General features: G+C 44.0%; 4 protein-coding genes and 1 long non-coding RNA gene across 8 annotated transcripts in view; 3 read left to right on the top strand and 2 right to left on the bottom strand.

Annotated features, from left to right (window-relative positions):
- Positions 1-29,611: 29,611 nt before the first annotated feature.
- On the bottom strand, positions 29,612-42,669 carry CHCHD4 (coiled-coil-helix-coiled-coil-helix domain containing 4). Of its 2 annotated transcripts, none has more exons than XM_010384477.2 (3): positions 42,460-42,669; positions 33,973-34,071; positions 29,612-30,740 (listed from the first exon to the last, which is right to left on the bottom strand). In XM_010384477.2, the coding sequence occupies exons 1-3, from the start codon at positions 42,479-42,481 to the stop codon at positions 30,433-30,435; spliced, it is 429 nt and encodes a 142-aa protein (XP_010382779.1). In that variant the 5' UTR covers positions 42,482-42,669; the 3' UTR covers positions 29,612-30,432. The 2 variants fall into 2 exon arrangements, with proteins under 2 accessions (XP_010382779.1, XP_030777330.1); XM_030921470.1 differs by lacking the exon at positions 42,460-42,669 and adding an exon at positions 39,436-40,451.
- A 73-nt stretch (positions 42,670-42,742) lies between these two features.
- Positions 42,743-61,456, top strand: TMEM43 (transmembrane protein 43). The gene is made up of 12 exons (XM_010384476.2): positions 42,743-43,001; positions 47,179-47,328; positions 48,639-48,773; positions 49,391-49,485; positions 50,357-50,406; positions 50,677-50,746; positions 51,550-51,620; positions 52,575-52,696; positions 52,964-53,038; positions 53,608-53,709; positions 56,955-57,072; positions 59,352-61,456. Exons 1-12 carry the CDS (start codon positions 42,990-42,992, stop codon positions 59,552-59,554), a joined length of 1,203 nt encoding a protein of 400 aa, XP_010382778.1. The 5' UTR covers positions 42,743-42,989; the 3' UTR covers positions 59,555-61,456.
- Positions 61,457-62,915: 1,459 nt separating this feature from the next.
- Positions 62,916-95,748, bottom strand: XPC (XPC complex subunit, DNA damage recognition and repair factor). Of its 3 annotated transcripts, none has more exons than XM_010384478.2 (16): positions 95,593-95,748; positions 89,980-90,175; positions 87,908-88,020; positions 85,733-85,856; positions 84,627-84,711; positions 82,884-83,041; positions 82,269-82,389; positions 77,218-77,307; positions 75,524-76,405; positions 73,897-74,057; positions 70,323-70,404; positions 66,595-66,729; positions 66,343-66,512; positions 65,702-65,795; positions 65,067-65,156; positions 62,916-63,941 (listed from the first exon to the last, which is right to left on the bottom strand). In XM_010384478.2, the coding sequence occupies exons 1-16, from the start codon at positions 95,690-95,692 to the stop codon at positions 63,723-63,725; spliced, it is 2,820 nt and encodes a 939-aa protein (XP_010382780.1). In that variant the 5' UTR covers positions 95,693-95,748; the 3' UTR covers positions 62,916-63,722. The 3 variants fall into 3 exon arrangements, with proteins under 3 accessions (XP_010382780.1, XP_030774899.1, XP_030775253.1); XM_030919039.1 differs by lacking the exon at positions 95,593-95,748 and adding an exon at positions 92,639-92,771; XM_030919393.1 differs by lacking the exons at positions 85,733-85,856; positions 87,908-88,020; positions 89,980-90,175; positions 95,593-95,748 and adding an exon at positions 84,968-85,327.
- A 10-nt stretch (positions 95,749-95,758) lies between these two features.
- Positions 95,759-114,996, top strand: LSM3 (LSM3 homolog, U6 small nuclear RNA and mRNA degradation associated). Its single transcript, XM_010384479.2, has 4 exons — positions 95,759-96,002; positions 98,570-98,680; positions 100,972-101,067; positions 114,684-114,996. Exons 1-4 carry the CDS (start codon positions 95,982-95,984, stop codon positions 114,762-114,764), a joined length of 309 nt encoding a protein of 102 aa, XP_010382781.1. The 5' UTR covers positions 95,759-95,981; the 3' UTR covers positions 114,765-114,996.
- A 27,890-nt stretch (positions 114,997-142,886) lies between these two features.
- LOC115900037 overlaps positions 142,887-142,888 on the top strand; it is an 11,212-nt gene continuing 11,210 nt past the window's right edge. Inside the window, exon 1 of the long non-coding RNA XR_004059724.1 lies at positions 142,887-142,888. This exon is cut by the window's right edge and continues 131 nt beyond it. This is a non-coding gene — a long non-coding RNA (uncharacterized LOC115900037).

Genomic DNA, 142,888 nt, shown 5'->3' with positions numbered 1-142,888 from the left:
CCGAGAGGGAGCCTACCCACAGTCCCCAGGCACTCTGAGAGATCAATGGACACAAGCGGGTCCTGCAGCTACCTTGCGTGTTCATTCAGTGCTCCTGGGAGTTGCTGGAACCTCTGCTTCAGACCCCGCTTCTGACACCAGCTGATAAAAGAAAATCTTCAGCCGAATTAAAGGAGTTTAATTGAGCAATGAACAATTCATGAATCGGGCAGCCCCCAGAATCACAGCAGATTCAGAGAGACTCCAGGGATGCCTCATGGCCAGAAGAAATTTATAGATAAAAAAAGGACAGGAATCAGAAGTGATATACAGAAACAGCGAGATTGGTTACAGCTTCGAGTTTGCCTTATTTGAATGTAGTTTGAACATTCAGCAGTCTATGAGTGGTTGAAGTATGGCTGCTGGGATTGGCCAGCACTCTGCTATTGTTACAAGTGCATATTATTAAGTTAGGTTTTCAATTTTGTCTGACTGTTAAGCTAGGTTACTGTTCATCCATAAGGACTCAAATATAGAAGTACAGAGTCCTACTCAGGCCATATTTAGTTTGCTTTAACAATCTGTAAAAATCAGTATAATAAAAAACCTTCTAACTATTTCAGGTTCGAGAGCAGCCTAGGTAACACAGACCTCAACTCTACAAAAAATAAAAGTATTAACCAGGCAAGGTGGTGCATACCTGAAGTCCCAGCTACTTGGGAGGCTGAAGTGGGAGGACTGCTTGAACCCAGGTGATCCAGGTTGCAGTGAGCTGTGATCACACCATGGCACTCCAGCCTGGGCAATAGAGCAAGACCGTATCAATCAATCAGTCGATTCTTATGTGGCAATTTATAAGTAAATTGGCATAAATATGCGTATATTTATATGGCATGTACATCTTCTTATCAATGCTATTTTTTATTACTTTTACATTCTAAGGTTCTGGAAGGTATGAACTCCACTTACCTACCTTTCCAAGGCAGATATGTAATAGTATTTCAGTATGTAAAAGTAATCCATAGTTGGTTGTGATGAGTGTTGTGGTAAATAAAATACTTAAAGACCTATGAATTAAAAACTTAAATTCATTCAAATCTGAAATAAATTGAACTCTGCAATCTGAAATGTAAGGACATGAGAATAATAATAAAGTATAACTGTATTTTAATTATAATCCAAAACTTTTATTTTTTTCATCATGATCACTGTATTTTTATACAAGTTTTTAATGAATTTGTAATCAGAACCTAACTAGCAATGGAGTAATATGTCCTTTTCTTTTGCAGCTGTAGAAAGAACTCAACAAAGAAAACTTGAAGAATGACTTTTAGCAGCAGCAATAGAAGACAAAACAACGGAACTCACAGCCCTGGTAAAACCAACAAACAACAAAAAAATACCCAAAGACAAAAAGCATTATTTCTTTATATTTCAGGGAAAGTTTTACTTACTATTAAATTTATAATTTAGTTGAATTGTGGGACCAAAAATCTCCAGAAATCATATAATAGAACGAAAGTTCTTAAATAACTAAACACACATACACACGCACACACACACTTAGTATGGTAATAGTTGAAGCAGGACGTGTTTTAAATGGTAATTTTTTTTTTTCTGAATTTCTGATTTATACTTGCCCAAGTCCCCTGAAAACCTGATGGATAAGAATCTGAATTTTCATGGTAAATAGTTAACACAAGGATAACTTAATTTTTTTTGAGATTAAGCCAATTGAAAATTGAGACATAATATATAGAACCCTATAAAGGAATTAAGTTTTTCTAGCTTTGATCAGCAGAACTTTCTGAGAGGAATGCTATACTTTTAGAAGATAACATGTAAAGAGGGGACAGAATTTTGGAACATTTATACCACATTAGACTCAAAGCATTACCCACTGTTTTTCCCTTTAGAAGACCTACCTTCCAGTTTCCATTCCTCTATGGTCTCATTAAACATGAAACTCTAAATTTGTTCTGAATTCATGACCGAAGCACTACCATTTGCTTTGAATTTATTTCAGCTCATTTGAAAAGGCCTCTTTGGGTAAACTGTTGTGAAATCTTAATGTCTGGGATGAGTAGGATGGCAGTGGCACAGTGCATAGTGCATGCTGTCAGGAAAGTATGGGACCTGGACACAGGCCTGTGATGTATCTCAGAGCATCTGAGAACAAGCATTGAAAGTGGCAAGATTGACTGATTTAGTGAGCAAGAAAGCACTAACAGCCACAATGCCTAGGAGCCTGGCTGTTCTTCAGGCTCTACCTTCCCGTGGATTATGAGAGAAAGTCTATCTTTGATATATAACTCTGTGTTGCATTTCTTTCTTTCTTTTTTTTTTCTTGTTTGAGTCTGTTCCCTGCCACCTAGGCTGGAGTACAGTGGTGTGATCTCTGCTCACTGCAACGTTTGCCTCCCAGGTTCAAGTGATTCTCATGCCTCAGCCTCCCAAGTAACTGGGACTACAGGCACACACCACCACACTCAGCTAATTTTTGTATTTTTAGTATAGATGGGGTTTTTCCATGTAGGCCAGGCTGGTCTCGAACTCCTCAAGCAATCCTCACCTCCGCCTTCCAAAGTGCTGGGATTACAAGCGTGGGCCACCACACCTGGCCACATTTCTTTAATTGTTAGCTCAACAGGTTCAATCCTCCTGATGTTAACTGTTTGGATCAGCTGGGAAATACACCCTTGCTTTGTGCAGCTTTACAGCCCATAAACAATGTGCCTTAGAATTTCTAAAAAGTGGAGCAGACCCTAATCTGAAGAACATGCTGGTGAAAGCCATTGTTGGTCATTTTGAAGCTGTAAAGTGAAGTTAATGCTGTGTAAAATTATTTTGTTTTAAGATCCTGCCTTTGTTAAACTGTAAGGTTATTTAATTTTGTAGCAAAGGCATTCACACAAAAGATAAACTTTGAGGGTAAAAGATCCTACCCTCAAAGGAACAGTAAGTGCAGTTAATTCTTATTTGCTGTAGCTATGTTCTATAAAGTTGCCACTAACCCTGATTTAGGGAACACTGAGCCACTGCTCCTAGGGGAAAGACAGGGTTAGGTTCCTGCAAGCCTCAGGTCACAACATTTTCATGAATTGATCATTACACAACCTTGTTTTGTTGATGTTTCTGTACAGAAATACCTTATTTAATATATATTGTTGATTCATTAACATTGAACTCATAGCCAACAGTATCATAGCTCATGTCTGAGTGAAGTTTCTCTCACATGTATTTTCTCCATAAGATACATCACAGCCTTCTTGCACTTAGGTACACTAGACAGCACTTCTGCACTATGATTGGGGCCATTTTAAATAGCAGAATCATCAACAAAAAGCACAAAATATGGAAAATGTGACACTAGCCAGACTGTGACACTTGTTGACAGTATGATTGCTTGTAGAGTGGAACAAGAAAGCCGGGCATCACCTCATTCTACCTCAGCTGGGAAAGTGAGCACTGGGCAACTCACATTTTTCACCACTTGGCATGTTCATGAATGACTGAGAAATGGCAATGAACATTGATTTTGGGGTAACAAATAAATTTTAGCAATAGGCATATTTGCAAACATGGAATATGTAAATAATGAAGATCATTATTTATATGCATTTCATGACAATATGAAAGACAATCAGAAACCAGAAAAGCTGTAAATGGTGTCTTGGGTATTATAAAAGAAGCATTAGGGCCTTCTACATCACTTTTTAGGATGCTTCCTGCTGCCTACCGCCAGCCTGGATTAGGACTTGTCAGGGGTCCCACCTCCGTCAAAGCCTGAATCACGCTTCGTGGTATTTGTTGGTTTATGCTGCTGTCTCTAGTGAGACTGAATTCCTAAGAGCAGGGCTCAGACTTAACTGTGTACTTTGCCCAGCACCTACAGTAATGTGTAGCACATAGCACCAGGGAGTTTGTTGAAGGTTTGGAGTCATTAGTAATAGTTTCATGAAGGCATAGGTATGTGATATAGAGCCTAAAGTCCTAGTATGATTTTTAAAATGTTTTTATCTCTAAATTTTTCACTTTATATATCTAAATTTTTACTTTATACCTCTATATGCTTTTTTCTTTTTTATGTAAACACAATACCATTATTATGTAGTAAGATTTTGGTGAGTAGGAGTTTGGGAAAGGGCGTTCTAAGCAGAGGGAAGATGATCAAAGAAGGGATTCAGGTGAGAGATGTGGGTCCTGTGGAGGTGAAACCCTCAGTTTGCTGCATCCAAGGGTACATAAAGGGGAGCAGTCCTAAGTCGTCCTCAAATGCAGGTTAGACTCATGCAGTGGAAAGCCACGGAATGCCAGGCAGCTTTACTCCTCAATTTAAAAGGTTGCAGGAACCCTGAAGGAAACCTAAGTGAGCAGCAGAGGGATGAGGTGCTTTAGAAAGGTTAATATGGTTAACAGGGTAGGTTATGAAAAGCCCACCATGTAGGCAGGGACCAGTAGAACCATTGAAATGGTCTGCGCTGAGGCCAGGCTCAGTGGCTCTGGGATTATGCCTGTAATCCCGGCACTTTGGGAGGCCGAGGCAGGTAGATCACTTGAGCCCAGGAGTTTGAGGCCAGCCTGGGTAATGTGGCAAAAGCCCATTTCTGTAGAAAATACAAAAATCAGCCAGGCATGGTGGTGCACATCTGTGGTCCTAGCTTCTTGGGAGGCTGGGGCAAGAGGATTGCTTGAGCCCAGCAGGTGGAGGTTGTAGTGAGCTGAGACAGCACCACTGCACTGCAGCCTGGGAGACAGAGTGAGACCTTGTCTCCCCCAAAAAAAAGAAAGAAAGAAAGAAAAAAGGAAATGACCTTAGGTGAGAAGCAATTAGGACCTGAACTTTTTTTTTCAAGGAGCAAGATGCAGTTATTTCTTAATAATATAGTAAAACAAAAATTCTTCTTGCAGAGATCATGTTCAATACCAAAAAGTCTCAAAATAAAAGGATTCCTCTTTGTCAGCAAGCTTGGCAAAGCGAGGTGACATTGAAGCACTATTATAGACCTGCGTAACCGATCAGCTTTGAGGAAAATGGTTTTGCCATCACTAGAGTTTAAGGTAAAAACCACATCCAATTTAAAATGTATAATGTGTTGTTATAGGAACTGTCAAATCAGGTGTCCTATGTGTAGTAACAGTTTAGGAAAATGAGCTAACTGCAGTAAGATTTAGAAGATGCTTTCCTTGGTGAGTTTGAGTTTTGAAGTATAAACACATTGTTTATACAAAGATATTTTGGGAACAGAGGTGAATATCAAGTATATGCTATAGTCATAAATCATTAGCTTTCATCACAAGGCAGGTCAATATACATATGTTTAATTTATATATTTAATTAATACATATTTCGTCTAAAATTAAAGTTAACTGGAAAGTTTTATCCATGGACAACTTAGTGACTTGATTTGTATTACATAAGGCTAGCAGGACATAGTGGTTTGTTTTTTTTGTTTGTTTGTTTGTTTATTTGTTTGTTTTGAGACAATGTCTCACTTCATCACCCAGGCTGGAGTGCAGTGGTGTGATCTTGGCTCACTGCAACCTCCACCTCCTAGGTTCAAGCGATTCTCCTGCCTCAACCTCCTGAGTAGCTGGGATTACAGGCGCCTGCCATCATGCCTGGCTAATTTTTATATTTTTAGTAGAGATGGGGTTTCATCATGTTGGCCATGCTGGTCTTGAACTCCTGACCGTCAGGTGATCCGTCCGCCTTGGCCTCCCAAAGTGCTGGGATTGCAGGCGTGAACCGCTGTGCCTGGCTCTTTTTTTCTTTTAATTTTTCCAGACAGGGTCTCTCCCTACTGCCCAGGCTGGAGTGCAGTGGCACAATCATAGCTCACTGCAGCCTTGAACTCCTGAGCTCAAGCCTTCTCCCCACTTCAGCCTCCTGAGCAGCTAGGACCGTAGGTGCCCACCACCGTGGCCAGCTAGGACCTGAGCTTTACTGTCATCAATAGGAGTAGAAAGAAGAAAGTCAATTGATTAAGAATCCCCTGCTTCTCCTTTTTGACTGGCTTTTATACTCTAGATTCTCACCATCTAACAGAAATATAATGGGAGTCACATACATAATTTTAAGTTTCTAATAGCCACATTAAAAAAGCAAAAGGCAACAAGTGAAATTAATTTTTCAAATGTGTTTTATTTAAAGCCATATATCCAAAATACCATTTGAACATATAATCAGGAAAAATAGTGATGGACAGAAGGGGGATAGCCACAGGGGACAAACCATAAGGCATTATAAGTGACCTTATTTCTGCTTTTCTGAGCTAAGAATGGTGCTGATGGTAAAGTTTGAGACTTTTGCCACACACAAATGTGTGAAAATTAAAAGAGATGTGGAAGGAGGAAAAAAAAGAAAAGAAAAGAAAGAAAGAAAGAAAATGTACCTGCCTCTTAATTTTACTGGATTCTCTCCAGGATAACAACAATCTGGGTGGCCAGATGCAGTGGCTTAAGCCTGTAATCCCAGCACTTTGGGAGGCCGAGGCGGGTGGATCACCTGAGGTCAGGAATTTGAGACCAGCCTGGCCAGCATGGTGAAACCCCGTCTCTTCTAAAAATACAAAAATTAGCTGGGCATGGTGGTGTGTGCCTATAATCCCAGCTACTTGGGAGGCTGAGGCAGGAGAATGGCGTGAACCTGGGAGGCGGAGCTTGCAGTGAGCCGAGATCATGACACTGCACTCCAGCCTGGGCCACAGAGGGAGACCCCATCTCAAACAAACAAACAAACAAACAAACAAACAAACCAATCTGGGAAGAGCTGTGCTCAAAACTTGCTCTAAGCTCCCTTGTTACATGGCATGGAGGGATTGGAAGGGTTGAAGTCATGTAGACAATACAAATTCTCTAATCTCAATCCCAAAATCAAATTAGTCTAACGCCACTTCACACTTCGTAATGTCTCCACTCTGGAGTGAGAGGTTCCTGCCACCTCCCGCGAGTTCAAAGGGACTCTGCGTGTCCTCTCCCCGCAGTGTGTGAGGCACCCTCATCCCTGGGGCTGCTCTCACGGGGAGCACGTGGCTTCCAGGTGGTACTGGTTGTGTATCCCATGACTTCCATTCTCTCAGTTCGGTTTCCAGATTTCTCTCAGATTAAATAAAATGTAAAATACCTCTTATGGCCATGGGAAAAGGGAGGAAATCCCTTTGGAGCCTATTTTTCTCCACTTTCCAGGAATCCCTAAAGTGGCCCTAACGTTATATAAATGTGCAGCCCTGCTTATTGGCGGTCCAGACCCTTCAGGAGATGGGGAACACACACGGAGGGGCGGGAAGCTTTACATTCAGAGGCTGAGGTACTGAGAACCCCAATCCCTGAGACTTCCAGGGCAGCAAAGAAGTACATCATGATGGACCGGTGTGGTGTGAACAAAAGGTTCTCTGGCAGTGCAGGAACCCCCAGGCTTCAACTGTGATCATACTGTAAAAGCAAAAGTGTTATACAACTTGATCTTGAACAACTCTCAATTAAAAAAAAAAAAAAATCATTAGGGAGAAAGCAAGAAGGGGGCCAAAAATTCTCCCCATTCAAGGAGGTTGAAAGAGGAAAAAGTAAAATGCTGAGGCAAATACATTAATATGTACCTTTCTAGGCAAAATACAGACCACCGAGGTTATTGGCTTAATAAAAAGTGCCATAAGCCATCAGTTGTCTGTAAGTAATATGAGCTGACCCAGTCCATGGCATGTGGGGTCTACTGCCCAGGTCAGCCCTCGCCGCCCCTCATCAGAAATTTGGAGCACTTGATCTTCGGCTGCCAGTCAGACAGGCTGAGCAGCAGGTGGAGGGGCATAAAGGGTGGTAACCACACATGCCAAGCAACAAAGTTTGTCTCCTGCAGAGGGCAGCAGAGAGGCCCCATCTAACAGACACAGCAGCCCGCTAAGTTCAGCTCTTCTTCAAGCAGTGATCTATTAGCAAGTAAGAAAGTCATCAAGTCTCCTAGTTATGCCTATGTCCCCAGGTTTGAAAAGAAATTTTCTTTATCACTTTCTACAATTAACCAAGACCATTCTAAAGGTGTGCATTGGACGTGAAAAAAATCATTATTGGTTTTTACTTTTTTTATTCTTCTTGCATTGTAGCATTTTTTTAAAAACATACAAAATATACAGAATAAAGGCCGGGCGCGGTGGCTCAAGCCTGTAATCCCAGCACTTTGGGAGGCCGAGACGGGCGGATCACGAGGTCAGGAGATCGAGACCATCCTGGCGAACACGGTGAAACCCCGTCTCTACTAAAAAAATACAAAAAACTAGCTGGGCGAGGTGGCGGGCGCCTGTAGTCCCAGCTACTCGGGAGGCTGAGGCAGGAGAATGGCGTAAACCCGGGAGGCGGAGCTCGCAGTGAGCTGAGATCCGGCCACTGCGCTCCAGCCTGGGCGACAGAGCAAGACTCCGTCTCAAAAAAAAAAAAAAAAAAAAAAAAAAAATATATATATATATATATATATATACACACAGAATAACTTAGTGAATCTCTATGTGTTCATTACCAAGCCTCAGCAATTATAAACTTTCTGCCATTTTTTTAGCTTTATTGACGTATAATTGACAAAAATTGTATATATTTAAGGTATACAACATGATTTGATATACATTTACTTTGTGAAACGATGACCACAATTGAGCCAATTAAAACATCCCTCACCTCAGGTAGTTATCTTTTCCTTGATGTAGAAAGAACCCTTAAGATCTACTCTTCTAGCAAATTTCCAGCACACAATACATTATTTACTATTGTCACCATGCTGTACACAAGGGCCCCAGAACCTGCTCATCTTATAGCTGAACATTTGTACCCTTTGACTAACATCTCCCCAATTCCTCCATCCCTCAGTTCCTGGGAACCACCATTCTACTCTCTGCTTCTATGAGTCTGACTTTTGTAGATTCCACATATAAGTGAGATCATGCAGTATTTGTCTTTGTGTTTCTGGCTTATTTCACTTAGCATAATGCCCTCCAGGTTCATCCATGTTGCTGCAAATGGCAGAATTTCCTTTATTTTTTATGGCTGAATGGCATTCTGCTGTGTATATACAGGATACCACAGTTTCTTTATCCATTCATCTGCTGATGGACATCTAGGATGATTCCATATCTTGGCTATTGTGAATAATGCTACAGTAAATATGGGGGTGCAGATATATACTGAAGATACGGATTTTCTTTAGATATATATCCAAAACTGGGATCGCTGGATCATATGGTAGTTCTAGGATTAACTTTGTAAGGAACTTCCATACTGTTTCCAGAATGGCTGTACTAATTTACATTCTCACCAACAGGGTACAAGGGTTTCCTTTTCTCCACGTCTTCACCAGCACTTGTTAGCTTTTGTCTTTTTGATGTCTCATGTGATTTTGATTTGCCTTTCCCCAATATTAGTGATGTTGAGCACCTTTCCATATTCCTGTCGGCAATTTGTGTGCCTTCTCTGGAAAAATGTCTGTTCAGGTCCTTTGCCCATTTTTAAGTCAGGTTATTTGTTTTGTTTTTTTTTTCAATTGGGCTATATGAGTTCCTTATGTATTAATTATCCATTCTTTTATCATCTATCTCTCCACCCACTCGCTATAATCCATTTGTTAATCATCCTCATTCTCCTCCTCATCATTGTTTTATAATTCAGTGTAGAATCAAAATCTACTTATATTTAAATATACAAACCTTAGCCATACAATTTTGATAATTGAAGCACTTGTGCAATTCACATGCCTATCAAAATATAAAACATTTCCATTGACTCAGGAAGTTCACTCATATCCCTTACCAGTCAAGTCCTCCCCTTCTAGAAGTACCACCATTATGATTATTTTCTCCTTAGATTATTTTTTAGTTTTCTAGGACATAGAACTAAAATATGGCACTATTTACTCTTTTGTGTCTAATAATGTCTGAGAAATTCATGTGTTTGAGTGTTATTTTTGCTTTTATTTTTTAATAGTGTTCGATTGAATTAAAATACCACAATTTGCTCATTCACTTACTTCTTAACATGAAGAACATTTGAGTTCTTTCCAATTTTTGGCTATCATGAATGCTGCTTTGAAAATTCATGCACAAGTCTTTTTTTATGGTGATGTTTTCAGTTCACTTGGATAAATATATTAGTGTGCAATTGAATAAAAAGGTAAGTGTAAGGCTGGGTGTGGTGGCTCACACGTGTAATCCTAGCACTTTGGGAGGCCGAGGAGGGCGGATCACTTGAGGCCAGGAATTCAAGACCAGCCTGGTCAACATGGCGAAACCCTGTCTCCAGTGAAAATAAAAAAATTAGCTGGGCATGGTGGTGTGCGACCATAATCCCAGCTACTCACGAGGTGGAGGTTGCAGTGAGCCAAGATCGTGCCATTGCACTCTAGCCTGGACAAGAGCAAAACTCTGTTTCAAAAATAAATAAATAAAATAAAAATAAAAATAGAAAATGTTTTTTAAAAATACAAAAATCAGCTGGGTGTGGTGGCGCACACCTGTAGTCTCAGCTACTTGGGAGGCTGAGGCATGAGAATTGCTTGAACCCAAGAGGCAGAGGTTGCAATGAGCTGAGATTGGGCCGCTGCACTCCAGCCCGAGTGACAGAGCGAGACCCTGTCTAAATTTAAAAAAAAAAAGGGGGGGAAGTGTATATTTGACTCAATTAAACTGCTAAAACTTTTCCCAGAGTCATTGTATCATTTTACATTCCCACCAGCAATGTGTGAGATGATGGTTGACTCACATTCTTGCCAATATTTTTGTTGTTTCAGCCTTTTTCATCTTAGGTATTCTAGTGATTGTGTAATGGAATCTCGCTGGCATATTTCTTGCATTTCTCTAAGGACTTTTGGTAGTGAGCAATTTTTCATTTATTGGCTACCTATTTGCCTTGTTTTGTAAAGTCTCTATTTAGGTCTTTTTATACTTGAGTTTAAGGGGTTCTTTGTATAGTGTGGATACAAGTCTAAAGCGAATAAGTGCTTTCTGAATATTTTCTCAGCATATGGCTCTTATTAAATATTTTAAATTGTGACTTTTGATGAATGTGATTTTTATGAAACTTAATTTATCATTTTTTGTTATGGCTATTGCTTTTTGTGTCTTTAGAAATCTCTGCCTATTTAAATTGTAAAGATAGTATCCTATTTTTTCTGCTAAAATCTTTATATTCTTAGCTTCTGTAGGTAAATTTATTATCTGTCTTGAGTTAAACTTTGTGTATACTGTGAGGTGCTAATCAAGATTCATTTTTCTCATGTGGATATCCAGTTATTTCAACATCATTTGTTGAAAAACTTTCCTTCTCATGGGATTGGTTTGTACCTTTGTCAGAAATCGGTTGGCCATATACATAGAAGGTATATTTCTTTGGTAACTATTTGATTCTGTTGATATATGTATCTGTCCTTCTGACGATACCACACTGTTCCAATTAGAGTCTCTGTGCAATAAGACTGGAAGTGAAATGGTATAAGTCCTCCAGTTTCATTCTTTTTCAGGATTGTTTTAGATAATGAAATCTTTGCCTTCCCAATACATTTTACATTAAGTTTATCAAGTTCTATAGAAAATGCTGCTAAGATTATGATTGGGTTTGCAATGAATGTTTAAACTGATATGTTTCTGAGAGTTGAAATCTCAGAAACTTTGTGACTCCCTATACTTAACAGAGGATATCTATTTACTTAGGGCTTTTAAAGTACCTCCCAGAAGAACTGGTACAGATCCTACTGAAATTATTCCAAAAAATCAAGGAGAAGGGACTCCTTCACTCATTCTACAAAGTCGGCATCATCCTGATATCAAAATCTAGCAGAGACAAAAAGAAAAAAGAAAACTTCAGGCCAATTTCCCTGATGAACATAGAAGCAGAAATCTTCAACAAAATATGAGCAAACCACATCTAACAACACATTAAGAAGTTGATTCGCTGAGATGAAGTAGGCTTTATTCCTGGGATGCAAGGTTGGTTCAACATATACAAATCAGTACATGTGATTCACCACGGAAATTAAATTAAAACAAAAAACCATATGATCATCTCAATAGGCACAGAAAAAGGTTTGGATAAAATCCAACATCCCTTCATGGTAAAAAACCATCCACAAACCAGGCATTAAAGGAACATACCTCAAAATAAGAACTGTCTATGACAAACCCACAGCCAACATGATACCAAATGGCATTCCTCTTAAGACCTGGAACAAGACAATGATGCCCACTCTCACCACTCTTATTCAACATGGTACTAGAAGTCCTAGCCATAGCAATCAGGCAAGAGAAAGAAATAAAATGTATCCAAATAGGAAAGGAAAATAATTAAATTCTCCCTCTTCACCAACGATATGATTTTATACCTTGAAAACCCTAAAGACTCCACAAAAAGTTTCCTAGACCTGATAAATGACTTTAGTAAAGTTCCAGGATACAAAATCATTGTGCAAAAATCGGTAGCATTTCTATACATTAGTAACATTCAAGCTGAGAGCCAAATTGGGAAGGCAATCCCATTCACAACACAAATAAAATACCTAAGAATTCATCTAACCAAGGATGTGAAAGATCTCTATAAGAACTACAAAACCCTGCTGAAAGAATTCACAGATGACTCAAACAAATTTAAAAACATTCCATGCTCCTGGATTGGAAGAATCAATATCATTTAAATTGCCCAAAGCAATCTACAAATTTAACATTATTCCTATCAAACTACTAACTTCATTTTGCACAGAAGTAGAAAAAACTATTCTAAAATTCATATGAAACCAAAAAAAGAGTCCAAATAGCCAAAGCAATCCTAAGCAAGAAGAACAAAGCCAGAGGCATCACATTATCCAACTTCAAACCATACTATAAGGCTACAGTAACCAAAACAGGGTGGTACTGGTACAAAAACAGACACATAGATCAGTGGAACAGAATAGAGAACCCAGAAATAAAACTGCACACCTACAACCATCTGATCTTCAACAAAAATAAGCAATGGGGGAAAGGACTTCATATTCGATAAATGGTACCAGGATAACTGGGTAGCCAGATGCAGAAGAATGAAACTGGACCCTTAACTATCACTATATACAAAAATCAAGATGAATAAGATTTAAATGTTAGACCTTTACCTTAAAAATTCCTAGAAGAAAACCTAGGAAATGCCATTCTGGATATCGGCCTTGGCAAATAATTTATGGCTAAGTTCCCAAAAGCAACTACAACGAAAACAAAAATTGACAAGTAGGACCTAATTAAACTAAAGAGCTCTTGCACAGCAAAAGAAACTATCAACAGAGTAAATGGACACCCAGAGAATGGAAGACAAATTTGCAAATTATGCAGCTGACAAAGTCTAATGTCCAGCGTCTCTAAGGAATTTGAACAATTTTACAAGAAAAAAAGGCAACCCCATTAAAAAGTGGGCAAAGGACATAAACAGACAGTTCTCAAAGGAAGGGATACAAGTGGCCAAATATGAAAAAAATGGTCAATATCACTAATCATTAGAGAAATGCAAATCAAAACCACAATTAGATATCATCTCCCACCAGTCAGAATGACTGTTATTAAAATGACAAAAAATAACAGATGCTGCTGAGGCTGCAGAGAAAAGGGAAAACTTATATACTATTGGTGGTAATGTAAATTAGCTCAGCCACTGCGAAAAGTTGTTTGGAGATTTCTCAAAGAACTAAAAACAAAACTACCATTTGACTCAGCAATCCCATTACTGGGTGTATGCCCAAAGGAAAAGAAATTATTCTACAAAAAGGACACATCCACTTGTATGTTCATCGCAGCACTATTCACAATAGCAAAGACATGGAATCAACCTAGGTGCCAATCAGTGGTGGAGCGGATAAAGAAAATTTGGTACACATTGCCTGTGGAATATTATTCAGTCATAAAAGAGAATGAAATCATGTCATTTGCAGCAACATGGTTGCAGCTGGAGGACATTCTCCCAAGTGAATTAACACAGTAACAGAAAACCAAATACTGCATGTTCTCATTATAAGTGGAAACTGAAACATTAGGTACTTAGGGACATAAAGATGGGAACAATAGACACTGGGGACTACTAGAGGAGGGAGGGAGATGGCAGCAAGGACTTACTGGAAAACCACCTATTGGGTACTCTGCTCACTACTTGGGTGACAGAATCATTCATATCTTGAACCTCAGCATCACACAATATAATCATGTAACAAACCTGCATATCTATCCTCTGAATCTTTAAATTAAAATTACTTAAAAAAAAAAAAAAAAAAAAAGCCTAAGGGGAACCTGGTTTCCCAGTTCCAGATTCTTCTTCATTTTAATCCCCCGAGAATTTCCCATGCTATTTTATAAACTCAGTTACACAGTTAAAAGAAGGTTACTTTATACATGGCTTATAACATATTCTTTTTTTTAGGAGCAACCCTATTAACTGAATGGCTTATAACATATTTGTAACAGAAGGTCTTTCTGTGTCTCTAGTCTGTTGTATCAGCAGAAAAACCACTACTATACATTTAAGAGAAAAGCATCTAAGATGTTTATGTTAGGCCACAGGGTCTCATGAGAAATACTGACTTTGTGAGGTCCTGCGCTCCTTCTGTTATTTTAATAAGCATTGTTTTATGCTGTGTTTCTAATTCAAAAATTGAATACTTTCGTTTCTGTGCTTCATAATATTAGGACTTCCTATCCCCATTTTAACAAAAACGATATTTGTATAAATTGAATTATTTATATCCAGTGTTTACAAAGCTAGTAGTTCCTAGAGTTCAGGAACTGAACTCAGGATATTTATCCTTAATACTTTCTTCACAGAAAATTTGTTCCTGTCCCAAACTTCAGTTTGGATATCTTTCACAATCCCAAAGTCGTTTAGGTTGGAGTTTAACATGCTCAAAGTAGATAGGCAATTTTTCTAGACTACCCTTTTGTTGTTAACATCTTATATATCTCATATTTTATATTATAATTTTCTTAATCATAATGAGGATAGAGATCATGGCCTATATAATCGAGATTATATCTCGATTTGACACAATTTACTAATTGGTTAGTCTAATTTATGGTCATTATTGAAATATTCTTTGGGTGCCAGAAAAAATGTGCAATCTCTTTTTATGAAATACAATGTTATATATGTTCATTAGTTCAAACTTTTAAATTATATCATTCATTTCTGAAGTAACTAAAGAAAAAAAGTCTGAATAAACCAAATCATTAAAGCAACTGACTGAACCCGTAGTAAAAATCCCTCTGAACAATAAAATAGGATTGTAGGAAATTTTAAAAAATGTTGTAAATGAATAATCCCTACTTAAAGTATAAAAATATTCATAAAATTAAAATAAGTTTAAAATATGAAAAGATACTCAACTCATTTTTTAAAAAATTTTTTTATTATACTTTAAGTTCTAGGGTACATGTGCATAACGTGCAGGTTTGTTACATATGTATACTTGTGCCATGTTGGTGTGCTGCACCCATCAACTCATCAGCACCCATCAATTCGTCATTTATATCAGGTATAACTCCCAATGCAATCCCTCCCCCCTCCCCCCTCCCCATGATAGGCCCCGATGTGTGATGTTCCCCTTCCCGAGTCCAAGTGATGTCATTGTTCAGTTCCCACCTATGAGTGAGAACATGCAGTGTTTGGTTTTCTGTTCTTGTGATAGTTTGCTAAGAATGATGGTTTCCAGCTGCATCCATGTCCTTACAAAGGACGCAAACTCATCCTTTTTTATGGCTGCATAATATTCCATGGTGTATATGTGCCACATTTTCTTAATCCAGTCTGTCACAGATGGACATTTGGGTTGATTCCAAGTCTTTGCTATCGTGAATAGTGCCACAATAAACATACGTGTGCATGTGTCTTTATAGCAGCATGATTTATAATCCTTTGGGTATATACCCAGTAGTGGGATGGCTGGGTCATATGGTACATCTAGTTCTAGATCCTTGAGGAATCGCCATACTGTTTTCCATAATGGTTGAACTAGTTTACAATCCCACCAACAGTGTAAAAGTGTTCCTATTTCTCCACATCCTCTCCAGCACCTGTTGTTTCCTGACTTTTTAATGATTGCCATTCTAACTGGTGTGAGATGGTATCTCATTGTGGTTTTGATTTGCACTTCTATGATGGCCAGTGGTGATGAGCATTTTTTCATGTGTCTGTTGACTGCATAAATGTCTTCTTTGGGAATTGTCTATTTATATCCTTTGCCCATTTTTTGATGGGGTTGTTTTTCTTGTAAATATCTTTAAGTTCTTTGTAGATTCTGAATATTAGCCCTTTGTCAGATGGGTAGATTGCAAAAATTTTCTCCCATTCTGTAGGTTGCCTGTTCACTCTAATGGTAGTTTCTTTTGCTGTGCAGAAGCTCTTTAGTTTAATTAGATCCCATTTGTCAATTTTGGCTTTTGCTGCCATTGCTTTTGGTGTTTTAGACATGAAGTCCTTGCCCATGCCTATGTCCTGAATGGTACTACCTAGGTTTTCTTCTAGGGTTTTTATGGTATTAGGTCTAACATTTAAGTCTCTAATCCATCTTGAATTAATTTTCGTATAAGGAGTAAGGAAAGGATCCAGTTTCAGCTTTCTACTTATGGCTAGCCAATTTTCCCAGCACCATTTATTAAACAGGGAATCCTTTCCCCATTTCTTGTTTCTCTCAGGTTTGTCAAAGATCAGATGGCTGTAGATGTGTGGTATTATTTCTGAGGACTCTGTTCTGTTCCATTGTTCTATATCTCTGTTTTGGTACCAGTACCATGCTGTTTTGGTTACTGTAGCCTTGTAGTATAGTTTGAAGTCAGGTAGCATGATGCCTCCAGCTTTGTTCTTATGACTTAGCATTGTCTTGGCAATGCAGGCACTTTTTTGGTTCCATATGAACTTTAAACAGTTTTTTCCAATTCTGTGAAGAAACTCATTGGTAGCTTGATGGGGATGGCATTGAATCTATAAATTACCTTGGGCAGTATGGCCATTTTCACGATATTGATTCTTCCTATCCATGAGCATGGTATGTTCTTCCATTTGTTCGTGTCCTCTTTTATTTCACTGAGCAGTGGTTTGTAGTTCTCCTTGAAGAGGTCCTTTACATCCCTTGTAAGTTGGATTCCTAGGTATTTTATTCTCTTTGAAGCAATTGTGAATGGAAGTTCATTCATGATTTGGCTCTCTGTTTGTCTGTTAATGGTGTATAAGAATGCTTGTGATTTTTGCACATTAATTTTGTATCCTGAGACTTTGCTGAAGTTGCTTATCAGCTTAAGGAGATTTTGGGCTGAGACAATGGGGTTTTCTAAATATACAATCATGTCATCTACAAACAGGGACAATTTGACTTCTTCTTTTCCTAACTGGATACCCTTTATTTCTTTCTCTTGCCTGATTGCCCTAGCCAGAACTTCCAACACTATGTTAAATAGGAGTGGTGAGAGAGGGCATCCCTGTCTTGTGCCAGTTTTCAAAGGGAATGCTTCCAGTTTTTGCCCATTCAGTATGATATTGGCTGTGGGTTTGTCATAAATAGCTCTTATTATTTTGAGGTACGTTCCATCAATACCAAATTTATTGAGCGTTTTTAGCATGAAGGGCTGTTGAATCTTGTCAAAAGCCTTTTCTGCATCTATTGAGATAATCATGTGGTTCTTGTCTTTGGTTCTGTTTATATGCTGGATTACGTTTATTGATTTGCGAATGTTGAACCAGCCTTGCATCCCAGGGATGAAGCCCACTTGATCATGATGGATAAGCTTTTTGATGTGCTGCTAAATCCGGTTTGCCAGTATTTTATTGAGGATTTTTGCATCGATGTTCATCAGGGATATTGGTCTAAAATTCTCTTTTTTTGTTGTGTCTCTGCCAGGCTTTGGTATCAGGATGATGTTGGCCTCATAAAATGATTTAGGGAGGATTCCCTCTTTTTCAGTTGATTGGAATAGTTTCAGAAGGAATGGTACCAGCTCCTCCTTGTACCTCTGGTGAATTCAGCTGTGAATCCATCTGGTCCTGGACTTTTTTTGCTTGATAGGCTATTAATTATTGCCTCAATTTCAGAGCCTGCTATTGGTCTATTCAGGGATTCAACTTCTTCCTGGTTTAGTCTTGGAAGAGTGTAAGTGTCCAGGAAATTATCCATTTCTTCTAGATTTTCTAGTTGATTTGCGTAGAGGTGTTTATAGTATTCTCTGATGGTAGTTTGTATTTCTGTGGGGTCCGTGGTGATATCCCCTTTATCATTTTTTATTGCGTCTATTTGATTCTTCTCTCTTTTCTTCTTTATTAGTCTTGCTAGCGGTCTGTCAATTTTGTTGATCTTTTCAAAAAACCAACTCCTGGATTCATTGATTTTTTGGAGGGTTTTTTGTGTCTCTATCTCCTTCAGTTCTGCTCTGATCTTAGTTATTTCTTGCCTTCTGCTAGCTTTTGAATGTATTTGCTCTTGCTTCTCTAGTTCTTTTAATTGTGATGTTAGAGTGTCAATTTTAGATCTTTCCAGCTTTCTCTTGTGGGCATTTAGTGCTATAAATTTCCCTCTACACGCTGCTTTAAATGTGTCCCAGAGATTCTGGTATGTTGTATCTTTGTTCTCATTGGTTTCAAAGAACATCTTTATTTCTGCCTTCATTTCATTATGTACCCAGTAGTCATTCAGGAGCAGGTTGTTCAGTTTCCATGTAGTTGAGCGGTTTTGATTGAGTTTCTTAGTCCCGAGTTCTAGTTTGATTGCACTGTGGTCTGAGAGACAGTTTGTTATAATTTCTGTTCTTTTACATTTGCTAAGGAGTGCTTTACTTCCAATTATGTGGTCAATTTTGGAATAAGTGCGATGTGGTGCTGAGAAGAATGTATATTCTGTTGATTTGGGGTGGAGAGTTCTATAGATGTCTGTGAGGTCCGCTTGGTGCAGAGATGAGTTCAATTCCTGGATATCCTTGTTAACTTTCTGTCTCGTTGATCTGTCTAATGTTGACAGTGGAGTGTTGAAGTCTCCCATTATTATTGTAAGGGAATCTAAGTCTCTTTGTAAGTCTCTAAGGACTTGCTTTATGAATTTGGGTGCTCCTGTATTGGATGCATATATATTTAGGATAGTTAGCTCTTCCTGTTGAATTGATCCCTTTACCATTATGTAATGGCCTTCTTTGTCTCTTTTGATCTTTGATGGTTTAAAGTCTATTTTATCAGAGACTAGGATTGCAACCCCTGCTTTTTTTTGTTCTCCATTTGCTTGGTAGATCTTCCTCCATCCCTTTATTTGGAGCCTATGTATGTCTCTGCATGTTAGATGGGTCTCCTGAATACAGCAGACTGATGGGATCTTGACTCTTTATCCAGTTTGCCAGTCTGTGTCTTTTAATTGGAGCATTTAGTCCATTAACATTTAAGGTTAATATTGTTATGTGTGAACTTGATCCTGCCATTATGATATTAACTGGTTATTTTGCTCGTTAGTTGATGCAGTTTCTTCCTAGCCTCGATGGTCTTTACATTTTGGCATGTTTTTGCAATGGCTGGTACCAGTTGTTCCTTTCCATGTTTAGGGCTTCCTTCGGGGTCTCTTGTAAGGCAGGCCTGGTGGTGACAAAATCTCTAAGCATTTGCTTATCTGTAAAGGATTTTATTTCTCCTTCACTTATGAAACTTAGTTTGGCTGGATATGAAATTCTGGGTTTAAAATTCTTTTCTTTAAGAATGTTGAATATTGGCCCCCACTCTCTTCTGGCTTGTAGAGTTTCTGCCGAGACGTCTGCTGTTAGTCTGATGGGCTTCCCTTTGTGGGTAACCCGACCTTTCTCTCTGGCTGCCCTTAAGATTTTTTCCTTCATTTCTACTTTGGTAAATCTGGCAATTATGTGTCTTGGAGTTGCTCTTCTTGAGGAGTATCTTTGTGGCATTCTCTGTATTTCCTGAATTTGAATGTTGGCCTGCCCTACTAGGTTGGGGAAGTTCTCCTGGATGATATCCTGAAGAGTGTCTTCCAACTTGGTTCCATTTTCCCCCTCACTTTCAGGCACCCCAATCAGACGTAGATTTGGTCTTTTTACATAATCCCATACTTCTTGCAGGCTTTGTTCATTTCTTTTTCTTCTTTTTTCTTTTGGTTTCTCTTCTCGCTTCATTTCATTCATTTGATCCTCAATCGCTGATACTCTTTCTTCCAGTTGATCGAGTCGGTTACTGAAGCTTGTGGATTTGTCACGTATTTCTCGTGTCATGGTTTTCATCTCTGTCATTTCATTTATGACCTTCTCTGCATTAATTATTCTAGCTATCAATTCTTCCACTCTTTTTTCAAGATTTTTAGTTTCTTTGCGCTGGGTACGTAATTCCTCCTTTAGCTCTGAGAAGTTTGATGGACTGAAGCCTTCTTCTCTCATTTCGTCAAAGTCATTCTCTGACCAGCTTTAATCCGTTGCTGGCGATGAGCTGCACTCCTTTGCAGGGGGAGATGCGCTCTTATTTTTTGAATTTCCAGCTTTTCTGCCCTGCTTCTTCCCCATCTTTGTGGTTTTATCTGCCTCTGGTCTTTGATGATGGTGGCATACTGATGGGGTTTTGGTATAAGTGTTCTTCCTGTTTGATAGTTTTCCTTCTAATAGTCAGGACCCTCAGCTGTACGTCTGTTGGAGATTGCTTGAGGTCCACTCCAGACCCTGTTTGCCTGGGTATCAGCAGCAGAGGTTGCAGAAGATAGAATATTGCTGAACAGCGAGTGTACCTGTCTGATTCTTACTTTGGAAGCTTCCTTGCAGGGGTGTACTCCACCCTATGAGGTGTGGGGTGTCAGACTGCCCCTAGTGGGGGATGTCTCCCAGTTAGGCTACTCAGGGGTCAGGGACCCACTTGAGCAGGCAGTCTGTCTGTTCTCAGATCTCAACCTCCGTGTTGGGAGATCCACTTCTCTCTTCAAAGCTGTCAGACAGAGTCGTTCACGTCTGCACAGGCCTCTGCTGCTTCCCCTTTTGTTGTTTAGCTGTGCCCAGTCCCCAGAGGTGGAGTCTACAGAGACAGGCAGGTTTCCTTGAGCTGCTGTGAGCTCTACCCAGTTCAAGCTTCCCAGCGGCTTTGTTTACTTACTTAAGCCTCAGCAATGGCGGGCGCCCCTCCCCCAGCCTCACTGCTGCCTTGCGGTTAGATCACAGACTGCTGTGCTAGCAATGAGGGAGGCTCCGTGGCCGTGGGACCCTCCCGGCCAGGTGTGGGTATAATCTCCTGGTGTGCCCGTTTGCTTAAAGTGCAGTATTGGGGTGGGAATTACCCGATTTTCCAGGTGTTGTGTGTCTCAGTTCCCCTGGCTAGGAAAAGGGATTCCCTTCCCCCTTGCGCTTCCCAGGTGAGGCAATGCCTCGCCCTGCTTCAGCTCTCGCTGGTCGGGCTGCAGCAGCTGACCAGCACCAATTGTCCGGCACTCCCCAGTGAGATGACTGCAGTACCTCAGTTGAAAATGCAGAAATCACCGGTCTTCTGTGTCGCTCGCGCTGGGAGTTGGAGATTGGAGCTGTTCTTATTCGGCCATCTTGCTCCGCCCAACTCATTTTATCAGACTGGAATAACCTTAAGACCAAAACAGAGTAAATAGAGCTAAATAAGAGAAAATTATATACCAATTGTATTGTGCACACTGACGCACTTTTCCTAAATAAATGTCAGAAAATAAAATTCAACAATGATTTAATCATAAGACTACATAATAAAAGATTATCCCAATAATGTAAGGTGAGTTCAGTATCACAAAATCTGTCAAAGTAAATGACCATATTATTATATTAAAGGGAAAATATGATCATATCAATATATGCAGAAGAATATAATCTAGAAAGTTTGGTATTCATTCACAATAAAGTATTTTAGCAATCGAGATGAGAAGACAACTTCTTTAAATGGTCTACAAACATATCTTTGGAAACATTTTTAAAGATAAGGAAGTAGAAACATTCCTTTTAGAGTTATTAGTATGTCCATGTGCTGATATGAAATTCTGCTATTCAGAATTGTAAGGGATGCTCTAAAGGAAAAAATTAAGTCTATTGGTAAGGAAGATCACCTTTTTCACATCATATGATTTTCAAAATATAATGTTCAACAGTATGCATGAGAAACCTGTAGAAATAAGGAGTTACTTCAGCAAGATGGCTATATATAGAGTCCATACTCAACCAACAGTATTCTTATTCTCTAGCAAATACATAATAGTAAATGCAATTTTTTAAAAGAATACCATTCGTAGTAACATGAAAATATACATGGTACCTAGGACAAATGTATACAAACTTAAATGGAAAACTTAATAAAAACACAAATGAAGGCCCAAATAAAAGAAGAGTTATACTATAGTCATGGATAGAAAGAGACAGAATCCCCTGAATAACAGCCCCCAAATTAATAAACAATCAAAATGCAAAAGGATTACTATTAGAAATTTACAGTCTGATCTTAAAATTAATATTAGAGAACAAGCAGCCAAAATAACAATAAAAATTGGAGAGAGAAGAAGAAAAGAGAAGAGAAAGGAAGTAGGGAAGGAAGAGGATACAAAGAAGAGCAGAAATAAAGGACAGAGAGCTTGGCTTGTTAGATATCAAGTATAATTTCAAGTTATAGTAAATAAAACCATGTGGTGTTCATGTAGGTTTATACAATTAGACCAATGAATCAGACTGTTGAGAAACTAATCCACCCATATATGTAAACTTAGTGTTGACAGAGGTGGCACTTTAAGTCAATTATCAAATATGGTGGGACAATTGACTATCCACATGGAAAAACAAAAAAGACTCCTACTTTGCAAATGCCCCCAAAATATTCCAAGGGATCTCTGAAGTATATTTCTCTTTATTGTCTTTTAATTTGAGAAATTGATGCTAAAGAATAATAATTATTATATTAAATAGAATTAACCCTACCAAAGCTACCACTTAGCTTATACAATATGGGAGTTTATTGATGTATTTGAAGCCTCTGTGTATCTTTTCCTGAATGCATTGAAACATAAATCTCCTAAGTAAATCACGTTATAATTTTCCTTTTCATTTTAAAGTTTTTGCTCTATATTCTATGAATATATCATAAAGATTTTTGTTAATGTCATCATTTATATATATATACGGAATCATTCTGGATTCATTCCTGGAAAGTTGTTTTCTATACTAAGCCTTCTGTTTTGAGAATAATCTTTGTTGACATGTGAAGCTGTAGTTCATCAGCACTTCTTAGAAAATGACATTGCATGAATCAAGCAAAATATCTTCACCCAATCTTTTAGGAACATATAAACAAGGCTCCTTTGAATATTATTTTAGATGTTTCCTGGTCATCAATAGATGCCAAACAGCTTATGGTCATGCTAAAGGTGGGGTCACTTAGTCTCTGGGAGTAACATGAGTGACTCAGAAACAAGAACTCTTGGAAAGCACATGCCTAAGAGGGATACGGTGTAAATTTTAATGCAAAATTTTACTTTTTGTTTATTTTGTATCATTTGAACTGTTAAGCACTTTTTGTATCAATATAAAATATACTAAAATTAATGAAATACTAAGACATATGTCTTGTGAAGGAAGGTTTCTTGGAGACCACTTTTATTTACACATGACAAGTGGATGCTCCTAGTATCAGAAGACACTGATACATAGCGTCATGTGCTTAGTGGTTGCCAAAGTCTACCAACTTTGGGGAGCTGCAGGAGTCTTTTTGGGAGGTGGGAGGAAGGGAGATGAGTTTTATTATTTTGGGGTTTTCAAGCATTGAAACCAAAGGCCAAATAATAAACAACATTTACATTTTAAGGTAAAATTCATTTCATTTGCAGCGTACACTTGTGTGGTAGACTGTTAAAGACAATTTTATGATTGTTTATACACAATATAATGGTTACATCTGCTGTTTGTTTTTAAAATGAAAAAAAAAAATCAAAGAAAAGCCCAACTTTGAATATGTGGCCGCGATAAAGACCATGAATTGGTCTTTCCTAAAAATACAACAGATATGCTGCTAGATTATATTTTTTGCACTTTTTAATGGGTATTTTAAAATCAGTGTTTAAACTGAAGACATTGTCATGTTTTATTAATTTAATGAAGTTAAAAGTGACTGCTCTGTACATCATGACCTTAACAATGTTGATGCTGTAAGTGAAAGTTCACTGTCGTCTATATACTAAATTTATGGGTGCTTCTAACTTAAAGTTATGACTGCAGATTCTCCCCCACAGCCTTAGTCCAGGGATGTGGCTGTATGCAGGTGCAGTATGCAGTTATGTGGAATCTTGCTTTCTAGTTCTGGGGAAAAAACTAATTACTGGTTAGTCCCTAATTACTGGTTGCAATAAACCAGTCCCTAAATAATTAGTCCCTAATTACTGGTTGCAATAAACACAAATCCAGACTGCTTACAATTTTTGGTGGCTTTCTTTACGGTAAATCATCCCACTGGAGATACATTGAATTGTCAGCAAATTATATGGGGTATCTGATCATGTAACTAAAAATGTTTACCTCTCTCACTTGAAATTATCAGAAATTCTGGAAAGAATAACATTGTAAAGCCATATTTATTTTTTTATTTTACTTTTTGGAGACAGGAGTTGCCGAGGCTGGTCTGAAGCTCCTGGTCTCAAATAGTTCTCCCACCTTGGCCTGCCGAAGTGCTGGAGTTAAAGGTGTGAGGACCACACACAGTCTGGCTTTTTGTTTTTTTCAGTGTCTTCAAATTACAGCCATCGTTGTGAGTATGAAGGTGGTAGGTATCTCAGTGACTAATGATGTTAAGGAGCATCTTATGATGTGCTTATTGCCCATTTATTTATCTTAGGAGAAATGTCTATTCAAATTCTTTGCTCGTTTTTAAATTAGGTTATTTGCCTTTTGTGTTTTTTGTGTTCGTTTTTGAAACATGGTCTCACTTTGTTGTCCTGGCTGGAATGCAGTGGCATGGTCACGGCTTATTGTAGCCTTGACCTCCCAGGCTCAAGTGTCTTCCTGCCTCAGCCTCCCAAAGCGTTGGGATTACAGACATAAGCCACCACACCCAGCCTATTTGACTTTTTATCGTTAGGTTGTAAGGTTCTTTATGTATTCTGGGTACTATACTATGAACAGATATAGCTGCATCCTTTTGACATGCCCCCATTCATCTTTGAGCATTTTCTTACTTTATGGCACAAAAAGGATGTTCCAGGCTCATCTTGCATTTCCCCTGCCTTGGAATCAGCCATTTTTCCAAGGAGCTCTTTTAATGAGAGATTGGTTTTTGGAAACCAAGATCTGGACTGTAGGCATACTTAATTTTACTGAGTGCTATAACTTGTAGGCCTTTTAAGTGGACATACCATATCTACTTTTTCACTTAACATTGCCTGTAAGTTGGTTTATATTAGTTCATGGAGATGTTTATTCTTGTTTATGGCTACATAGTACTCAATTGTGTAATGTACCATGTTTATTCAACCAGTCTCCTGTAGATGGGCATTTAGGGTGTTTGCAGTCTTGTATTATTACATCTAATGCTGCAGTGAATAATCTTGTGCATATCTTGCTTTTTACTTGTGGAGATGTGGATTCAGGGTAAATTCCTAGCAGTGGGCTCACCTACTCAAAAGGTAAATGCACATCTGTAGTTGTTGTTAGATACTCTCAAAATCCCTTCCATGGAGGTCACACCAGTCTGCATGCCTGTCAGCACTTGCACAGATTATTAATTCATTGTTATATTTTGCTTAAAATTGAGTTAGGAAGTTTGGTGAATAAATGTTTTGGGGATTTTTTTTTGTTTTAAAGATATTTCCTGGTCATATGTGCCATATTTTCTCTATGGTCCATACCACAGAATTTGCTTGTTCCTAAATTATGCCTGTGTTTATTCACATTCATTTATGCTAAATTGTTTTCCAAATAGTTTTATAAATTTACCTCCCACACCAGCAATGTGTAAGAGTTTTCATCTTAGCCAACACTGTAATCAACGTTTTTCATTTTCCCCAATTTGGTAAGTTTGAAATTGTAACTTGTTTTATTTTCTATTTTGTATTGCCTTGATTAATAATGAGGATAAATATATTTCCAAATGCATGTTAAACATTCTTGTTTCATTTTCTGTGAATAGTCTGTTCATGTCTTTTGCCCATTTCCTATTGGGTTATCTGTAGTTTTGTTAGGAGTCCATTTAGATATTCTATATATTAATCTCTTGCCAATCATATGTGCTACAAATACCTTCTCTGAGTTTGCCACTATTTCTTACCCTGTTAATGGTATCTTTTTCCAAGGTTTAAACTTTTTATTATAGACAAACTTGAAATACACACAAAACAGGAAGGACAGTATAATATTAGCTTTGCATTCATTACCCTGCTTCGAAAGTCATGAACTTATGGCCAATCTTCTTTTTTCTATACCTACAACTTCTCCACCTTATGTTGAAACAAATCCCATTAGTAATATAACTTCATCAGCAAAATTCAATATATTTCTATCAAATGTAGGGATTTTCCTTTTTAAACATAATCACAGTGGCATTACCATACCTGAAACTTTAACAGTATTAGATACATTGCATTCAATGTTCACATTTTCCTGAGAGAGAGATATATATATTCATAAGTTTGTTTGAATCAGGTCCAAATATGGCACATACATCGTGATAGGTTGTCCATGCATCCCAAGTATTTGGGGCAGTCTTGGTTGTCACCATTTCACTGTTTCCCAGCACTATCCAACATGACCTGAGTTATCCCTGCAGCATTAGGAGCTCATGGATTTAAACATACTTAATGTATTTCAGTATATTGCAATTATTATCCTTTCTGATGATCATACTGTCCTGTGTTTGGCAAATGGGAGTCTGTTCAATCTGTCCTGAGTTTTTTGACACGACCTTCATAGGTTTGATAGCATAGCATCCACACTTCCCGGTATAAGAAGTTCCAAGCTCGTCGTGTACGTCTCTCAGACTTGAAGACGCCTTGGGACCATTTAATAAAAATGGTGGAGACCACAATATGGGTAGTAGTGAAATGCATTACTACTGGGTTTGGACTTATTTCTAGGCATTTTCCATGGAAAAATTAAAAAGTCTTATTTTAAAAAATACGTTGAGTTTACACTGATAATCCAAACTCAAACTGTGAACTAAGGGATTTTACTACACTTTATCAATTTTACATCTTTATTCATTTCTCCCACACCAAAATCCCCGACTCTCAAAACAGCAGCATCATTTCTCATTTGAGTTATCCCTCACAATAATCTTATCCATTAACAATATAACCTTGGGCTACTTATTTCATGAAAAAGGCAAGGAATGAAATTTCTGCTTTTCTGGCTCCACTATGAAAATCTAAGAGCTGCTTTTAGCTGTAGCCAGCCTGTTCATGTGCAATTACTATGCCATTTTATATCAAAGACTTCAGATTTTAACTTCATAATATTTTAGTAACGCATAATGTCTCAAAACTACAAGAAAGCAGCCCTTATGTGAAAATGAGTCTCTGCTGGGCATGATGGCTTACACCTATAATCACAGTGTTTTGGGAGGTTGAGGCAGGAGAAATGCTTGAGGCCAGGAGTTTGAGACTAGCCTGGGCAACATAGTGAGACCCCATCTCTACAAAAATAAAAATAAAAACTTAGCCAGTCATGGTGGAGCACACCTATAGTCCCAGCTTCTTGGGAGGCTGAGGTGGGAGGATCGTTTGAGCCCAGGAGTCCAGGGCTGCAGTGAGCTATGATTGTGCCACTGTACTCCAGCCTGGGCAACAGAGTAAGACCCTGTTTCTAAAATAAATACATAAATAATTTAAAATCTGTACGGTCCTAGAACTAAGGACTAGAATGTAGTGCTCTATTAAGAAGCTTGGTTGATATGCTGCACTTGCCCATATCACAAAAAAACAAAACAGGCCAAGTATTCCAGCGCTTTGGTAGGCTAAGGCAGGAGGATCGCTTGAGCCCAGGAGGTTGAGCCTGCAGTGAGCCATGATTACGCCACTGCACTCCAGCCTGGACGATAGAGCGAACTCTTAAAACGAAAGAGACATAAAACAGTGTGTTAGTAATTGCATTCCCAAGTCAGTGTTTTTTTGAGCAGCCCTTTGTTTCAATTATTGCTGTTCTTTAAAAATCATCAACCTGCATTTATCTGAATCATTAACTCTTTGATCTGTTGGTGTTCTTACATTTAAAGATACACAGCAACTTAAATATGAATTAGCCAAACCCCTTGTAGTAAAGCATAATCTCCACCCACTTCCAACTGCTTATACAGTGCCAATTCCTTATCACCAATTTGTTTTTCCACTGAAAAGTGGAAAAGGATGGAACCTTTTGCCTAACCCAAGTCGCGTTGGACAGTTTGAGAATCTCTGCTGTAAGTTACCATGGCTGGAAGGACCCAGCCCTGAAAATCCAGCACCATTATGTAACACTCATCCATTCCTTTCTGCTTTCTAGTAAATGTTGACTTCCTGGCTAGATTGTAGCTTCATGGGCAGTACCATGAATGAATCACTCTTATTACCCTAAGGCTTGGAACTGTAGGTTCTGTGAATGCATCAAATAAATGGGGTACATGACATGGTCACAAACAGTAACACCTTATGACCGAAATTTTAACGAAAGAAATGTGGTTTTTAAATGTGCAAAACTCTGTTAAAAGAAGTCATTAGGGTCTGTCACGTCTTCCATAGTTGGCCAGCTCCAGGTTCTTAGCTCCTAATCAAGCAAGGTTTTAAAAAGCTCTGGATATAGAAAGCAGTTCTCTACCTCCATACACCTCTGAACCACAAATCCTTGCATTTTAACCATGCCTTTAAGTTTTCAAGCTTTAACGTAGTGGTGCCTCATTCTCCAGTGTGGCAAGCAGCTTCCTGTTACTCATGTCCTTGTGTCCCTCTCCTTGAGTGTGGGCCGTGTCTCACTTCTAACAGACAGACTATGGTAAAGTTACGGAATGCGTTTTGAGATGAGGTGATGAAAAGGCTCTGGCTTCCATCTTGCTCTCTCGCTTGCTCTGATGGAAGCCACCTCCCATGTTGTGAGCTGACCCTTTAAGGCAAGGGCCATGTGGCAAAGAACTGAAGGAGGTGTCTGGCCAACAGCCAGTAAGGCATTGAGACCTCAATCCACAACCCACAAGATTCAACCCACCGAACCCTCCCAGAAACCACTTTGAGCTGATCTTGAAAGGCCTGGCAGACCTTGAGATGACTGCAAGTATCACAGCCTCATGAGACACTGAGCCAGAGAACCCAGGTAAGTCATGCCCAGATTCCTTGTTTCAAGCTACTAAAAGTTTTAAGGTAATTTTTTACATAAATAACAACACATTTGAGACAAATGAGCCATTACTATGCCACAGCCTGAAAACTGTTGCAGTTACCTTAGGCAAGTTAATCTATTTTCAAACAGCAAGAGCCTTCCCCACCTCACAGACTAACTGCAATGTCTGTGTGAAGGAATCTGCTCACATACAAAACAGTGAGCTTCCTTTGAACTCAACACAGAAAATTTTAACAGACTCAAATTGGTTTACCAATATCTTTCAAGAGGAATTTCAATTGAATTGTTCATAATTTATACTTTTTTATATTGAAAACATTTTTAACTAGTGAAAACAAAGGACACATTCAAAATCAGGTAGAAATCATGTTTCCTTTTAATTGAATACTTAATTCACAATGTTTCCTCTCTTCCTGCTACTCTGGTTATAATTAGGTCCCCACCTTGCAAGAACACTGCACCTGGCCAGATTGAGAGCCAATGTGAACATGAGCCCCAAACCAGGGCTTTCGGAATAACAAGGAACAGCCAAGCCAGCCTCTCCCTTCACTTAGAAAGAGATTATGAAGGGGAGGGTCCAAATATTCATCGTCCAAACACAGAAAACCAGGAGCTCCACACCATCATGGAAACCAAAATGTATCAGGAATGAAGTACAGTACCCCTTCAGATACTCAAGGTCAAGATGGGTTTGCAGAAATCGTATCTGACCATCTGGCCTCTGCTAGTAGATATGGCCCCACCCCAGCATTTTTAAGAGAAGATGTTTTTGTTTCTATACTTGTATTATTTTCCCCAAGGGGTATACAATCTACCAAAAGGAATATAATGAATCAGAATAAATCAGCTCACTCACAAAAAACGTTCTTGGGTAATGGTTTTTAGTTGCTGAGCTTATTCAGCACGTTATTTAAAAGTGGCAAAATTCAGGGCAATCTGAGAAGAGAATTCAAAAGTGGCAGCTACAGGTTTAGGTAGGACACACATACATACAACCCCCATTTTTTTCAGTGTATATGTCAAGAGGTCAAGACCTCTGATCATCAAAATAAGTTATTTTGTATATTACAGTGCACAGGACAACAGAGGGAAAGACACTTTCTTGGAAGGTGACAAGGCCTTTTGCAAAAGGTCCACTCCAAAAGGACTGGAGCCCAGTGCCTTGTGGCCTTCATTAACTTGACCCCTCCTCTTCTTTGGTTGCAGTGGCCTCAGTGGGAGCTGTTTCTTCTACTTGTTCTGCTGGCTCCTTCTCCCTTTCCTCTTCCTCATCCTCATCCTCTTGGGGGTAGAGGTCTGGGTATTTCTGCATGCATTCCTGCATGGCCCGGAACTGGTCTACACAGTCTGACCCCTTGATCTCCTCTGTGCTATAGTGGAAGCAGGAAAAGGCTGACTTGAATTGTTCTCCACAGGGACCGCTGGCCATTCCCCCAAGGCATGGGCAGTTCCAGTTAATGTTTCCATTTGGCAGTATCAATCCTAGAACAGGAAGATAAGCAAGGACAACGTGAGAGATGTTCTCGAAAGTTTCAGAAAATACAAAACTAGTCCAGTCCTCACAGGCTACTCAGGTGGTGCAAAACAGGAACTATTGTTGCCTATGGACCCACACCTCGATTTGGATTACATTTAAAGCCTAGCACATATCCAGCATTCCTTGGCCCAGCTGGGAGAGAAGCTACCAATGACATCTTTCTCCATGTGTGACACTAGTCTATTCTAAGCCACCTCCCAGTGCTCTGAGCTGTGCTCCAAGAATTAAATACCGGGACCCATTTAACCCAAAGAGGAGGAGATCACTTGAATGGTTAGTGAAGAGCTTTTTGAAAGCCCAAATACTTTAAGGAACCGAAGTATTGATCTCCTCTTTCTAATCCCCCTCCTCATATGGATGATCAGGACCACCCCACCCCCATGTTCCCTGCCCCTTGAACCCAGCTTGCCCTGCAGCTGCTCTCAGAAGCTCAGCATAGCCTGGGGAGTGGTGAAAAGGAGGAGGTTGCTCCTAATGTACTGATGAGGAAAGATGTCTAAGACATGCTGCACAATGAGAAGCTGGTGGCATACCATTAGTGTGAGTGCACTGTTGTAAAAATCAACCAAACTGTTAAACTGCACATATGTGTTGGGGAGGAAGCAAGGTTATAAATGGGTTTTCATTTTCACTATTATTAATAGGCCTCTTATTTTTGACTTTTATACCTTTTTTTATCACTGAACTTTATTCACATCTAAATAGTATTTCTTGGTTTTCCAAAATGCTCTCAAAATGATGGCTTCATTTTCAGCTTTGTGACAGACATATGATTCATATAGAAGTTTCTTACATGAGTCTTATTAAGAGACTGAAAGTACTTTCTAAGAGAGCCTCTAAAATGTCCTGTGAAATTACACATGATTCTTCACTACAGGGCAATACCAAGTCCTGGCACTCTGCACTAATGTCCAAAGTCCTAGACCAAACCCCGCCTGCCTCTCAGTTCCAGCTTGGGAAGCTCCACTGATCAATGGATCTGCTGTAGCTATTCCTGTCCCTTACTTATAAAATGGGTATAGCACGGACGATGCCAACTAGTGCTGCCCCCTTAGCAGGCAGCAGACCCCCAGGACCATCAGCAGTTGCAGATCAAGTTCTCCTGCATTGTTATGCTTGGTAACTCACATAATAAGCCTTCTGACAACCTTCTGCAGTGGGTGCTACTAACCCCAGTTTACATATGCAGTCTCTGGGGCTCATGGTCCAAGTGAGGACCGCAGACTGGGCTGGCAGGATTCCCAGAGCCCATGCCCCTTCCCCTACATCTCACCGCTTCTTGACAGGGACCTCAGTGTTGGAAAAACATTTGCAAATGCTACCCCCTGGAGCTTCAAATCTGCTCACAAACCTGCACAACCAGTTTTAAGAGATAATACTGACATTTAAAAATTACAACCCAGTGCAAATTGACCAGGTGGTTGATCAAAAATAACAAAGAAAATTATAACCTAGGTTTCCAGGAGTCCTTATTTCATTATTTCTTAGGGGCAGGTGAGCTGGAATGAGATACCTCCTCACAAAGCACAAGGTGCCAATTTGCATTTCAGGGACACAATATAAACCCTACAGAGGGTACCTTTGGCATGTTACATAAAGCTCAGATGCAGTGTGTTGTCAAACATGCAGTCTAAGGCCTGAAGTTCCAGTCTCTGGCTGAGTCAGTCTCCGCCCCCTCCTGGGTCTCCAGTTTTCTCATTGGATCAGATGATCTTTAAGGCCCTCTTGATGTTTTGATTCTAGGAAAATTACTTCTGCCACCTTTTTTTCTTGATACTCTTAGCTATTACAAGCACCAGCTCAGCTGCACAGCTGGATGCTGGAAGGCAGGTAGATGGCATAAAATGGTGACTTACTTGGCCCACTTAGTAATTTTGCAGTTAAGAGGTTGAAACCTGGGTCCCAGAGTTCTTTGTGTTTTATATGCTTCTTTGTACAAAGTATCACTATAAGGGGCTGTAAAGCCAAATGCATCATATGGGATACCTACAATTCCAAGCAGACACATTGCAAGTGACAGAAGCAGGTAAACAAACAACAGGGACAGTAAAGAATGGTGGGATCTGGAGGGGGCAGCCCAGTCTAAAGGCAGATACATTCAGTTTTTAATAACACTGTGAGGCAAACAAAACAAGGCCCAACTTGTCCTGCAGGCCTCCATAGTCTTGATCAATTAATGAAATGTGCTTAATATGGATCTAAAGATAAGCAAGGTACTAGAATTGACATGTAAGACCTGATCAAGATTACCCTTGCAGCTGTCTTTCTCAGAATGCTAACACTTTGTGTAATGTCTGCATTTCCCGCTGCTCCCACTGGGTGCTGGATATATACTTTATGCTTTGACCCCTAGGATCAGTCAGGGCAACAAGTAAAGGGTCCTACAGAAGGAATAGACACATCAGTTAGCATTTGAGAAATTCCAATCAGGAACCCATATTCCCGATGCGGCTGCTTCATGCTCTTCAATTACCAATTAGCACTAGAAGGTTAGTTGTCATCATGGACACTAGAAGTGGTTTTTCATTGGTGAACTGAGTACTGTACAATACGTAGATTGTTCATGGATACCGCACACACACATCCACCGCACACGGGCTGCAGTAGTAAGTATCTAGCGAGTTTAGCAGCCCAAAACTTTTGGAACAATGTCCTAGGCCTAAGCGACCACTGTTATATTCAGCCATTAACCAAGGAGTGTGCAACCGCTCTGACTAAGTTAGTTGAATCCTGCTGCTGGAAAGCTGTCTGTGTCAAGTGACCTTTTCATATGTTTGCTGGAGCAGCTAGAGAGAGCAGGGACTTCACCAACCTTACAGAACAAGGTGCATGACTGTCTACTTGCTAATCAAGTTGCTAGATGTGGCAGAATTCAGTCTGGCAACTTGTCTGAGCAAGAGCCCTGTCACCTTAACCTACCTATAACTGCTGGAATCTACTAACACCCTCTCCCAAAACTTAACTGTTGTGCCAGGGAAGTACATCAGAACAAGGTTGGCAAGCACAGTCCCTCAAACCTCCGAGGAAGATAACCACTGCCCTCAGAGATGGTCTATGGCTGAGAATAGATACCTGAAAACTCGGCCTTGGCTAGGAAAACATGGGAAAGGAATTAAGAACACGGAGCTTTCCCCCAGTGCCCTGATGTGGGTCCCTGGGAGGCCCCATGTCACTCACCGTGCTCCTCGTATGGATCATTGGGGTCATCGGCCACCAGTTCTGCATTGCTTGGAGTTTCATGATCTTCTTTGGTTACAAATATGATTCGATCCTTCCCTAGCATTTGGAGAACAGAGGAAGAAATGTTTCATTCAAGAGCAGTGAGTCAGCTTTAAACCCAAAGCAGTCGCCATACAAACCAAGTTTGAAGACTGTCCCATATGCCATCCCTACGTGAGGTGACCATCAAACTGCTCTCATCTGCTACAGGTAGGAAACAAAAGGGGATGGATAAGGGGCAGGGCAGGAAAAAAAGCACTCACGAAAAAGTGTCCTAGGGGCTTACCCACAGGGTTCAGAATGCAAAAGAAGTTGGAGGAAGATTGAGCACACTGGCAAAGTGAGTGTGCAGTGATATGGGTCCTCAGCCCAGAGATCACTGCAGACCACACAGCTGATGTGCCCACAGGCCCCTGCTTCTGAAAGGCTCAGGACACAGGCAGTCTGAGAGTGCCCACAGCCAGCACCTCCACTAGGCCTCTGGGCTCCTAATCGTGGCTGGAAGAAAGGGTCATGAAGGTGAGGAACACTGCAGCCCTTCCATTCCCCACAGTCCGAGAGGCCTGGGGACCACTTCCCAACAAGGATAACAACTGGAGGGGGACAGCGGGAAAAGCACTTCTCAGATCTTTTTAACTGTGACCATCTGCAGTTTATTTTTTTAGGACAAACCCCACAGTGGTTAGGGTCAGGACTGTGGTCCTGTGAGGACCAGCATGGGAAAGTCAGCAGGCCTAAAGTGCAGAGCACCTTGTTCAAAACCAGAGCCCTCACCCTGGGGCCTGGCTGCTGGAAGGTCTGAGGACTACAGGAAAACAGACCAGTGAGAGTCAAATGCATTTTATATTAGGAGCTTCTCCTCATTGGAGGCTGGGTGAGCACAGAAAAGCACATCAGTCCTGGCCAAACCAGGGTGGGTGCATTAACTGCCTTACAGTGACTCCCTATGAAGTATTATCACCCTCAGCCCCCATCGAGTACAGGAGAAAACCAAGGCTGAGGGGCTATGTAAGCAGAAGGTAGGTCCTTACAGCCCTCTCCACTACACCTTGTAGCTGTCAACACTTTACCTCACCTTCCTAAAAACTCTGGCCATCAGCTAACCACACCACAGGTATGCATCAGATATTCTCATTGTGGGCAAGAAGCACCTTGTCCTCAGTACCCCACGCTGCATGGTGGATCATCAGTTTCTCCAGCAGTACCCGGAGAACAGACAGAGCCAGTCCATCTCTTGGTCCTCCGTGTGAGCTCATTCCTCCATCCTGTCGCCACCCTGAGAGGGAGGTAGCAGCACCCCCTTTTAATGGTGGTGAGCCTGAGGCTCTGAGTAGTGACTTGCTAGGCCACACAGGACAGGATTCTTTGAAGTCTACACTGTTGGAGATCCTTTCTACACACCCATACTGCCCCGCACCAACATCTGCACAAGAATAATGATAGCTGACGCTGAGCACTTAGCATGACTAGGCACTGCCTGAGAGCTTGTGCATGTTGGGCAATGAATAAACACAATAAAATCTGACCCAACCCCTGCCTCAAAAAGCTTAGAATCAAGTGAAATGTTTGCCAAGTAAACAAGCAAGATCTTTCTTGTACCTTCCTGGTGAAGGTGAATGACAAATTCTACAGACCAACTGACCATGTGTTCTGATCCCAGGAGATCTGGGGTTCAGGGACCCTCATCTGGAAGGGGATAGGAGGCGCCAAGCATTTAAGAAGACTTCTTCAGCTACGGCCAAAAGTGCGTGGCTCTGAGTGAGAGGCTACTGTGGGCACAGAGGCCTGACCTGCAGAAACGTGGCTCTGTGAAAGCTGCAGGCATCTCTGATTACTTTATACTTTTTGTTTTCTCTTTATATTTAGAAAAGTTCAGTCACAGGTATGTTGAGGGGAAAGTAAGGAAAAAGGCTTGGGCCCATGCTTGGACTGATGTAATTAAGGAAGAGGCTTCTGGAAGGCAGGGGGCGGTGACAACAAAAACCAAGAGACATCTCCAGTGAGAAGGACAGTTCAGGGGACAGAGGGAGGGCACTTTGGTGCCTTACGCCATGCCTACACTGCACAGGGTCTCTTATGCTAGGACAGAGTAACAACAAAAAACCCTCAGCACACACAGGGCCAGGACCCCCAACACACTGGAGGCTTCTGCTCCCAGAGATGGTCTCTGCCACAACACCTTGCATGTCATCCAACAGAAGACTGCTTTTCCCCTGTGGCTGACTTGGAAAAGCTTTTGGATCAGGCAGCCAGGACTTGTTAAACTACCTAGTAATCTTGGTAATTCTGGCCAGTTTCCAAAATACTCAAAAGCAATCTGTAAAAATGTTGAACGCTAAGCAGAATGAGCTGATGCAAATTTCGCAACTCAGCTCTGGCAGTTTTGTTGACCAAGATGGCAGCTCAGCGCAGCCCAATGGTGAGGCCCAGTCATAGGCAGATAAAGCAGAGTCCAAATGTGGTAAAGTATGAGGCCCTCCTGGGGTTTGCCATACATAGAGAGACCAGGCCTCACCCAAGAAAAGCTGAATCGAGCTCTCTGCCACATCCATGTAGCTCACGGGCTTCACAGGTGACTGATACACAGCCAGGTTAGGAAACATCAGCCTAGCACAATCCCACTACGAATTCCAGGTCCCTCCCACTGGGCCAAGTCCTCACATGTGCCTTCCTGCACATTTTCCCTTGCAGCACAGTTCAGACTGGATCGAAGGTAGAACAGTAATAGCTGCATCTTTTATATATTTTTGTCCCATGCAATGTGTTTTATTATATCTGTGAGTTCACTAGTGGGTATTACTTTATCTCCATTTTACAGAGACCATAGGAGCTGAGAAACGGACCAAAAGATATGCAGTAAATGAAGGCAGAACAGGAACTCTGGTCTGAAAGATCCAGAGTGTGTCTCCTGCAAACTGTCCATTGCATGCCTGTCCTGGAGGGCCTCTGCTTTCTGGAACGTTTAAAACTCAATTCAAGGACCGATGCAAGGACAAGGTTTACCTATTCCTAACAAACCTAAGTGTGAAAGAAAGAACTGGTCAGACTAGTCATAAGATGCCAACCAGTGGGACTATCAGCTAGACTAGTAGTTCTTATGACATTTCTCAGCAATTTCTCCAGAGAAATAAAATTAAAAGTGCGTGTGTTTTTATTTCTAAGATAAGCTTTAAAAGCAGTTGAATATGCATGTTCTGAAGGAGGTGGATAACTATGTTAAACCCTCTGGCTCACAGTGGCTTCAATATCACAGAGAGTCTGAGAACTGGAGTTCAAAGCTAGACTTAAGCACTTCCCACTGTGTGAGCTCAGGTACCCTCTGGGCCTCAGAAACCAGGCCTTACCACCAGCTTCACCTACCTACCTCACATGGTTGGGGAGGTGAAATGAGTTTCTGCTGTTAGCTGGAATCCCACTCAACAGTAAGTTTTAAAGGGTATCAAGGATAGTGTGGCCAGGAAAAGAGACAATCACAGGCTCAGAGATGTCAATAATATTTTGGAACTGGGAGAGCTGATGGTCGAGTGCTCTCTGACTTAACCAGTGAAGAAAGCTGAACCCAAAGTGCACAAGGAGGAGGTCCCCCAGAATCAACTCAGTCCCCACCCCAGAACCTTGGTCAGAGTGGGCAACTAGAGGCCCGAGGGGTTACTCTGTGAACAGGACTTCAGGGTGGGGCTGAGAACAGAACTGACTGAGCAGTCAGATACCAGGACATCTGCCACCCTCAGCTGTTTAGTTTTACTTTTGGTAGAGCCACCCCAACCCGTCTTTCTCTCACATCTCCATCAGCAAATTAGAATGGCTCGATCTTCAAATACATCCAGAAAGAGCTACATCTCTCACCTCTTGGACCCCATCTCCCACCATCACTCCCTCCACTCCAGCCATGCTGACCTCTGCTTTTACTTGAACATGCTGAGCACATGCCTACCTCTGGCTTTTGCACAGGGTATTCTGTCCTCCAGGAGCACTTTCCCTTCCCTCAGGTACCCTCACAGCGATTTCTCCCTGCTTTCACTTCCTGCTCACATGCCACCGTCCCTGACCACTGCCCATCTCCCTTATCCTGCTTTTTTATCTTTCTCCAAAGTGCTTTTCCTCACCCAACATACTATGTATGTTTACCACTTGATGCCCCCACTGGAATGTCAGCTCCTCAGAGGCAGCGATTTTTGTCTATTCTGTTCATTGCAGTATCCCGAGAGCCCAGAATAGTGCCAATGACAAAGTGGGTGTTCAATATTTGTTGAAAAAAATGAATGGAGAAACAACTCTGGATTACAGCATGAAGACCCCAGTGTAAGAATTAAAGAAAGAGGAGAGAAACACGAAGGGTGGCTTCTCAGTCAACAGGGACAGGTTTATTTTAAACAAACCTGAGGGGGGCTGCTGGCTGAGTTAGGTCAGAGCCACATTCTCTTACAGACTAAGAGTTTTTAAGGATTCAGGGTGAGAGAGTTTATCAGAGGCTTGGACTGCTTCTGTGTCTCTTTGTTGTGCTTATCTGGGAGGCAGAGTTGTATGTGTTTCCACACATCTTTGTGCAGCTGCAGGCATATCCCCCCAGGACTGCTTTTAGCTTCCCTATCTTAGTGCACCTGAAGGGAAAGGAATGTGCTTATTAAGGCCCACAGTTTTACTGGGGTCCACTGTATGAGGGTGAAGTTTGGCAGTTACCCAAGAGACTTTCCCCCCACCTCCCTCTATGACCGAGGTGTCTTATCTGTGTTTTACTGTCTGCTCTTCCTGGCTGCTTGTAGTTAGAAGTGATTTCCTTGAAATGCATGAGGCTAGAAAGGGAGCTGGAACTTAAAGTGCCAGTGTTTGTCCGAGATGACGCTACTCCTGCTCTGTCACCCAGTCCCAGCAGAAAGCAGGAAGACAGAATGGTTATCACCATTAAGTGAGTAAGACCAAAAAATCCCATGGATGAGTAGTTTGATTTCCCCCATGAAAGGGGAAGATCTTTACACACAAGAATCTCTCAGCACATCCACCCCAGAAGGAATGCCCGTGTGTCCTGCAGAGGAAGCAGTTTCTTGTCTCCCATGGATGCTGACTCACCAGGATCATGTTCGAGAATGGCAACCTGCACTACGGACTTGTCTTCTTTCGTTTTTGGTTAAGTTGATTCAATACACCTGTGATACAATTCCAACCACTACTTTCTGACACTCAACCAAAGAAAGAGATCTAAAGCCAGAGGGAGTGGTGCCTGTGGTGTATTTTGAGTGAGTGAAGTAAGGGGTTTCTAAGAGTTTGATAAATCTGACTGCTGAGGACTTTCATGTTTAGAATCTAACCCCTTTGAAAGATGTAACTCCCGCGTACAGAATCAAGTATCTGTGAAGAACACACAAATAGCTTTCAGACAGAGTGTAAGAAGAATGCAAGTGTTAGAAGTTTAGCTCAACAAACCTTCCTTAGCTCCAGCTCTGTGGTAGTACCTGGTGGTCACAGATGAATACGACACAGGCATCCAGTGGAGAAGACGGAAGGGGAGGGATCCTACCTTTGTCCCTGACAAAGAGCTTCAGGGAGGGAAGGAGGGGAATAGACATTCCAGAAGGAACCATCCTGGGCAAAGCCTGGAGGGCAAAAGGAGGGTTTTAAGTAGTGTTCGCTCACACACGTTGAGGGCTGCAAAAGGTTTTCTTAAGAAAAGTGGCATTTAAAAGGATCTCTGAAGCCTCAGGAAGCCTTCTCAGACCCCACAGAGCCTTTCACTAAATGATCATAGCATGCTGGGCTTCCCCTTCATGTCACTTATGACAGTCTGTAATCATGCATTGGTCTGGTGATGTTTTAACGGCAATCTCTTCCACCATGCCAGGAAGGCAGAGAATGTGTCACATTGCTCACCACTATATGCCCAATGGCTGGCACATCACATGTGCTCTATAAATGTTGACTAAACACGAGTGGGCAGGCTCTGCATTAGAAAGAGGAAACTAAGAAAAAAACACTGTGGTGCTGACACAGAGAAGTGTGGCTAGCCCAAGGCCAGGGAGCCAGGCTGAGAGCCCTTGAATGCCAAACCAAGGAGTTTAACCTGAAGGCTGGGTAGCAGGTGGACCCCTGAAATAAAGTTGCACAGGCAAGTGATTCACTCAGGACAGAGGGCAGGTACACACATGATTCAATAAAGATTTGGGCACCCATTGTACACCAGGCCCTGTGCTAGATGCTGGGGATTCCACAGCCCATCTGATGCTCTCAGCCAGACAGGCAGGAAGATGGCAAAAAATAAAAAAGGTAATTTCAGAGAGCTCAGGATGTGAAAGACACAAAGGGTCAGGAGGCTACATTTGAAAGGATGAGGAGTCAGCCATGGAAGAGGTGAAGGCAGGATATACCAAACCAAGGGAATAGCCAAGAGGTTAGAGGCTGGGCAGCAAAAGGGTGGGAAGAGACCAGGCTGGAAAGGCAGACAGGGCCAGATCACATAAGCTCTGATATGGTAAGGAGTTTGGGATCTTTTTTTTTTTTTTTAGACGGAGTCTTGCTCTGTCGCCCAGGCTGGAGTGCAGTGGCCGGATCTCAGCTCACTGCAAGCTCCGCCTCCCGGGTTTACGCCATTCTCCTGCCTCAGCCTCCCAAGTAGCTGGGACTACAGGCGCCCGCCACCTCACCCGGCTAGTTTTTTGTATTTTTTAGTAGAGACGGGGTTTCACCGTATTAGCCAGGATGGTCTTGATCTCCTGACCTCGTGATCCGCCCGTCTCGGCCTCCCAAAGTGCTGGGATTACAGGCTTGAGCCACCGCGCCCGGCGGGATCATTTTTTTAAAAATCCTATGGGAAGCATAAAGGATCAGTGGGCAAAAAAAAAAAAAAAAAAAAAAAGGGGACTTCTTAGGGGGACAGTGGTATGGATAAGATAAATACTAAGGAAGGCCTATAAGTGAGTGCTTTCAATTCTCACACATCTCCTAACTAAGAGAGATCTTTGAACCAGGAAAAGATAAGGGCTCCATGTTTTGAAGGCAGATGGACCTAGCCTCCCTTTCCAGAGAAAACTGCCTCCTGTAAATCCTCAAAGACAAGGAGGGTTTTGTTTATCAGCACAGCCTCATATACCCAAAGGCTCAAAAATTATTTGCTAAATGAAGTAAATTAGAGAGAGACTCGAAATTAAAAATAACAGTGGTGAGGGCAGAGGACTTTTGCTTATGGCACACATTAAGTAGTAATCAGCGGAAATATAATAGTACTCATTAAAGAGTGAGTCTTATGGCTTTACGACCCAGAGGAGGAGAGGTTCTAGAAGCAGACAGGGCTACTAGGGAAAAGGCTCAGCATTTTAGGCTGAGCTATGCTCCTAACTGGATGTGTAACTAAGGTAGGCCACCTCCTTCTCTGGGCTTCAGATTGCTTGAATTAACTGACGGAGCTGGAGTATTCACCAAAGAATTTCTGGGTGACTTCCAGCTCTCTCTGTAGCTTTATAACCATCCATCCCCCTTCTCTGGAGCAGAGAAGGTGCTTCATGAATATTTGCTGTATCAATGAAGCCTAACATCTCATTTTACAACACTGGAAACCAGGGCCTGGAGGGGTTAGGTAGGAGCTCAGGGCCAAGGAGCCAGTTTGTGGCAGTGTGTGGGGAGGCCCTCCGACCTGTGGCTTGGGTACTTCTGAGCTCTTGGGTAGAGTAACATCAAGGAAGCATAAGGTGGTCAGAGCTCAACTTTGGAGTGGGAGGTAGGCAGGGTTCTCCCTGCAATCCACTGGGCACTAGATTGGAAAAGGCTGTTCTGGGGTCACAATGCCCAGGCTCAAACCCCAGTTCCACGATTTGCTGGCTGAGTGACTTTAGCCAAGTCTCCTGTGTCTGACTTGACTCTTCAGTAAAATGTGACCAGTAACAGAGTCTGACTTACAAAGGGCGCAGCGAGATCAATGAGACAAGCCAGGTAAATTTCCTTGAACAGTGCCTGATAGGTAGCAGGGGGCTCAAAAACATTCCCGTTAGTAGAACTCCTAGCACCCCAGCACAGCACACGCTACCCCGAGTAGCAACTTTTTGGGACCCGCCTTTTAAAGGCGCGTGCAAAATGGGAACACGTGGGGTATGGCAGGAGCGGTAGTAATAATTAACAAACATACATTCCCAGTTACGAGCCACACGCAACGTGCTCGGCATTTCCCGTGCCCCAACCCGGCCTAGTTTACGACTTCCCACGCACAGGCCCCTCTGAGGTCAGGGTTCGGGCTTCACTGTGACCTTGGACCAGTCCCCTTCCCCCGAGAGCTTCGGTTTTCTCATTCGCAAAACACGAGTGGCGACCCCCCCAGCCTGCCCGCCTCCGAGTGTCCCAGGGTGGGCAACCGGACCGCGCCTCGGGTGGCCCGCGCCTGCGGCGTGGTAGCGGGGCGCCGGGGCCCGCCTGTCTCCCGCAGGCCCTCGTAGGCCGGTCTCCATGGCAGCCCGCCCTCCCTACCTTCCTGCCGGCAATAGGACATGGCTGCAGCCCGTCCCTGAGACCTTGCAGAAGCGGCGGTGGCGGCAGCTGCAGCTTTACGCCGTGACCTCCTCTCCTCAGGCAGGGCTGGCGCCTCCGAAGCCCGCGCGGACCCGCCCCCTCCAGGCCTGCCCGCCGCGCGCCTGCCTCGGCGCCCTCTTAACCGCGGCCAGGCCCACCTCAGCCGGAAACTACATTTCCCAGCAGATCGCGAGCCCCTCGGCCGCTCTCCAGGCAGTAGAAACTACATTTCCCAGAAAGCTTTGCAGTGCGCAGGCGCATCAATGAGGTACTGAAATGTCCCTGACCCGTTTCCAGGTCTCGCCGCGCGCATGCGCAGAAACACTGGGCACACGGGGCGTTAACTGCAGTAAGTCCGTCCTGGTCTTGGAGTCCACGCGGATTTTCGAAGCTGCGGCTGGCAAGAGGCCGCTGGACTCCGCGCTCCAGTCGTCAGCCCACTTCCTAGCTGAACAGCGCGAGGCGGCGGCAGCGAGCCGGGTCCCACCATGGCCGCGAATGTGAGTGTCCCCTGGCCAGCTGGGCCACACCCAGGCTTCTCCATCGCCCTGGGGCTCTTCCCCGGGGGCCTCTGGGTCCGTTTCGCCGTCTGGAGCTCCTCTCTGCGGCTGGGCCCGCATCTCCCTCTGCGCGCCGTGTTGGTGCCTTCGCGAGCTCATCCCTCTGTTAATCTCTCGACCCGTCCAGGCTTCTTTTGTCCGTGTTCTTTGGTCCGCCTAGTCCTCGGCGTTCGTGCGGAGGCGGACTCGGAGGTGTTGCTCCCGCACTACGATCTGCTTGTACGCCTCTCCGCGGCTCCTCCTTGCATTCCCAGTTCCCTCCTGTATGTTGGGGCCCTGAAACCGTCCCAAGGTTGCGCATTATGAGAGCTGGACGGGAGCTCAGAGAGGGGGCCATTCCCTTGGGAGGGAGGAAGACGACCCAGCCCAAGTGGAGCTGTCCAGCAATGGACGGACAGGGCTGTCCTGGCGGGCAGAGAGCTCCCCGCTCTAGGGAGGCTGTGTAAACCGAGGCTGTGATGCTGCAAAAAGCTTAGGCTGGGCTGGGAGCGAAGGAGTTAGGGGGAGAGGGAGCATTTCTCTACTGTCAGGGCCCCTCCTCCTCCTAGCAAGGATTTGGTTGGAGAAGGCCTGGCTGAGGGCTGTTCCTTCAAGGCCTCTTCTCCCTGCAACTAGCCTTTCTCGGGAAACTATTTAAGCCCAACATTCATTCAGCACACCAAGCAGCGCCTCCTACCAGGGCGCTGGGCGTGGGAGAAGCTGGTGACTCACTTCTCCCCTCCTCTGTGAAAGTGCTTCTAGGGCCCGCTTAGGAACCCAGCCAGCCCCAGACACACCCTCCCTCCTGCTTTGGTAGAGTGTCCTAGCAGCTCTCCCCTTGCCTGTCACACCCTATTTCCAGACGCTGCCTCTGTCCCCAAACGTCCTCTCTGCCTCCCACACCCCTTGAGAGGCCAGGGTGTGCATCACCCACAGCCCTAGTACACTCTGTCTCGGATTAGTATCATCTACACTCCCAGGACACTTTGGGCCCACAGGAGGGTTAGAAGCTTTGAATGGTGTACCTAGAAAGGCCTCAGAGGTATTGCGAGAGACTCAGGCTCGGCCAGGAGAGAGGGCAGTCAGGAGACCAGCCTGTTTGTAGTATGTGGACTCTGTCTGCTCCCATCACCACCACCACCATATTTTACAGATGGTGAACTTCCCCAGCAGGGGAAGGCACCTGCCCAAACTCTTGTGGCCGGCTTGGCATGCTGTGACACGGGAACATGCTGCAAAGGGCAGGCTTTGGAGTTAGGGAGACCTGGGGGCAATCCAGATTCTTCCACCCAGTAGCTGTGTGGCTTTCATCTCTCCAGGTTTATGTAGCCTCATGGATCAGTTACTGTGACATTTAAGGGAGACTGCTTAGCACAGTGCCTGGTGTGTCGTAGGTACTTAATACTTGAAAACTAGCCTGTCATTGCAGAGGGGAGCACAGATGGTCCCAGTGAATAGAGATCATCTTGGGTACATTGAGACCTGGCCCCTCACCAAGGAACATACATGCATTTGAGTATCCTCTGCTGCCAAGCATTTGTTGATTCATCCAGTAGCTGGGTACACATTTACAGCAGCCAGTAGGCTGGGTGAGGAAGAAGATAGTGGGATGGAGTAGGGAGGCAACAGAATTCTCAATCAGTATAGCAGCAGCAGTACCTATGGTGAAGGTACTATTCCCTTCTCCACTTTATAAGTGAGTAAACAGAATCAGAGAGGTAGAGCAATTTACCTAGGCTTCACAGCAAGTGATTGGTGAACCTGGGCATCGAACCCAGTTCTGTCCATTTCCAGGGCTTATGTGTCAGCCTCTGTTCCCACCACTCATTGCTCATTTCTTCTGAGTCCTGAGTGCTGGGACTGGGAGGGGATGTGTCACTGGGGATGTCTGTGTGTGTGTGTGTGTGTGTTTATATAATGTGTGTATACATGTAATATATATGTATATATAAATATGTGTGTATATATAGATCCTTTATGATCCTCCATGTTTACTGGGAATTTTGGTTCAGAATATGGGCTGGGTATGTCATGTCACTGCCTACCTCACCCCTCCCCTAGCCTGAGGGGCACCCTCCTGTACCTCTCTTCCTTCCCTCCAAGGCCGTCTTTGAGCCCCTTATCTTGATGCTGGCTGAGGGGAGGCCCAAGAGGAAGTCACGCCTCCTTTTCCTGTTGCTGCCTGCAACTGGCACCCAACATTCAACTCACATTGTAGCCCAAGAGATGGGGAGCACAGACTGGAATAATAGGAGAGTAGTCTCCAGTCTGCCCAGATTTGAATCCTAACTCTTCCTCCTCTTAGAAGCTGTGTGATCTGGGAAGATGACTTATCCCCAAGCCCGATTTTCTTATCAGTGAAATGGGGTCGTTATGGCATCCAGCTCTTTGGGCTTCCTGTGGGCTGGCCTGTGATAGACCGGTGTGTTTGCTATTGTCATCATTATGATGGTCACCTGCCTGCCTGTGGTGATTTCCTCCCCTAATGTTTCCAAATGGTATGGAAAGTCAAGACGACTTCTGGATTCATGGACATCTGGTCACTGGAGGCCTTGGCTGGTGATATTCAAAGACAATCAGAACGTGACATCAGCTTTGTCCAAGCAGAGACTCTGACTCAAATCACTCCTCTGGCCCCCAGTGCCAGGATAGGGCACTGTCTTAGCTGGGCCCCACTTTATATCTTTGTGATTTTTGTCAGCTCACCCCCAGCCTGGTGCCAGCCCAGTATCAGTTGTAGAGAAATCGGGTAACATTCCCACTAGCTAACATGTGTATAGTGCTTACCAAGCCCTCGGCCCTGAGCCCCCCAATAACTATGTTCTTTGCTTCTCACCACAACCCTATGTACAGAGGAAATGGAAAGCACAAAGTGGTGAAATTGCTTTTGCCCAAGACCCTGTAGCTGGTATGTGGCAGAGCATAGATTCAAACCCAGTTCTTCTGGCTCCAGAATCCTGCCCTAGACGATGATGCTTTTGATCAGCAGTGGATGCACCCCAAATCATGCCTGTGTTATTGACCAAAGCCTGATCCACTCACCCTTGAGTTTGAGGCCCACTGTGAACCTGCCCAGAAATGCCTAGCTCCAAGCCCTTTCTTCCTCCATCCCTCCCACAACCCAGCCAAACCAGATAGGCAGCTGCTCCCCCAGGACCACTTCCTACTTCCTTATCACTGCTGACATGGTTCTCCCTTTAGGGATGCTCTTCCCCTAAGGTCTGTCTCTAAGATTCCACTCAAATGCCCCCTCCTCCAGGGAGCCTGCCTTGATACCCCAGCTGGAAGGGGTCACTCCTTGAGCACTGAGTCCACCCCTCTCACAGGACACTCTGTATTGACCTTCTAGTATTGTTTATGGTTGTGACCTCACTGCCCTAAGACTGTCTACTTCTGACCCCACAAGGGCTAGCACTGCCCTCAGAAAGCTCAGCCACTGTTTGCTGAATTTAATTAAAAATACCTCTCTAATAACCTCTTAGTAAAATAGCTTAGCAGTTTCATAAACACACATCTTCTCTGTGAGCCAGCAGTTGTACTCCTAGGTATATTCCTACGGGAGATGAAAGCACACGTCTGCATAAAGGTTCATGTATGAATGTTCACAGCAGCGTTATTCATAATAGCCAAAACCTGGAAGCTGCCAAGATACCCATCCACTGATGAATGATTCAGCACATGGTGGTATAGTCATAAATGGAATACTACTCAGCCCTGAAAAGGAACAAACTCCTGATAAACACCACAACGTGGATGAATTGCAAAAGCAGTGCTCTGAGTCCAAGAAGCTGGGCAGAAAGGAGTTGGTGCCCTGATTCCATTTTTCTCAAGTTCTAGAAGAAACAAAACTAATCTACAGTGGGAGAAATTCAAATTCAGATTCTCCCCATCCCTACCAGTTACCTCTGGTTGGTGGAGAAGGGGAGAGTTGGCAGGAAAGGGGCACAAAGAAACTTTTTGGGGTGATGGAAATATTTTGTACCTAGCCAAACTGCACATTGAGTATCTGTGTGTTTTTACCACATACGGTTAAAACTAAAAACAAAACAAAAAAAAAACTGAGTATAAATAAATAGCAAATTTCATTTATTTTTAAAAAACTAATTTTCCTTCTGTGACTATGTTTCTTTTTCTTCAGTATTCCAGTACCAGTACCCGGAGAGAACATGTCAAAGTTACAACCGGCTCCCAGCCAGGCTTCCTGGAGCGGCTGAGCGAGACCTCGGGTGGGATGGTCGTGGGGCTCATGACCTTCCTGCTCTCCTTCTACCTAATTTTCACCAATGAGGTAAAATGTCTGGGGTCTTCCTGTGTAGAGTGAGAGTCCCCACCATGTCAGAGAGCAAAGGTTATGAACCCAGAGGCTGGATTTGGTAATAAAGGGCCTAGATTTTACAAAAGAGAAAGAAGGATACTGAGTTAATCACAGTTCTTTGCATTGTGATGCATCCCACAGCTGATGTGAGCAGGAAGGGGAGTAGATCAGTTCACACACCTGAAAATCCAGGGCTTAGCACCTGCCTCAGGCATAGTTGGATCCAGGTGTTCATGCTGGGTCACCAGGAGTCTCCATTTCTTCATCTTTAGCCTATTTTTCTCTATTATGGTGTATTTCTTGGGCAGGCACTTCCTCTGTGATGGCAAATGTGGCCCCAGCAACTGGCTTACATCCAACCACTTAGCCCAGGGAAGAGAAAAACCATTTGTTTATCTTCCTTCCTTTCCTTCCCTTCCCTCCCTCCCTCCCTTCTTTCCCTTCCCTCCCTTCCCTCCCTTCCTCCGTTCCTTCCTTCCTTCCTCTTTTTTCTTTTCTTTTCTTTTCTTTCTTTCTTTCTTTCTCTTTCTTTTTCTTTCTTTCTTTTTTCTTTCTTTCTCGCTCTCTCTCTGTCTCTCTTTCTTTTTTTCCTTTTTTTTTAATAAGACCTCATGATGCAACAGCATATTTCTAAATCAATTTAACAACAGTTACAGGGCAATCTCTCAGTGTCCTGGCTTGGCTGTCAGTCCTCTGAATCAGTCTCCGTGGCCAGGGGTCACTCACATGTTCTGATTGGCAAGGTCTGGGTCACATGATTTGAACAGGGGTTCAGATCTACCTAGGTAAACCACATGGACTGAGTAGGGAAGAGGAGAGCCAGGCATGGTGGCTCAGGCCTGTAACCCCAGCACTTTGGGAGGCCAAGGAGGGAGGATCGCTTGAGGCCAGAAGTTCAAAAGCAACCTGGGCAACATAGCAAGACCCCATCTCTACAAAAAATTTAAACATAAAAATAAAATTAAGAAAAAGAAGGCAGAGAAAAATGGGGAGAAAGAGACAGGCAGGCAGAAACATCAGCTGTTCCCACCACTGGGGCAGTGCTAAGACTGGTGGGGGCTAGTGGGAACCAGTGGGGCAGTGGGAAGAAGTCTGCCTGAGAAAGCAGGAATCTGAATTCCAGTCCTTACTCTCCACTTGCTAGACCTCACTTTTCCAACTGTACAGTGGGGAGATGGGTCTCAGTGCTCCCCAAGGCCCCATCCTACCCTGATACTTTGCAACAAGCACAGTCATGTTGAGCCGCCCGAGTTGTTGAAATCCCCACTCCCCTTTGCTCCCAGGGCCGTGCGTTGAAGACAGCAACCTCGTTGGCTGAAGGGCTCTCGCTTGTGGTGTCCCCTGACAGCATCCACAGTGTGGCGCCAGAGAATGAAGGAAGGCTGGTGCACATCATTGGCGCCCTGCGGACATCCAAGGTAGGCTTGGCAGGGGATGCTGACCTGCCAGTGGCTCGGGGCTTATCCTGGATGTTGTCTGGCTGAGGCTTTGAAAGCATGGGCCTTGGAGATGGTCACACATGGGTGTGATTCCCGACTCCACCGCTCAGCAGCTGTGTGGACTTGTCTATCCTGAGTCTCAGTGTCTTCATGTATAAAATGGGGATGGTAATAGTAACAAGCTTGTGGCCAGCCTTCAGGATTTGGTGAGATGAGATAACTAACATCTTGATACAGTGGCTGGCACTCAAGGAGTTGCTCTCATGATTGTGATGACTGTGTGTGACCAGTGCAAGGCCACAAAACTACCCTGGGCACCAGAGCTTTCGTGTTACTTGAACACCCTGTACGCTGTTGGCACCATGCCATTGGGCCATGCAGCCCAGGCCTGTGCTGTGAGAGTCACGGGCGCTATGTGTGAAGAACTTGGGACAGGCAGTGTCCTTGATCCTCCCCTGCAAAGCAGCCTAGGGCTCTCCACCCTTGTCCCCTTCTCTATTTCTTCCTCTTCCAGTCCAGCTTCCCCTCAGCCAGGCTTTCTGGGCTGACATGAATCTTATCTTTTATTTTTTTGGTTTCCTTGATTCTGTTTGAAGCTTTTGTCTGATCCAAACTATGGGGTTCATCTTCCGGCTGTGAAACTACGGAGGCACGTGGAGATGTACCAGTGGGTAGAAACTGAGGAGTCCAGGTGAGGCACCAGGGGCTGAAAACTCTGTTGGGGTAAAGGATGAGTGAGGTGTAGGTGTCAGGATAACATGCAGATACCTTTCATTTTGATGCCTTTGAAATGTAAGGATAACATCTTCCTATCAGAAAAGTGTGAAATTATCCCCAAATTAATAGCCAGTGATTTGAAAGTGGCAAAAATCCAGTGAAGAGTGGCCCCAAGAGGAAAGGGGGATCGAGTCACTCCCACATCTGGGAAGTTCCAGAGATGCACAGGCTTGAAGCATGACTTGGAGCAGGCGTGAAACACTGTCATTGGGATCAGCATGTCACCCCCGAGACCCCACTGCATCTCTGTGTGTTCTGCCTTCCCATCAGCTGTGTTGGTCCCATCTTCTCTCCACTTACAACTTATCATTTCTGACAGGAGTCCCAGGGCAGGTTCTCATTGACCAGGGCTGGGGTCACCTGGAGCTGGGGGTGGGTTCAGCCCCACCTGAATCACATGGACTGTGACCAATGGGTGGGGAGGTGACGGGAGGAGCAGAAGGGCAGCTTCAGGAGGCCCCTGCAGGGCTGTCCCAGAGCACAGGGTGCAACCAGATCTCTGAGCCCAAAGGGCAGGGCTGGGCCCCTTGGTGTAAGGCCAGTGGGGGTAGATTTCAGCTCAGGATGGGAACGCGCTTTTCTCCAGGCAGCGCCTTCGAGGGCGGGAGCTGGCTGGCTGTCAGGAGTGAGTGCCCTATCTTGGGGCTGATGTAGAGAAGGCATCTGCTCCAATCTGGGGAGTCTGCATCTGGTAACCCTGAGGTTGCTTCTGACTCAGATGCTTAGAGGTTAGACTGTCCAGGGCGACGAGGCTAACCCCCATGGCTGCCTTGCTTTCCCTGCAGGGAGTACACTGAGGATGGGCAGGTGAAGAAGGAGACGAGGTACTCCTACAGTGAGTACTGGGCCCCTCACGTGGTCTCTACCCATGGTGGGGGCCCACAGCAGTGGCTGGACAGCAGGGCTGTGGGTTGGGCCATGAGAAGGATTCAGCACCAGGCATCAGAATCCCTGGGTGCCAGTCTTCAGAGTCCTGCTCTCCCAGCCATCCAGTGAGGCTCCCTGACCCACCCCTTTGGCTGGGAGATAGGAGGAACTGGGCTGGTGGGTATCAGCCACGTGCCACTCCTACCCAGGCTCTGAGTTGATTCCTCTCCCCGAGCAGACACTGAATGGAGGTCAGAAATCATCAACAGCAAAAACTTCGACCGAGAGATTGGCCACAAAAACCCCAGGTGAGAGCCAGGCCCCAAGCCTGACTGCAGCCTTGTCTACACTGACAGGTCTCTAGCCTCAGTTTCTTTATCTGAATAACGGGATTGAGTTAATCCTGCTCCATGGGTTGAAAATGTGGGACATGGTTTTGAGACCAAGCCCTGTATTGGGCACCAGGAACACAGAGACCCGTCTCCCCTGACCCCCAACGAGCTCCCCACAAACAAGTCACAAATGAAAGGCCTACGCTAAGCATCTAAGGGGATGTGCACACGGGGACAGGCAAGCATTTTGTTCATGGTTTGCCATGGGTGGGAGGACAATTAGGACAGGCTTTCCAGAGGCAGCAGCATTTGTTGAGGCTTCTCAGGATTTCAGCAGAGGGAGGTTAGCTCCATGGCATGCCAGTGGTGAGGGGGGCATAACACTTGTGTGTGGCTAGAGAGCAGGCCTTGTTCAGCAATGGTCTGGGCTGTGCCAGTAAGATGGTCAGGGGATGGAATGCTCTGGGAGGGGCTAGTGAGGGGTGTAAAGTCCATGCAAGATATATCTGACAGCGGTGGGTGGGGCAGGACAGGCTGGCAGGGGTCTAGGCAGGAGGGTAGGAAGCTCCAGGGAACAGGAGACAGAGTGAGGGCACTCAGCCCGGGGGAGGGGGCACAGGGGCCCTGGGGTGGACAAGAAAAGATGTCTGCTGTGCCTGGGCTAATCTGGACTTGCAGGAACCCCCAGGTGGGGACCCTGCCCAGCACAAACAACCCAAAGGGACCCAGGCAGCTCCCACACTGGTGCCCATCTCTTGACAGCTTCCTCTCTCCCACAGTGCCATGGCAGTGGAGTCATTCACGGCAACAGCCCCCTTTGTCCAAATTGGCAGGTTTTTCCTCTCGCCAGGTAAGTCTCAGACCTCTCCAGAGGAGCTTGTGCCAGAAGCACAAGGCCCCTCCCACGGCCGGAGCTCACGGCACTCAGCCTTCAGATGGCTAAAGGCACAGGATCAGTCTAAACCTTTCCCACCACTATGCTTTGGGCGGCCAGGGGAAGGCGAATCCCCAGGGAGCAAGGGCTGATGTAGAAACCCCCACCCCACTCTATCCTACCAGGTTCCTCTGAAACCTGGGTTGTTCCAGAGAATGACTCAGGCGTGCATCCTCACCCTGCTGCGTACCGGTGTCTGCCTGCCTTCCTCACGCAGTCTCCTTCCTCAAGCAGACTCTGGCTAGTAGTAGACATGGGGCAGCTCAGTGCTCTCAGCCTAGGCCTCCCCCTCTGAGTCCCACCTGTGCCAGGAAGGCACTAGCTCATCACAGGCACCCCCCATTGACTCCAAAGAGAAGCTTGCAAGGGACAAGGTGGCACCATGGGCCGGAGTAACCCTGGGGCTCTGTTCCTGGGCCTGACCCGTGAAGGTGGGAGAAGATACCAAGGGCCCAGATAGCCGTGGGGAGGCTGGGGGATCCTGAGCCTGGCCTGGCCGCCTTCTGTCTGCTTTGTTGCTGGATGGTGCCTGCTGTGCCAGCTGGGCCTGCCCTCAAGTAGCTCTCAACCCAGGAGGCAAGTCAGGCTTGGACATGGATGGCTGTAACCTTGATGGAAGGGAAAAGGGCTAAGGCCACTCCCAGTGCTGTGGTCACTCTGACTTGGTGGGAGAGGGCACAGGGAAAGCTTCCTGGAGGAGATGGTCTAACCCAGGGGAAGCCGTGGACGAGACAGATTCGAAAGAGGCACCGGAGGCGGGAGCCACGTGTGCAGGCTTCAAGGGCGCGGGGGAAGGGGGTCAGGCCAGGGACTTTGCAGATTGAGGTTTTCACCTAGTCCACTGGGTTTCTAACCACTCTGGTCCCCCAGGCCTCATCGACAAAGTCGACAACTTCAAGCCCCTGAGCCTGTCTAAGCTGGAGGACCCTCACGTGGACATCATTCGCCGTGGAGACTTTTTCTACCACAGCGAAAATCCCAAGTATCCGGAGGTACGCGGGGAGGCTTGGGCTTTCCAAATAGGAGGGTCGGGGCCCTAGGATCAGGTTCCTGCACCAGGCAGATTCAGTTCAGTTGCATGCACAGCTGCACTTGGCCAAGTGCAGCTGGAGTGGGAGAGGCCTTCTGGGTGACAGCACAGCCTGGGCACGGGTGTGGAGGTGGGAGAAGAGCCTGAGGGACGTGGCCGAGGCATCCTGGACCTGGGCCCGGGTCAGCTACTCCCTGCCTTACTCTCCCTGCTTCTCTTCCACCCCCAGGTGGGAGACTTGCGCATCTCCTTTTCCTATGCCGGACTGAGCGGCGATGACCCTGACCTGGGCCCGGCTCACATGGTAACCTGGCTTCCCAGGGGCAGACACTAAGTCAGAGCCTCACGACTGCCCCGGACAAAGGCAGCTTCGTCAATGTCAGGAGCACTTGGACTCCCTTTCCCCTGGGGAAAGCACACGCTCGCACGCACTCTCAGCCAGGCATGCTTCTGAGCAGTTTCAGAGCTCCATGTCCCCACAGCCATCCATGGACCCCATGTTAAGAAGGGCAGCTCCAAAGGGGTCTCACAGTCGCGCCTTATGACAGGTGTTCCAGTCACATGCAGACCCTCTCCTCAAGCCCATTTTGATCTGTCAGTAATTAGTTTTGCGTTCCTGGCCTGTGTGCAGTCCCGCCCCAGCCCCTGCTCTGCCCGCAGCCCAAGGTACTGCCTGGAGCTTTGAATGCAGCAGCTCAGCCAGAGCTGCAGGGGCTGATGCACCCCAGGTGGACATATAGAGAGAGAAGCCCCAGGGTCTCTGTGCTCTCATTTCCCTGGCTGGCACCCAGTCCCGGGAGGGTTGGCCATGGCTCTTGGGGGCGTGTCTCCTGCTGGTCACCCCTCGGCTCTAACGCCAAGTCCTCTGTCCAGGTCACTGTGATTGCCCGACAGCGGGGTGACCAGCTAGTCCCATTCTCCACCAAGTCTGGGGATACCTTACTGCTCCTGCACCATGGGGACTTCTCCGCAGAGGTGAGTGCTGTGCCCCACTCGTACGGTGGGGGAACAAGCATGTCCTTCCTTCCTTCTAGTGGTTATTTAATAAGATCACACTACCAGGGGTCATAGCCAGTGAATGAGGCAAGAAGAAGAAATAGTGGAATTTTGAGTATCCCTCATCAAAGTGTTTGACCAGGAGTGTTTCAGATTCCAGATTTTTTTGGATTTGCAGATATTTGTATATACATAATGAGATCTTTTGGGGATGAGATCCAAGTCTAAACACAGAATCTATTTATGTTTCATGTATACTTTGTACACATCGCCTGAAGGTGATTTTATACAATGCAACCCGTCACATATGGTCAAGTGTGGGATTTCCACTTGTGGTGTCATTTTGGTATTCAGAAAGTTTTGGATTTTGGAGCATTTCAGCGTTTGGGTTTTTGGACTGGGGATGCTGAGTCTGTCATGAACCCTCAGTGTGCAGGACTGTGCTAGGCACTAAACTCACTCTGCCTCACAGACTGTCCAGTAGAGGAGTGAGAGTGACAGAAGCTCGTAAGTACTGATGCATTGTGCCGAGTGTTGGAAAGAGAACAGGTGCTCTGATACCAGTGGACATCAGAATAGGACATCCATTTCTACAGTGATCAAGCAGGGCCTCTGACAAGTGAGTTTTGCTGACGAGAAGGGGTTAACCCTGGAAGAATTAGTGGTCAGTCAGTAGTTCCAGCAAGAACAGCCCAGTCCGGGCACAAAAGGGTTCACCTTTTCAGGGGGCACCCAGAGTGCCGTGGCCACAGCCCAGAGCAGGGAGAGGGAGTGGGTGGGGGGGCTCCACCATGGTCTGTGTCCTTCCAGAACATCAGGAGGGCAGGGAAGGGTTTTGGGCCTCAGCTACCTGAGTATCCCTCTCCCATTGTATTTACACTGGGAGGGCTATATCTCCCCCGGGTCCCAAGGAGAAGGGGTGCCAAGATGTGCTGATTAGTTCAGTTCTATGCCTTAAAAGTTAGCCTGTCTTCTCTAGGCAGGCAATCCTTCTTTGCAGCAGAAAAATCGAGTCTTTAGTTTTTCTGTTGTTGATGAACACAGATATCCCTGGTGGGGCACTCTATACCTGCCTTAACCAGGACTGCTGGAGTTTTCATGCCAGAAGGGTGAGAAAGGGGCAAGGCAGCAGCCAGGCATCAGGGGTTAGCTGTGACCTTTTGTTCCTGTTATTAGATCGTCAGCAGCCATCTGTCCCCTTAACCTCCAGCCCGTGGTGGTGCTTGGGCCTCACCCACTCCTGCTACGTGGCCAGGGCTAGGTTGTGGTCAGGCTGTTGCCCAGGAGCCCAGTTACCAACCTCAGGGTAGGGCTGCCACCTCCCAGCCTAAAAGGCCATGAGTCACCCTTCACCAGCAGCTGAGGGTCCCCAGCGAGTTTCTAAAATTAGGAGGCCCAGTCCAGGCCTTGCTCTCTCTCCCAGGGCTGAGGCCCAGCTCACAGAGCCACCCCTCCAGAGAGGAGTGGATAGGGCCCATGGCTTAGGTAATGCCCCAGAAAGGAAGGCCTTGCAGTACAGATGCTCAGGCGGCCTCCTCACCCCGGGACCTCCTGCTGCTTAGCATCCCAAAGCCCTGTCTTCCCCCAGCCTGGACCCCACCCCCACACAAGGTCTGGGGTCTCTGCCAAGTGGAAGAAAAGGCCCAGAGCCAGGCAGACAGCTCAGGACAAAAATCAGGATGCCCCGATTCCAGTCCCAGGGGCAGGAGAGTACAGCTGCCCAAGCAGGCACACTGCAGACGGCCCTGGCGCTGCCTCCCACCTGCTACAGGACCTTGAGCTGGTGCTGATCTCTCAGCCTGTTTCCTCATTCGTGAAGGGGAAAATGTTTAAGTACTATTAGTAATAGTCACATCATCCCTAACTGGTTTGGTTGTTGAGGATTATTCATTCATTCAGAAAGTTTTCATTGAACACCAGGTACTTCACAGACATGCTCCCTGCTCTTGGAAATGTAGGGTTTAGTTAACTGCTTGAGGTGAGACCTTGGGCACATGACTTATGTGCCCTCTCAGAGCCTGTTTCCTCATCTGTAAATTGGAGGTAAGTATTCCTACCTCACTGAGTGAATCTGAGAATTAAATAATACTTGTAAAACGCTTCGGACAGTATCAAATAAGGATCAGTGTGACCTGTTTTTGTTATGGACTCAGAGAGGGCCTGATTCAGATTAGAGGGTCAAGGAAAGCCCTCTGAAGAAGTGGGGTTTGAGCAAAGCTGGAAGACTATGTAGGAAGCTGGCCAGGCATGACTGCAGGCAATCGCTGTAGGCAGAGCAAACCTATGCACAGATAGAGGCGAGAGGACACTCGACCTGGACTGGGGACAGCAGCCAGCAGGGTCAGAGCACCAGCAGCAGGGTTGGTGTTGGGGGGATGTGGCAGGGCTCTGGCAGGTGGCTGTGTGGAGAACATGGAGTGGGGTGATAGAAGCAGGGCCAGTGAGGCTCCTGCAGGCAGACGGTGGCGAGAGACTCGGGAATATGTGGCCTGGACTGGATAGGGTGGTAGGGGAGGAGCGGGCCATGTCTTTCCCCTAGATGTGAGTGTGTGGGTAGGTGTGCCATGTGCTGAGATGGAGAAGGCGCCAGTGTCAGCGCTGGACAGGCCGAGATGTCAAGTGGAAATGTTGAGGAGGTGGTGGGAGCCGCAGGTTTGTGAGGCCCAGGAGAGGGCCAGAGCTCCAGCTTTAAATTGGAGGGTCACAGCGTATGGAGGCCAAGGAAGCAGATGGGATGTCCAGGGAGAGAGTATGGACTGAAGCAGCTAAAGAATTGCAGCGTCTAACAGGAAGAGGGGCAGCGACAGCGATGGAGCCTGAGAAGGCGGGTGCGGTGTCCCAGGCCATGTGCAGAGGGTCCGCAATTAAACAGATCACACACATAGCACAGAGCATGCTGCCCAGCAGGCACGCTCAGACCTGCTCAGGGGTGGTGGGGAGGGTCCCACTTATTCCAGGTGAGACCGTGGGCTGAGGGCTCCAAGTGCTGGCAGCCTCTGATCTGAGGAGGGCCCGTACCTTCCACAGAGATCTCATGCCTTGCCCTGTGCTCTGCCAGATGGGCAGAATGACTTAGCCCTATAGGAGGCTTGCCCCACCTCCCTCTGGCCTGTTTGGAAATGGCCAACAGCTCCCGAGTTGGTCCAGCCCCCTCAGCACCTGCCCTGCTGACTGGGTACACCGCTGGCCCTCAGCATCCTGACCTGCCCCACCTTGTCCTGCAGGAGGTGTTTCATAGAGAACTAAGGAGCAACTCCATGAAGACCTGGGGCCTGCGGGCAGCTGGCTGGATGGCCATGTTCATGGGCCTCAACCTTATGACACGGATCCTCTACACCCTGGGTAGGTGTCAGGGTGGGTCACTGCCCTCCCTCCTGCACCCCCACGGGCCTCCTGTTGCATCATCTCAGCCCTTCCAGCCTGATGGGATGGCCCCTGCGCAGAGACCAAGTATTTGGCTCATCTCTGTGTCCCCGCTCCATAGCCTTGGGATGAGGGAGCAGAGGCAGGCAGGCTGAGGGCAGGAGCTGCCAGGGGCGAGGCTGGGTGGGGTTGACTCTGGGGCACTGGTCTCACTCCACAGCCTGAAGGTTCTTCCATCCACTGGCTTGCTCATTTGCTCATTCCTTTGATCCACAATTGAATACCACATGGGAGCCTGCCAGACCTGCATTTGAAATCTGTCACGTCCAAGCTCTGGATGCTTGACCATTCCCTTCCCACCTCAGCTTCAGTCACCTCACCCCTCACATGCAGAGTTTTATGAAATGTGGCAAATAGGAAACACCTAAAACTATCATTCTTCCTTCCTCACTCCAAAACCTGGGCTAGATTTGGGCAGTCAGCAAGTCCGGAGCATGAAGGAGAGTTCTGGGCCGCTCCTTGGCCTGAGGTTGGCACCAGCGAGCTCAGGAGTCCTGTGGCCCAGCGTGTTCGGGATCTGAGTGCCCAGGGTGACTAAGTACGTTCTGGGCCCAGGAGGATGGGGTTCCTCAGAGGACTCTCCATCCAAGCCTTTCCCTGGTGTGTGTCCCTTCCAGTCACATGTTTGGGTCACGCCTTTTCTGGGTGCCAACAGAAACCTCTTTCCCACTCAAGATGCACAAGTCAGAAGAGGTCTGGCTGCACATCTCGGGCTGTCTGAGCTGGGGGGACCACCTCCTTTGTTTACAGTTCGGAAAACAGGCTCGGGAAGTGAAGGACTCTCCTTGAGCCTTTCTTTGGACAGCTGAATTGTGCTCAGAAAGACCAGTGACATGGTGGGCACATTAGGGAGACATCAGCATTTAAACGGAATCCTCTTTCTTGCCTGTGTGACCTTGGGCAGACCAGTTCCCTTCTGGAGCCTTGGTTTCCTCGTGTCTGTCTCAGTGGCCCTTCTTTGGATCTCTGACGTCTGTGATCCCAATTCACTCTATGTCTGGAATGAGCCAGACTCAGGACAGACTTAGAGCGTGGAGGGACCCCCAGGGTGGGTAGGGGTGAGTCGGGAGTGCAGCAGGGAAGCACACACTGCCCCATGTGTTTGATAAATACTGACTGCCATGTGTAAGACTCCACAGCAAGGGAGACAGACAAGGATTAGAGCAGTGGCTCAGAGCCCAGGCTCTGGGCCCAGACAGTCTTGAGTTCAAATCCTGGTTCTGGCACTTTCTAACAGGAGGACTTGGGGTGAGTTTCTTAATTTCCTGAGCCTCAGTGACCCTGTGGGTAAAATGGAGTTAAGAAGAGTACCTACCTTACGGGGTGGGCATGAGCGCTTCATGAGATGGTGCACATGGTATCTAACACATAGGCAACATTCAGAAACATGAACTTGGCTTATAAGGGCTGAGTAGCAGTGCTGTATGGAACAGACCAGGATGAGGCCAGGTGGTGGCTTCCAGGGTGTGCTGCAGGCATGGGGCACCAGGGGTTGCTCTGCAAACCCAGTGATTCCAGACCACTGGTGGCCTGGGAACTGAGCGAAGATTCCCTGAGTGGACATCAGCTATGGAATGCCAACCTGGAGAGGTCATATGAGGCAAGAATAGGGTAATTCCTTACTAATTTAGCTGCATTCTGGGCTTTCTCCTATTGGATCAATAGTCTGTGAGATTCTTGAGGAGAGGCCAATGCTTAGGCTAATTTATTTCCTCTAGTACCTGCCAGTTCAGTGCTGGGCACATAAATAATCAGTAACATCCTGCTGCATGAATGAACCAACACCTCTAGGAATGGCTGAGAGGCCCAAATAGGCACTTACAGGAGGCTCCATCCACAGCCTCTTGTATAAGTGTGCAGGACCCAGGGTATTTCCAGCATTACAGGCAAATGTATTTATACTGGCCTCAGACTACTCTCCACATATAGTATTAACGTTTACAAAGCACTGCCACGTCCTCTCCCCTGGAGCAGGGTAGAGTGGATGGCTCAATGTGCCCAGCCACGCAGCTCATAGCAGAGGCTCCTGTGCTCCCTTAGCTCTCAGAACGAGGCTCCTTGCCTTCCACCCCACTGACCCTCTCCCCTCCTCACGCATGTAGCAACAGGTGCCCATCCTCACCTAGGGACAGGAGCGATCTGCTGAGCTGTTGAGGTGTAGAGCGGGTGGCACCTCATCACCTTTCTCCTTTCCACAGTGGACTGGTTTCCTGTCTTTCGAGACCTGGTCAATATTGGCCTGAAAGCCTTTGCCTTCTGCATGGCCACCTCGCTGACCCTGCTGACCGTGGCGGCTGGCTGGCTCTTCTACCGGCCCCTATGGGCCCTCCTCATTGCCGGCCTTGCGCTGGTGCCCATCATTGTTGCTCGGACACGGGTGCCGGCCAAAAAGTTGGAGTGAAAAGACCCTGGCACCCATCCGACACCTGCGTGAGCCCTAGGATCCAGGTCGTCCCTCACCTCTGACCCAGCTCCATGCCAGAGCAGGAGCTCCTGTTGGTTTTGGACTCTGCACCCTCTCTCCTCTTCAGGGGCCAGACTTGGCAGCATGAGCGCTGGGTTGGTGTTCACCAGCTCATGTCTTCCCCACACCTCTTCTTGCCAGTAAGCAGCTTTGGTGGTCAGCAGCAGCTCACGAATGGCCACCTGACAGCTTCTCCTGCTGTTCCTTCCTCTCTCTTGGACTGAGTGCGTACAGCCGGCCACTCAGCCCACTGACACCTGACGACGCAGACACGCTGTATGGAGGCCTGCTGATAAAGGGCTCAGCCTTGCCGCGTGCTGCTTCTCATGACTGCACACAAGTGCCAGACTTTGCCGCCACCACCACCAAGCACTTCTGTGATCCTGAAGGGCGGCCGTTAGTCATTACTGCTGAGTCCTGGGTCACCAGCAGACACACTGGGCATGGACCCCGCAAAGCAGGCACACCCAGAACAGTCTGTGGCTGGAACCTGGTTTGGTGTTTAAAAGAGAAGAAACACTGAAGATGTCGTGAGGAGAAAAGCTGGACGTACGTTGGGCTTCACACTTATCTTATGGCTTGGTAGAATCTTTGTAGTGTGTGGGATGTCTGAAGGCCCTATTTAAGGTTTTCTTCATTACTTTGCTGCTTTGTATGTACTTTTCTACCCCAAGAGGAAGTTTTCTGAAATAAGATTTAAAAACAACAACAAAAAAACACTTGAATGATTAATATTTCAGACTGTTACAGGAAACACTCTTTAGTCTGTCAATTGAATTCAGAGCACCGAAAGGTGTTAAATTGGGTATGTGGTTTGACTGATAAAAAGTTACCTCTCAGTATTCTGTGTCACTGAGAAGCTTTACAACGGATGCTTTTGAAACAAGTATTAGCAAAAGGATTTGTTTTCACTCTGGGAGGAGAGGGTGGAGAAAGCACCTACTTTCATCCTCTGGCATCAGAAACTCCCCTATGCACTTGAAGATGGTTTAAAAGATTAAAGAAAAGATTTAGAGAAAAGGTTGGAAGCTTTATACTAAATGGGCACCTTCATGGTGACCCCCAGTCAACCACAATCAAGAACTGAGGCCTGAGGCTTGCTGTACAGTGCCCATGCCTGCCTGGCTGCTTTCACCCGGGAGTGCTTTCGACGTGGGCACCTGGGCCTCCTATGGCTGCTTCTGACTGGTTCTTTCATGTGTTGTGTCCATAGCTTTAGTCCTCCTAAATAAGATCCACCCACACCTAAGTCACAAAATTTCTGAGTTCCCCAACTACTCTCACACCCTTTTAAAGTATGTTGTAACCAAGATGCCTTAAATGATTCTTTGTATACCCTTTCTGTCATATTCAGAAACCGTTTTGTGCCTGCTGGGAGTAATTCCTTTAGCAACTAAGTATCTGGTAGCTGAATAAGGGGTCAGAACTTCTGAAACCAGTGATCTGTAATCATCTCTACTGGCCTGGGTTGCCTGTGCTATAAATGAGTTTCTTCACAAGAAAAACACAGCCAGCCCAAGATGACTTATCTGGGTTTAGGATACAGTAGTATTCACTAACTGCTTATTACGTGAGCAGTATTACATGAGCAATTTCATCGAATCTCCAAACTCTTAAAGGATGCTTTTGGAAAACACGCAGTATACTTAGATGATGACTAAATGCAAAATCTTTGGGCTTTGGTTTAATTTTTTTCTAATAAGGATTTTAAATTACTGCCAACTTCAAAAGTGTTCTTAAAGAGAAAAATAATGTTAAGAAAAATTTGAAAGCTTTGGAAGACCAAATTTGTAATATCATTGTATTTTTGGTTAAAAATTTTGAAATAAATTTCTAAATATCTTCTGGTGTGGGATTTTGACAAACATCCTGTTTTTAGTTTCAGGGTTTTTTTTTTTTGGCATTCTTTCTGAAATTTCTATAAAGAATTCAGCCATAGGATTTATTGAGAACTGAATTTTGTGGAAATTGGAGCTTTTAGTGGTTAAAATAATTTTTTTTTTAAGGGCAACTCAGTATCTCTAGCACTCAGAAGCCTTCCATACTGAAGCCCACTTTGTTTTGGCTTGATTTAAAATGAATGACTCAGGCTTCATCCATCTTCAGAATGTGCTAGAAGAAGTGGAAGGGGCAGCAGTGTGCTCCACTGCCAAAGGCATCCTGAGTTGGCATGCAGACCTGCGTTCTGAGCCAAAGATTGCTACATACTGGCTGTGATGTTGGGCAAATCAAAGATCTGAGTCTGTTCCCTCAACAATACAATGGGAACAACACTTGTCCACCTCACAAGGTTGTTGTGAGGGCCAAATGAGACAAAGCCAATAGAATACCTGACACATGCGGCATTCATTTTTCCTTCATTTTGCTTCCTGTTCTGAAGGAAGGCTGCTAACTGCCCACTCTGATGCTAGCAGTTTGAGTGCTTTATTTTTTACAAGCAGGTGAGTGGTAACTTTCCCAAACCTACTCTTCTGTTTCTCAGAACCTACTATTTCATTTCCATAATGCCTCCTAGTAGCTGACATATGCCTGAAGTTATTTCTGCAGAGACATGGCAATGCCATCATCCACAACTCCAGAAAGACAAGCGTGGTGGTGCATGCCTGTGGTCCCAGCTACTCAGGAGGCTGAGGTGAGAGGATTGCTTGAGGCCTGGAGGGGGAGGCTGCAGTCAGCTGAGATCACACCAGTGCATTCCAGCCTGCGCAACACAGTGGAACCCTATCTCAAAAAATAATTTAAAAAAAAATAACAGAAAACAAGTTGCCTCTAGGAGGGCTGAGCTCTGGTGAGGAAGTCTGAGACTAGTTTCCATAGCAACCCCAGTCTGTTTCTCAACAAGAGGTTCCAGCCAGCCTCTTGCCACATATGAGTCATAAACCAAGTGTTTTGTTTGTTTCCCTTGGATAAAAGTGACTCAGATTTTTAATGGCTCCTCTCAAGATCTCTTCACTAAACACAGAAAAATCCCATATGTAATGAATTCCCAGCCTACATGAAAACAAAATAGAATCTTTCATGCTGTCTCAACATGTGAACAAACTGCTCTGTTACCTGGGTGTTCTTACTGATGCCAATCTGAAAGAAGCTGGGCACAGGCAGTGGTGTGTGGGTGCCTGCAGTCCTGAGGAGCTGGGACTGTTTCCCGAACAATGCCTTTCCACCACACACGGTGGTTGTGAGGGCCAGCTGAGGTAAAACCTTCAGGAGGACCACTCAAGCCCAGGAGTCCAGCCTGGGCAACACAGTAAGACCCTGTCTTAAAAAAAAAATCTGAAAGAAAATATAGAGCCAAATCTTTAGATAAATGCTTTATTTTTTTCTCAAAATGTTATAAAAGTTATTTCTCCTTAGTACAGAGAGCTTTATACATTTTATCTAGTAATGAATAGAATCTAGTTTAACACTGATCTATTGTACTAACATTTCCTTAATTTTCAATTCGTATTTTTCCTTTTCTTTCCTGATTTTAGCTCTTTTTGTAGGCTTCTGCCACTGCAAATGTTACTTGGAAAACTAGATCCCAGCAATTCCATAATCTGAGATGACCTGTATTTCTCTGCTCTCTCCCTTACTGCAAAGAGGCAGCAAGGGCAGCATTAGTAAGCCTGACTCAGGGGAAGGTAAGCGGCCTGCAGATAAAGGGTCCTAGGTCCGCAACCAAGGCGAGTGAACTTGTCGGACAGATGAAGACTCTAACTGGAAGAAAGGATCAGCACGTTCATGGATGCACCACCATCCAGAAATCTCCCGGTGGCTTCCATACATAAACTGATGTTTCCAAAGATGGAAAGAACAGGTCTAGGAGGCAGGAGAGTATCTCCCAGCAAAGTGTTCTGTAGCTCAAAGAGTGAGTGGGCTTTGGTAGCAAAAAGCTTTAAAGACTTCACCCTGGGTGGATCTGACAAGGGCTGGGGCCAGGCGGGACCTGCAGCACCTCCTCAGCTTGACCTCCTCTCCCCTGGCCCTGCCTTGTGCATGCTGCCTCAGTTTGCCTTCTCAGTGAGAAGCCCCCACCACCGGGGGCTGGGCATGCCCGGAGCAGGTGTGGGGCCTGTAGCGGGGCAGCAGCAAGTGGTGGGCGCCCCTGTAGTGGGTGCTCAGCTCACAGCTTCTCAAATGGGAACAGGTGGGAAGCTGCTGCCTTCTTTTCCCGTTTGGTTTTCCTGGGCCCACTCTTCAGCTTCTGCTTTTCTTCATCATCTCGGTTTTGAGGCCAGGAGGCAGCCAGTATCCTGGCTGCTTCTGCTTGAGAGCTGGTCCCCTCCTCTTCATCAGAAGAGAGTCCACCTCCTGCATCTGTGTGGGGAGCTGCTGCCTCACTCTAGTCAGGTGGCAGTGGTGGGAGGACACAGGCCAGGGTCAGTAATCAGCTACCAGGAAGCCCCATGAAGAGGCAGCAAGTTCCCAGCCTGCCCTAAACTCTGTAACTGGGAGGACGAGGGCATGGGACGGGGCGGGAAGAGAGCCCAGACCCTTCTTACTGAGCCTTCCCTAGCCTGGGGTGCATCGAAGCAGACACCAGAGCACCTGCTATAAGCTGAGTGCTGGGGAACACAAGGATGATGGCCGGGCAGGAAGCTGCCCTCTAGGAGCACACCACCGCATCTGGGGATGCCTGTGATCCGTGCTTTGCATTTGCTACCTCATTTCTGGACGAAAGCACATGATGTTTTGAACAGGCCAGATGCACAATTCAGCCCTCGGAGCCCTAAGATCTGAGGCGGCACTCTCTGCCAGCTGGGAAGGCTGGGGAAGGTTTAGATGGAGAAGGTGGCAAGGAGCTGGTCAGAACATAAAACCAGATGAAGGGCTTTTTCTCCACCAGAGGAACTGGAATGAGGAGCGTGACAAAAAATGCTTAAAGGCAAACAGGCAGCACAGAGGGTTGCAGAGGGAACAAAACATGCCAGAGCAGTTTCTGCTGTGTCTGACACAGCACTGACTACACCATGTAACTGGGCCAAGGGTCTGTCTGCCTCAGGAAGGGGCCCCCTTGAGGGCTACATGTCAAATTCACACTTGTATCCAAGCCTGGCCTGGGACATGACAGGTGCTGTGAGAGGTACTGGGCAGGCCACTGCAGGCCTGCAGGATGGTCACAGGCACCGGGAACACTGGAAGGCGGAAGGGTGCCCCAAATGCAGGACACTTGCCTCTCCCTATGTGTTCAGCACCAAATCAGACCCATGGCAACACTCATGCGGACAGTAGAAACGGGGACACTAGGACAGGGCTTGGGGCAGAAGAGCCAGCTGAGGCCTCACTCCAGGGACACCTCTCCCAACAAGGTAAAAACAAGGGGCCTTGGAGACAGAGGACGGAGGTGTCCTAACACAAAGCTATCCCTGACTTGATGCTGGGGCAGAATCTGGGCCAGGCCTTTCTGAGCTGCATCTCTAGGAAACTGACTCTGGGCTTGTCTTCTCTGCAAAGAACCTGCACTGACCTTGGGCCCGTAGCGACGCTTCAGCCTCTCCCTGATGAGCAGACCTTTGGCCAGCAGCTTCCAGTTCCCTACAGCCCGCTTCTCCCTTTTCTGCAGGCAAAAATGAAGTGGGAGAAAAGTCTTAAGCACTGACATTTTCAGGAAAAATATAAAGATGGAAACTGTAAATTTATAAAGACAGATATATATATATATATACGATTTTAAGTTAAGATACAGCCTCTCCTTAACCAAGTCTCACTTCCAAAAATTTGATTTGATTTACAAAGTGGTGGACTATACCTGAAAGCCACAAAAACAGAAAACTTTTTAATCGTTACTGACTCCAAAATCTTTAGTGGGTGAGGTCTTCCAGAACCTGGACACAGGCGATTCAAGACAGAGGCAGGTGTGGGCAGCAGGGGCAGTAGATCCCAGAGCCCAGACCCAGGCTCCTCAGGGACAGTGATAGTGAGTCTGCGGGGTGGGCAGGAGCCTGCTATATTCAGTGCTCACTCCCTCGGGTGCCTGCCATGATGTCAGAGAGGGTTGGGAAGGGCCTGGGAACACACGGATGCAGCCTGGGGAGGGAAGAAGCCACTCGCTGAGTGTCGCTTCCCGCTTCTGCTGTCCCTCAGTTCTGCCTACGTGCTTACCTCCTTCTCCTTCTTTTCAATGACTGCCTGCTCATTTTCCCAGGCAGTCAGGAGCACGTCTTTGAATTCCTCACAGACGATGTATCCGTCAGTCCTGTGGGGACACAACGCGATGTCAACCCTTGAGCCTGCTGCCTGCTCTGCCTCTCCTCCCTCCCTGGTTTGCAGAAGACAGTGGGCCACATCTGAGCACCAAGGGTCCTGAAGGATGTCCCGGGTCAGCCAGTGTCCCACACCCTCCGTGCAGAAGGCAGGCCTGGGGAAAATCCTCCCCAGATTCTGCCTAAGAAAGCTGGAGTGAAAGCCCCTATCCAGCCTTGCCCATCACAGAACAGAGCTCACTAACCAGGCAGCTGCCCAGGAAGGACACTGACTGTTTTTTGCTCACCAGCCTGTGAGTTCCTGAACCTGGGAAGAACATTTTAATCCAGCATTAGGATGCCAGTTTCATTGGCTCTGTTCCCTCTGGAGGCAAGCCAGAATTGGTAAAGCAATGACTTTGCAAATCCAGTGTAACATCCTGAAAACTGGAGCCACCAGGCCTCAACTCCCAGTAGCCCCATGCCAGCTTTCCATCCCCATCTCTGGAGTCACCCCTCCCCATCCCTCTGTTTAGCCTCCATCGAAGGCCCCTCACGCACACGGGATGGGAGTAGCCGCCATGGAAATCAAAGCCAGTGATGGCCTGGACACAGTCGATGTCCAGCTTGCGGGCCACGCGGTGTAGATTGGGCAGGTTCAGCTGGACACAGCCAATAGGCATCATGCTGGGCAGGAAGAGGTACACATTCCCAAACTCGTTCCGGGGCACCTGTGGCAGGTAAGCACGTCAGGATTTGGCCAGCAGGGGAACCAGGTAGCCTGGTCCTGACCCCTTCTGATGTTGCCCTTACCTTCCCATCCACAGCCACGGGGGGCTGATACTCCTCTGTCTGCCAGTAGCCAAACAGGCCCAGGTCATTTTCCTCCCGCAGCTGGGGTTCAGCAAGTCGGGCTTTCCGAGCACGGTTGGAAAAGCCTTTCACCATCTGCACCAGAGGACACGGCCACAGTTGACAACAAAGGTGTCCAGTTCCTTGGCACCAGGCCCAGCACCATGCTCAGTGCTGCATGCCTGGTACCCGGTGAACCCTCACAACATGCCTACCAGCTGGGGTGCTTTTTCTCCCTTTTTTTGAGACGGAGTCTTACTCTGTCACCCAGGCTGAAGTACAGTGGTGCAATCTTGGCTCGCTGCAACCTCTGCCTCCTGGGTTCAAGCAATTCTCCTGCCTCAGCCTCCCGAGTAGCTGGGTGTCTGCCGCCACGCCCGGTTAATTTTTGTATTTTTAGTAGAGATGGGGTTTCACTATGTTTGCCAGGCTGGTCTTGAACTCCTGACCTCAGGTGATCCACCCACCTCAACCTCCCAAAGGGCTGGGATTACAGGCATAAGCCACTGTGTCCGGCTGCTCCCCTTTTCTTACTACAAGCACTAGCTAACATTTATAGAGCGTTCTCTGTCCCAGGCACTATTCTCAGTGCTTCCCCCCGCCACCACCCCTGAGATGGAGACTCACTCTGTTGCCCAGGCTGGAGTGCACTGGTGTGATCTCACCTCACTGCAACCTCCACCTCCCGGATTCAAGTGATTCTCATGCCTGTCTCCTGAGTAGCTGGGACTACAGGCACCTGCCACCATGCCCAGCTGATTTTTATGTTTTTGGTAGAGATGGGGTGTCACCATGTTGACCTGGCTGGTCTCAAACTTCTGACCTCAAATGATCCACCTGTCTTGGCCTCCCAAAGTGCTGGAATTACAGCATGAACCACTGCGCCCAGCCTATCTTCAGTGCTTTATATGTTATTAACTTACTTACTTTTTTCAACAAACCCACAAGGTAGGTCTTAACAGCCGATGGCTGGTAAGTGACAAGAACCAGGATTTACAATTCAGGTAACTGGCCATCAGTGGAGCCTATGTCTCAACATATAACCTATGTCTGCTCACATGCCCTGGAAAGCACTGACAGTTCAGGACCCCCAGTGTGCTCCCGAACAGCGTGCAGTGGCCAAGGCCAAGATCTTCCCTGGGGAGTGACGTGGTGAGAGGGGCGCAGGACCGGCAAGGACAGAGTCACGTAACTCTTAGAGGAGGCAGGCATGGGCACACAGCTGAGGGCTGGCCCCTGGGCCTGGGCATACAGACTTCCTCTAGTGCAGGGGCCCACAAGCTTGTTCTGTAAAGGGTCATGCGTGGCCTCCATCACATATTCTTTCTTCTTCTTCTTCTTCTTCTTATTATTATTAATATTTTTTTTTGAGATGGAGTCTCGCTCTGTCACCCAAGCTGGAGTGCAGTGGTGCGATCTGAGCTCACTGCAAGCTCCGCCTCCTGGGTTCCCACCATTCTCCTGCCCCAGCCTCCCCAGTAGCTGGGACTACAGGCGCCCGCCACCACGCCTGGCTTATTCTTTGTATTTTTAGTAGAGACAAGGTTTCACTGTGTTAGCCAGGATGGTCTCGATCTCCTGACCTTGTGATCCACCCGCCTCGGCCTCCCAAAGTGCTGGGATTACAGGCGTGAGCCACCGCGCCCGGCCTATTCTTCTCATTCTTATAACCCTTTAAAAATGTGAAAAAACATTCCCCAGGTTGGGGGTGGCCTGTGAGCTCTCATGTCCGTTCCTGCCACTGTCTCTGGGTGCACCCTCTCTGTCACCGCTTCAGGGACTGAGGGACTCTGAGTTCTGACAACCATCCCTTTCTGAGAAGCCATTCACCCAGCACTGTTCAGTAAAATTCCACTGGGATCCCTTGGAGACCAGGCCATGACCCAGTCATGAAGGAGGGACAGAGCGGGGACAGTCTTTTCTCTTAGGAGCTCAGGCTCCTTCAGGGGAAGAGACACAGCTACAACTCAGTGTGAAGAGTACAGGGTGGAACGGGAGCTCAGAGGAAAGCCCTTGCCCAGCCCTGAGGACAGTGGAGGCAAAAAGGCTGCTCAGAACAGGTCCTGCCTGAGCAGAGGCTTAAAGGGGCAAGGAGTTGCCCAAGAGAACAGGGCTGGACCCCAAAGTACACAGAGGTGGGAGAACACTAGGACCTGGGGCCTCTGAAGTCCTTTGGAATGCAGAGGCGATAAGCACCAGAACATCACTTTGCACCATGGAGAGGGTGCAGGACTCAGACTAAAGGCGCTGGCCAGGGTGGGCAAGGATGGCTGGAATGCACAGAAAGAGCCTAGTGACTGACAGGGGAATGGATTCAGGCTGGGATGGAGGCTGTGGCTGTTGCCCAAGCAAAAGATACTGAGGCAGGAGTTGGGTTGGTGGGGATCAGAACAAGGGGTGAATTTGAGAGATTTGGGATTATTCCAGAACTGTGCTACCATGACAGCCACCAGTCACATGTGGCCACTGCACACCTGAAATGTGGCTGGTCTGAATTGAGGTACAGAAAGTCAAAACACAAAGGATTAGAGAGACTTAGGAACAAAATGGATTTAGAAAGTCAAAAACACAAAGGATTAAAGAGACTTAGGAACAAAATGGATTTAAGTATCTCAACACTTTAAAATATTTCTTACTGCTGAAATAGTATTTTAGATATATCTGGATATATTTTAATGTTAAAATTCCAACTGTTTTTGGTTTTTAATGTAGCTACTAAAAAATTTAAATGTGTGGCTCATGTTACATTTCAACTGGACAGTGCTATGCTGGTTCCAGCATGAAAGACAGGTGCGATGGTGCAGAGAAAATCCTCAGCAGCCCTGCAGGCCCGGGCAAGGGGCATCACACACTCCAGCCTGTTGCTGGCAGTGACGGCGACCAGCACCTGCAGCCCTTCCCACTAAGCGGAGGCCCCTCCACTCCCCACCCAGCTTCCCAGAGTCTTGCAACCCCAAAGGACTCCTGGGGTCTGATGAGAAGTAAATGGTCTCTGTGATCGGCCACTTTACTCTGCTGGTCGTACTGAGCTGTGTGTCCTGTGAATAGTCTCCGTGGGACCTCGTTCGGTTCGTGTTCCTCAAGAGCAACCAGCCTAACAATACCACAGCACAGTGTGAAAGGAGCACTGGCTTCAAGGCAGACCCTGGGATTCTCACCTGGGCTCTGCTCTGCCATTTTTCTAACTGTGGGGACTTGGACAAGTCACTTGCCCTGAGCTTCAGTTTTCTCATCTGTAAAATGGGCATCATAATGCCAATTCCTATGGCTTTTGAGACAACAGAGAACAGACACATGCAAAATGCTCGGAGAACTGCCAAACAGAAGGGTAATCTGACTGGACAACGTGCTGCTATAAAGCAGGGCTTTGACCTCCCAGGACCATCCAGTAACTCAATTCCAACCTGTAGAACCTTTGAACTCACAACAGGAGTCTGAGGCCTACTATTTGGCCTAGATTTCTTTTCTGTTTTGGAAGATCAATTTCTTACAAATGTCTTATTAATAAGATAATTTAAATGTTTCTCTCCTCCTTGAATCCTGCTCAAGCTGAGAAAGTGAGACATTTCTGATCAGGATCCTGGGCAGGACTGGGAGGCTCCTCATCATCACTTCTCTGTCTCTGGCTCTCCCACTCAGCTACAGTCCTGCGTCACCACTCCCTGCTGGGACCGCCCAGCTCCAGTTACCTTGTAGGGTACTTCTCCAAGCCTCACCACTCTTGCTTTCTTCAGCCACGTGTCCCTGGAATGCAGAGTGTGCACACAATCCCTGCAGAAACAACACAGGACACAAAGGCAAACTCAGAGGGGCCCTGCAGGCTCCGTCCTCAGGTTCTGCCACCCTGAAGCAGGCCAGGCTCCTAGGGGGCCCAAAGGAGCTGTGCTAGCCAAACAGCCTTGAATGTGGACTACCTGTCTTTTGGGGGATGTGTCCACTTACAAACCCTAATCTGCACGGAGTTACTCTGCAGCCTTCGTGCCTTGCCTCCACCACTCCTCCCCTTCATAGGTTTTCCTCTCCTCTGGTGTCCAGAGCCTGTGAGAGCTCCAGCTGCAGCCTATCAGGATGGGGTAAAGGCCGCCGTGTGCAGGCAGTTACTCACGTTTACTACCACCACCAAGCAAGCACCTGCTGAGGCTCTGATCTGCTGTTAACACCATGTGGGGGGAAGTGTCCAGAGGAGGGGACAGTGAACCCAAAGGAAGGCTGCAGAGAAACCAACTATAATAAGCTAATAAGCTATCACAGAATCAAGACACATGCACATAGAACAGTCAAATGATCCCTGCAGGCAAAGATCCTCTGGCTTCACTCTTCCTCCAGAGCTAAGAGCTCACCAAAGCCGTGCAAGTCTACTTTCCAATGAGGCTCAACCCCTAACTTGCCAAGCCATCTTTAATAAGGCACACCCATCTAGTTAGTTTGCACCCCTTCACTCTGTCCAGGGAGCGGCTCCAGTGAGCAAGGGCACCCCATTTCCTCCTAGTGCAGGTTCAGGCCCTTACCCACAGGGGAATCTGAGGCTGAATTTCAGCACAGCATAATGGATGGAGGTTGAACCTTACCTGTGCCACTTCCTGGCTGGGCCATCTAGACAAGTCACTTTACCTTCCTGAGCCTCAGTACAGACAGTGCCCAACGTCCAATGGTTTGATTCAAGATTTTTCAACTTTATGATGATGCAAAAGCAATATACACTCGGGAGAAACTGTACCTCAAGTACCCATACAAGCATTCTCTTTCTCATTTTCAGTATTCAATAAATTACATGGATATTCAATACTTCATTATAGGCTTTGTGTTAAGACAACTGTACCCAACTGGAGGCTAATGTGTTCTCAGCACGTTTAAGGGAGGCTCAGCTAAGCTATGACCCATGCTACATACAACAGGAGTAAACCTTGAGGATTTTATGCTAAGTGAAATAAGCCAGTCACAAAATGGCCATAAATACCGTATGATTCCACCTACATGAGGTCCAGTTAGGGCAGGTTAGGTATATTAAATGCATTCTCAACTTAGGATATCCTATTTTCAGCTTCCAACAGGTTTATGGAGATCCAATCTCATCCTAAGTCAAGGAGCACCTGTGTCCTCGCCTATCAACTAGGGACAGTGAGCTTGTCCTTTCTACCACACATGGTTGCTGGGAAGACCGGACATTGCCTGAGTGCCAGAGCAGCGCTTTTGCCAGTAGCATCAACCTGCCAGAGCTCAAAGCTCCACTCATGCTCCTACTGGGGGGCGGAACATCTTTGACTGCCCAGAGGCGTGATTATGTAATGGTGTGGTCTTCAGACAGGAGTGGGTAAAAAGGGGGTCTTAGGGGTTGACAGGCAGCATCTGGACACCTTCCTAAGGAAAACAGCAGGGAAGTGGTCACAGTCCTCTTGGAATAAATGTGAACTTCTAACCTTTTCACACTCGGTAAAATGGCTATTACCAAAACACAGAAAGTAACAAGTGTCAGTGAGGATGTGGAGAAAGTGGAGACTTCGTGGACTGTTGGTGAAAATGTAAAATGGGTGCAGCTGCTGTGGAAATGGTAAGGTGGTTCCTAAAAAAATGATGGGAATTACTATCTGGCCTAGTAATTGCACTGGGTATATACAAAAAAAAAACAAAAAAAACCTGAAAGCAGAATCTTGAAAAGTTATCTGCACACCCATGTTCCCAGCAGCATAATTCACAACAGCCAAACGGTGGAGACAAGCCAAGTGCCCATTGATGGACAAAGGCACAAGCAAAATGTGGTCTGCCCACACGATGGAGTTTCAGCCTAAAATCTAAGGAAGGAAATTCTGACCCATGCTACATACAATATGGACGAACCCTGAGGACATTATGCTAAGGGAAATAAGCCAGTCACAATATGACTATAAATACTGCATGATTCCACCTACATGGGTCCCTATAGTAGGCACACTCAGAGACAGAAAGGAGAATGGTGGGTGCAGGGCTGGAGAAGGGGAATGGGGAGTTTTTGACGGGGACAGAGTTTTGGTTTGGGAAGAGGAAAAGAAATCTGGAGACGGATGGTGGTGATGGCTGGATGACAGTGTGAATGTGCTTAATGCTGTAGGCTGTATACACTTAAAAAGGTTGAGATGGTAAATTTTATGTTACATATATTTTACCACAATTAAAAAAAATCAATAAATATGCACCTCTAATGCTTCCTTCTATCACTGACATGGTGCCCCTGGACGATGCCAGCATTCTCTTCCCAACAGTCTTTCTCCCAACTACTATACATATCCACAAGAGGAAGCCTCTATCAGGGCAGCCCAGGCCCCCTGCTGCCTTTGACTGCCGGGTGCTAAAGTCCCAGAACAACAAAGCCCTGCCCCTGCCCAAGGCGGCGTGCCCCTCGACATCAAACAAAAAGCTCCAAGACAGGGCAGAGCCCTGAAGAGAGGGTCCAGTATGACTCCCACGGGGGGCTGACAAGCAGGAAGTCATCCCCAGTGGGAGGACTCAAATCACCCACTCTCATGTGGGTTTCCCTATGCTTCCTTTTTCTCTTTTCCGTACCTTCCTGTTTTCTCATTTAAGAACATCTCCTATTTCTTGGTCTTGTACATCCCATGTCTTTTAAAATCACTTATTTTACTTGCTTTTTATTCCCATTTCTCAAAATTCCTATATTTTTTTCTTACCTCAAAATTATATTAACATTTTTCAATTTTAATTTTATATATATTTTATTCATTTTTTGCTCTTATTCCACTCCTCTTTTAGCTATTTCTTTTTACTGTGGTATAAAATACAGTCACATAAAATACACCATTTTAACCATTTTTAAGTGTGCAGTTCAGTGGCATTAGGTCCATTCACAACATTGTACAACCATTACCACCATCCATTTCCAGAACTTTTTCATGCCAAACACAGCTCTGTACCCATGAAAAAATCCACTCAACTTCCATAATCAAATCCTTTGTTCCTTCCTTTTGTGTGTTTTTAACTTGTATTTGTGGGGCGTGTTTTATATTGCCCTATCTTAAATTTTATTTTTCCTACTTTGTATTTTCTTTTCATTTGTAACTGTTTTTCCCCTGTCATTGTTTTAATCCCTGTTTTAATTTTCAAATTTTCTTCTCTCCTACACATCATATACACACAGCACACACACACTGGCTTAGCCCGAGAACACTGGTAAGTCAGATGAGCTCCCATCAGCACCCTTTGCCCAGGAAGAAGGCTGTTAATCCCACACCACCAGGAAGCCCTTGAGGCCAACCAGGCTGCCTCACGCACCTGGAGTAGACCGCTTCTCCACGACAATACCCAAGGATGGCAGCTGTCTCAGGATAGATGGCCTCATATTTCAGGAGATGCCGCTTCAGGGCATACAGAGGATGGTTCTTATATAAGCCAATGGCAGTGGGCAAAGGTTGGTCCATGTGTTTTGCCTGAAACTGCAAAGGCCAGACAGACAAAGTTGAGCATGTTATTTAGAAGAGGAAATGAAGTTTGAGGGAGATGATCCTTAGACTAAGTTGTTCTGACAACAGATGGTGGATCCAAGGTTTCATGAACACTAATGATTTTTGTAACATCACATCTGTAGCTCCGGCCAGTAAGTCGGTCACAGATGAATCAAAAGCTAAAAAGAATCAAATAAATCCATGGCTTGTGGCAACTTCAAAAAGTTGTCTAACCTATTTGAATGCTTAGATGCCTAACCCAGCCCCAGCAGATCAGCGCCTATTCTGTTAAAGGTCTGCAAGGAAGAAAAACACACAGTGCTCTTCAGTAAGAAGGTCTTATCTCAAAGGGATAATCCTCTTCTAGAGCATGAGCTTATCTGCCTGCTCTCACAGGAAATTGAGAGCAGTGGTTCTCACCCTGCGACTTTTCTCTTGGTCCACTCTGACAGAGTTCTCTCTGCCCTTCTCTAAGATTGCTCATTGCTCAGTAGGCAATTCACTGCTTTAAGTCACCCTGTTCACCAGGCTCTCTTAGGCTTGCCCTTGGCATCTCTTCAAAAACCCCAACAGACTAGTAAGGACTGGCAATGTGGAGTTGCTGAGAGTAGGAGAGGACGCTGCATGTTCAGCTTCCACTGAGCTTTAGGTACATTAGTTACAATACCATCTGCATAATTTCCACTTAACCCGTCATTACTAAGTAAAATGAACCAAGAACACCCCTGGAGCAAACACTCAATGTGGGATGCACTGCACTCCTATAGGAAATGATTAATAAATCTGCAAATTACCTATCCTGAGTGACTGGAAATAAACCTGTGACAAATCTGGGCATGTTCCTGTGTAGAAATGGCAAGCTCCACCCAACACCACCACTGCCGTACACACAGGCGGCTCGGGCACACTTCCTGGTGTAAGTGCTGGTTCTAGGATCAAGTGACATAGCTGTGTTATGTTCTAGAATTCTCTGCCTCCCGGTCTGCCTTCTCAATAGACTGAAGATATTGTCTCATTCCGAGACCGCTCTTTCCCAGGAGGTGAGTGCTCTATGTATGAGGGGTGTTTGCACATGCATCTTTACATGCACGCATGATAGGGGAGGGGGGAGAATCTATCCATGGGCTATTCCTTCTTTCACTCAGTCTGAGTTACATTACTTGCATAAATTATTCCAAAGCTCCAAATTTATAACTGGGCAATAACTAATAGTATACAGGCTCCAAAGCCACACAGACCTGGGCTCAAACACCATGGCAGTTCACCTCTCATCTCCACAACTTTTACCACTAAAATTAAGGCAGCAACTGCCCCAGCTTTATATTGCTGTGACAATTAAATGAGACAACCCACTAAACACACTCAACATAGTGTTGGGCATATATAAGGTGCTCAAAAACAGGAATAATTTTAATAACCTGACTGGGTCTTAGAGCCCCTGGCAGCCAAGGCCTTACCTCCAAGTCTTCTTTCTTCTCCCTGTCCATAAATGGGCTCTGGTATGGTCTCAAGGTCTCTGCCCACCACTCAGCATCAACCCGGCACTTGCGGGTCACTGTCATCCAGGCTGGGTCGTACCTCTGTGTGACATCTCGGACCCAGCCGTCACTGTCAATGCCCACCACATAGGTCACGGGCTTGGTGGCGTACCTGTAACAGGTCAGAGGCTGGCCCACCACGCCGTGCACACAGTCCACACATATCCACTTTTCCTCCTGCTCACAGAACACCTCTAGCCACTGGTCTATACCAGCTATGCTCCTTTTTTCTGCCCTCTCACCATCGCTGGACATTTTCTTGCCTCTTTTACTGCTCGAAGAGCTTGAGGATGCTGCTGGCAAACTTGGATCCTTATGATGGCTCCCACATTGGGTCCTGGAGGCACTCTTGGACCCAGCCTTTGTCCTCTGAGGAGTGGGGGCCTTCCTCTGCTTTGGAGGGCTAGGTTCGGAATCCTCATCAGAGGGATCAGAGGCTTCTCCACTGGAGAGCTCAAAATCAGAGCCACTGCCAGCTTCATCACTCCCACTCTCCTCTTTATAAGACACCCTGGAGGCCACCCGCCGCTCCCGGCCATGCGGACGTCGCTGGGTTGCCTTCTCCTGCTTGTCACCTGGGCCCTGGTCTTCCTCGCTGGAGGAGAGCTTCCTCCGTTCCTTTCTGCCTCCCTTGCTCCTCTTCCCTTTGGCACTTGGCTTACAGGTGCCCTTAGCAAAGGTTTCCTCTTGTTTGGTTCCTTTGCTGGTCTTTGGCTTGGTGTGGTTTTCTAGAACTTGGCTGGAAGTTTCTGAGCAGCCTTCCAGATCCGCAGTCAGTCTCTCCTTGGAAGGTTTCTTTCCCTTAAACAGAGTAAGAAATTTTGCCTTGCTTTCTTTTTTTCCCTCTTTTGCTAATAATATGATAGAAATCCTGTAATCCAATAGGGTTAATTCACTAGCTAGAGAACCAATACATCAAGATGTCCCCAGCTCAGTGATCAACCAGCTATCCTTCAGGGTTGTATGCATGTATGGCTAAAATCTGTAGCATCTTAGATAAGGCCACAGTATAATTATTTTCACCCTAACGGTAAAGAGAAAAGAACATGGGATTTGGAAACAGTCAAACATGGATTTGAATTCCAGTTCTAACTCTTATTGGTTATGTAAATTATTTAACTTCCGAGTTTCAGTTTCCTCAGCAGTACTACTACCCACCTTGGACATATGCATTTTGCAAACAAATACGTATGAACTTAATACAGTTGTAGTTTTAAGAATACAGATATTATGAAAATCAGCTTCTAGACCATCAGGCTTCAGATAATGCCAATACCCCAATGAGTATAGCATTTAGCTTCTTGAAGCTAACCCAGAGCACCTCAAAACTCAGTGCTTCACTCATCAGCACTTCATGGAGCAAGTGAGGACAGGCACCATTCCACCCAATTTACACAACAGAAACAAAAGCAGCACTCTGCACACATGAAGCTCAGGCTGCCAGATATCCACTCATGTGCCCAAGTCTTCCCTAACACAGGGTACGTGCAAGGCTCGAAAGAACCCACACTCCATGAATACTAGCTCTTAAAAATATAATAATGATCAATTTTTTTAAGTGTGACAATTTCCTGTCAACTGCTTCTCTTCTCTGGCAGCCCTGAGCACCTCACCTTTGCTGCTGCTGACTTCAGAGGAATTGGCTGTAGAGACAATACCAGCCGGGTCAAGAGCTGCAGAGCCCGGAGAATCAGTAAGAATATCTATGATGAAAAGGAATAACATAGTTATCCTAAGAAAGTAATTAAAGATGTAATGAGTTCAATGTTGTTTGTTATGGTGCTTGTTCAAGACAGGGAAAATTGGAAACAGCCAGACTTTCTAACAGTATGCGATGGGCAATGGAAACTCCAGACACTGTTAAAAATGATGATGCAGAGGTTTATCTTCATAGAAGAACAGGAACATGCTCGTCATATATTAAAGGAAAATAGAATTTTTCCTTTAAAAAGTATGATGTGATTACATTTTTATAAGAAAAAATACGTAAATATAAATTTAGACATACATGTATATTTGAAAAAGCATCCATATACTGGGTTATGGGTGTTTACAGGATTTTTTCTCTGCTTACCTATCTTCTGATTGTTCTGTAGTCAATATGTGTTGTGTTTGTGACTAAAATAATAAAATGAAATACCACTTTGGGAAGAAGTAGTAGAAAATATCATTATCATCAGATCACCTAAGTCTGTTCTCTGTTTTCCATTTTTCCCCACATTGAATCTTTAACTGAGTCTGCAGCTCTGAACACTGTTAACTTGGAAGTCTGGGAGCCCCTCAGGGGACCTGACCTTCAACGGCAACAGTGATAATGTACTCGGGCAAGGCCTTCCTACACGGGTCTCCAGGTCCCAGCATCTCTCTTTGATTACTGCCACAGCCTCGGGAGAAAGTCCGGTGTGAGGAGCCATGTTATGGTGAGATAAATGATTGCTTTTGCCTTGTTTCTTCTGCGGCTAAAAATTTCCAAAGTGTCAAGGTCATGAAAGACAGGGAAAGATCAAAACACTGTCACACACTGGAGGAGAGACATGATGACTAAATACAAACCAGTATCATGGAATAGAAAAAGGATTATCAATGGGAAAACTTGGAAAATCCAAATAATGTCTGTAGTTTAGCTGACGGCATTGTACCAATATTAATTTCTCAGTTTCTTATTGTACAGCACGGCACAGGAGCACAGGTCCAGAAGTCTGGATAACTAAGTGTTCACCACTAGCTGAGTGACTTCCCTAAGCCTGGATTTCTGCATCTAGAATAATCCCTGCCTCAGCTTCCTCACACGACTCTAAAGAGATTAGACAAGATAATGTAGCTGACAGGACTCTGGAAATAGTCTAGTGCTACCCAAGCATACACAGTCACCACCTTTAATAAGAAATCTATCAATGTACATTGCTGAGGAAAAAAGTCAGGTTACAGAACTGTATGATCCCTACAAATCAGATAATGTAGAGAAAATGGACAAAATCCCAGAAACATACACATGACCAAACCTGACTCAAGAAGTAATGGAAAATCTGAACAGATCTGTAACAACAGATCGAGTCAGAAATCAAAAACCTCCCAACAAAGAAAAGTCTAGGACTAGATGACCTCACTGGTGAATTCTAGCAAACATTTGAAGAGGAATTTACCTCAATCTTTCTCAAACTCTTCCAAACATTAGAAGAGGAAACATTTTTTAACTCATTCTACGAGGCAAGCATTACCCTGATGCCAAAGCCAGACAAATACATCACAAGAAAATAAACCAATTTATGAATATAGATGCAAAAATCCTGAATAAAATACTAACAAACAAAATTGAACAACATGACCAAGTGGGACTTATTCTAGGAATGCAAGGATGGTTCAACATAAGAAAATCAATCAATTACATATACATTAAAAGAATGAAGGAAAGAAAATCCAGAGGACCATTTCAACTGACACAGAAAAATGCATCTGAGACAATCCCACAGGCTTTCATGAGAAAAAAAAAAACATTCAGAACACTAGGAATAGAAGGAAACTGAGTCAACATCATAACCCAGAGCCAGCATGATACTTAATGGTGAAAGACTGAAAGCTTTCCCCATGAATTATCAGGAACAAAAGAAGGATGCCTGATGTCACGACCATTATTCAACACTGTACTTGACGTCCTAGCCAGAGCAATTAGGCAAGAAAAAGACACAAAAGGCATGCAAACTGGACAGGAAGAAGTAAAATGATCTACTCATAGACACCACATGGGATCCCATACATAAATGAACAAGAAAGCTAGTAGAGTTAATAAATGAATTCAGCAAAGCTGCAGGGTACAAGACAACACAAAAAAGTCAGTTGTGTTTCCATACATTTGCAATGAACAATCTAAAAGAGAAATTAAGAAAACAATGCTATTTCCAACAGCATCAAGAAGAATAAAGTACCTAGGAAAAAAATTTAACTGAGGTGAAACACTGTACACTGAAAACTACAAAATACAGCTGAGAAATTAAAGACAAAAATAAAAGGAGAGACATCCATGCTTATAGACTAGAAGACCTAATAACCAGATGGTAATGGCACACAAATTAATCTACAGATTCAGAGCAGTCCCTATCAAAATTCCAACAGCTTTTTCACAGAAATGGAAAAACAGATCATCAAATTCATATGGAATTGCAAGAGGCCCCAGATAACCAAAGCATACTGTAAATGAACCAAGTTACACTGAGGCTTCCTGATTTCAAAACTTACTACAAAGCTATAGTAATCAAAACACTGTTGTGCTGGCGTAAGAATAACGTAAAATTAAGAGGCTGGAAATTAACCCATACGTTTATGGCCAGTTGATTTTTGAAAAGGATGCCACGACCATCCAAGCCCCACTGAAAAAATCGTCTCTTCAACAAATAATGCTGGGACAAATGGCTATCCACATGCGTAAGAATGATGTTGAACACCTACCTGATATGTGCAAATATTCAATGTATGTAAGAGCAGTAACTATAAATCTCTTACAAGAAAACACAGGGGTCGATCTTTATGACCTTGGATTTGACAGTGGAATCTTAGATACGACACCAAAAGCACAAAGAGCAAAAGAAAAATAGGTAACTTAGACTTTGTCAAAATTCAAAACTTCTGTGTATCAAAGGACTTCATCAAGAAAGTAAAAAGACAACCTACAGAATGGGAGAAACTATGTGCAAAGCATGTATTTTGATAGGTAACTAATATCCAGAATACATAAGGAGCTCTTACAAATCATCAACAAAAAGGCAACATAATTAAAAAATAGGCAAATACTTGAATAGACATGTCCTCAAAAAAGATACACAAATGACCAAGAAGCCCATGAAAAGACACTCATCATCATCAGTCATTGGAGAAATGCAATCAAAACCACAATGAGGCATCACTTGACACCCATCATAATGGCTATAATCAAAACACTGGAAAATAACCAAGTGTTGGCAAAGATTTGGAATTCTTGTTCATTGCTGGTGGGAATGTAAAATGGTAGAGTAACCGTAGAAAACAGTTTGGTGGTATCTCCAAAAGTTATACATAGAATATACATATGACCTAGCAATTTCAATCTTAGGTATATACCCAAAGGAACTGAAAACAGGGTGTGTAAATAAATATACGTACAGACATTGTTAACAACACTCTTCACAACAGCCACAAGGTGGAAACTAATGAAATGTCCGCCAATGGACAGAGAAAATATATATACATGTAATGGAATCTTATTCAGCCATAAATATTAATGAAATACTGATATATGCTAAAATGCACATGAATCTTGAAAACATTATGCTAAGCAAAAGACAGGCACAAAAGGCCACATAGTGTATAATTTCTTTTATACTAAATATCCTGAATAGGTAAATCCACAGAGACACAAGACAGATTGGTGGTTGTCATGAGCGGGGACGGGGGTAACAATGGGGTATTTAATGGGTACATACAGGGTTTCCCTTGGGGGTCACAAAAACATTTTGGAAATAGAGGTGGTAGTTGCACAACACTGTAAATGTACTAAATGGTCACTGAATTGTACCCCGTTTAAAAGCTATATGATCCCATTTTGCTTAAACAAATAAGCAAACAAAACAAATACATATGTACACAAATACACAGGAAGCAAGTCTGGAAGGACAATACTAAAATATTAATGAGTTACCAGCCTGGCCAACAGGGTGAAGGGTGAAACCCCATCTCTACTAAAAATACAAAAATCAGTCAGGCATGGTGGTGCGAACCTGTAATCCCAGCTACTTGGGAGGCTGAGGAATGAGAATCACTTGAATCTGGGAGGTGGAGGTTGCAGTGAGCTGAGATCGCACCACTGCACTCCAGCCTAGGTGGCAGAGAGAGACTCTGTCTCAAAAAAAAAAGAAAAAAAAAAGGTTTTCTTTGGGCAGTATATTATAACATCATCATCAGCCTTGCCAAATATCTTAGGCTTTTTAAAAGCAATACAGAAGAAGAGAACTAAAGATGTCAACCATTTGGCCTCTACAGATATGAAAAATCTGGTCTTTTTCTCCAGAGAATCTGGGACTTCCAGATTGAACTGTATGGATTAATAGGAATCTTCTAGGGATAAAACCACATTTCGATCTCTGTTTTTGTTTTATTCAGACAGAGCCTTACCTACAGGTGCCTGTAGGCATTTGATAAAGCCTGCCTGTCCCTGGAGCACTCTGCTATCACGATTCTTTTTTATGGACAGAACCCTCCTCACTGCACTGCTGCCTGCCAGTGTCATCACCCAAATGTGAGATACAAAAACACATTCTCAAGGACTTCAGCATCCCATTTGAAAAAACATTTCCTTGGGACTTTTGAAGACAAAATTGGAATAATTAATGAAAATATTTCTAGCACATCTGACCAAAAATTATGGGCTTTTTGGTACACCAGCACTAGAGGCGACAGGGAGGAAAGCACGCAGGCCTGCCACTCAGACTCCAATCCCAATCTCGATTCTCAGGCTCACCAAGGAAAAGATCTTAGAGGCATCAAGTAGCTATTCTGAGCTTCAGCAGCTATCAACGTCATTATGAGGACTAAGGTAGTGTTGGTAACACACTAGGAATGGCATCTGGCACGTGGCTGCCATTATCATTAGTTACCAGTACTGATAAAAAACAGTGATCTGGATGGAACCACTTACATGGACTAATTCCTCGTCATCTCGAGCGGAGTAAATAGCAAATCTTCTTTCCAATGTTGTCTGCAGGTTATCTTGTTCACTGGCTGAAAGCTCTGCATTAACTGTAAATGTTCCAATGAACCTGGAGAGAAAGCAGGCGTTCCTTGTGTCAGAGGTCAGGGCAAAGGGGAATCTTCACTTACAGCCAAGAAAATCAAAAGAGGGAGTGAATCGTGAGACCCGCCTACCCCTGTCCTACTTTCCCCAGCCTGTCTGGCTAACTCCTTTCATCACCGCAGACCCAGCTCAGACTTCACCTCCTTGGGGAGCCTTCCCAGACCTCCCAGCTGAGACAAGCGCCCCTGCTCTGTGAGCCTGCAGTTCCCAGAACACCCCTTTCAGGGCACTCCTCATGCCACCCTGTAATTACTTGGTATGTATTTGTCTCCCCACCAGTCTGGGAGCTACACCAGGGCAAGATCATGCCTGGCATTTCTCTATCTTCAATGCCATGCCCACCACCTGATCCATAGCTACCACCTCAGGGAAGGTCTGTGGAAGTGATCTGAACCCAGCCTCTGAGAGAAACACAAATCCTACACTCCCCAGCTCTGCAGGACAGGCGGAGGGCCTTACCACTTCACCAGGTTTGCGAGGTAGTAGGTGTCCACATCTCGAGGCAGCACTCTGGTAAAGTGGGCTGGGATGATGGAAAGGCCAATAGCACGCAGGTCTGGTTGGCTGCAGATGCTATTTCGATAGAAGCCATTTGCTAGCAGGCAGAGAAGGTGAACCTGTAAAAAGGAAAGGAGGAAGGGGCAGCATGGAAGGAAGGCCAGAGACCAGGAGGAACTTTTGCTGCCAAAATCAAGACATCCTGTGGGAAAGAAATATGTGTTGCCGTTTCTACATATAAGAAAGTAAAAATACTAGTATTGGCCACTTCCCAAGCCTGTCTTTCACCCTCTCTTTTTCTCTCTGTATACTCATTCCTTCAAAGGAATCATCAAAACTCAAAGCTTCAAAATACAAACTGCTTTGTTTTCAAAATACAAACTGTTTTTGTTCTGGTCTTGTCTTTTAGAGATACATACTGAAATATTTCTGGATGAAATGCTGTCATATCTGGGGTTTGCTCCACGAGATCAGGAGGAAAGGCAAGTGGGGTGGAGCTGGCGAGACTGCTGGCAAGCCTGTGGAAGCCGGTGGTGGGACGCAGCTCACTGGGCTCACTGGGCTGCTCTCACCACCTCCTTGGGTGTTTGAGCCCAACCTTCTGTCACAGGCTCCACATCTTCGCCCTTCCTTTGACCCCAAAACCCACCCTTCATCCACCTACTAAAATGATTATATGGCCTCTTCCCCCTTTTCACACACTGCTTTGCGTCATTTTCCCTTCAACCTTGGCTTCCTCCTCCCCTACTAACAGTCGCTCTATTTTAATCAATAGTGCTGCCTCTCTTTCCTCACTCAGGTCTCAAACCTGAGAGTCATCTTCCCTTTCTTTCACCTCCAGCACCCAACAAGAGGTGAAAGGCACAAAGCTGTCTCATTTCTTGCCCCAGGCCTGGATGAAGGAGGCGACCCTCTCTAACTTCATCACCATCCTTGCACCTCTAGATTTCTGGAGCAGCTGCACATAAAGCATCTCCCCGCTCCCATCGCTATCCTCTCTGGCAGCCCACCATCCATCAAAGGGAAACCAAAGTCTGCCCTCCCTTCACCCCCACCCCCCAGCCTATACACTCCACACATGCAGGTGAGCTGGGCGCCTTGCCATCCCCTCCACAACTTGGCTATATTCTTCAACTTTTTCTCCTAGACCCGGCTCTAATCCTTTCTCCTACATAAAGCCTTGCCCAGCTCCACAGAGCCATGCTGATCTCTTTCACTGTTCCAGGCATAGTCTTGAGTTTCTCTGTTTGGAAGTCCTTGTTCCATCTAGAGATCAGATACTCCTCAATTGTAGGAAATAAGCTTTATCCAAGTCTCTATCCCCACCACGCCAAGCACCTTGCTAGGTGTGTATAGGTGTTCAATAATTATCAGGTAAAGTTAAAAGCCAGTGCCTGCAGCTGGGATTAGAATTAATGATATTAAATGGCTGAAAGGAGAGATGGAAGGCAAGTACTCGTTATTTAGCCTCTGCTGCATGCCAGGCATTGTGCTGTAAGTTACCTTACCTATAATACACAACCACCCTCCCAGGCAGACACTATTACTACCCCTACTTCCCCGATGAGGACACAAATGCTCGGAGAGAGTAAGAAACTTGCCATGGCCACAGAGTGAGCAGCAAAGCCAGAAATAAAGCCTCGGTGAGCACAAGCTCTTACCGCTGACAACGAACAGTTCTTCCCCATCATCCCTTATCCTTACCTTGTGTGTGTCCGCATGGACCTCTTTATTGAAACGTTTCATCGCCCTCCGAAGATGTGTCTCAAACTCCAGTTTTATCTTTTCACTGCAACACATAGTGAAAAATCTGGGAATGAAGTGGGGAACTGAAACCAGATTCCACTCCCCCAGGCAATTCCTTCTCCTTGGATGACAGTGAATCACTCTCCCTGTTTCCCTACACAAGGCTGTGCTACTCAAGTCCATCTGCAACCCAGCTATTTCCTGCAGGCTCTTTGGCTCCTTCTCATCAGCAAACCTTGGCCTGGGACATTCTGTACCCAGACAACCCTCCTCTCAACCAACAGCAGACCACACCTCACCTACATGCCTCAAAGCTCACTTCTCCCAGGATGTCTTCTCTGGCTGTCCAACTCTTCCGACTATTGACTCTCTACTTAGCAGCCATTACCTTTATTAATGTTAAATTAACACATCGTCATTTACGTGACACTGTTATAGTGTAAAATCTCTTTCAGTCTGTATACCATGAATCTTCAAGACAACTTGACACTTCTTGAATGATTTGTATTATCTCCCTCTTCTGTGCCTAGTAATGTGCCCATCGCACAGTGTACTTCCCAAGCCATCAGAGGCTCCATATTCCCAGGTCATCAGAGGCTGCAGAGGTACTCCAGGATGGTGGGAAGGACAGGGGCTCCCTACCACGGTGGGCACTGCCTCAAGTCCTGCAGCGTGACATGGTAGGGAAAACGTGAATTCCAAGTCAATGAGAAGGATTAGGTCTCAGCTCCTCAATTACTGGCTAAGTGACTCCTGAAACATTACTTAGTGTCTCTGAGCCTCTGGCTCCTCATTCATAACACTTTTCTAAGGATTAGGTAAGATAACGGATGACCTGCTCAATCCTTGGCACACAGGAGTTCCCTCTCCTCATCCCCCACCCCAGCCAGGACACGAAGGTGTCTCATTCAAGTCTCTAAAGGTAAATCAGGTTCCTGACCCAAGGTTCTCAAAAACTTTGATACTCCGTCCTGGTCCCGTACAAGTTTCTCCAAAGTCCTCCTAAGCAGCAGCTGTTGCCAACTACATGTGACAGGAACCTAGAAGCAAGGGCCTAAGCTTACCTTCTTTCTCTTGTCTTCGCCTGCTCTGGCGTTTCAATCTCTATCTCCACTGGCTTCACAGGCAGAAGAGATTGAGAGAAGGCTGTACTTTCTCTCACGTCACCCAGCACAGGCTCACTAAGTTCTATCAACAAGCATTTTAAAAAATCAGTAATAGTAACAACAATAATAAAAGCTACTGTACTGAACAGAATCAAGGTTCTGCTGGGAAGGAGGAAGTGAGGCATGAATGTGAGAGAGATAGCCCACAGAGACCCCTAGGCATGCCCTGCCCTGAGTCCTACCATGTGCCAGGCACTGTGCTGAGTGTTATATACTCATGTGTCTCATTTAACCTCACACGACCCAGGCAGTCTTTAGATAAAGGACCTAAAGCATAGAGATACTGGGTTGAATCAGATACAGATCCCTCTATTAAAAAGCTGACACTCATGCATGTATGTATATACTTAAAACTCTTTAAAAAAAAAAAAGTCAAATGAGAATAATCTCCTTTTCTCTGCATTCTATTTCACTATAATAACAATTAGCACAAATTGCTTTGTATAGAGTCATGACTTAGGTGTCCGTCTTTCATTCTCAAAGTGACAAGAAATACATCCTTTTCACCTCTTCGCACCCTACATTGCTTGTATACAGTAGCTGAAAAGGACTGAACTTGCTGAACTGGATCTAATTGAAAACTTCATTAGCAAAAGTTCCTTAAAAGAGGCCTAGAAGCCATGACATCTCACTGGCAAAGAATGCATCCAATGCCAGATCTTGGTCTCTATACACGAATCTCTATTAAAATGAACCACAGCTTCTTGAAGAAAAGAAGCTGGTTTCAAGTCTACAGCAAGAAAAGTATAAGCCGAACAAAAATGTTCTCAAAGACTAATGAGGTCATGTCAAAAGGACATGGTAGTACAGCTAGCTTAAAGGTAGCATGACTAGAAGAGGAACAACCTGACATTAGAAGTGGCTTAATCAATGTAAGATGAGGTTTAAAGCATCACCTAGGAAGGATTCTTGCCAAAAAAAAAAAAAAAAAAAAAAGTTTAATCAAAATTAAATCACATCTTTGGATTTAGTTTACAAGAAATACAGGAATATTGAAACAAGTTTAACAACATCAAAAGATGTGTGACTGTTTATCAGACAAAACCAGAACATGAGACAGTCTACAAAACAAAAGACTATGACCCTTCAAAAAAGGCAGTGCTATGAAAAGCAAAACAAGGTGGTGGGCGGGAGCCACTGCTCTATATTAAGAGACTGAAGAGACATAACGATCAAATACAAGGCTTGGTTGGATCTTGGTGTAGAAAAAGAAACAGTAATAAAGGATGTTTTCATAATTGGGGACTTATTTTTCATTTTCTTAGGTGTGATAAGGTCATTTTGTCATGCACAAGAATGTCTAATTATTAGGAAATGCATGCTGAAGTATTCAGCAGTGGAATATCAGAATATCTACAACTTATTTTCAAATGGTTCCACAATGAATATTTACAGAGGGAAACATACATTCAAAGTGGCAAAATGTTAATGAACCTAGGTGAAGAGGACATATATTACATTTTTCACTTTTTTGATAAATTTGAACACTTTCAAAATAAAAAGGTGGGGAAAAGTCAGGCCAGACAGAAGGAATCAGGGATGATAACATTAGCTGGTATTTACTGTGAGTGTATAATACATTAGGCCCATTACATTTGCAAACTTTCTTTTCCCCACAATAATCCTACAGCCTATACTGTGAATGGTTCACACTAAACATTCAGTGTTTACAGAGTGTTACCACTGAGAAAACTCAGTTCAGAGAGGTGAAGTTACTTGCTCAAGATTAAATTACTCACTCACACTGCTACCTAAGTGGCAAAGTTGAGCACTGAACCCAGTTCTAACTACTTTCAAAGCCTGTGCTCCTTCTAAATAGTGCTGCCTCTCTATTTATATCTACCCCATTGACAGTCACCAGAGGAAGAGAGTCAACAGCCTTCTTTGGTAACTTGGCCATGAGTTTTTCCATATATAGCAAAGCAAGTCCCTAGTACAACCTTATCTGTGGTCTAATTAGCTCAAAAGGAAACAAAAGGATTGCAATTGGTGATTTGACTCCAAACAGAATCAAACAAACAAAAAAAAACAAACAGAACCAAAGAGTTCTGAAAACAAAGAGAGTTGTTTCACCTTCAACCTCTTCCCAGTCATCTTCACTTTCTTCCTCTTCTTTATTGCTGTCTTCATTCATGGTAGCCCCTCTCTTCAGATGGTGTGCCTTCTTGAGGTCACTTGGAAAGTCCCTGTGCAAAGACCACAGGAAGGAAGATGAAGGCGGCTCAGATATCCTAGAGTTCCATTCAAGCTAAATGGAATTTTTAAAACCCCTCCTATTTATTGAGAATCTGTGGCAACTATTTAAAGATGATTAGTAAGCTCTGAGCCTCACTTCCTCCATCAACACGTGTCTCAACATCTCATCAAGACGTGCTCTGATCATCTAATACATACCAGATGTGCTGTCAAAAAACCTCCAATCTAGATCTGTGTGAAAGAAGACATAGCTGTGCCTGGACATAACAAGGAAAAGTTAGAAGACACCAAAATAATAACATGAGTTCCAGAACTGTGGTATCTGTGTGATATACGTGCATTTGGAGGCCAGAAAGAAGAGAATAAAATTTACATTTACTTATCCTACTATAAGCCTACTCAGACTTCTTTTCCATCTTTAAGAAATATGATGTAAGGAGACTGAAGTTCGTAGCATTCTAACTTCAAGCAGGGATGTGACTACACATAGGTGAGTCATAAATAACAAGATACATAGACAGCTAGCTAGCTAAATAGATAATAACATAGATAAGTAGTTGGCTAAACAATGGTTCAAGACTAAGTACTTGCTGATTCGTAATACATTTCTGCAAATTCATATACAAAATGTGTCTAGAGTATCCAGTTACTTTTAACTTGTGTAAACTCTGGCACTTGGTACCAAGTGAGAATATTATCTAGGATTTTGGCATAAACATTTAAAATAACCAATCATCAATCTTGAGCTCTAGTAATACGCTCTTTTTTTAGGGTACCACTTTCCCTCAACACCACAGCAATAAAAATTTCCCCTTAGAATGAACATAGCAGAAATGACCATGGTCGGTGCTCAGAGGAGAGGGAAAGGGGAACTCAGAGCTTTCGTTGGCAGTATCATGGCCTATCTCTATGTATATGTCTCTGGAGATACAATTCAACTAGTGAGGGGAGGCAACTGTAAAGTAGTAAGCTCAGAGGCATTCTTCAGAAAAGTCTAGGGGAGGCTAGGCGCAGTGGCTCACGCCTGTAAGCCCAGCACTTTGGGAGGCTGAGCTGGGCAGATCACCCGAGGTCAGGAGTTCAACACCAACATGGTGGAACCCCATCTCTACTAAAAATATAAAAATTAGCCGGGCATGGTGGCTGGGAGTGAGGATTTGTTTTAGAGGCAGATAACCAAGTGTTCCCTGGGCTCATAATCACTGTTCACAACATATTACTATAAATGCTCATTCACTGCAAAAATACTTTTTCAGTTTCTGCCAAATAAAAGGCCCTGCAATCGATGCTACAGGGCAATGAAAATGAACTCCACATGGTTCTAGCTCTCTGAGAGGTCACAGGGTAGTAAGCCTGGGTATGTGGCATGGTAACAACTGGTACACATATCACACTCCCTAGAAGCACTGCAGGAAATCAGAGGAGAGAAGGGGGAAGAATCAGTGAAGCCTCTAGAGTAGGTGGTTTCAGGATCTGCATCTTCAAGATGGAAGCCAGCAAGCACTCCAGGTAGAGGGAATACCATGAGCACAATGCAGGTGCAGAAAGTACGAGAATGTGTTCAGTGAATGATGAGAAGTCCAGGTGGGCCAGAGAAGAGCGTGCTTGAGGAAAGTAGTATGAGATAAAGCTGAAATGGCAGGTAAATATTTTGTGTTATATCTAATATTTTTGTGTAGTAGAAAGAACACTGGACCAGGAGTCAGAAGACCTGGGTTCTCCTGTTTTTGCCACTGTCTGGATGTGGAAGCATGAATAAATCACTTTCTACACGCTGTCACTGTTCTTACCTGTAAAGTTTCCAGTTCTTACAGGTCTGAGTTGTACCTAGAAGAGCTTAAAGATCCAATCTTCCATGGACCCCAGTGATAAGTAAGAATAGAGGTTTTCATTACAATTCTCTGATGAGAAAAATCAAGACCTGAGACAAAGCTTTGCAGGCATCTCACCTGAAGTCATCCCCATCGCTGAGGGCTTCATCCTTTATAACCTTGAGGTTTTCAGATTTAACAGTCACCTTGGCCACTTTCTTTTTTGCTGGACCACCTGCTGAACCCCCAGGATCACTGCAGCCTCTCTTCCTCTTTCCTTGTGAAACTTTGGAGAGAAGGCTCTTCTTTGGGGGTTTCTCATCTTCAAAGGCATCTAGGTGACCATACAGAACATGAGGTGAGGGGTGGAAGGAAAGGTGGAGGCAGTGCAGCTTATGGGCAAGGGCATGAAAAGGCTCTATGATCTGTCTCCAAACCCGATCTCCATCACCTGTTCACCATGCCCTGTCTGGTCAGCAATCAGCTCTCAGCCTCTACCCACCTGCGGCTAGTCTATGTTTATAGTAAAAACCATTTTCCTTTATCAGCACTTTACTTCTCCTATGACTACAGAAAATACCACAGGACTCAAATAAAACCTAACTTCCAGATCTTAAATGTCAGCCAGGAAAATACAACATCCTGGAAAGGAAAATACAAGATTCCTGCCAAGAAAATACAACATCCATTAATTAGCACCCTATTTATTTATCATCTGCCAAGACTAATTGTTTGTCTTAGGGATACTGCACTCCTCTTAAGTAAAATGTTAAGTACATAAACATGTCCAAGTTTTACCACAACATCATTACTATTAATCTACATTTCTGCCAACCTTCAAGACCAAACTGCTCAAAACACATACTGCTCTGAAAGCTTTCCAATGTAACCCAAATGGCACTCATATACCAACCACCTCAGCAAACTTACAGTTGGAAAAAGACAGCAATAATTCAAAAGTATTTTCTTAAAATAATTATTTTTTGTTAAAAGGAAATAAATGCATAAGCTGCTGGTTTTAGTCAAATTGGGGCATCTAAAATTATGGTTTATTTACATATAATAATATTAATAGTTTAGTTTTAATAAATAATATGGCAGAGAAGGATAGTTTTCTATTTTGCAAATATATTCACACAAATTATCTTGTATCTGAAATAAATCCTCTTTTGTCTTTGCATGACTCTGCTTCAATTAATTTTAGAAAATAAAAATACTCTACCTTTTATTGAGGTTCCATAAGGGATTGCAACATTAACCGAAAATATAAGAGTATTTAATAATTCAGTCTTTTCATTGTTTGCCTTGCTGACTCTCTGGATAGGTATTTATATTCCACAAGAATATACTTTTGCATGAGGGAAAAAAGACTCTCCCTTCTGATCTAGATGAAATCATTATTAAATATTAATAAAATTCATATCAAAGAAGCATTTCTTTTAATGCTAGATAAATCACTGATTCTGTTGTTTCTTTAAATGTTTTATAAAAAAGGAATTTATGTACTCCCATTTTTAAACATTTTAGTGGAAACCAAAAAATAAGGAAAAATTTTGAAGTACAAAATATTTCAAAATTAATTTTTTCAAATCTGAGAACAGACTGCCTATTCCAAGGCCAGAGGCTGCATAAAACTTAAGATTTGACAGTTTGAGGAGGGTGGCCCTAAAATTAAAATTTCTGGATCTTACAATGGTATTTAGCCCTCTAACAGGCAAAGATGCGAAATACTTCAATTTCTACTAATCTAAAAAAAAGCAGGTAGGAGGATACTTCAGAGGCATCACAAACTTTTCTGGTTAGTTAAAAAGCATAGCTTTTATTTCTGTGTTTGAAGAGAAAGGTAGAGGAGTTAAAAAGGAAAGGGGGGAAAAGGAAACACAAAACTGAATCAAAAGGATGTTTATAGTATTCAAAAGCATCTAACAATAATCTGAACGTACAACCATGAGATAATTGTTAAGTAACTTACGGCAGAGCCACACAACAAAATATAATTGAGTCACCCTTTAAGATAAACGATAGATGATGTAATGTTAATCATGCAAAGTTGATTTTACAGCATGCTTTCTGCTATGTAAAAAACAGACTAGAAGGAAACAGACCATTATTTCATGGGTGACTTTCTATTCTTTGCTATTCTTTGGTCCCTAAGCATCTAGAGACTCTTTTCCAGGACTCTCCAAAATCTTGAGTGATCTAATATGCCTAAGCAGCCTCCTTGAGCTCAGCGTTCTTTCAGTAGGGCAGGAATTACCACTGTGGTCTGCTTGCCCATCTACTGGGATTTAATAAGAACACTGGAGTAAACCTTCCAGCAGCAACTCACAGCACTCAGAATAAAATTCCAACTCCTTAGCTTGGTATCCAAGCTCAGGCCCTTGCCCACTTCTCCTACCCAGCCCCTCACTCACTGTGTCCAGGCAACTGGCCAAGTTCATTCCCTCCTAAGAGTGTTTAAACACACTGTTCTCTCTGCCTAGAACTCTTGTCCCCAGAACGTCCTATGAATGGCTCAAAATTACACTAACTGCCTCAAAATGCCACCTCCTTACAAAGGCCTTCCCTGACACTGATTCCCATTTAGCTGCCTCTTCCCCAGCCCCATTTAAGTTCGAGGATTTTTTTTTTCCATCTATAGAAGCATTTTCTGTTACGTACCCAAATAAGTTTTATCACAGCAGTCTAAACACAGGGTGATAGCTCTTACCATTATGTGAATCTGTTTTTCTTCAACTTGTTATCTGCTCTACTTACCCCTCCCCCCTGATTATAATCATGAGAGTAGGTGCCTCACCTGTCTTGTTCACCACTATTATCCTAGTACCTGGAACAGTGCCTGAAAATAGTAGGCGCTCAATAAACAGCTGTTGAAGGAGTTAACGGATTATCACCGAAGGTGTTAACATAGAGAAGAAACGCAAAGAAACCAGAGGTGCTTTAGTAACACAAAGGAAATCACGTGGAAGCCTGTTTTCTTTTTTCCTATTTGTCGAAAGCAGCCAAGTATCACCTTCATTTGCATGTACAGGGGTGCTGTTAAAACCTACACTATTACAGTGTTAGAAACTACACTGACAGTCACCAAATTATTGTCACCTGCAGCCCAAACCACACTTGCTAAGTCTATGCTTCCCCAACAAACCACCAAACCACAACAAAAGTTGTAACTCTGCAGATCTGGAAGCTGCCTTGAGAACTGACTGCTAGCTCCTCTGGCTAGCAGAGTAAACTTGGGTGCATCCTTACCTCCATTTAGGCTGAATGACACCAGCTAGCCCAACTAATTACCTAACATGGGTAAAGCTAAAGCTCTTGGCTTTATATGCTATCCCATTGAAAACTCACAGCCACCCTGTAAGGCAGTTATTATATTTCATAGAAGAAGTTTAGAAGAGCTAAAATATTTGTTCAAAATAATTCACCCAAGTGCATATAACTAAGAATTGAAGCTCTACCAAGCTGGAACCCAGGTGAAGTGTTGAGCTGGGAGGAATGCAGGTAGCATTTCCATCAGATTACAACCTTTAATTTTTAATTGCCATATATCCAAATTACATTCTGACTAGAATACCAGCCCCTTTTTTGTGACCCCTTGCTAAAATAAAAACCATCCTTTAAATCACAGATCAAACAACTTTAGAAAGCGTTCCCCGATCACGCTAGTCAAACTTGATTAATCCTTTGGAAGCTACAAAGCCTTGTACCTTCTTCCACAGTATTTAGCACACTCTGCCTTAAGTATCTTACATGCAAATGTCATGTTAACACTACTCTATGATCCTCCAAGATATGTTTATTTCCCATGTCACCTCATTCATGTGCAGCACATAGTACTCAAAATATGTTATTTGAATGAATGAGTAAATAAATAAAATGGAACTCAAAATATTACATATGAGGTAAATCACCTTCTAAGTTTAGCAATTATTACCATTTGATTATTTTCAAATGGATGATGAAGTTATAATCGATATAGAAACACAGAATCGAGTGTGATAGTCTTTTCTGGTTACCTAATCTACCCAGTTATTTCAGGAGACCCAGAAATTCCTTCTACAGCCTGCATTTTGCAATTATTTAAAATATTTATTGGCCAGGCACAGTGGCTCATGCCTATAATCCCAGCACTTTGGCAGGCCGAGGCGAATGGATCACCTGAGGTTAGGAGTTTGAGACCAGACTGGCCAACATGGCGAAACCCCATCTCTACTAAAATACAAAAATTAGCCGGGCATGGTGGCAGTCACCTGTAATACCAGCTACTCAGGAGGCTGAGGCAGGAGAATCGCTTGAACCTGGGAGGCAGAGGTCATGCCATTGCACTCCAGCCTCAGTGACAGAGTGAGACTCCATCCCGAAAAAAATAAAAAATAAAAAATATTTATTTAGCACTTAGCCCTACCAATCGATGGGCCCCGCATCCACAGATTCAACCAACCACAGATGAATATATTTCGAGAAAAAGAAAACCCACAAATTTTAAAAATACAGTATGACAATTATTTCCACAGCATCTACATTGTATTAGATATTATAAGTGATCTAGAGATGATTTAAAGTATGTCGGAGTATGCGCATAGGTTACATGGAAACACGAGGCCACTTGAGGAAACATAAGGTACTTGAGCATCACAGGTTTCAGTATCCGCGGGGTATCTGGGAAGGACCACCTTAGTTTGCTCAAGGAATGTCTGACTTGAGATTTGAAGAAATCAGCCCTGGCAAAAGCCATGGTGGGGGGTCACCCTAGGCCGAAGGAACATTAAAGGAAAAGGCTCAAGAAATAACTTGGCATATGTGAGGAAGAGAAAGGAGGCTAATGAGGAGGGTATCTGGCAAAGAAACAAGTGGTAGGAGAAACAGGAGAGGGAGCAAGAGCCAAAACATGTAGCATCTTGCAGGCCAGGATAAGACAATTGGATTTTAAGCTAAGAGCAATGGAAAACCAAGGAGAGTTTAAAGCAGGAGCATGGCACGATTTTTTTTTAAAAAAAAGATTATTTGGGTTGCTGGATGCAGAGCTGGGAGGCCAGTAAAGAGAAAACGGCAGTCACTCAATTGAAAGGTGATGGTGACTTGGACAGGGGTTGTGGCCATGGAAATGAAGACAAGTGGACAAATTTGAAATACAGTCTGAGGCTGAACTGACTGGACTTGCTGACGGGACTGGATGTGTGCACATAAGAAAAAGGTGGACTTTGCTTTATAACAAGTATTGAGACTGGAAAAACGGAGGAAAGCATAGATTTGAAGGGGAAGACCATGAGCTCTGCACTGTCCATGACAAATGTAAGAAGCCTATCCAATATCCACAAGGGGAAGTCAGGTGGGATCCCACTGTGGAACTCTGGGCGAGACTCAGCTGAAGTTATCATTCGGGAGTCAGCACACTGCATCCCTCTACGTCCTGGTCCGTCCGTCCGTTTTCCTGGGATACAAATAACTGCCTTCTCCGCGTTCAACCCTGAACATCTGCGCTGTATCCTCTGGACAACGGGGAGCGGGAAAGAAGCTACGCAGGAGCTTGGGTCGGGCAAGGCTCACGGGAAGCCGCTCTGGGTGCAGACGACAAAGGCGCAGGGACAGCGGAGAGGGCCAGGCGCGGCCTGCCGTGCTGCCCCCACGGCGCGGAACGCGCGCAGCAACCTCCACCCAGCCTCCGCGTCTGGACTCCCGCCGCCCCTGCCTCTGGGCCTCCTCCGCCCACCGGCAGGGTCTCCCGCGAAGCCCGCTGGGCCACGCTCTCACCCTCCTCCTCCTCACGCCGGGCCTTGCTCTTGGCCTTGGACTTCTGGCTGCGCGTTTCGCGTCCCCGCGGCTCCCCGCCGGCCGCGCGCTTCCGAGCCATATTGCTTGTCCAGGAAAAATCCACTTCGCATGTGACGCACCAGGCCGCGATGCGTTAGAACGCAGGCCCCGCCCCGAGGCGGGCGCGTCTGGCCACGCCCCTTCTTTGGAGGCCTAGTCACGCCCCCAAAGGAAGCTCCGCCCCATGCCCGTGGCCACTAAAAAACCGCGGGAAGCAGGAAAGAGCACAACAGGTTTCTATTTCCGGTGTTTTGTAGCCTCACGTTTCCGGAGCTCGGCGTTGCTCTTGTGTTCTCGCGAGAGGCGGGAAAGGGCGCAGGGTTTGAAACATGGCGGACGACGTAGACCAGGTGAGTGAATTTTAAGGAGGTAGCTCGGAGCCGCTTCTTGTACTAACCTGCTTTCTCCAAACTCAGGAAAAATGGCCAGTCGTGCCTCCTCTTTCCAAGTCACACGGCCTAATCCTCCCCGTCCTTTCCGTAAACACCGTCTTCCGAATTTTGCTGCAGGCCCTGAGGTCTTTTCCATTAGAAGGCCACCTGATGACTATTCATCACACTCTTCGCTTCATTTTTTTAAATCTGTAAATTATTATCCGTGCCTGCCTCACGGAGCTGTCAGGATTCCAATAGAAAGCCAGATAATAAAGTTAGGAGTTGTTACCATTACTGAGCTCAACAATTATTTACTCATTCAGCAGAGAGAGTGAACATCAGCTTTGTATGGTTAGACACTGTTCTAAGGGCCAGGGACACTGACATCGATATATAAGTGATCCTTGCCATGACTTGGAGCTTATATTCGCGAGGAGAACAGATAAATATAAATATGTAAGATTTATAGGAACTGTGATGTGCTATGAAGGAAACAAGGAACTGGTATGCAGAATAACAGATGGTCCTAGAAGCATTTTCACCTAGTCTTTTTCTTCCTCAAATATCTTTGGAGATCATGCTACAACTTAAACTTTCTACTGAAATCTCACCTCCTCAGAGAGGACTTCTGCCCAAATAGCACTCCCCCTACTCTGCTTACCCTGCCTCATTTTTCTTCATAGAACGTTATTTTTTCATATTAAATGTATGCATCTTTGTTTAATGTGTATCTCTCCTGACTAGAATGTAAGTGCTATAACAGTAGGGATTTTGTTTTGTTCATTCTTTTGTCCTTGGGGTTTAGAACAGTGCTGGAAATACTCAACAAATATTTGAGTGAATGAGTTAGATGATCAGAGGAGGCCTCTTTTAAAAGCCAATATATAAAGCTACAGGATGGAAAGAACAGAAAGTGGGCATCCCAGACAGAGGCTTAGGTAGCAGTAGGGCTCTGTCATGTGCATATTCTTACAGTATTATAGTTATTCGTATGCCTATCCACATTAGAATGAACTCCTTGAGGATGGGGATTGTGACTTCTGTATCATTGTAATCTAACAGTTGGTTATCTGATCCTTTAACAAACACCTGTTGAACTGAGGGATGTAGGGACCAGTTGAGTTAGATTATTTTTTTTTTCTCTCATCGGGCCTTTTGAATCTTCAGAGCCTGTTACGAATTCAGTTACCTTCCTCCACTGGCCTTGTGTACTTACTGAAGAAGCTCTCCTTGAATCATCTTTCTAACTCTTTAATGGCTGCAACCCTCCCTTCCATGTGGGTGACCCCAAGTCATCCTAGCCCTGACCTCTAAAACCAGTGTTTCCAGCAGTTCTTTAATAATATAATATTAGTAGGAATCTTTTCTTTTCTTTTCTTTTAGATGGAGTCTCACTTTATGGCCCAGGCTGGAGTGCAATGGCGCAATCTCAGTTCACTGCAACCTCTGCCTCCTGGGTTCAAGCGATTATCCTGTCTCAGCCTCCCAAATAGCTGGGACTACAGGCACGTGCCACCACGCCCGGCTAATTTTTGTATTTTTAGTAGAGACGGGGTTTCACCATGTTGGCCAGGCTGGTCTCAAACTCCTGACCTCAGGTGATCTGCCTTTTTCAGCCTCCCAAAGTACTGGGATTCAGGCGTGAGCCACCACGCCTAGCCAATAGGAACCGTTTCTAAGTATTAATATTTTCTGCTTTCGTGGCACTGTTTTAAATGCATTAACTAGTTTCATCCTCATAAGAACCCAAAAGGAAGGTTGTGGCTTTCTCAATTACAAATGAAGACTCTGAGAATTACAGATGGCATGGTTTTTAATCTCAGTTCATATGTGTCAGGTCACAGCCAGGAGTTGAACCCGGACCGCCTGACTCCAAAGTCAGTGCTTGCTTGCTTGCTGGCACCATCTTTCCTCACTGCAACCTCCACCTCCCAGGCTCAAGCAGTCCTCCTACCTCAGCTTCGGAGTAGCTGGGACTACAGGCACATGCCACCATGCCCGGCTAAGCCAGTGCTTTGAACCAGTGTTCTATTCTGGCTACTAAATATTCATCTTACTGGCCAGTTGGCAGCCTAACCTCAACCTGTGCTGAATTCATAATCTTCCCATAAACCTACACCTCTACTTGGCATTCTGACTAGTATATGGTAGGCATTAAGTGAGTGTTTTTCCTATGATTACATAATATTTGAGATAAAGCTAAAGTCCGTGAGACCCTATACCCTGAAATTGGGTCAGGCAGTTTGGATTTTGAGGGAACAAAGTAGTCATGATTATTTTGCTGTGTAACTCCTCATGTATGCGTGTTTTAACCTACATTTATATAGCACATACTATGTGAAAAGCTCTGTTCTAAGCCTTCATATATGTCACTTAAGCCTCATAAAAACAGTATTAGGTAGACACTATTATCTCCATTTTACAGATTAGGAGACTGAGGCAGAAAAAGGTTAAATAACTTGCCCATGGTCATACAGCATAGCAGTGATTTAAGCACTACTCTATCTCTAGTACTATATTACTAAACCTGTTTCTCTTATCAGCAACAAACTACCAACACTGTAGAGGAGCCCCTGGATCTTATCAGGCTCAGCCTAGATGAGCGAATTTATGTGAAGATGAGAAATGACCGAGAGCTTCGAGGCAGATTACATGTGAGTAAATTTATCAAGTTACCTTGAAATCAGATTCCTTCCTATCCCCACTACCTTGAAATGTAAAACCTGTCCAGAGTGAAAGGGTATTTTGAAGGAAGAGAGGGTAGTGGAAAATCACCCATGTTTCCATAATTATGCCAAATAAAACTGCATGTATTCACATTTTTAATATTTTTTCTTTTAATAGAAATATGTTTATTATAGAACATTTTTATTCCTTTCATTTTTGCCTTCTGTTTATTTGTAAATAACATTTATTTGTCCTCCATTCTTAAATGTTTTTTAAATTTAAAACACAAATATGTGTTTTATTATGAAAAGTTAAACAGCACAAAAATATATAGAGTAAAAAGTGAAATCCCATTTCCTCTACTAGTAACCACTATTAAAAATTGGATTATCTTGGCCGGGTGCAGTGGCTCATGCCTGTAATCTCAGCACTTTGGGAGGCTGGAGCAGGAGGATCACTTGAAGCCAGGAGTTCTCTGTGTTGCCAGCCTGGGCAACATAGAGAGACCCTGTCTCTACAAAAAATAAAAATTAAAAAATTAAAAATTGGGTTACTGTTTCTGTATGTTTACACACATATATTCATATATGTACATATGCACATACTTGCACTATGTACACCCTACCTCTACAAAACATGGATCCTGCTATACATGTTTTTCAGCACCTTTTTTTTTTTCACGTAATCTTTCTTGGAGATTATTGATCATTATTGCATTTAATTCTCATTTGTTCTCTTTAATGACTACCTAGGATTCTGTATATGATAGTGATCTTTTTTTTTTCATTTCTTGCTACAAATACTTACATAAATATTTGCAGTAAGCATTTTTTTACATACTTATTTGTGCATATCTGCAAAATATCTGTAGAATTGGTCCCTTGAAGTAATCCCATTTGTTCATAGAGTACCCTCAAGGTTTTGCCTCTCCTTAATGACTTGTTGCTTTCCTAAGTGTGTTGTTTTTCGTGTTGCTACTTTACCCTAAAGTGATTAAAAATAGCTAACATTTACTGAGCATTAGGTATAGATCAGCTACTATTATTCTAAGCATTTTGTGTGTGATATCTGATTTAATCTTTATAACAACCCTGTGATGATACATACTAATTATTCCTGCTTTGCCCTGTAGGAAGCTCAGGCTCAGAAAGGTACAGTCACTTGCCAGTAAAGGGAGAGCTAGAATTTGAATCTAGATTGTCTGACCTGAGTCCCACTCTTAAGTACTGTGGTTCCACCTTCCACAAAACCTAACGATAAAGAACCTCTGGGCTTGGGAAGGAAATAGGGACCCAGGGAGACAATCTACAGTTGGCCTTAAAGGAAGAGAGACTCCGGGAAAGGAATAGTGGTAACTTCGGGAATACAAATGGAATTGAGCTTAATTAGTTAAGTCTGTGGCCCTTGGAGGCTTCTTCACTTCCCTGTGTAAACTTGATGGTCTATATCCTAAATGGCCCCAACTTTCTGTTTGTTTTGTACCCCTCAGTTATACATTTTTGCTCTCGTTAGTGTGCCCTGCTTAAAGCAGTTCCCCACGTGGCTGACAAGTGACTTTTATTTTGATGTGAGCAGGCAAACCATGTAACACGTTGTTAGAAGTAAACTTGGGTTCTGAACAAAGTCCCAGCTTTAAAGTGCACCTTTTAGTAAAATGAATGAACTTTGGAGCTTGGATTGAATATCTTAGCTGCAACATTTATTGATTGAGCCCACAGGTGCTAAATACATTTAAGTTCTGGATAGGTTAGAAATGGGCAGGGTGTTGCTCTACTTACTTTCTCTCTGCAACATGTAGTCTACCGTATGCCTTTAGAAGACTGCAATGCCATCATCTTACCAGTAAACAAAGGATTTTATCTTCTTTACTGTATTTTTCTTGTCACATTGTTATAGGTGAATTTGAAGGCTGTCTACTGATAAATGATGAAGATGGATCTGCTGTTTTTCATAATTAAATATTATAAATGATGTGACTGCCTTAGATAACAAGTGGGGTGGAGACTTTAAAAATAATTTCAAGTGATTCTGAGTAAATTTATTTTTGGCCATATGAGCAGTTTTATATTTTTATCAGGTCAATTAAGTAATCATTTGAAATGACTTGTGAAGAAACAGTGTACTAGTACAGTAGGATTACTTTTTATTTGCATGTAAAAGTTTGTGATGTAAGTATCAAATACCTTAGTTGTAATTGAGCAATTTGCATATTGTTAATCCTTGATCATTTTCATAATTTGATTATTAAATTTCTTGGTTCTTTACCCTCTCACTTTAGGCTTATGATCAACATTTAAATATGATCTTGGGAGACGTGGAAGAAACTGTGACTACTATAGAAATTGATGAAGAAACATATGAAGAGATATATAAAGTAAGTCATGCAATTCTATTCATTGCTTTGCAAATATCAGCTGTTCTCTTTCAAACAGCTTAATTCATATTTATGGGAAGCGCGTCATGTTTTGACACCTACTTATGGACACAATAGAGCACAGCAATTAAATGCAGGGGTTCTGGCATCTGACAGACATGGTTGCCAGTACTGGCCTGACCACTTCCTACTTGGGCTACCTTGGGCAAGGGAATTAAGTTGGCTGACTTCTCATTGGTAAGCAGGAATACTACCACTTACTTCATAGGGTTCCCAGATTCAGTGAGATACAACAATGCAAGGTGGCTATGTATAGTAGTGTGTAACAGTAATAGTGGACAGTGTTCTTTCATTTTCTATGGATTTGATCTATTAATACTTAATTTATTAGAAACTGAAACTGAAAAAATTTTTAAATATTTATTCATTAAAAAAACCTGGCTGGACATCGTGGCTCACACCTGTAATCCCAGCACTTTGGGAGGCCAAGGCGGGTGGATCACCTGAGGTCAGGAGTTCAAGACCAGCCTCACCAACATGGTGAAGCCCCATCTTTACTAAAAATACAAAAAATTAGCCGGGTGTGGTAGCATATGCCTGTAATCCCAGCTACTTGGGAGGCTGAGGCAGGAGAACTGCTTGAATCCTGGAGGCAGAGGTTGCAGTGAGCTGAGATTGTGCCATTGCACTCCAACCTGGTCAACAAGAGTGAAGCTCTGTCTCTAAAAAAGGCCGGGCACGGTGGCTCACACCTATAATCCCAGCACTTTGAGAGGCCAAAGCGTGTGAATCACCTGAGGTCAGGAGTTCGAGACCAGCTTGGCCAACATGGTAAAACCCTATCTCTACTAAAAATACAAAAACTTAGCTAGGTATGGTGGCACATGCCTGTAATCCCCCCTACTTGGGAGGCTGAGGCAGGAGAACTGCTTGAACCCTGGAGACAGAGATTGCAGTGAGCTGAGATTATGCCATTGCACTCCAGCCTGGTCAACAAGAGTGAAACTCCATCTCAAAAAAAAGTCCGGGCACGGTGGCTCATGCCTGTAATCCCAGCACTTTGAGAGGCCAAAGCGTGTGTATCACCTGAGGTTAGGAGTTTGAGACCAGCCTGGCCAACATGGCAAAACCCTGTCTCTACTAAAAATACAAAAAATCAGTCGGCCGTGGCGGCAGGCGCCTGCAATCCCAGCGACTCGGGAGGCTGAGGCAGCAGAATCACTTGAATCCGGGAGGTAGAGGTTGCGGTAAGCTGAGATCGTGCTACTGTACTCCAACCTGGGGAACAGAGTGAGACTGTGTCTCAGAACAAAACAAAACACCTATCACATGTTACTGTAACATTTTTATGAACAATAACTATTTTCTAAAACAAAATGTTTAATGAGGAATGTCTTTGTTTTACATTTTTGCAAATCTCTTTAATGCCTGGCTTAATCGATGACAGCTAGAAGATTCTTATATCTTTTTTCTGCATTAAATGTATCATGAGATGTTGTAAATGAAGCAAATCTGACCACACAGATAGTTAGTTGGAAAGGAAGGAGTATGTTTTATGGATGTTCCACCTTTGATACTACACCAAACTGAACAAGTGGTAGTCAGTCAAAGGTTATTTGCAGTCTGGAATCTGAAACGGTAACAGTAAACTTTTCATACTCTTGTTAGGTGAAAATTCATTAATCTGCCTTGCACTTCAAATGGATCTTTTACTCATGCATGATTTGGTTATATCAGGCACTGGTTCTTTAGAAAATAGTTCACTGAACTATGCAGATTCATTTTATTTGTTCGATGTTTAAAAAAAAATCACATTTATTAGTATCACCAATGATCTTGTCAGAAAGGTCTTTTTTTTTTTTTTTTTCTAAGACAGAGTCTCCCTGTGTCACCCAGGCTGGAGTGCAATGGTGATCTCAGCTCACTGCAGCCTCCGCCTCCCAGGTTCAAGCAATTCTCGTGCCTCCCAAGTAGCTGGGATTACAGGCATGTGCCACCACGCACAGCTAATTTTTGTGTTTTTAGTAAAGACGGGGTTTCACCATGTTGGCCAGGCTGGTCTTGAACTCCTGGCCTCCCAAAGTGCTGGGATTACAGGTGTGAGCCACTGTGCCAGGCCGTAGCAGAGAGATCTTTAAGATTTGGGAAGCCAGTTTCTGAGCCTGCCAGGGCATACTGGTTAAAATGTGGGCTCAGAGTACAAGACTACGTGGATTCAAATCTTGACTCCCTTGCTTACCACCTTTTTAATTGGGCCAGCTCACCTACCCTGTCTGTGAATGTGTTTCCTTGTCTGTAAACTGGGAATAATAATAGGACCCACTTCATATAACCGTGGAGGATTCATTGAGGGCTACATGAAAAGCCTTCAGATTAGCGACAGGCACATTGTAACTGTTAAACTGTTAGCCTTCATTGGATTTTGTAGTTCTGCTTTATCCTGGCATTCCTCCTCTCTGACCACACCTGACTCCTTTGCTAGTGTTCTTTCTCCTAAGTGTAAACACTTCACATTTGTTTCTTTTTTTTAAATTTTTATTTATTTATGTATTTTTGCTGGCTTATTTATCCAAGAAAGAATAGTATTTTTTAAAATCTGCATTTTTTTCCCTTTAGGAATTTCATTTAGTAACTATTGTTTGGTGGTGGTTACTGTTTTCTTAACATGGACACAATCATAAGTACCAATTCTAAGATGCACTTTTTCTTAAATTTTAGCATCTCAAAAATCTGATTGCATCTTACAGGTGATGTGATAAAAAAAATTGTGTCATAATGTAATTGGCAAAATTTTTCCTTTTTCGGTTCAACTAAGCTTACAAATGATATCTTAAATGTGATAAAATATGGACTATGCAGCTTTAATATTCTGCTTTATTCATGTAACATTATTAACGTAAGAATTTTACCGTGGGAGTAGACTCTTCATAAGCATTTTAATGCTCTTGTCTTGAATTCTGCTTGTGACAGAAATGACTCTTCAACTGTGGTGTCTATTCTTACAGAGAAGGGAACACTGCCACTTACTCCATGTTTACAGTGAACCAACAGCAGGGTCCACCTCTGTCATCCCTAGTAGTCTGCTCCAAGTGCGGTTCCTCCTGAAACTGTTTGAAAGTGCTATGTGTCTGTGCACATGTGCATTTCTCTGGGTGGAGTGTCTATAACAATCTCAGTAGTTACTGACCTCGATTAAGATTAATTGCTGCCTTGAAAAGCTACCAGGACTAGTTAGCTCCTGAACGCTGTGTACTGGTGTGCATGTGATCTCTCTTGTGCCTAGAATTGCAGCTGCAGAACAGTCAGCAAAGTCTGTTAAGTTAATGAGTTTTTTTCACATTGCCATGATGTGTTGGGTAAAACATTTAAAATGGAATCTTTGGATGACTGAGAATACTTCAGTGTGTAAATGTGTATTAACAATAGACTTAGAAAGGAAAGACAGTGATATTATGGGGAGTGTCTGCATCTGGTTCAGTGCCATGGAGAGTAACTACTTCACCCTCCTATGCACTCTTGTTACTCATCTCTAAGATGGGAAACCAAGATGGGAAACCAGACTAAATGGTTTCTTACCTTGACCCATTTTACATGTTACTCTCTCTCTCGTCTATTGAAATAACTAATGAACATCAATGTTATCACCAAAACAGTATGGGGGACCCATAAACCATAGGGTTGTTGGGTTTTTTTTTCTGCTATAACTTACATAATTGACTTCTAAATAATTAATTTGACTGCTGACTTATAAATGGGAAGATGGAAAGCAGTCAGTCTTACTCTTCTGATTCTTGGTCCTCCATAATTGGAGTCTCCATTTTACAGATTGTGAACAGTCTGTGTTATTTGACCCAGCCTACTTTTTTGGCTGTCCATCATGTGTACTACCTTCCTTCACCAAACACCTCATAGTTTGGCTCACCAGATGGTTTCTCTTGGGGACGTTGCACCCTTTTGTAACTAAGCCCTCTGCTCCCTCTGCTTGCCCGAAGGCCTTCTACAGCATCAGATGGCTCTTCTAGACCTTTCTGTAGATTAGCACTGTAATAATAGAACTATCTGCAGTAGTGAAAATTTCTATCTAAGCTGTCATTACAGGAGCTGTGAGCCACATGTGGCTATTTGGCACTTGATATGGGTGCTGGTGTGACTAAGGAACTGAACATTTAATTTTATTTAATTTTAATTTAATGAGCCACTTGTGACTAGTGGCACTTGTATTAGAGCAGCTCTAGACCTGCTCCCTCATACAGAGCTAACTCTTTATGGTCCATGCTGAGACCATATGGTCCATATCACCCTATAGTACTTAACACATATTTCTTTTCTTACTCATTTTAAGTTGCTTCCATTTTAATTTAACTTTTTGAATAGATACTAGACTCACACAGTCTTAAAATCACAAAATGCAGAAAGGAACACAGTGTAGTAAAAAGTCTTCCACCCCATCCTCTGTTCATCATCTTTACACCCCACCCCCAGACATAAGCACTGTTACTGGTTTCTTGAGAATCTTCTCATGTCTTTATGCATATGCTAATGAATGTTAATTATTCTCCCTTCCCGTTTTTTTTATCTCAGTGCTCTTTCCCTTTCATACATAGCTTCCTTGTGCTTTCATTTTTAGCTTTATGGTACTTCATTGTATAGATGTACCATAATTTAACTGTTTTCCTGTTGATAGACAGCCATTTCCAATATTTTGCTAATAAAACCTATTCTGCTGTAGATAATGTTATTTTTTTTTTTTAAATTATACTTTAAGTTCTGGGTTACATGTGTATAACATACAGTTTTGTAACATGGGTATACACGTGCCCTGGTGGTTTGCTGCACCCATCAACCCGTCACCTACATTAGGTATTTCTCCTAATGTTATCCCTCCCCTAGCCTCCCAGCTCCTGACAGGCCCTGGTGTGTGATGTTCCCCTCCCTGTGTCCATGTGTTCTCATTGTTCACCTTCCTCTTATGAGTGAGAACATGGGGTGTTTGGTTTTCTGATCTTGTGATATTTTGCTGAGAATGATGGTTTCCAGCTTCATCCATATCCCTGCAAAGGACATGAACTCCTCCTTTTTTATACCTGCACAGTATTCCATGATGTATATGTGCCACATTTTCTTAATCCAGTCTATCATTGATGGACATTTGGGTTGGTTCCAAGTCTTTGCTATTGTGAGTAGCGCCGCAATAAACACATACATGTTTATGTGTCTTTATAGTAGCACGATTTACAATCCTTTCAGTATATGCTCAGTAATGGGATGCCTGGGTCAAATTTTATTTCCAGTTCTAGATCCTTGAGGAATCGCCACACTGTCTTCCACAGTGGTTGACCTAATTTATGCTCCCACCAACAGTGTAAAAGCATTCCAATTTTTCCACAACCTTTCTAGCATCTGTTGTTTCCTGACTTTTTAATGATCACCATTCTAACTGGCGTGAAATAGTATCTCGTTGTGGCTTTGATTTGCATTTCTCTATTGACCAGTGATGACGAGCATTTTTTCGTATGTCTTTTGACTGCATAAATGTCTTCTTTTAAGAAGTGTCTCTTCATATCCTTTGCCCATTTTTTGGTGGGGTTGTTTTTTTCTTGTAAATTTGTTTAAGTTCTTTGTAGATTCTGGATATTAGCCTTTTGTCAGATGGATAGATTGCAAAAATTTTCTCTCATTCTGTAGGTTGCCTGTTCACTCTGATGATAGTTTCTTTTGCTGTGCAGAAGTGCTTTAGTTTAGTTAGATCCCATTTGTCAATTTTGGCTTTTGTTGCCATTGCTTTTCGTGTTTTAGACATGAAGTCTTTGCCCATGCCTATGTCCTGAATGGTATTGCCCAGGTTTTCTTCTAGGATTTTTATGGTCCTAGGTCTTAAATGTAAATCTTTGATCCATCTTGAGTTGATTTTTGTAAAAGGTTTAAGGAAGGGATCCAGTTTCAGTTTTCTGCATATGGCTAGCCAGTTTTCCCAACACCATTTATTAAATAGGGAATCTTTTCCCCATTTCTTGTATGTGTCAGGTTTGTCAAAGATCAGGTGGTTGTAGCTGTGTGGTGTTATTTCTGAGGCCTCCGTTTTGTTCCATTGGTCTATATATCTGTTTTGGTACCAGTACCATGCTGTTTTGGTTACTGTAGCCTTGTAATGTAGTTTGAAGTCAGGTAGTGTGATGCCTCCAGCTTTGTTCTTCTTGCCCAGGATTGCCCTGGCTATGCAGGCTCTTTTTGGTTCCATATGAAGTTTAAAGTAGTTTTTTTCAATTCTGTGAAGAAAGCCAGTGGTAGGTTGATGGGGTTAGCATTGAATCTATAAATTACTTTGGGCAGTATGGCCATTTTTATGATATTGATTCTTCCTATCCATGATCATAGAATCTTTTTCCATTTATTTGTGTCCTCTCTGATTTCCTTGAGCAGTGGTTTGTAGTTCTCCTTGAAGAGGTCCTTCACATCCCTTGTAGTTGTATTCCTAGGTATTTTATTCTCTTAGTAGCAATTGTGAATGGGAGTTCACTCATGATTTGGCTCTTTATTTGTCTGTTATTTGTGTATAGGGATGCTTGTGATTTTTGCACGTTGATTTTGTATCCTGAGGTTGCGTATCAGCTTAAGGAGGTTTTGGACTGAGACGATGGGGTTTTCTAAATATACAATCATGTCATCTGCAAACAGAGACAATTTGACTTTCTCTTTTCCTATTTGAATACCCTTTATTTCTTTCTCATGCCTGATTGACCTGGCCAGAACTTCCAATACTATGTTGAATAGGAGTGGTGAGAGAGGGCATCCCTGTTTTGTGCCGGTTTGCAGAGGGAATGTTTCCAGTTTTTGCCCATTCAGTATGATATTGGCTGTGGGTTTGTCATAAATAGCTCTTATTATTTTGAGATATGTTTCATCGATACCCAGTTTATTGAGAGTTTTTAGCATGAAGAGGTGTTGAATTTTATTGAAGGCCTTTTCTGCATCCATTGAGATAATCATGTGGTTTTTGTGACTGGTTCTATTTATGTGATGGGTTACATTTATTGATTTGCATATGCTGAACCAGCCTTGCATCCCAGGGATGCAGCTGACTTGATCGTGGTGGATCAGCTTTTTGATGTGCTGCTGGATTCAGTTTGCCAGTATTTTATTGAGGATTTTCGCATCAGTGTTCATCAGGGATATTGGCCTGAAATTTTCTTTTTTGTGTGTGTATCTCTGCTAGGCTTTGGTATCAGGATGATACTGGCCTTATAAAATGAGTTAGGGAGGACTCCCTCTTTCTCTGTTGTTTGGAATAGTTTCAGAAGGAATGGTACCAGCTTCTCTTTGTACCTATGATAGAATCCGACTGTGAATCTGTCTGGTCCTGGACTTTTTTTGGTTGGTAGGCTATTAATTACTGCCTCAATTTCAGAACTTGTTATTGGTCTATTCAGGGATTCGACTTCTTCCTGGTTTAGACTTGGGAGGGTGTAAGTGTCCAGGACTTTATCCATTTCTTCAAGATTTTCTAGTTTATTGCATAGAGATGCTTATAGTATTCTCTGATTGTAGTTTGTACTTCTGTGGGATCAGTGGTGACATCCCCTATATCATTTTTTATTGCGTCTATTTGATTCTTCTCTCTTTTCTTCTTTGTTAGACTGGCTAGCGGTCTATTTTGTTGATTTAAAAAAAAAAAAAAACCCTCCTGAATTCATTGATTATTTTTTCGGGGTTGTTCATGTCTCTGTCTCCTTAAGTTCTGCTCTGATCTTAGTTATTTCATGTCTTCTAGCTTTTGATTTGTTTGCTGTTGCTTCTGTAGTTCTTTTAATTTTGATGTTAGGGCGTCAATTTTAGATCTTTCCTGCTTTCTCTTGTGAGCATTTAGTGCTATAAGTTTCCTTCTAAACACTACTTTAAATGTGTCCCAGAGATTCTGGTACGTTGTGTCTTCATTCTCGTTGGTTTCAAAGAATATCTTTATTTCTGCCTTCTTTTCGTTGTTTACCCAGTAGTCATTCGGGAGCAGGTTGTTCAGTTTCCATGTATTTGTGGTTTTGAGTGAGTTTCTTAATCCTGAGTTCTAATTTGATTGCACTGTGGTCTGAGAGATTGTTTGTTAAGATTTCCTTTCTTTTGCATTTGCTGAGGAGTGTTTTACTTCCAATTATGTGGTCAATTTTAGAATAAGTGCAATGAGGGGCAGAGAAGAATGTGTATTCTGTTGATTTGGGGTGGAGAGTTCTGTAGAGGTCTGTTAGGTCGGCTTGGTCCAGAACTGAGTTCAAGTCCTGAATATCCTTGTTAATTTTCTGTCTCATTGATCTGTCTAATATTGACAGTGGGGTGTTAAAGTCTCCCACTATTATTGCGTGGGAGTCTAAGTCTCTTTGTAGGTCTCTAAGAACTTGTTTTATGAATCTGGGTGCTCCTGTATTGGGTGCATATATATTTAGGATAGTTAGCTCTTCTTGCTACATTGTTCCCTTTACCATTATGTAATGCCCCTCTTTGTCTCTTTTGATCTTTGTTGGTTTAAAGTCTGTTTTATCAGAGATTAGAATTGCAACTCCTGCTTTTTTTGCTTTACATTTGCTTGGTAAATATTCCTCCTCCCTTTATTTTGTGCCTATGTGTGTCTTTGCATGTGAGATGGGTCTCTTGAATACAGTACACTGATGGGTCTTGACTCTATCCAATTTGCCAGTCTGTTTCTTTTAATTGGAGCATTTAGCCCGTTTACGTTTAAGGTTAATACTGTTATGTGTGAATTTGATACTGTCATTATGATACTAGCTGGTTGTTTTGCCTGTTAGTTAATGCAGTTTCTTCATAATGTCCATGTTCTTTACAATGTGTTATGTTTTTGCAGTGGCTAGTACGGGTTGTTCCTTTCCATGTTTAGTGCTTCTTTCAGGAGCTCTTGTAAGGCAGGCCTAGTGGTGACAAAATCCCGCAACATTTGCGTATCTGTAAAGGATTTTATTTCTCCTTCGCTTATGAAGCTTAGTTTGCCTGGATATGAAATTCTGGGTTGAAATTTCTTTTCTTCAAGAACATTGAATATTGGCCCCCACTCCCCTCCCTTCTGGCTTATAAGGTTTCCTTAGAGATATCCGCTGTTAGTCTGTTGGGCTTCCCTTTGTGTGTAATCCGACCTTTCTCTCTGGCTGCCCTTAACGTTTTTTCCTTCATTTCAACCTTGGTGAATCTGACGATTATGTGTCTTGGGGTTGCTCTTCTTGAGGAGTGTCTTTGTGGTGTTCTGTATATTTCCTGAATTTGAATGTTGGCCTGCCTTACTAGGTTGGGGAAGTTCTCCTGGATAATATCCTGAAAAGTGTTTTCCAACTTGGTTCCATTCTCTCTGTCACTTTCAGGTACACCAATCAAATGTAGATTTGTTCTTTTCACATAGTCCCATATTTCTTGGAGGCTTTGTTTGTTCCTTTTTATTCTTTTTTCTCTAATATTGTCTTCTCTCTTTATTTCATTAAGTTGATCTTCAATCACTGATGTCCTTTCTTCCACGTGATCGAATCAGCTATTGATACTTGTTTATTCTTCACGAAGTTCTCGTGCTATGTTTTTCAGCTCATCAGGCCATTTATGTTCTTCTCTACATTGGTTATTCTAGTTAGCAATTTAACTAACCTTTTCTCAAGGTTCTTAGATTTCTTGCATTGAGTTATAACATGCTCGTTTAGCTCGGAGTTGTTGGTTATTACCCACCTTCTGAAACCTACTTCTGTCAGTTAGTCAGACTCATTCTCTGTCCAGCTTTGTTCCCTTGCGGGCGAGGAGTTGTGATCCTTTGGAGGAGGAGAGGCGTTCTTGTTTTTGGAATTTTCAGCCTTTTTGTGCTGGTTTTTCCCCATCTTTGTGGATTTATCTACCTTTTGTCTTTGATGTTGGTGACTTTCGGATGGGGTCTTTCAGTGGACATGCTAATCCTTTCTGTTTGTTTGTTTTCTTCTAACAGGCCCCTCTGCTGCCAGTCTGCTGGAGTTTTCTGACCCTGTTTGCCTGGGTATCACTAGCGGAGGCTGCAGAGCAGCAAAGATTGCTGCCTGTTCTTTCCTCTGGAAGCTTCAACCCAGAGGGACACCTGCCAGATGCCAACCAGAGCTCTCCTGTGTGAGGTGTCTGTTGGCCCCAACTGGGAGGCGTCTCTCAGTCAGTATACACGGGGGTCAGGGACCCACTTGAGGAGGCAGACTGACCCTTAGCAGAGCTCGAATGCTGTGCTGGGAGGTCTGCAGCTCTCTTCAGAGCCATCAGGCAGAGACGTTTAAGTCTGCTATAAGCCCCTGACTGGGGCTGCTGCCTTTTTTACAGAGATGGCCTGTCCAGAGAGGAGAAAACTCAATTTTATCTTTTTCTTAATGTGGGAGTATACCTGCAGAATAAATTCATGCTTTCTCTCTTTTTATTTCTGGAATGGGGAGTCTAGGAGGACAGTCCATGTTTTATTCATCTCCCTGTGTCTAATGTCTATTATAGTACCTGACACATAATGGGCACTGCAAATGTTTATATGAGTAGACTTCAGATTTCATTGCAGGTTGACTCTAAGTTTTAAACAGAGGATTCTATTTCATTGCAAGGACTGCAGATCCAAGCCTTGTCACCTATCGGACACACATGCACACTTAAAAAAAAATTTCTGGGTGAAATTCATCACCAGTACTAGAAGGTTTAATACTTTTCTCTGATACTGAGTTTATAGCATCTTTTTCTTTCTTTTTTTTTTTTTTTAAACCTAGAGCACTTAAGTTTACACACTGAACTCCTTGTACTAGAGTCCCCTTCTTTCTCAGGAATTATTTATCTGTAGCCAGATCTCCTGCCTGGGTGTTATGACCAGACAGCCCAGGGGAGATTCCTCACACATGGGTTGTTGAAAGTATACTCTTGTGGGCATATTAGTTTGTGTTGGCTAGACTATGGTAACAGGTATCTCCTAAACATGTGCTGGCTCAGCAGAGTCACAGATGTGCAGTGGCTCTGCACTGCTGGAGTTTGTTTCTCAATGACATAATTATTCTACGTAGGTCTCCTCCACGCAGTCATTCAGGAACCCAGACTCTTTGTGTCTTGTGGCTCCACCAACCCCTAAGTCTTTTGTCATCATTTCACATCCAGCCAGTGGGAGCAAAAAGGAGTGGAGGAGTGTACATGAGAAGTTTATGAATCAGCCTGGAAGTACTACACCTCTTAAATTTTTTAGGATAGAGCTCAGTGATATGACCCTACCCAACTGTAAGGGAGCCTGGGAAATACAGTAGAATTGTGTGCCTAGGAAGGAAGAAGGAATTTTTATGAACAGCTAGCAGTTTCTGCCATAGTCTGCGCCCCGGCAACCAGTGTCTATATATTCCTGTGAGCAAAGGGCTTTAAAAAAAAGAATTCTTTATGGAAAAATGACCCAGGGTTAACTTACCAGTTCATTTTCCCTAGAAACAGATAAAATTGGAATGTCAGCTGTGTTAATAAAAAATATTGCTGTATTTTAAAAAGAGGCCCCTGGTTTGTAAACTGCATCTGAACTGAGAAAACTGTGAATGAGCTCTAAATACTGTTAGGAGCCCATAGCAATGGTCTTTCCTGAGAGTAATGCAACCCTTGTAGTGGAGTGTGCCCCCTCCTTGGTGACTATGAAGCCACATTTATGGAACTGTTATAAAAGATACTGGTTCTGGTGTGGAGCTTGGGGCAGTTAAGCCAGGATGGCTCCTGCACCTACCTGCTAACTAAGAAGTCATTTGGGTAGCTAGAGAAGAATCCTTGGAATGCCGTAAAGACTTCTGCTGAGACATTTGCCGCTGCCCAGAGGGCATGTGCTGTGTTTCCTTTGTATAAAGCTGTGTGCCCTTGGTTGTCTTGAGCTTTGTGAGTTTGATGGCCAAGTTGCTGCAGAGATCAATGATAGTGGGTGTTACAGAATCCTACTTCCCAGACAGAACACATCTCTACCCCAAAGGATGCAAGCAGGATATCCAGCTCAGGGTGCAGGACTGCCACGTGACTTTCAGTTCTGTGTCAGACTACATGTGGTCACTTGTACAGAGACCCATACCCCAAAGAAGATGGATAATGTACCCCTCCCACATTCATGATAAACACAGCAGGGACAGGATATCCACCACAAAAACTCTCTTTCAGAGAAGGAAGGAATGAGAAACATAAGACAGTTACTGGTCCCTAACAGTGATGAATCCCACTGGGAGGGCATGAATGCTCCCTGTCCTGGTAGCAGCAGAAATCCCCCGATTAGATGAAATATGTCCCATCCGATGTTTGGAACTTATACTAAATTTAATTGTGCGTCCTACACCTTTATTTGCAAAATATGGCAACCCTAAATGGGGTCTGCAGAGCTTTCAGGGCCAACTTCTATTATGCTGGAAGATTCAAATAGTCAAAGGTTTTTTGTTTTTTGTTTTTGGCCAGGCTGATGGTTTCTTTAGCAATGCAATTTCTTTGAAAACTTGGAACATCCAAACAATTCAAAGGGCCAGTAACCTGTCTAAGCTCTTCCTAGGCATAGTTTATAGGACTGCTTTATTTCTTCAGTTTCTCACCCCCATTCTGCTTTCTGAAATTAATGTTGACTACCTTGAGGCCATTTGCTACAAAAGTTTGGGTGGAAAGACAACACCCTTAATCTGATCTTTGCCTCAGAGCTGAGTTTGTTTACCTGGGGAATTTTACTGGGCCTTGTTTCTCAAAGCCTTTTTTCATATTTACTTCTGTAACTTGTGGTCTAAAAGTCAGTGGGTTTTCTAACCCTGTGAATCCTGTTTCTTTTCATCTCTGCTTGAAAGCCAACTAGTTCTTGCCTGAGCTTTTCTGTTTTTTTCTACTGCCCTGCTAAATGCATTAGGCTAACAGCAACACCTACTAACATTTGGCTTTTCCAGCCTCTTCTCCTAGAGCTCATAAGTTTAGGAGCCCCTTGGGCTACATTCCAAGTTTTATCTAATATTTTGCCAAGGCGTAATATTAGGATTTCAAACATTCATGTGTTTCTCTACTGCCCAAGGCCTGACCACTAAGCTAATGTGTCAAGGTATCCATTCCGTATATGTGACCACAGTAGCACACAGAAGTAACACATAATGACTCAGCAAAGTAGAAGTTGATCTCTTGTCCACATGACAGCCCTGGTGGGGTTTAGGTCTGTACAATAGCTTCCAGGTGGTAAGTCAAGGACCCAGGCTTCACCTATCAGTGGCTCTGCCATCTCTGAGTTCTCACTATTATCTTAGTTCATTTAGTGTTAGAGGAACGACTGCAGAGGGGCATTCTGGGTCAGTCTGGATATAGTCCTGCCATTTCTATTTACTTGACATTGGTTAAAGCAATCCGATGGCTACATCTGGTTGCAAGGAAGAATAAGAAACAGTCCAGCTGTGTGCCCAGGAGGAGAGTGAGTTTTAATGGGTAGCTCCAGTCTCCGCCACAACTGTCGAAAGGAAGCAGTTGATAAATTGGTTCTTGGTGCTACCAAGGTAAGTGATCAGGTTTTTTAATCCAATTTTTTGTGTCATGATGAATACATTTTTTAACATTTCTGTCACAAACAATAAGCAGTAATACACAATTGTATAAATATGTTCTGTTTTTTTCTCTTCTAGTCAACGAAACGGAATATTCCAATGCTCTTTGTCCGGGGAGATGGCGTTGTCCTGGTTGCCCCTCCACTGAGAGTTGGCTGAAACAAATAATTTGTCCTGTATGGAAAACAGGAGACTTTGTACAGTGGCCTTTCTAAATGTACAAAACATTCGAAAGAGAAGCCTGCATACATTTTGATATTAAGAAATAATTCTGGGGATTCTTCCACGCCTGAAATGAGTTGATTTGCAGATAACTCACAACTTCTTAAGTGAAATGGTATTTTCATTTTTCTTAAGCTCTTCCAATAAATATGAACACCAAGATGCAGAACTCTTTTTCAGGACTTGTTTGCTCCATTATTCTCACAGATATTTTTCTGATTTTTTCTTCTTTAAATTGGTGTTTCCTCATAGATTTTTTTCAGTGCCGTCTTCTGTCTTGTGAATGATTTAAGGTGAGCGCATGTCTTACCTTAGCACACATTTGTGGTGCACCTGCTGTGTTTCAGGCACCAGGTTTGAGTGCTGGCAACCAGAGTTTTACCAAAATGCTATCTGGGCCAGACACAGTGGCTCACACCTGTAATCCCAGCAGTTTGGGAGGCCAAGGAGGGTGGATCACCTGAGGTCAGGCGTTTGAGACCAGCCTGGCCAACATGGTGAAACCCTGTCTCTACTAAAAATACAAAAATTAGCCAGGCCTGGTGGCGCATACTTGTAATCCCAGCTATTCAGGAGGCTGAGGCAGTAGAATCACTTGAACTCGGGAGGCAGAAGTTGCAGTGAGCCAAGATCACACCATTGCACTTCAGCCTGGGCAACAGAGTGAGACTCTGTGTCCCACAAAAAAAAAGTTTTCTGCCCTCAAGTTTTCTGGGGAGGCAGATGTTTAAACCAACAATTGCAGGCAGTAAGATTAATGCTGATAGAATCATGCATATGCAGGATGCCATAGGAGCATGGGGAAGGGCACCCAAATATGGGAGAAAGGGGTAGACGGACATTGTAAACATTAACCCTGCAATAGAAGACAGAGCAAACCACGATTTCTCTTTTCTCTGGCCTGATTTAATTCTAAGATCAGACGTGGTTCAGCTTGGTCATACCTGCTTATAATTATGACTCAAACCATTTTTCTACTCTTGGATCATCGGCCATTAATGATGAGGGGTCTCAAACAACATGTCTCAGTGACACAGTAAAGCAGAAATTGGCTAAAAGCAAAGCTATTTTTATTTCTAGCTTCAGTCAGCACATAATGCGTAAAACCTAAAGAGGAAAGGAAAAGCATGTTACAATCTCTCAAACTTTATCAAGACAGGGCTTAGAACCTGACCTTCTCCACTATGGTCATTCCATTTTGAAATGTAGAAAATCTAACTTGTGGATGGTTTGTCCGTAAATGAGCTGAATGTGTGTGTGTGTTCATTATCAAGCACGATATACCCACAAATGCACGGTACTTTAAGCCTTGTGCAAGAAAGATGCTTTCAGTAGACATATTTAAAAGGTTTTATTTTCCTTACTAATGGTACATGCCCCTGCAAGTTCATGGAGAAGAGAAAAACAAGTGTGGGTGAGCTGATGGAGGTTTCATCTTAGGTGAGGAGGCAGGAGAGATGCCCTCCCTTCACTTGTGCCATCCCCACCCTTTGTCCTTAAACTGTAGTGGTCCCAGGAGGTAACCTGTTTACAGCAGCCCGTTCACTATTGAAAAATGAACTCCCTCCTGCAGAATGTTAGAAGAAACAACCTCAAAGACCTCAAGCCACCTGTGGTTATTAGTGCATGGCAGCAAGATTGAACCTGCCTGCCTCCTACCTGTGTGAACCTGTGGTGTGGGTGTGGTGCCAAGGCCTTGGCTCTGGGCAGTCTGTTGACTCCTAGTGTTCACTACAGTGTGGTGTGACAGGCCATCTGGCCTCGCTCTGCCAGTCTGCAGTTCTCCCCAGCACTACATTCATTTTTAGTGGTTTCTGATCGTCACACTGAATTTCTGGACACTTTCTTCTCTTCATTCTTAGTTATATTTCTCCTTTTTCTCTGGGAACTGATAGTTTACACTAAAACTTTTGGCTGTGAGGACTTGATTGTACACATTTCTAAAACCCATGAACCTTAATATCTGACATTGTTACTCTCACATGCACATACAACTAAAACATACCAACCCACTTCATTTCCTAGCTGCTAAGATACAGGAGGAGGGACAATAAAAGGTTAACTGCAGAATAGCCACCTGTGTGTTAGGAAATGGAGGGAGGGGAGGCAGTGTGTGAGTCCTTTTGGAGCTGGGTCTCAATCCACAACAAGAGACAGCTCAAGCAGGGCCCTGCCATGGTCCACATTGAGGTTTCCTCTGCAGGGGTGCTGTCCACTGAGGGATTATGCTGTGAGGGCCCCTGGGAGCCATGCCTTAGGCTTCTGAGTCTGCAGAGCACTCGGCTCCAGCCAGTTGGATGGCCGGTGGTCACTGGAGCTGGTGACTGGTGGTTTCTGCAATGAGGTGTCAGATTAGCCTAAGGGGAGCCTCTCCAGCAGGTGTCATGCCTGGATCCCTGTCTTGGTTGTTTTATGAAAGAAGCTGATATGAATTGCCATTGCCTCCCACAAAGAAAAATGGACAAAATATGGGACTACATCTTTGAGATGAAATGTACCCAAAATGAAAAGTAACTTGAGTATCCCAAGTTAAACTTAATCGTTAGCTACAAATGGACGATTTTCAAATTTCAAATGTGATTTTTGAAGATTTGCCCAAACTAGACTACTATCCCTCTACACACTAAGAGGCAGAAAGTGGTTTCACACACCCTTTTATTTAATTTTATATATATTACTTAGTTAAACTGGGTGCGGTGAGGCACACCTGTAAACTCAACCACTAAGGAGACTGAGGCAGGAGGATTACTTGAGCCCAGGAGTTGGAGATCAGGCTGGGCAACATGACAAGACCCTGTCTCAAATAATACTTAGCTATTGCCCATATTGCTTTTAGCCTGCTGCCAGGAGGCGAGGAATGTTCCATTGTTTGAACAGATGTCAGGTGTGAGTAATGCTCAGCTGTGTTCAATGTAGAAAACTAATAAAAGTTCCAGGAGTCATCCTGGCTAGATCAAGAAGCACAATTGATGTTTCTCTGTCACTCAGCTCTGCTTAAGTACGTGGATTTCATTCATGGGCAAGCTCCTCCCTGTAGCGGATGCAGACTTCCAGCCTACTTGCCCTCCAGGTGCAGTGGTCTCATCCTCCTTGCTTGGTCCCTGTGCCCATCTGTGGGCTGGTTTTTACGGCTCTGAGAATGTGGGACTCTGATTGGTCAGGCCTTAGTCACACGCCCATTCTTGGAACTAAGGGCAAGGTTATTCCCACCTGAGCTGTGTGGTCTGAGTGTAGAGGGAGGGGTCGTTCTCCACAGGAAACCAGAGGGAAGGGGGAATGGAGCTGGACACAATGCCTATTACACAGGAAAACTTTTAGTCTGCCCCAACTTACAGAAAAATAAATCACTTTGGTACTTTGCTATTAGTAACAAATTTCTTAGAACACACCTCAGACTGACACTGACTTTAAGCTATTGCTCTGGAATCCAGGAGGTTCTGGAGCAACCTGTGTGGGGATTAGTATGGGTGGAGCTCAGATTTGTTGGCTGACTGGGCCTGAGTCCTCTCGAGGGGTCTAGGTAGGAGATCGGCAACACAAGAGGGCTGTTAAGCTGGGGGTAGGTATCGGGGTCCTCAGAGCTTCTGGGGAGGGCAGGGTACTTGAACAGAGTGGACTGAAGAACACTAAGCTCCATGAGACAAATTGCTGCTTACAGGCAGAGACCATATTCACAACCCCTGGCACAGGGCCTGGCCAAGAATTTGTCTTCAATAAATGTTGAATGAATATTTAAATGACAAGAAGACTAGTGCAACAGGGCTTTGTGATCAGCACTGTGGATGGAAGGTTCAAATGGGAGTTTGAAAGAAGGTGAACTTTGCACGTTGTTTTCCAGACACTTGTGGTTTCCTTCCCACAAGTGGACAATGTTCTCCCTTTTTTTTACCCTTGTGGCCATCCTCCCCATTACCGTTTACCTGAAAATATCAGTATTTGCCAACTCCAGATACCTAACTAGTTATTAATTTACATGGAAAACTAATACGAAGAAACAAGGAAGATAAGGCCAAATGCTTTAAATTCCTTTAGATTCATTGCCCAATTTTAATAAACCAGAGCATGTAGGTTCTTATTTTCTTGGCTGCTTCTAGAAATATCCTGGGTGTGGAGGCAGCATGCCCCATTGCAGTTTCTGATATTGATTACTCTGGAGGAATGTTTCCTTGGTGTTCATCCCACCCATCTGCAGTGCTGCAGGGATCTGGGCTCAAGTGTTGACACAAGCCCCAGAGTGACCCTTAGTGAGGTGCAGAACTGACCATACAGGGTCTAGCACTGCAGCGGGGTCAGAGAAACCTGGCTGTGGGTCCCTGCTGTGTCACGTACCAGCTAGGCAAATAGCTTCTGTCCTAAGGTCAGTTGTAAGGGCTGGAAAGTGGCCCTAGGAGCAGGCTAGGGTGGTGCTGGGATGTTACTGCCAAATCACTGACACCAGGGTCACAGGCACAGAGGTGGAAGGGGCACTGGGAATGCCACTCCTTCAGCTTATTCCAAATGTGCCTGCGCTTTTCCTTCCCAGATAGTTTTCAGGAGAATGATGAATTTGAAATAACTTGATTTGTTCCATTGAAAGTTATTTTCAGATGTCTGCTCTGTGCCAGGATCTGTCCACAGAGGCCTGAGCAAGACCAACTATGTGCACGATGCTAAGAGCTGGGAAGGACCTGAAGTGGGTGAGGAGATGTGAGGTGACATGGTGTTGTCGGGGGGAGGGGGGGGCGTGTGAGGGGGAATGGGGCTCAGACAGAGGTCTGTCTCAGCAGAGAACATTTGAGCGGACATCTGAACAGCAGGAGGGAACAGGCCCCGAGGGGATTTGGCAAAACAGCATTCTTCCAGAAACTGGAGGCTATGCAGAGGCTCTGAGATGAGGCTTTTCCTGGTGGAGGGTCGGCAAGTAGGCCAGTTGGCATGGGAAGAGTGAGCCAAAAGTCTGAGACCTGGGAAGTCCAGGTGTCATTCAGCACCTTCATTTCACAGAAGGGGATGAAGAGCCCAAGAGTGAAATAGACTTGCCTGAGGCCACCGTAAGTCCAGGCTAATCTAGTTCTAAAGCCTAAATAAGGGCCACTGTGTGCCCCAGCTCCAGTGGTGCTGCTCATACTGTAGCCTCTGGAGCTGTGCAGTGTGCCACTCCTGCAGCTACATGGTTCCCTTCTTCTGATCACAGGCCAGCATTTCACCATCCTTTCCCTTTTCGAAGGAAAGGTTCTTCCTTCTGAGTTCGCAGGTGCTATGGAGACCCTGCGTGAGCTGGTATTCAGGAGGGGAAAGACTGTGCTTCCCTCCCGTTGGCCAGGCCTCGTGGGAGGAGCGCAGAGTTGGAAATCACACCTGCAAGACTCAGCTCCATCACCGTGTGCTCTGTGACTTTGGCAAGCTCTTCACCCATTCTGGGCTTCCATTCCTCACACGAAGGGAAATGCAGGGAGTTGTTTTTACTCCTAAACCTGCATGTCTTAGTTGGCAACACCAGGTGGTGCTGTGCTCTTTTGCTTTTCCACTTCAGTCCTCGCTTTGCAATCAACATGAACTAATACTGGCCAGCAAGCTCTCAGATCATTTGTGGAACTCCAACCCTACAATAGCTACATAATATGTAGGCCCCAGGGAGAAAGTTGTAAGGGAAAATACCATTCTTGTGGTGCCCATATCCTGCTGAACTGAGATCACCAACAAAGCCGCACTCCAGGTGTGGTGGGTTTTGCTGCGCTGGCTCTGTGCACGTGGCTGAATGATGGGTGGACAGAGCTTTCTTTGGGGCCTGAGGCCAGATTCTGCCATCCTGTTGAGCAGATCCCTTTTCCTGCTCATAGCCTTGGAGTCCTCATCTATACAGTGTCCTTTGAGCTTGAACAATGTGAGTTTCAGGAAAAGGGCTCAATCACTGTTATTGATTAAAAGAGCCTAGGTTTGGAGTTCTTAAAAAACTCTTGGTAGCAGTATCTGAAAGCCGACATTGGTGTGTGCTAGGAAAAGCGAACAGATTCGGAGTGAAAAAGCCATGCGTGTGAACGTTAGCACTGCTGCTTCCCAACTGAATAACAGACTCCACCTCTCTGACCCTTAGTTTCCTCCTCTGTAAATGGGGATGGTGACAGTGCCCCTCAGGAAGAAGGGCTGAGGATGAAAAGATGTCCATCAAGGATGGAGCTCAGGTCCTGCCGTGGAGTCGGAGCTCAGGGCATCTTTGATTCCCTTAATTGGGAATTGGGCCAGCAGCTCTAAATAAGATGCTTCTTGTCTCCTCCTGAATGCCTTTCTGAAAAGACCACCCATAAATATTTATCTGTCTTTATAACAAGGATCCAATCTATTATTCATGAATCCATAGTTTCTGCCTTGCTGAGTCTACTACATTTTTAAAAAAAGTTTTCTTCCATCTCTCCTTGCATTGTTTTTCCTGTATGACTTTTCCAGGCTGAGTTCTGCTAGAAACTGGGTTGGCTAACAGCTGGTCATGATAAGGGTCTGGGAATCAGATGAGGGGACAGGGGAGCTTCCCCTTTGCAGGGTCCTCTGCCCTCCCACTCTGTGGTTCTCAGCAATGTCTTTCTCAGTTCAGCTTCAAGGTAGAAGAGAAATGGATGAAACCAGCTCCATGAACAAGGTCACCCCAACAACATCACGAGATAATGACATCACTGTCAGCTTCTGCTTAGGAAAAGCCCGGGACTTGAATAACCAAGGGAAAGGGCAGGTCATCCTCATGGCAGGTTGACAGAGCTGGTTGCAGACCTCCCCGCCAGATATCAGGGCCTGGGAGTGTGGCTAAAAATGACCCAGGGACCACACCTGCCTCTGGTCAGTTGCCCCCAGCAGCCTTACCACATGCTCAGAACAACGGAATATCACCAGTGGGGTGTTTTATTTCCCCTTTCCTAGAAGAAAGGTTACCAACTGCCAGAATCAAAATAGAACATGAACTGTGTCACTGGAATCCTGTCCAATCCAAGCACACTGATATTGTGCAATGCCCTTCGGAAGATAAAGCAGATAAGCAAAATCTCCAAGTTATTATCACACTGTTGGACCTGGCATTGCAGAAGGCCTCTAGCCGGCCTCTTCTAGGCTTGTCATGTTTCTGCAACACTGTGTGTCGAGTGCTTTTTGTGCTCTAGAAGGACACTATTTCATAGGTGAAACCAGGCGCAAAGCCTCACAGAAAGAATTATTTTGTTAAAGTGAATAGTTGTCTCCAACTTTTTCCATTTCCCAAGCTCGTAGTTTTATACATTCTTTCTTTTTTTCAGGCTTGGCTTAAATTCTTTATTTTATTTATTTATTTTTATTTTATTTTTTTGAGACGAAGTCTCCCTCATATCCCCCAGGCTGGAGTGCAGTGGTGCAATCTCAGCTCACTGCTGCAACCTCCGCCTCCCGGGTTCAAGCAATTATCCTGCCTCAGCTTCCGAGTAGCTGGGATTACAGGCGCCTGCCACCATGCCCGGCTAATTTTTTTTTTTTTTTTTTTTTTTTTTTTTTTTTTTTTTTTTTGAGACATAGTCTCCCTCTGTCACCCAGGCTGGAGTGCAGTGGCACAATCTCGGCTCACTTCAACCTCCGCCTGGCAGGTTCAAATAATTCTCCTGCCCCAGCCTCCCAAGTAGCTGGGACTACAGGCGTGTGCCACCATGCCTGGCTAATTTTTTTTTTTTTTTTTTTTTTTTTTTTTTTAGTAGAAACAGGGTTTCACCATGCTGGCCAGGCTGGTCTCAAACTCCTGACCTCGTGATCCACCCTCCACAGCCTCCCAAAGTGCTGGGATTACAGGTATGAGCTACCGCGCCTGGCAATTTTTGTATTTTTAGTAGAGATGGGGTTTCTCCATGTTGGCCAGGCTGGTCTCGAACTCCTGACCTCAGGTGATCCACCTGCCTCAGCCTCCCAAAGTGCTGGGATTACAGGCATAAGCCACCGTGCCCTGCCAAATTCTTTATTATTCTTTTATTTATTTATTTATTTATTTTGAGACAGAGTCTCGCTCTGTCGCCCAGGCTGGAGTGCAGTGGCGCGATCTCCACTCGCTGCAAGCTCCGCCTCCCGGGTTCACGCCATTCTCCTGCCTCAGCCTCCCGTGTAGCTGGGACTACAGGCGCCCGCCACCGCACCCGGCTAGTTTTTGTATTTTTTTTAGTAGAGACGGGGTTTCACCGTGTTAGCCAGGATGGTCTCGATCTCCTGACCTCGTGATCCACCCGTCTCGGCCTCCCAAAGTGCTGGGATTACAGGCCTGAGCCACCGCACCCGGCCTATTATTCTTAATGGTATGACATAGTTTTCCATAAGGTAATGAAATACCCATGCTGACTTTCCTGAAGAACAAGGAAAAATGAACAAATTGGAGAATACAGTGCTGGCAGGCTTGTCTTCATATACATGATGAATATCATCAGCCTTTACTGAAGCTTTAAAATTCTCTTGGTCTAAGTTACTTTTCCTTGAAGGATCATTGCTGCCCCTTGACATCTTTGAGAATTGTTCAACATGTAAATGATGTGCATCATTTGATCAACTTACATTTTAGCTTCTTTATACTATCAGCATATTTTTTTCTGTCACTTTCGTGTTAGTATAGTAGATATTTGTAAAAGTATTGTGACTATATATTTTTTAATTTTTATTTTTGATTATAGTAAAAAATGCATAACATAAAATTTACCATCTTAACCATTTTATAAGTGTGCAGTTCAGTACTGTTAAGTATATTCACAGTTGTGCAACATATATGAAGTTTTCTTAAAGCAAAGCCCTCCTGAATGTCCCTCATCCACAAGTCCTTCTCCCATGATGTAATACTTTATTACTGTGCCTAAACTTACCCTTCAGGGATTTCAAAGCCTTGGACAGTAACTCTGAACAAAATCCACGGGCAAGATTTAAAGTATGGGGAGCACTTAGAGAAGGCTGTGAAGCTATTTCATCCTTTACTCATCACAAGCCAAACTGCTTTGGGTAGAAAGTGCTTGACTGACAGGAGGAGAGCTGGCCTTGAAACTGCTGGATGAAGGCCCTGGTGAAGGCCTTCAGATCACATCACCCTGTGTAACGCCCTTGGTGGCTGCCTATCTCACCAGAGTAACACCCACAATCCTGACCCACCTCTCCGCCTCCTGATCCAATCTGCCCTGGCCTCTCTGGCCTCAACTCCTGTCCAGCCACTCTGGCCTCCTTGCCATTCCTTGAAAATATCGAGCTAATTTCTTCCTAAAGGCCTTTGCATTTGCTCCTACCTCTTCCTAGAACAATCTTTTCCAATCATGTTGAGCAACAGAACAACTCATGGAGGTCATAAAACTCTCAAAGCCCAGGCCACATCTTACACAAGTTAAATTATCTCTGGAGCCTTAAAGATCCATTTTTAAAACAAAAACAGAAACAAAACCTCCCCAAGAATTCCAATGTGTAGTCACTTTTAAGAACCAGTGTCCTAGATCTTGTGGTTCCCAAGGTGTAGTCTCAGCTCAGCAAGACCAGGATCACCTGGGAACTTGTTAGAAATGCAGATTCTCAGGTCCTAGCCCAAGGTTATTGAACTGGAAACTTTAGGAGTAGGGCCCAGGAATATGTATTTTACCAAGCTCTCCTTGTGACTCCCAAGCACACCAACTTTTGAGAACCATTGTCCTACATACTTGGTGCTCAAGATGAGCCTTGTGGACCAGTATCATCTGCATGCCCTGGAAGCTTGTGAGACAGGCAGAGTCTTCTCCAGTGCACCCCCACGGGCAGATCTGACCCAGTGAATGAGGATCTGCAGTTCACCAATATTCCTAGTCACTCATATGCACATCAGAGTTCAAGGAGCTTTCTAGCTCTGTCCCCAGAGAGATCCTGGAAGTGGTAACACACCTGGCGGCAGGAACCCACCCAGCACCCAGATCTTGAATTCTAAATATCTTTTAACACCAAAAGAACCAGGCTTATTGGAGAAAGGGCTGATTCCAGGGCTGGGGCAGGGAAAGTACCAGAGGAGCCCAAAACATCTTATTGTGCCAGAAGGCAAGGAAATGACTGAAGAATGGTGGGGCTATGTCACAAAGACACAGAACCCAGTCTGAAGGGCTCTCATTGGTCAAATCTGAGGTGGTCTGATAGCAGTGGATTATAACCTAGTGAATAAAATAAAAAGCCATGAGTTCATAGTTATGTAAAGAATTATATGATTATATAAATAAATGGGTAGGGTCAGCCATGGTGGCTCATGCCTGAAATCCCAGTACTTTGGGAGGCTGAGGCTGGAGGATCGCTTGAGCCCAGGAGTTTGAGACCAGCCTGGGCAACATAGTGTAATACTGTCTCCACAAAAAATCAAAAAATTAGCTGGGCGTGGTGGTACGCTTGTAGTCCCAGCTACTCAGGAGGCTGGGTGGGAGGATCTCTTGAGTCCAGGAGGTCAAGGCTGCAGGGTACTGTGATTGCACCACTGCCCTCCAACTTGGATGACAGAGCAAGATACTGTGTCAAAAAAATAAATATAAATACATAAATACATAATAAAGTAAATGGGGGAGAAGGAAAAGCTCTTCCTTATAGTACAATGGCAACTAATAAGTTGTAGAAGATAGAGTATGCTACAATTATTGAGGATCAGAGCACTTATATTCTAAAAGTGCCTCCCCACAAATTACTCATTCATTAAAAAGGGAGAAAAGGCAATTTTTTCATGGAGAAACCTGGAGGAGACCACCTAAACCAATTAACCGACGTTAATGTCCCCAACATAGGGACAAACAGCACCACGTGCCTCCTGCTGTGATGCACTGAGGGGGACACAGCGTCACTTCTGTGGTGTTCCTGCCACAAAGGTGTCACTTGAATCTAGTCCTCAGGAAATATCAGCAAACCCAAATGAAAGGACGTCCCACAGAATAACTGGCCTGCACTCTTTTAAAAATGTCAGGGTCAAGAAAGACAAAGAATGGCTAAGGAACTGTTCCAGACTAAAGAAAACTAAAGAAACATGAGGTCTCAGTGTAATATGTGACCGTTAGCCTGGAAAAATATGTGCAATTTAAAAAGGTTATTGTTGGAGCAATTGATAGCATTTAACCATGCGCTGTAGATTAGATATGGACTGTGGTTATGTAAGCTAATGTTCTTATTCTTAGGAAGCACACACTGAAGTATAGAGTGAAAGGGCAGTATGTTCGCACTGTGCACTCTCAAATGTTTCTGTGAAAATGTGTGTGTGTGTGCGTGTGTGTGTGATGTGTATATTGTATATTTAGAGAGGGAGGACAGAGAATGAGGCAAAACATAAACAATTAGTGATGAAAGTTCCTTGTACTATGCTTGGAATTTTCCTGTACATCTGAAATTATGTCAAAATAAAAGTCATGTCCCCCCTTCCTGCAAAAAAGACCAATGAGAGCAAACACCCGAAAGGCAGTGTTCTAGAACACTCTTGCTCCTGAGTTTGGTACGACTCTCTCCCTCTGGTCATTCAGGTCCACTTTTATATCCTATGCCTCCTCTACAGGGAGGCCACACCTAGTTCCCCCATCCAGTGTACCCCCCCATTTCCAGCCCCCCTCCATTACCCTCCCCTGTGTTCTCGCTCACCATAGCACTGTGTTAGTATGTGACACGATTCTTGTTTATATATTTGTCTACTCATTTACTGTCTCCTCCCACTAGAATGTAAGCTTCATAAGCATGGAGACTTTCTGTCTTGATAGTCCCCTCTATGTGAAATGAATGAATGCACAAATGAACAAATCTACAGATCTGAGGCTCCGTTTACTCATCTGCAGAACAAGGGGCTCTTCCGTGCAACATCTGGATCCTTTCCCCGTGCTGACACTGCAGGAAAGCATCTGGCAATGGAAGAGCTACTGTGTCATGCACATCTAAAACACTCTAGGCTTTTATTTACAATTTCCCATTTAGTCCTCACTACGATCCAGCAACAGCAGTGAGAGTATCCTTATTCCGTTCCTTCATGTAGCAGAAATGTGCCAAATACCTGTTATCTGCTAGGCGCTTAAGAAGACAGTGCTGAGCACCACAGGCACAACCCCAGCCCCACGGAGCCTGGCGGGTGAGCAGGACTGGCTGAGAAAACCGAGACTCAGAAAGCTTGCCCAACTTGCTGAAGTTATGCAGCAAGGACATGGCAGAGCTGGGAAGCCCACGCTGTCTCCACTGGTGGTAACAAGGGGCGTAAAGGAGAGAAGCTGCTGAGTTGGCCACTCCTCAGGTGGCTCCCTCGGAGCTGCCACGCCCACCTGTGTCCATGGCCTCAACACGGCAGCAAAACAGAACACGCTGTAGCTCAGCCATTTCCAGTTGTGTTTTTTATTATTCCATGGCCTCTCGATCATGTTATCTCTTTTTTTATTGTTTATCATTTTTATTATTTTATCATTCATTATTTATCTCATTCATCTGTTTTATTATTATTTCACGGCCTCTTGGAGGGGACAAAGGGCTCTGTGGGGTGAGAAAATGTGAGATTGGAATGACGCACCAAAAGGATTTATGTCTGCTCCAACACACGAGCCTGGAGAAGAGGGAAGGAGGGTATTATATGTTTGAGGACACATCATGTGTATTTCAGAATATAACTTTCAACAAGAAGAGTTGCATGGCCCATAAGCTTACACTTCCCATAAGCAAGAATGCTGTCTGTTTCACCGGGCAAAGGTTGTGTTCAATTCAACCTGAGAAGTAATCTAAGTCGGAGATGAGATCAAATAACCTTGACAGAAAAAGCAAAACAAAGTAACAAAATAAAAACCCACTTCAAAAATATTTAATGAAGACACTGAGCATGAAGAATTAAAACAATGTAAGGGAGTCAGGGTGGGAGGCCAGGACTTCTGAAAAGATGTTTCTTTTTTTTTTTTTTTTTTCACCTCATTGATCCTTTCCCTACTTGAAAGCCTTCTCTGCCAGTTAATCATTAAACTAATCGCCAGGTCCTGTTTCCCTGTTTATAATCTTGAGCCTGAAGAAGGCTTCTGTAAAGGCCACAGTAAATTTCCCTGGCTAGCAAGACAAACGTTTATCCTAGGGGCTGAATTACTATGCTGGGAAGTCTTAGATTCCTGGGATTTAGTGCATGCTTGTGCCTCACATTTTTTGGGTGACCTTCACTTCTCTGTGCCTCAGTTTCTGAAGCTGCACAATGAAAACAATGTTTCCCACTGAGTCATGTCCTAGGATGGTTCTGAGCTCCCCGTTGGAAGGTGGAAGAGGGTATTTGGCGGAGGGTATGATTTATCTGTGCCTCTAAATGCTTCTCCTCCTTCTTCTGGAAGCTGGCTCATTATGTTGGGAATTGAAATGCATTCTCTGTGGGCATCTGAAGTAGATTCCTTACGGGAATGTTTAGTGGGTGGGTGAATAAAAGAGACACATTAACAAAGTTGTGTTATTCTAGAGAAAAAAAAATGTCATATCTTCATTTTTTTGTGACCACAAACTGCAGAGTTGAGGAGGGGGTGGACAAGAAAGCAGTATTGTTCTCTAGAGCTATTGTTCCCAGATGACTTGCCCATGATAGAAGCTTTTCTGTCGCTGTTGAATGTCATTTCCCAAGAAAGCCAGTCAGCTAACTGGCAACTATGTGGGTGATGATATGCCCCACCTTTCTCTTTAGTGAGTTCCCCTTCCTTGGAAGTAAGAATAGACTGAATAAACCCTCGTCAAAAGGTGGGGTAGAGAAAGTTCAATCAGAAGAGGGGTTCAACTAAGTACCACTCATTTTCCTCCAACCCTAAGATTCAGAGATTCTAGTCCCTTTTGGTGCCACATCCTCTTCTGAATTGACAATCCAAGCTGTGCAGCAGTGTGCAGGGACAAAGGGCTCTGTGGGGTGAGAAAATGTGAGACTGGAATGACACGCAGAAGGGATTTATGTCTGCTACAGCACATGAGCCAGGAGAACAGGGAGGGAGGCTATCATATGTTTGAGGACACATCATATGTATTTGAGAATATAACTTTGAACAGCAAGGATTGCATGGACCATGGACTCTGTAGCCTGAAAGGAATCCCGGAAGCCCCTGGAATCCGTCTGAATTCCTTCAGCCACAGGAAGCTGTGTTACTGAGGAGAGACTGCAGGAACCCAAGCACCAAAAACCCAGAGAGGGTGGGCACAGTGGTGGAAATTGGGGATGGTATCAGCTTAGCCAGGCCCTTATTTTAGAGTAAATTACAACCACAATAATAACAGCTCCCCAGCCTTAATCCTCTGCTGTGTGCAGGTGTGATGCATGGCTTGCTTCATTTACCTCAACAGTTCTTCAAGGGAGATGCTACAGGCCTATTTTGCAGATGAAGGAACTGAGGCTTCAGTTTCACTAGAGAGAGAAAGTGAGTTGCCTTGCAAATGGCAGAACCAGGATTCACACTCAAGCCTATCCGACTCAAGACCCATGTTCCTTCCAGTGTGTCAATAGTCTTGATTTAAAGGTGGGGATTATAAATCCCACTTTTGTGCAGACAGAAAAACTGAGCTCATACAGTGGAGGTAACACTGAACAAACTGAGGTTTGACTGGTTCCACATTTCTGCCAGGCGTTTTGTGTGAGGAGTAGTTGGACCTTGCAGAATGATGAAACTGGAGGACTGACCACAGGGTGGCCTGATCAAACCCCTTCTGTCTACAGAGGGAGAACTGGACTCAGGACAGAGGTAAGCAGCTCATGGCAGGAGGCAAGAGAGCAGCAGGCCAAGCACAGAGCACAGTGGTTGACACATAGTGGCCACGGGAATACACATTTGTTGAATAAATGTCTTCAGCCTCCCAGGGGTGTGACTGAGCTGCTCTGGGCTATAGTGGGAACAGATCTGTCCCACCTGCCTCCTGATGGCCTCTGTGTGCCTGGCAGGGATGCCTGCTGGGATGGGTTGGAGGCTGGGATGGAGGCATGTCTACAACCTTGGAGGGGACCCAGGAGGCCAGGGCAGGTGGGGTTGACCTTGTGACGGGGAAGTTGTCTCTGTGTGAAAACACAGCGAACTGGACAGGGGCCTGGGGCCTAGGGGTCAGCAGCCCAGCACCTGTCTATGCTGGTGAACCTGGGAGGGGGGGGGGGGTCAGGTGCGGTGCAGAGAGCAAAAGCAGGGCTTTATTCATGGAGACATACTGTTGTTCTTAGATGTCCTGCTCATCCTATACCTCCCTTAAAGGCTCAGCCTTTGGAGAGAAACCCCCTGAAACCATCTAAACTCCCTTTTCCTCCTCTGGCTGCAGGAGTCAGAATTCTGACTACCATTACTAGAAGGCTGGTTATGTGCCAGGCCCTGGGCCCGACACGCTACAAATAAGATCTGACATTTAGCTTTCCCAACAATCCTGTGACCATGCTGTAACGAGCTAAGGCTCAGAGAGATCAAGTGACTTGCCTAAGCTCACACAGCTGATGAGCAACAGAGCCAGGGTGGCAGCTCTATTAGGATAGAGACTTTTTTTTTTTTTTTAAATTTTAGACAAGGTCTAGCTCTGTGGCCCAGGCTAAAGTGCAGTGGTACCACCACAGCTCACTGTAGCCTCAACCTCCTGGGCTTAAGCAAGCTTCACGCCTCAGCCTCAACCTCCCGAGTAGCTAGGACTGCAGGTATGAACAAACACATCTGGCTAATTTTTAAAATTTTTTGTAGAGATGGGAGCTCACTATGTTGCCCAGGCTGGTCTTGAACTCCCAGTCTCAAGTGGTCCTCCCACCTCAGCCTCCCAGAGTGCTGGGATTACAGGTATGAGCCACTGCACCCAGCTGGGATTTCTCACTCTGGTTTGCTGCTGTATTCCCAGTGGTTGACACATAGTGGCCACGGGAATACACATTTATTGAATAAATGTCTGACTCCAAAGCCACATCCTTTGCCCTCTGCTTCCTGGGAACTCTCATGGTGGGAAAATTCAATTTTGAGTGAAAATTGACTTGGAGGACTTCAATCAAGAGTGAATCCATTAATTTCTCTTCTATGGGTACTTTCTGTACTCACCAAAATAAAACAATGAAGAAAACTCCCCAAATAGAGTGTCAATGACATTATGCACATTTTTACAATTAGTAATCAGGGCTGCTGTGGAATTGATTTCTTCCTCAGGAGGTTTCACAGAGATGCTTGTTAGCTCATTTTGCTTTTTGGCTTTCCTGCGGACAACATGGACAGCAACAGACCTTTGTTTTTCTGTGTCTGGTCCTTCTCCAAAAGTTCAAAGCCTTTTTGATTTTACAACACAGAGTCTCTAAGGCACTTTCCTTAAGCCATGAGTTTCTGACTTTATATTCAACCCAGGCTTTGGGGGTGTGGAAAGGGTCATCTATATATCCTCAGATTTCCAAAAAAGGAATTGCGAGGTTGGCTTACCGCATAGCACCCTGTTGCCCAGCAAGGCCCAAGTCCATTGAATGTTCTGTTTGTTGGGTCATTACCACCCATGCCACACAGCAACTACAATTCTACAATTACAACTGAACTTCATCTAACTTTACTGACCATGATTTTTGTGGTGGTTCATCATTCAGGATATAGTTCAGCATCTCACAGAGTCCCTAAGTCAGAATAACGCACTTTGACTTATAACTTCTCAGAGCTGAAAGGGATCCTTTCACCACATCTAACTTTTCCCAAAGTCTGTTTCACACCACACAGCCCCAGGATACTGTACCCAGGAAGGTTTCCTTTGTTGCGGAAGTGTGGGAACTGCTATGTGGTCTACCTCCCTGTGAGGACCCACAATGCATCAGACCAGACTGAGGTTTCCAAGTCCTGTAGGAAATATACTTTTGTTTAACTTTGTTCTACACTGTGTTCCCAGAATTACTGGCCCAGGATGGGGAAGTCTTCTGTTTTTTCTTTCTTTTTCGATTTATTTTTCTTTTTCAATTTATGGAAAATTATTTGGGAAATAAAACTTTTATCAGACCCCACCCCTCCACTTCCCAATTTTACAGATGTCGAAAGTGATGATCAGAGGAGGAAAGGGAAGAAATTGGCCTGAAGTTGTCCATAGGTCAGGCCTGGGACATGTGTCTTAATTCCATGTTCACGATTCCTCTCAGCTACACCTCCCAGGTAGGACTGCCAAATGGTTGTTAACAGAGATAGCAGGACAGTAATGTGCAGATTGACCCAGGTTTTATCGCACCAGGTTTTGCTGATTCTGAAGCTGAGTGTGCTGAAAAATATAACTGTGGAGCAAGCTCACTTCAAGTCATCCCAAGTGACTGTTTTCACGCCTGCCTTTGAGAGCAGAGGGGCTGAACACGGCCACCCTCCCTCTTCTCCAGCTGTAGATGACTCCTTATAAAGAAGACTTGGGATTGCTGGAAGATGGGAAGACGGGAAGGGCAGGTGGTCAGGGACGAGAAGGCCATCACACATCGGCCCGCTGGAGTGGCTGCTTGACTACAGTGATGGTGGCCCCTCACTAATGGGACAGGATACTGCAGCGGTGAAACTCCAGGCTTAAATCCTGGCCCGACAGAACAACTGCATGACCGTAGACAAGAAACTTAATCTGTCGGGGCCCCAGCTTCCTACTGTGAAAATGGGATAATAATGGCACCTACATTTTCCTGGCACTGCTCTCTCAGAGAAGTTTATGCCATGATTTCTTCATAGGGAACATGGGGTAATAAATACAAAGTTCCTGACATAGAAGGAGGTTTTCTAAAAGACACTCAGAGGCTCACCCGGTGCCTCCCTCTCATAAACCTGAAGTGGCGGCGGGGGCGATTGGAGCAGGTAGCCCAGGAGGTCCTTTAGGCCAGCATGAAGCAGGAAGAGCAGAGAAAGGGGTAATAATTTGGGTAAAGATAAGGGAGAGATGCTCAGTCCACAATGATGAAGGGCATTTTTTAATTGTTTTGAGGCAGGGTCTCTTCCTCTGTCACCCAGGCTGGAATGCAACAATGCAATGACGGCTCACTGCAACCTTGACCTCCTGAGCTTGAGCAATCCTCCAGTTTCAGCATCACAAGCAGCTGGGCCTACGGATGTGTGCTACCACACCTGGCTAATTGTGTGTGTATGTGTGTGTGTACTTTTTGTAGAGACGGGCCTCACGATGTTGCCCAAGCTGGTCTCAAACCCCTGGCCTCAAAAGCAATCCTCCCTCCTCAGCATCTCAAAGTGCTCAGATTACAGGTGTGAGCCACTGCACTGGGCCAAGGGCATAATTTTTAATGAAAATTGAGGCAAAGAACAATTATGGGAGACAAATAGATGACAGTATCAAGAACTTTTTCATTAGCAATTAACAACAACAAAATAAAACCTCAAACTGGCTTAAGAAAAAAAAAAGAGCAGCGGGAGCTGATTGTAGACATGGCTGCATTCGGGAGTTCAGGCCATGCCACCAAGAATCAGTCTTGCTCTGTCCCTTGGCTCTGCTCACCCTGCTATTGGCTCTGTTCTCAGTCAGACGCTCCCCTCGTTCCCCTCCTGGTGACAGGATGGCGCAGCAGCCCCTAGTGGACATCTGCAGCTCAGTCACCCACCTCATTCCCAAAACGCCAGCCGAAGCCCCAGGATTCATTATGGTTGGCCCAGCCCAGGTCAGGCGCCCCTTCCAATTATTGGCACTGATTGGCCGGTTCCGGAGATGAAGCAGACAGGGGGCTGGGACCCTGGCCTCCTGCCTTCTTTCAGTTTCCTGACTCTTGTCCGTTCGTCTTCAGTTGGCCCACTGTTCCCCAGGCTCTCAAAACCACACCTCATTTAGGCCTCTGGCAAGAAATGGCTACCTCCTCTACAGGGGTCTTTTGCGTTGACTTGAACTCTTATGTTGGTTTAAAGGCAGATTCAGGAAATGCCAGTTCAGATAGAGGGAGACAAAGTCATGTGTGATGCTGGGATGACCAAGGAGTTTTCATCTGATATGCCAGTTATGGTTAACAGCAGGTGCCCGAGGGCTGTTTTGCAGATAATGGTAAAGCTAAGTCCAGACTTGGAGGGAAAAGAAGCTGTGATTGATTAATAATGTCTGCCAGGAGCACTGGAGCAGTCAGTAGTGGCCGACTTGTCATGTATCTTCCAAACTTCATTGCAGAAAAAGCATGGATCACAGAAAGCAGCAGCCCTGTTCACAGACACCTCCACCTCTCAGCTCTGCAATCACACACTAGTTACTTAGCTTTACAGGAAACAATTCTCCCATTTGCACATGAGGACGTGTATCCCAAAGAGTTGCTGAAAGAATCAGTAGAGACAGTATACGTAAACTGATCACCATCCTGCACCAAAAACAGAGGCTTTGGCTTTTAACAGAGGTGGAAAGTCATGCTGTTTTTCCCGGGGCCCATCCCAAAAGTGCTTGTATGGCCTAGGACATCTCAGGAAAATTTTCTTTTGTCTTTCTTTTCTTTTTTTTTTTTTTTTTTTTTTTTTTTGAGATCGACTCTTGCTCTGTCACCCAGGCCAGACCTGGAGGGCAGTGGCTGGATCTCGGCTCACTGCAAGCTCTGCCTCCTGGGTTCACGCCATTCTCCTGCCTCAGTCTCCCGAGTAGCTGGGACTACAGGTGCCCGCCACCACCCCCGGCTAATTTTTTGAAAATTTTTTTAGTAGAGACGGGGTTTCATGTGTTAGCCAGGATGAGTCTCGATCTTCTGACCTCGTGATCTGCCTGCCTCGGCCTCCCAAAGTGCTGGGATTACAGACGTGAACCACCACACCCGGCCAGGAAATTTTTCTTGAGTTCGAACTTCTTTTTTTGAAATATGCACTGTTGACACCTGGCCTTATCCCTTCAGGCCTTCACAGTTCAGGCCATATAGGCCCTCCTTCTCCTTCTGGTTGACTTTCCCACCAACAGTGCATTGACCAGCACCACCATCTGAGAACTCACAAAGGGACTGATTTATCTTCCTAGAATTCTGTATCACCTCTTCTTACACCAAGGGACCCACTGCATGGCAAAAGGTGTACGAAAATGAGCACATAGCCACGGAACAGACAGGTTTTTCTAAGGAAGGCATCACCAGAAGCTGCTTGCTGACTTTTTGCTAGAAGCACAGCTAAGAAGCCTGCCTAGGGGAGATACCTGGCAAGGTTGGCATGCTATACTGTTTTTTATTGAGGTAAAATTCATATAACATAAAATTCACCATTTCAGCCATTTTAAAATATACAGTTCAGTGGCTTTTAGTGCATTCACAGGATAGTGCAACCATCACCACTATCTAATTCCAGAACATTTTCATTCATTCAAAAGAAACCTTAGACTCATCCAGCAGTCATTCCCATTTTCCCCGCTCCTCAGCCACTGAAAACAGCTAATTTGCTTTCTGTCTGTATAGATTCACCTGTTCTGGACACTTCGTATAAATGGGATCATACAAGTCGCAGCCTTTTGTGTCTGGCTTCTTTCCCTTAGCAAAATGTCTTTATCCAAATTGAAGTATCAATCAGTACTTCATTCCTTCTTATGTCGGGATAATGTCCTATTGTGTGTATATACAATATTACGTTTATTTATTTGGCTGTTGTGAATAGTGCTGCTATGAAATTCTTGTAGAAGTTTTTGTTTGAACACCTGTCTTCAGATCTTTGGGGTATGCACTTAGGAGCAGAATGGCTGGCTCATATAGTAATTCTGTTTAGCTTTTTGAAGAATAGCCAAACTCTTTTTCCCAGCAGCAGCACCATTTTACATTCCTGCCTCCAGTTTCTCAACATCTTTGCTAACATTTGTTTTTTGTTTTTTAAATCATAGACATCTGAGGGGCTGGGCAGTGATATCTCACAGTGGTTTTCTTTCTTTCTTTCTTTTCTTTCTTTCTTTCTTTCTTTCTTTCTTTCTTTCTTTTTCTTTCTTTCTTTCTTCTTCTTTTTTTTCTTTCTTCTTCAGGGAGGGAGGAGAGGAGGGGGGAGGGAGGGAGGGAGGGAGAGGAGGGGAGAGGGCGGGAGGAGGAGGGAGGGAGGGAGGGAAGGAAGGAAGGCGGAAGACAGTAAGTCTTTCCTTAATAAAGCCAACAGGCCCCTCCTTCCTTCCTTCTTTCCTCCCTCCTCTTTCCTCCCTCCCCTTCCCTCCCTCCCTCCTTCCTTCTTTCCTTCCTTCCTCTCTCTCTCTTTCTTTCTTTTTTTTTTTTTTGACAAGGTCTCACTCTGTCGCCCAGACTGGAGAGCAGTGGCAGAATCACAGCTCACCACAGCCTCAAACTCCTGGGCTCATGTGGTCCTCCTGCCCTGGCACCTACAGCTGGGACTATAGGTGCACATCACCATGCACAGCTAATTTTTGCATTTTTTTGTAGAGACAGGGTTTTGCCATGTTGCCCAGGCTGATCTTGAGCCCTGGGCTTAAGCAATTGGCCCACCTCGGCCTCCCAAAGTGTTGGGATTACAGGCATGAACCATTGCACCCAGCCTTATGGTGGTTTTGATTGGCATTTCTCCAGTGATTAATGAAGGTAAGCATCTTTTGTGTGCTTATTGGCCATTTCTATATCTTCCTGAAATGTCTATTTGAGTACTTAGCTTTTTTTTTTTTTTTTTCTTTTTTTTTGCGATGGAGTCTTACACTGTCGCCCAGGCTGGAGTGGAATGGCGTGATCTCAGCTCACTGCAATCTCCACCTCCCAGGTTCAAGTGATTCTCCTGCCTCAGCCTCCCAAGTAGCTGGGATTACAGGCACATGCCACCACACCCGGCTAATTTTTTGTATTTTTAGTAGAGACAGGGTTTCACTATGTTGGCCAGGCTGGTCTCGAACTCCTGACCTCGAACTCCACCTCAGCCTCCCAAAGTGCTGGGATTACAGGCATGAGCCACAGCCTGTAATTGGCCCTTAGCTCATTTTTTAATTGAGTTGTTTTGTCATTGTTGAGTTTTAGTTCCTTATGTATCCTAGATATTGATCTCTTATTAGGTAAGTGGTCTGCAGATATTTTTTTTCCCATTCTGTAGGTTTCCCATTAAGTCTAATGTTAACTCTGGATTTTTCATAGGTGCCCTTAATCATGTTGAAGAATTTCTTTTCTACTCCCAGATTGATGAGTGGTTGGTTTTGTTTGTTTGTTTGTTTGTTTTTAACATGAAAGGTGTTGAGTCTTGTCAAATCCCTTTTCTGCATCAATTATCACTGCCTTTTTTTTTTTTTTTTTTTTTTTTTACTTCATCTGTTAATATGGTGTACTGTGTTGACTGATTTTTGTATGTTGAACCACCCTTGCATTTCTGGGATAAATTCTACTTGGTATGGGGTGTGTGTGTGTGTGTGTGTGTGTGTATATATACATATATATATATTTTGTTGTTGTTGTTGTTTTGTTTTGTTTTGTTTTGTTTTTGAGACAGAGTCTCTCTCTGTCGCCCAGGCTGGAGTGCAGTGGCGCGATCTCGGCTCACTGCAAGCTCCGCCTCCCGGGTTCATGCCATTCTCCTGCCTCAGCCTCCCAAGTAGCTGGGACTACAGGCGCCTGCCACCGTGCCTGGCTAATTTTTTGTATTTTTAGTAGAGACAGGGTTTCACCATGTTAGCCAGGATAGTCTTGATCTCCTGACCTCATGATCCACCTGCCTCAGCCTCCCAAAGTGCTGGGATTACAGGTGTGAGCCACTGCGCCTGGCTGGGGTATAATTTTTGAACATGCTGCTATAATCAGTTTGCTAATATTCTGTTGAATATTTTTACGTCTATATTCATAGGAATATGAGCCTCTAGTTTTTTTCTTGTTATATCTGTCTGTGACTTTGGTATCAGAGTAATTTGGGCCTCATAAAATGAATTAAATAGTGTTTCCTCCTCTTCTATTTTTTTGAAAGAGTTGAGAAGCACTCGTTTTAATTCTTCTTTAAACGTTTGGTAGAATTCACCAATGAAGCTATTTGGTTCTGAGATTTTCTTTGTTAAAAGTTCTTTTCACATCTCTTTACTTGTTATAGGTCTATTCAGCATTTCTATTTCTTCTTGAGTTAATTTTGGTAGTCTGTATGTTTCTAGGAATTTGTCCATTTTATCTAGGTTGTCTAATTTGTTGATGTACAATTATTTGTATTACTTGCTTATACTCTTTTATTTCTGTAAGGTCATTAGTAATGTCTCCACTTTTATTTCTGCTTTTTGAGTAATGTGAATCTTCTCTGTTTTTGCTTAGGCAATCTAGCTAAAGGTTTGTCAATTTTTAAAAAACTTGTCAAAGAACCAACTTTTAATTTCATTGATTCTCTTTGGTGTTTTTCTACTCCATTTCATGTACCTCTGCTCTTATCTTCATTATTTCCTTCCTTCTGCTTGCCTTAATTTAGTTTGCTCTTCTTTTTCTGCTTCCTTAAGGTATAAAGTTAGATAATTGGAGATCTTTCTTCTTTAATGTAGGCATTTACAGCTATATATATCCCTCTACACACTGCTCTCGCTGCATCCCATAAGTTTTTATTGTGTTTTTATTTTCATTTATCTAAAAGTATTTTTTAATTTCCCTTGTGATTTTTTATTGAGCCATTGGTCATTTAAGAGTGTGTTTTTAAATTTCAACATGCTTGTGAAATTTCCAGTTTTTCTTCTGTTATTCATTTCTAATTTTATCCCATTGAGATTGGAGTATATAAATTTTATGATTTCAATCTTAAAATTTATTAAAACTTTTTCCATGACCTAACACGTGTTCTACTTGGAGAATGTTTCATGTGCACTTGAGAACAATATGTACTTTGTTGTTCCTTGGGTGTTTTGTATATGTGGTAGGTCTTGTTGGTTTATAGTGTTGTTCAAGTCTCCTGTTTCTTTATCTTTCATCTAGTTTTTCTATCCATTATTGAAAGTGAGGTGTTGAAATATCTAGAATATGTAGAGCTGTCTATTTCTTCCTCCAATTCTGTCAGTTTTTGCTTCATATATTTTGGGTCTCTTTTTAGGGGTGGATATATGTTTATAATTTGTATATATTCTTGATGGATTGGCCCTTTTATCATTATATAGTGTCCTTCTTTGTCTCTTGTGACAATTTATGGTCACAAGTCTATTTTGTTGGATATCAGTATAGCCACTTCAACCCTCTTTTGGTTACTATTTGCATATATTGCCTTTTTCTGTTCTTTCACTTTCATTCTATTCATGTCCTTCGATCTAAAGTGGATCTCTTGTAGACAGTGTAGAGTTTGATCATGGTTTGTTTGCTTAATCCATTCTGAAAAATCTGTCATTTAATTGTAGAGTTTAAACCATTTACATTTAATGTAATTGCTGATAGAAAGGGCCTTACTCCTGCCATTTTGCTATTTTTCTATATCTCATATTTTTTGTCCCTCAATTTCATTTCATTACTGCCTTCTTTTATGTTAGATAAATATTTTCCATGTACCATTTTGATTTCCTTCTCGTTTATTTTACTATATACATTTTAGTTATTTTCTTAGTGGTTGCCTGAGGATTACAATTAATTTATAACAATTAGATAAGTTCAAATTAGTACCAACTAATTTCAATAGTATAATAAACATTACTTCTGTATTCTGTTCTCTCATCTGTTTATGTTGTTATTGTCATCATTTACATCTTTGTGCATCATGTGCCCATCAACATATAGTTATTATTACTAGTTTATGTAATTCTTTTTGAAATCATATAGAAAAAAAGAGGAGTTACAAACCACAAATGCCTTTATACTAACTTTTCTATTTATTTACATGATTACCTATGCTGGTGTTCTTCATTTCTCCATATAGATTCAAGTTACTTTTTAGTGCCCTTTCATTTCAGTCTGAAGGACCTTCTTTACACTTCTTGCAGGGGAGGTCTACTAGCAATGAACTCTCTCAGTTTTTCTTTATCTGGGAATGTCTTCATTTCTCTTTAATTTTTGAAGAATATTTTTCCTGGATGTAAAAGTATTGGTTAACCATTTTATTCTTTCAATATTTTGAGTAAGTCATCCCACTGTCTCCTGGCCTCCTAGGTTTCTGATAAAAAAAAAAAAACTGTATTTCTTATTAAGGATGCCTTGTATGTGATGAATCACCTCTCTTCTGCTGCTTTCAGGATTCTGTCTTTGGTTTTCAACAGTTTGATTATAAAGTGTTTCAGTGAGACTCGAGGTTCATTGAGATTTTTGGATGTGTAGATTCACGTCTTTGATCAAATTTGGCAAATTTTGGCCACTCTTACTTCAACTATTATTTCTCTCTCTCTCTCTCTCTCTCTCTCTCTCTCTCTCTCTCTCTCTCCCCACCTCCCCACCCCCTTCTGAAACTCCTAGTTGCTCTTGATAATGTACCTCAGATCTCTTAGGCCTCATTCATTTTTCTTTATTTTTTTCTTTCTGTTCCTCATACTGAGTAATCTCAATTGACCTCTCTTCAAGATTGCTGATTCTTTCTTCTACTTGTTGAAACATGCTGTTGAATCTCTCTGAAAAAAAAATTATTTTATTTATTGTAGTTTTCAACTTTAGATTTTCTTTTTGGTTCCCCTTACAATTTCTATCATGTCATTGGTAGTCTCTATTTTCTTGAAATGTAATTATCATGATTTCCTTGTTTTTTTTTTGTACGTAGTTTTTTGTACATAGTTTCCTTTAGCTCTTTGGGTATATTTTAAATAGTTGGTTTATGGTCTGTTCAGTAAGTTCAATGTCTTGTCTTCCTCAAGAACTGTTTCTATTATTTCTTTATTTCCTGTGTATGGGCTGCACTTTCTTGTTTCATTGCATGACTCATAATTTTTTGTTGAAAGCTGAACATTTTGAATATTATGATATGGCACATCTGGAAATCATCTTCCTCCCACCAGGGTTTATTGCAGTTGGTTTTTGTGATTGTTGTGGTTTGATTGCTTAGTGCTCTTTCCTTAATTTTGTAAAGACTTTATTCGTTGTTGTATATAGCCACAGAAGTCTTTGTTTTGTTTGCCCAGCAGTTCAGCTGGTGATTTAAATACAGCCGTGTATTCTTTGCCTGGAACAAAAAAAGAAAATAAAATCTCTCGGTGTTTGCAAATGGACTCTATGTGCATGCTGGAGTATACCTTCAACTCTTGGTGAGGCACTTTACCACTCTGCCTTAGTCTTCACTTCCTCCTTGTGGAGAGCCTTGAGGTCAGCCAGAAGTGAAAACTTCTCAGGTCTTTACTGAGCATGCACCCAGTTCTGGGCATGCAAGTGGGCTTCTAGAGTCCCACAAATATGTGAGAGCTTTTCAAAGCCTTTATTGCCCAATGTGTTTTAATCCCCATTCTTTTTTCCCAACCCTTTGGTTTGTCTATAGTTTGTCCCAACCGTTATCTATTGCCCCAAGTGGCAGCAGCTGTTACATTTGCCTTTTAATGTTTTCAACAAATTCTCCTTGAGTAGATAGATGCTTAACCCTTGGAAATCTCAGCAATGAGTCAATTCTTCAGGGAGCCACAAGACAGGTCAAAACAAACAACCACAGTTATTTGGAAATTAGGTCTATTCTGCTCCCTTATGTACTAGGAGCCTATACAAGGAATATGGGTTGCTATCTTCAAGGCCACTGCTGAGCCAGGGTAATTTAAATACCGTGAAGCTCTATTATCAAGATTCTGGTGGCTTTTTGTTTTTTGTTTTTTTCTTGATTAAATATTCTCTTGGTTGCTGTAAACTTTCAGTTAGTTTCCCAATTTCCAATAAAGTTGATTCTGACTGCTTTTGCCAGTTTGTTTTCTCCTTTTGTGGAGGGATAGGCTTTTGTAGTTCCCTATTCTGCCATTTTCACTTTTAGGGTGCTGACTTTTGAGAAGCAATGTGCACTTCAAAACAGCAGACATTGTGTGGAGCTGGGGCCCCATCAGACAGACTACATGGGAAACAAGCAGTGGAAATAGTAGTGGCCCCATCACCACTGCACCCAGTGACTCACCTCAAGAATGCCTTTAACTTTAGGCTCCACTGGACCAGTAATGCTGGTCCCTCAGCATGTCTGGGGTCAATGGGGAGGAGATACTTATCCCAGGGACACCTAAAGCTGTAGCTGCTCCTTGTCATTTTAGGTTTCTTATGCCAACAGAGCAGTAGGCAAAGAAAGGAGTTCTTACACTTGTAGGAATATCAGATTCTGCCTATTATGAGGAAATAGCACTGCTGCTAGATAATGGGGTCAGAGAATAGGATGCCCAAAGCTCAGGGGATTCAGTGGGGCTCATTTTGGTGTTTCCCAGCCCAATGACAAAAATTATGGGCAATTGCAGCAACGATATTCTGCCCAGTGCACAGTGACCAGGATTTCAAACCTCTAGGGATGATGACCCAGTTACCCCAGCAGACCAGCAAGCTCAATATGCAGGAGTGGTGGTCAAGTATAAGGGCTATCCAGAATGAGTGGTGACACAGGGGGACAACGAACACCAATGATGACCTTAGAATTCATGGTAATGGGGTCTGTAGCTTGTTTCACAAATCCTCTTTCTTAACTTCTTTGTAGAAATTGTGACAGGTAACATCCTAAAAGAAGCAGTATCAGGAGGGAGTGGACTTAATATGGGAAAGCAGTATCCCCCAGCTCTCAGCACTCCCGTACAAGCTGGCCTGCCTTCCATGTGCCAACACATGCATCTCTTTGCCAAGGGCTTCCTCTGGCTACTGGAGCCTGCTGTAACCACAGGCATGGCAGCCTAGAAGTGCCAGAGTACCCATGCCACATCCCCAACTGCAGCCCTCGACCAGCCCAGCATCAGATAAGATGTCATGGAGGACATCAGGATATCATTGTGTCCTCCATTGGCTCCACGTGCTCACGGGGGTAGCTTGGATGTTAACAATTGCTTTCTTGCCTCCTTGCATTCTGTCTTGGTTCACACTCCCCTACAGTACTGTTTGGCATGAAATAAACTACTTGCACTCAAATCCATGACTAAAGATCTGCTTCTTGGGGAGCCCAGGATAAGATGCCCCACGTCTCTCCTCCTTCCCTCGAGGAAGCCTAGTTTCTTGCTTCTGACTGTTTTCCTTCCTTTTCAAGCATGGAAAAACGGACCATTTTGACAGATGTAACAATTTGCTCACTGAATTGCTGCCCATTGTACTTGGAATGAATAATAACAACAACAAAAACCTCCCTAACACAGTCTACCAGACCCCTGCAGTATCTGAGCCCAGCCCGCCTCCAGTCCTGCCCTCACTCACTGCTCCTAGTTTT

Source organism: Rhinopithecus roxellana, chromosome 1, assembly GCF_007565055.1.
Source record: "Rhinopithecus roxellana isolate Shanxi Qingling chromosome 1, ASM756505v1, whole genome shotgun sequence".
NCBI classification, from domain to species: Eukaryota; Metazoa; Chordata; class Mammalia; order Primates; family Cercopithecidae; genus Rhinopithecus; species Rhinopithecus roxellana.
Note: the sequence above shows the minus strand (reverse complement) of the source record. Positions and strands in the feature narration are given on the sequence as shown.

Coding starts and splice junctions, on each gene's coding strand:
- CHCHD4 (XM_030921470.1), bottom strand. CDS start 39,496: ATGCCTGTGTCGTATTCATCTGTGACCACCAGGTACTACCACAGAGCT. Junction 34,072..39,435: donor CAGAGCTGGAGCTAAGGAAG/GTTTGTTGAGCT, acceptor TCCAAATGCTAG/GGAAGGATCGAATCATATTT. Junction 30,741..33,972: donor TGATCCATACGAGGAGCACG/GTGAGTGACATG, acceptor TTCCTGTTCTAG/GATTGATACTGCCAAATGGA.
- TMEM43 (XM_010384476.2), top strand. Junction 49,486..50,356: donor GTAGAAACTGAGGAGTCCAG/GTGAGGCACCAG, acceptor CTTTCCCTGCAG/GGAGTACACTGAGGATGGGC. Junction 52,697..52,963: donor AAAATCCCAAGTATCCGGAG/GTACGCGGGGAG, acceptor TTCCACCCCCAG/GTGGGAGACTTGCGCATCTC.
- XPC (XM_010384478.2), bottom strand. CDS start 95,692: ATGGCTCGGAAGCGCGCGGCCGGCGGGGAGCCGCGGGGACGCGAAACG. Junction 76,406..77,217: donor TGAAGTCAGCAGCAGCAAAG/GTGAGGTGCTCA, acceptor ACTCTGTTTAAG/GGAAAGAAACCTTCCAAGGA. Junction 66,513..66,594: donor CCGTGGCTGTGGATGGGAAG/GTAAGGGCAACA, acceptor TACCTGCCACAG/GTGCCCCGGAACGAGTTTGG.
- LSM3 (XM_010384479.2), top strand. CDS start 95,982: ATGGCGGACGACGTAGACCAG. Junction 96,003..98,569: donor TGGCGGACGACGTAGACCAG/GTGAGTGAATTT, acceptor TTCTCTTATCAG/CAACAAACTACCAACACTGT. Junction 101,068..114,683: donor CATATGAAGAGATATATAAA/GTAAGTCATGCA, acceptor TTTCTCTTCTAG/TCAACGAAACGGAATATTCC.